This window comes from Sarcophilus harrisii, chromosome 1, assembly GCF_902635505.1.
Source record: "Sarcophilus harrisii chromosome 1, mSarHar1.11, whole genome shotgun sequence".
Lineage (NCBI taxonomy): Eukaryota > Metazoa > Chordata > Mammalia > Dasyuromorphia > Dasyuridae > Sarcophilus > Sarcophilus harrisii.
The window spans coordinates 406,695,806-406,839,984 of NC_045426.1; the positions used below are offsets into that span (position 1 = coordinate 406,695,806).

The 144,179-nt window shown below is 34.7% G+C and overlaps 1 long non-coding RNA gene across 1 annotated transcript; it reads left to right on the top strand.

The window, feature by feature from the left end:
- Positions 1 to 387: 387 nt before the first annotated feature.
- Positions 388 to 67,754, top strand: LOC116421271. The gene is made up of 3 exons (XR_004231575.1): positions 388 to 579; positions 66,611 to 66,826; positions 67,551 to 67,754. It is a non-coding gene; the product is annotated as an uncharacterized LOC116421271 (long non-coding RNA).
- Positions 67,755 to 144,179: the final 76,425 nt, after the last annotated feature.

Here is a 144,179-nt window from a genome sequence, read left to right on the forward strand (position 1 = left end):
TTTTCAGTGACAAGAGAGAGGAAAGGAAAATAGAGAACTTGAAGGAAACAGAGGATAGAAAGAAGTTACAGTAGCATAAAATTTTTGCACTTTAGTTTAAAAACAAACATCAAAGTATATAGCAATTACCTTTTCAGAAAGATTACAACTGTCAAAATAAGTACTTTTAAATGAGGTTTATAATAGTATAAATTGAGCAAATAAAGTCTCTGCAAATGATAAAAGCATTTAATTGGCTTCATGGGTATGGTGCTTTCTTTATGAAAAGTGAGATAAATTTGTAAAGTTGGGGTAGAATTTAGATTTAAGGAGAATAATAATCACAAGAATCACAGAAGGCTAGAATTCCAAGGGACATTAGAACTTATCTAGGCAGAGGTTCTTAAATGGCGGGGACTATGAATGTAAAAATATTGTTCTGAGAAGAGGCCCATAGGTTTCAGCAGACTCTCAGTGAGATCCATGACTGAAAAATGGCTAACAACCTTTTGGGAGGTGGCTTTACATTGTGGGAAGAGCATTGAACGTGGAGTGTGGAAGATCTGTTTAAATCCTGTCTGAAACTTGAAGCATTTGTGGGTAAGTTCATCTTTCTGAAACTTAATTCTCTTAGCTGTGGAACTGAAAAATAGCAATGATAAGATCTATATCACAGGATTGCTGGTTGGCTCAACTTTTATAATCTGTGAGTAGTATATTGGACATAGGCTAGAGCCCACTGATATTTGGAAATGATAAAATGCTACAAATCATGGTTTGGTTTATTGTCTTGTTGATTGTCTAGAATTGAGAAAGTGATGGAGAAATTGTAAATAATGTAAATGCAATTTAAATGGGTGTCAAGGCGATATTTTTTTGATTTTTTAAAAAATTTGGATAGCCAGTTTTTAAGCACTTATGGAACACTATTGGAACAACCTCTTCCTGGAGATCTTCATTCAATTCATATTCATACTTTTTGGTTGAGTCCTTAGTGGGGATCACTACCCCTTCAAGTTATGGAAGTGAGGAGATTTGATTCCTGATAAATTTCTCCTCCTCCCCCCCATCCCCATCCACTGAATAAAACTAAAGAAGGTGACAATTGTTCGGAATGGGATTATTTGCTCAGGAAGAGAAACAACATTTAATGGGGAACAAAAAGAGAAAGGCAGAAATACTCAGAATTGGAGCAGCTATCCTCAGCTGAGGTTCTTAGTTAATTTGTGGGTACATATTCTTAAAAGCACCGCTTATAAGCCCGTACAAAGATAATGATCTTTAATATTCAGTCAATATATGTAGTTAGTTCAAATGATTGACTAAATCACTAAAATGATTAAGTACTATAGCTATATCACATGCTCCCTAGAAACTAGGAAGGATTATCAAATATAGACAGCATCAGTGAGAAACGGAGATATAAACTTAAGAGTATCCTACTAGTAAGACCAATACCTCAAGAGTAGATGTGATCCAGGCAACTTGTCATGTCTCTGATGCCCCTGGGATCTAATGACCTTCATAGTCTTTACATTGCTCCCTATTAGGCTGTTGACAGGTTTCTCAGTTTGGCTCCTTAGGCTTATTCCTCTTGGTTAGCTCACTTCCTACTGCCAGGGCTAATTCTCCCTTGAATACAGAGTTGGCTCTATCTGTGCTGCCAGATGTCATGCTTCTTGAAACTGATTTTTGGTGCAGAAAACTCTTTGACTCTGCTGAATTTGAAGATTCCCACTGGTGATGTGGAAGGAAGAATGCTGGACCCAGAGTCAGGAAGGTCTGAATTCATTCAGCCTTACACACTTAATAGTTGTGTGAACTTGTGCAAGTCATTTAGTCAATTTGTCTCAGTTTTCCCAACAATAGAATGAGTGTAACAAGACCTCTACTTCCTAGGGTTGTTGTAAAGATCCAATGAGAGAATGTTTGTAAGCATTTAGCACAGTGGCTGGTACATAGTAGTGCTATTTAAGTACTCACTGAAGAAAGAAACTACTTGAACATCTTTGCCTAAAAAACCCTATATGGAGTCAGGAAGAGTCGGACAACTCTAAATGACTAAACAATAATGCTGGACTAGTAGGTTTCCTACTAAATGCCATGGGCAATGTTGAAAGTTGGAGAGAAAATATGCTCCTTCCCCATGATCCTCTCCTACTTTATTTTTAAAAAAATTATTATTTTATGAGGCAATTGGGGTTAAGTGACTTGCCCAGGATCACACAGCTACGAAGTGTTAAGTGTCTGAGATCAGATTTGAATTTAGGTCCTCCTAACTTCAGGGCTATGCTATATCCACTGTACTACCTAGCTGCCCCAATCACCTCCTGTTTTAGAAGCTTGATTCTCCCCAGAGGCTGACAGATTTAATTTTTTAAAAGCCAGTGGGGTCAGGGTCAATCTTTCACCATTCCTTGGCTACCTGTCCTTTTAATTACATCAAGAAGAACTGTTTTACACTTCAATTTATGAATAACAAATGATAGAGGCCTCTTTGCCCTTTAAAATATTAATACAGCATTATCACTATTATACAACCCTTAATTTCCATGATTTTTATCACCTAAGTTTAAGGGTATTGAATCAAGCCTCTCTCCCTCACTTCACATCACATGGGAAAAGTGCTTTGTTAACTTGGAAACCCTATGTAAAGATGGGTCAATGTTGCTATGAAGAAAGGGGTTCAGAAAGATGAAATCTTTTCCTTTATGGTGAAAAAAACTACCTGAGAGCTAAGCTAAAATCAGAACCTGGTTCTCCTGTTCCCTAGCTTGCTGTACTTTTCTTTATATCAAAATACTTCCTGTTTGTATCTACATTACAAATATAAGTAAGCTATGAAACCATGACAGTATCTCAGTGACTGAGATTTATCAGGGAAAATGCAGTATCAGATTATTTTCATTGAAGTGGAAATATTTCCATTGCTTTCAAATTTACTGTTGGCCAAATTTATTACTTTGAGAACAAGTTGAAGGGTGGAATGTCATATTGGATCTTTTCTGCATTACTCTTAACCTGACATAAAAGAATTTCTTAGATCTTTTTATTTTTTTTTAAATAATAGTTTTTTATTCTCAAAACATATACAAAGATAGTTTTCAACATTCATTCTTGCAAAACCTTATGTTCAAAATTTTTCTCCCTCCATTCCCCCTATCCCTTTTCCTAGATAGCAAATATTCTAATATATGTTAAACGTGTTCAATTCTTTTATACAAATTTCCACAATTATGCTGCGTAAGAAAAATCAGATCAAAAAGAAAAAAGAGAAAAAAAACAAGCAAACATCAAAAAAGGTGAAAATACTATGTTGTCTTCTAGAGTCAGTCCCCATAGTCTTCTTTCTGCATGCAGATGGCTATTTCCATCACATGTCTATTGGTATTGGCTGGAATCCCCTCATTGTTGAAAAGAGCTACATCCATCACAGCTGATCATCAGAGTTGATACAGTTGTTACTGTATATTCCTTAGACATTAAAATTTTTTTTTATTTCACTTTTAATCTATGAAATAAAATAAGCATTTCCATAATATAATTAAAAAAGATGATTGCACATGAAACTGTAAATTTATTATATACAACTCACTATTCTTTTAGAATATATAGTAAAGTTGTCATGTAAATTTCTTTTTCCTCTTTTTTTCTTCCTTTTCCTGTACCCTCCTCAGATGGTTACCATTAGACAAATATATACATATATGTATACATATAAATATTCTATTCATACTTCTTTTAAAAAAATTATAGCTTATTATTTTTTCCTTTCTTTCTCCCCTCCTTCATTCAGCAAGTCATCCAATGTATGTTACACATGTGCAATTCCACTATACATATTTCCACAGATATCATATTCATACTTTTATCAGTTTTTCCCTGGATACAGATAGTATATGGTATTTTATATCAATTATAAAATGACTTATTTGTTCAAAGTTCTTAAAATCATATTGCTGTTATTGTATGCAACATTCTCCTGGTTCTGTTCACATTTTGCTCTTCATTATTTCATGCACATCTATCCATGTTTTCCCAAGATCATCAAGCTCATCATTTCTTATAGCACAGTAGTATTTCATTACAATTATATACTAGAACTTGTTCAGCCATTTCTCAATGGTTTTCCTGCAATTTCCTGTTCTTTGCTGCCACAAGAGCGATGCTATAAATATTTTCAAATATATAAGTTCTTTTCCTTTGGAAATCTTTGGAAATAGATCTAGCAATGGTATTGCTGGGTCAAAGGGCATGGGCATTTTAATAACTCTTTGGGCAGTTTAATAACTGGAATAGTTCCATCTGGAAGCAGAGTAACCTCAAGAGATTTTTACCTCACAAACTTTCACTTGCATCTAATACTTGAAAATAGTTCCTTCTTAATATGTCATTCTTAAACAGTAAAGATTTTCTTAAAATCATAGAATAATATTATCATGCCATGCCAGGGCTGGAAGAGAATTATTTAGGAATCAGTATAAGCTCTCTGAATTTTTATTTCATTAGCTTTAAAATTAAAATAGGTTGTTGTGTATGATCTCTAAGTTCCTTTCTTGTTCCAATGTGAGGTGATTTAAGAGCTGGAGTGCTGGAACTGAAGTCAGGAAAAACTGAGTTCAGATCCTATCTCAGACATTGACTAGCTAGGTGACCTAACCTTTTACAGTTTCCTAATCTGTAAAATGGGGATGATAAAAGTGCTTACCTTCTATGATTATTGGGGAGGTAAAATAAGACATTTGTAAAGCTCGATTTACTGCACCACCTAACTGCCCCAATTATTATATTTTAGTGTGAGCATTTATACTCTTCGAATTAGCAAATGCTACCCACCAGGGCTTGGTTTATTATTTGACTGATTGTCTACATTTAACAAAGTGATGGATAAACTGTTAATGTTGGAAGTTAAACTTTTTTCTATATTTCTGAGAAAATAAAAAGAATAATTGATCAAGGCTTTCTCTTTTTTTTAATTTTATTTTTTATTATAGTTTTTTATATACAAAGCATATGCATGGGTAATTTTTCAACACTGACCTTGCAAAACCTTCTATTCCAACTTTTCCCTTCCTTCCCCCCACCCTCTCTCCTAGATGGCAATAGTCCAATACATGTTAAATATGTTAAAGCATATGTTAAATACAATATATGTAGACATATTTATACAATTATCTTGTTGTACAGGAAAGATTGGATTTAGAAAGAAAGTAAAAATAACCTGAGAAGAAAAAAATCAAAATGCTAGCAAGCAGTAACAGAAAGAGTGGAAATGTTATGTTGTGGTCATTTTCCAGTGTTCTTTCTCTGGGTGTAGCTGGTTCTGTTCATTACAGATCAATTGGAACTGATTTGGATCCTCTCATTGTTGAAGAGAGAAAGTTTCTCTTTTTCAATTGATGTAGAATTGGTGGTATAATTTTAACTGCAAATTAATTGCAAATTAAACTGCAAAAGAATTAATAGATTTCTGCCAGTATTGACTATCTATTACATTATTTGTCCCTTTTGCTTATTCTAGACCTAGGAGAGGAAAAGCATTTGTTGGTTTCTGTTTTCACTTATTTGTAAAGTGAAGGTCATTTCCCTGCCAGGCAGTCCGGGTCAGAAAATATTTCTGTCACAGACAATGTTGGTTATCTCAGTGTGTATTTTGATTGGAGTTTGAACTAAATAGTAAAGAGAAAATGCTTTGGTCCCTTGGGTTTGCCTTGAACTGACAGCAATCTTTTTTTTTTTGAAGATGTCTGCTGAACAAATGTGCTAGACTTTTAACTTTGCAGAAAATATATCTGTTTGGGATGATATATATTCAGAAGCTGTATCAATGTTTGGGCTAAAGACCAAATTTGAAAGAAAGAAAGAGACCTACAGATATAAAAATATTTATAATAGCTCTTTTTTGTGGTAGTGCAAAATGGAAAACTAAGGGAGTGTCCTATTAGGGGATGGATAAATAAATTGTCATATAGAAATATAATGGGATATTATTATGCCATAAGAAATGATGAAGTGGACAATTTCAGAGGAAGCAGGGAAAACATGTAAAAGGAAAGTAAAATGAGCAGAGCTAGAAGAACATTTTTATAACAATAGCAGCATTGTTGAGAAATCACTTCTGATCAATGAAGTGATGAACTAACTACAAGTCCAAAAGAAAGAAGAGCCATATATTTTTAGACATGACTAATAGGGGAAAATGTTTTGCTGGACAATGTGGCTATATATTGAGGGCTTTGCTTTTTTATTGTTGTTATTTTCATTTTCTTTCTTTTTTTTACTTTGCTGGGGGATTGTGGGAGACAGATTAACAAAAATACTTGTCACATGAAAAATTAAAATTGTAAAATATTTATTAAAGATAAGACAGTGTTGTTGAGGAATCACTATTACCATATTCATTAATTAGTTCTCACTTTTTTTTTTTTAAGAACTCTACTGGGAGAAGTAATAAAGTTCTCATAGAAGAGATAATGCAATACTCCTACCTCATGGCAGGAGGATAAAAGACTATTAAGATAGAATAATGATACCTTGTCAGACTTGGTTTCTATGTAGAGAGATAAGGAAACAAACATTTATTTGAAAAATTATTTTGATTGTTTTCTTTTTTGTGTGTGGTTACACATGCATATTGATTTTTAAAATACACATATCTTTATGAATCATGTTGTAGAAACAAACATTTATTAAGCACCTTTTATGTGCTAGGCTCTGAACCAAATGCTTTGCAAATATAATCTCATTTTCTTTTCACAACAAGCCTTTGAAGTGGATGCTATAACTATTTTTATTTTCAGTTGAGGAACCTAAGGGGTCTTTCTGATTCTAAATCCAACACTCTATCTGATATAACTTTTGGATGATTTATTTATATTGTTTTTCTTTGTCACAAGAGAGGGCTCAGCCTGGAAGTGATGGTAGGGTATGGCTGTGAGGTAATGATAAAAGACATCAAAAAATTTAAAAAAAAATTCTATTGGGAAAGATCAAGATTTCTTAACTTAAGACCTTTATTCTTGTCATTATTGGAATAGGAGAATTTTGCTGACTGGCTCCCTGGGAGAAAAGTGAAGATTTATCATTTACTTGTATGAGCTTTTTTTTTTTTTTTTCTTATTCAGGATTTGGGGAAATACAAAGAATGGAAAATTTGCTTTTTTTTTTAATTGAAAATAATTTAATAAAAAAGAAAATTCACAAAAATAAATTCAAGCTTTCATTTTCATTTGCTCTAATAATTGCAAAAAAGGAAGAGGATTTTAGAAAAGGAAAAAGATAGGATAGCTAGGTGACAGTTGAAAGAGCATTGGCTTTAGGGTCAGGGGCTCTGAGTTCAAATTTGATCTCTGCCACTTGACATTAACTAGCTGTGTGATCCTGGGCAAGTCACTTAACCCCAATTGCCTTAGCAATAAAATGAAACAAACAACAACAACAAAAAACCTGATTGCTTTAAAAAGTCTGCTGATGTTTACATCTTGTTTAGGGATATTATCCTCAATTGTATTTTAGGGAGACAACTTGACCCACAACTACCCAACTGTTTTTGCTAAACTGCCCAAGTAAACAGTGGTTGTGATATGTAGCAAAGCCTTAATATCTCAAATCTCTGTGAAGTAGAGCAGACCAGGTATCATCAACTCCATATATGGAGGAGAGACAAAAGCATTTGTTTGAGATTACAGAACAAATGAAAGACTAGAACAATCCTTGGGATTTCTAAGTGATTATAGTTCCCTAAAGAATTATATGTCCAAGACTCTGATGTCTCCTGTTATAACCAAATAATTATTTGGTGAGGCATTTAATAGCAGATAATAGAGGAATTTTTATTGCCACAATTCATTTAAATGATATTGACTCTTGATAGCAAAGTAAACCAGGATTTTGCTTGTCTGATATCTCTTAAAGCAATGATGTCAGAAATTCCTGGTACTGCTAAAATAAATACATCCTGGGATTCATTTAATGCCAAGTTACACAATTGGAAACCTGGTCATCATTTGCATTTGCTTGGTGATTATTGTTTTCAACATCAGGAAAAGTTTGCATGCAGTTCTGGAATGAATGAGCATTTAAGGAATTCAGTAACATGAGACCTGAGAAGTGAGCATTAATTCTCATAATTTTGAGATGAGCATGGCAGGTATTTAGCGAGGGCAGATCCAGGATGCCACTGCTCTCCTGCCTGAGAATGGAGCAGCTCCCTATTCATGTTAGTTTGGTATTTGGGTGCTGTTTTAAATGAATGAATAATACTCCAGGAAAACCCAGTCTTTAAGCACTATTTGTTCATTTTTTCTGGATCACTTTTTAAAGCTTAATTAATATTTTTTTGAAATTACAGGTAAAGACAATTTTTAACATTCATTTAAATTGTTTTTTAAGTTTTAAATTTTCTCCTTCCCCTCCCTAAAACAGTAATTTGGTATAGGTTATATATGTGTAATCATGTAAAACATATTTCTACATTAGTCATGTTGTGAAAAAAGAAATAGAAGATGAGCTTTTTGGAATTGTCCTAGATCACTGCATTGCTGAGAAGAACTAAATTTATCATAATTATCACACAATTTTGCTGTTATTGTGTACAATGTTCTCCTGGTTCTGCTCACTTCACTCGGCATCAGTTCATGTAAGTCTTTCTGGGCTTTCTGGGTCACTCTTAAAGCAACTTAGTAAAGTGCCAGAGAAAGCACAGTGTTTTTCCTCAAAAAAAAAAAAAATTTTTTTATAGGAGGGAAACATTCCTTTAATTCCAGTGGTGTTAACTCTGATACATCTTACCTGGGAAACTCCCTCTATTACAGCAAGTTGGTTCCTAACCTCATATTTTATATTTGAATGTTGCTTGACAAGAGATTAATTCTGACTTGTTCAAGGCCACACAGACAATGTATGACAGAATCTGGATCTGAGTGCAGGTCTTTCAGTCTGTCTCTTTATTCATGATAAATTTTTTTAACATTTGTTTTTAAGATTTTTGAGTTCTAGGTACTCTCCTTTGTCTCCACCCACAATTAAGAAACTACATGTGAAATATGCAAAAACCAGCCTTAGAATTTTTTTTAATTATTATAGCTTTTTATTTACAAGATATATGCGCGGGTAATTTTTCAGCATTGACAGTTGCAAATCCTTTTATTCCAACTTTTTCTCTCCTTCCCCCCATTCCCTCCCCCAGATGGCAGGTTGACCAATACTTGTTAAATATGTTAAAGTATAAGTTAAATACAATATATGTATATATGTCCAAACCGTTATTTTGCTGCAGAAGAAAAATCAGACTTTGAAATCATGTACAATTAACCTGTGAAGGAAATCAAAAATAGAGGGATTGGGAATTCTATGTAGTGGTTCATTGTCATCTCCCAGGGTTCTTTCACTGGGTGTAGCTGGTTCAGTTCATTACTGGTCCATTGGAACTGATTTGGTTCATCTCATTGTTGAAGAGGGCCACATCCATCAGAATTGATCATCATATAATATTGTTGTTGAAGTAAACAATGATCTTCTAGTCCTGCTCGTTTCACACAGCATCAGTTCGTGTAAGTCTCTCCAGGCCTTTCTGAAATCATCCTGCTGGTCATTTCTTACAGAACAATAATATTCCATAACATTCATATGCCACTATTTACCCAACCATTCTCCAATAGATGGGCATTCATTCAGTTTCCAATTTCTAGCCACTACAAAGAGAGCTGCCACAAACATTTTTGCACATACAGGTCCCTTTCCCTTTTTTTAGATTTCTTTGGGGTATAAGCCCAGTAGTAACACTGCTGGGTCAAAGGGTATGCACAGTTTGATAGCTTTTTGAGCTTAGTTCCAAATTGCTCTCCAGAATGTCAAGCTTAGAATTTAAACAAAAACAAAAACCTAATCTTAAATTACCTTGAAGTTGACATTTTATCAGTGCCAGTCTCAAATAGTATTAATCATCCCAGTAGAAATTATAATCATTGAACACTGTATGCTTATTAAATACCTAAAATGTTCTAGGCGCTATGCTAGAAGTTGTAAAGGATATTAAATTACAAGAAATAGTCCTTACCTTCAAGTGGTTTATGATCCGCTAACCATCCCTCCCAAGGTATCTTGGGGTTTACTGGCTGCATCCCTGTTCTCATTGACTAGGTAAATATGGCCATTCTTTGTTTCATTTCTTTTTCATCTAACCTTAATCATGAATGGGTTATTGCCTTAGTCAACCTGAGACCTGTTAAGGACCTTAGCTTAAAAAAGGCCAAAGTCTCCCACTGCATCCAAAGCCATGTTCAATCATCAGACCACAGGACCAGATGGCTCTGGAAGGGAAAGTGAGGCAGGTGACCTTGCACTGCCCTCTCTCACTTAAATCTAATTTACTTGCATGTCATAGTATCATCTTCCTGATGTCATGGTTGTCTTCAAGAACGAAGAACAAACAACAAAAAGGGTATTAAATTATAAGAATTAGTCCTTATGATCAAATGGCTTATGATCTAAAGGAAGAGATGAAGCATAAAAAATATGAAAGTCAAGTCGCAATAGGGTTAGGGTTAAGAGAGTAATAGTGTGATAGACTGGTTAGTCTTGGGAGTTAGGAGATGTTGATTCTATTCCCAACTCCAATTTGTACTTAAAAATGTGTACCTTTAGGCAATTCAATTAATCTTTATGGACCAGAGTTTGTGGTCTATGTGGGGAAACTCAAAGAGTTTCTAAGGTCATAGAATCATTGATTTAGAACTGGAAGGGATCTTGGAGGTCCCTAATACAATCCCCTTATTTTACAGAGGGGGAAATTGAGATCATAGGACATTATGAGTTGCCCAAAGTTACACAGCTAATAAGTAACAGGAATGGGATTTGAATATGGATTCTTTTTCTCTTCATCTTTTGTTCTTTCCTCAGCACCAGGGTTCCAACTCTAAATTCTATGATTCTGTAAACTGAAAAATGACACATATCATTGAGTACTCTGAGTTCAGAAGAGAAGAGATCATGGAAAACTTAAAGACTGAAAGGCTACTGTAGATCTCGTGCCATTTTCTAGCACCTGCTTTAGACCTAAGGCCAGAGAAAAATGGAAGAGAATAGTGTTCTGAATTTGAAATTCCACATTGATGAGCTTATTAGCAAACATAGAGAAAATGTATTCTCTATAAGATTTTTGGAACAAATATAAGATAATTCAGCCTTACTTTCATACATTGCAAAGAAAACTTATCATTATATATAGTCATATACATACACATATATTCATATTCATATATACATATATGTATAAAGTCTTGTATACTGATTGATTATAATTTATTTCTGAACATAATGGATAGGCTCTGCAATGGAAAAGTTAAAGATTTAAAGTAATTCTTAATTTAAAGTCATTCTCCTGGGGACTAATAAAGGACCTCTCATTCTTTAATAGCAAACATATTGAGAGAATGGCCATCTTTTTTTGAACTCTTGTCAGTTCTTTGGGTCACTTTTAAACTGTCACTTTTGGATACTTTTAAGCAGTAGTTTAAAAATTCACAGTAGTACTTTAAAGAAAGGTATCAGAATTAGGACTTGAAGGATCTGAGTTCAAATAAAATACTTTGCAGAATTTAAGCCACAATATAAATGACCATTATGATTTTCCTTCTCCTCCTCTTCTTCTTTCTCCTTCTCTCACCAAGCTTCCAGTTTGGTGACAACTTTATTCTTTGAGCCTTCTACTGTGATCCTGTTGAATTAAATTAGAACAGTAAAGAAATGAACTTGTAAATGTTTAATAACTAGGCTGCAATGCACACACAGATTAAGATTAATTTCATTATTAACATTTTCTTAACAAAACAATAAATCAGGCCAAGACTTTTTACTGATTATGGATTTCTGAGATATAATTACTCACACCAAAAATTTAACCATGGGTTCTACCAAGCCAGTTTGAGCTGCTCAAAGGCATTTTACCTTTCAATCCTTCAATTATAGAGAAGAAAACAGACTCCCAATGGGATTAGTTCACTTTCCTAAGGTCATACAGATAATAACTGTTGAAGACAGAATATGAACTCAGGTCTTCTGATTCCAGAATCTGTGCTCCTGCCAATGTACAATGTACATTGATTAGAAAATATAAACATTAACCATTCTTCCAGATCTAAATTTTATGTTTTTTATAATATTAGCCACTTGTGCTGACCAAGTTTGTTGGGGTCTAATAGCACTACTTTGGCTATTCTCTTCATGTCCAGCAAAGATAGTAAGAGCCTAATTGAAGTTTCAGAATGAGGTAGAGAGAACAGAACAGGAAGGGAAGGAAACAACAAAAGAATTGAGCTTCAAATAAAAAAAAACCAAGCTTTCAAACTAGGGCAGCTTCACTGAAACCTTTGTAAACTAATCTACTCAGTAATTTTTCCTTCAATGTCCTCATAAAACAAAGAAATATGTCCCTGTCCAATTAAATTAAGGTGACTCCCTTGAGCATTAGTTAGAGTTCATTAGGCCTATAAGACCAAGAATTTCAATTGGAAGTGTCTCAAATTCTTGAGCCATTTTGCAGTGGAAGCAAAAACAAAAGGGAGATTTGAATTAACACAGAGATTTAGTCCAAAGGCTTTTATGCAATTATGACTAGGGGTCTAAGCAATTTCCCCCCTTATTTCAGGCAGTGTGGTGTAGTGGATAGAACGCTAAACTTGGAGTTGGAGAGAAAGCTAACTTCAAATTAAACCATCAACACTTACTAGCTGAGTGATCATGGGCAAGACATTTAGCCTATTGGATCTAAATCTTCAACTGTAAAATGGCAGAATAACCAACCTGGAGTGTGGAAGAGCTGAATTCAACTCTGACTATATAATGTCTTCTACTGCTATTCTTTTTTCCTTCAGACCATTTCTACCTCTTCTCTATATTCCAGAAAAATATTTTTATGTTTTTTTCTCCCTTCAAGTCTTACTCCCCCCTCCTTTGGATCAAAATTGGTAGCAAGAAATACTGAAATCCTATTCCCTCATTTTCCAGATGAGAAAATAAGGCACAAAAAGAGGTTAAGGGATTTGCCTAAAGCTTCACAGATCCAAACCTGGTCTTTGGATTCCAACATTCTTCCCATCATGCCCAATTCTCTCATGGACTGCTCGGCAGAACTGCCATAGACTCACAGGACTGATGTTAGGTCCCAACAAACCCAAGCTAATATCTTGAACTAGGACATTTTTCATATAAACATGAAATATGTTACTGGTAACAGCAGAATTCACCCAATGTGGCTTAATGGATAGATATCTGGTGTTAAAATTAGAAAAATATGGCTTAAAATCTCATGCTGTTTTCTAGGATGTCAACTCTATGATTTACATATGTCCCTTGGAAAACTGGCAGAATATGGGCATGGCGTATCTCAAATTAAGGGGCTAAAAGCTAAAGAGGGCATCTGGTCCTTCTCAATAGGATATGGTCCTCAGATGTTGCACAAGCCTTCTGTCAGTGCTATAACCTATGCATGATGCTAAACAATACATATTGAAACAGTTCTGGAAATGTATATAGTAAAGGACAAAAAGATCTTAGAAACAGTTCTGGAAATGTATAATAAAGGACAAAAAGATCTTAGAGCATAGCCTTGAAACAGTTCTGGAACTGTATAGTAAAAGACAAAAAGATCTTAGAAACAGTTCTGGAAATGTATAGTAAAAGACAAAAAGATCTTAGAACATAGCCTTGAAATGGTTCTGGAAATGTATAGTAAAAGACAAAAAGATCTTAGAAACAGTTCTGGAAATGTATAATAAAGGACAAAAAGATCTTAGAGCATAGCCTTGAAACAGTTTTGGAACTGTATAGTAAAAGACAAAAAGATCTTAGAAACAGTTCTGGAAATGTATAGTAAAAGACAAAAAGATCTTAGAACATAGCCTTGAAAGAGTTCTGGAAATGTATAATAAAGGACAAAAAAAGATCTTAGAAACAGTTCTGGAAATGTATAGTAAAGGACGAAAAAGATTCTGTCCATCCAGTCCTAATGAAGATATACATTCCACAATCAAGTTCCCCTGGGTAGAACAAGATAAAAAAGGAATGTTAAGAAGGTGGTATGGTTCAGTGGGACTAGTAAGTGGGTAAGAGGACATATATTTGGGGACACACCAGAGCACACTATTAAATATTGATATGGGCCAGTTTTTCATGCTGCAGTTAGGACTTAGATGTAATGTCTGAAGAAGAGATGCCTTGTTCTCTGTTAGTGGAACAAAGATTCATCAGACAGAAATTTTAGTGGTGAATTAGGAGCATTTTCCACATCATGTCCAATTGTATAATCAATTTAAATAAATATTTACTAGATACCCAATACATGTAAGGCAATTGTGTTTCTTATAAAGATCTTACATTATCTGGGAAATGGAAGAGAATAGACAAGCGTGTACAGTTAAGTAAATATAATTTTTGTTGTTCTGGATCTGCGATTTCACTGGTTTGGGGAGCTCCTGGCGAGGAAATATCCCCTACCAATGAAGTTCTGCAATGTGGGTGCCTTTTATCCTATGCTCTGGAGACTCATTCTCTTGATTTGCGACTGCTTTTCTACACTATTTCAGGAAAATCTCAGCCATACTTTCACCTTCCCTTCTTTGTAGCCTCCTCAACAATCATTCTTTCTTTCTTTACTTTCTCCCTCCAATTAAGGAATTATGAACCATGAATAAATCAACTCTGTCACCATTTTCTTTTGGAATGTGCCAATCTATTCCCTATGGCTGACTCACCACCCAAGTAACTTTCTTTTCTTTTTTTTAATTTTTAATTTTCAAAATTTATTTTTTCAATAGTATTTTATTTTTCTAAAAAACATGTAAAGATAGTTTTCAATATTCATTTTTGTGTTCCAAATTTTTTTCCTTCCCTTCCTTATCTCCTCCCTCCCCAAGACAGCAAGTAATCTGATATAGGTTACATATATGCAATTCTTTTAAACATATTTTCATATTTGTCATGATGGGCAGGAGAAAATGAGACCAAAAGGGAAAAAATAACCCAAAACAAAAGGTGAAAATATTATTCTTTGATCTCTATTCAATTTCTATAGTTCTCTCTCTGGATGTGGATGGTATTTTCCATCCCAAGTCTTTTGGAATTACCTCGAATCATTGCATTATTGAGAAGAGCAAAGTCCATCAAAGTTGATCATTACACAGTCTTGTTATTGGTTATAATGTTCTCTTAGTTCTGCTCACTTCACTCAGCATTAATTCATATAAGTCCAAATAACTTTTAAGATCTTTACTGGCCACTATTCTTTTTCATTAGTTCATTAATATACACTTAGAGAACTGAAAAGTTAAGTGCCTTCTTCAAAGAACTGCAGGTTTAGAATCAGTAGGGTATGAGGGTATGGGAGTATTGTTGACCATCAAGAAATGAGTACAGGCAGGTTATCAGTAGTTGGAGAGAGTATATTGATTATGTGATCATTTGAGGTCCAACTTTAATTAAATGGTAATTATATGTCCTGAGCCTTAAGATGAAGAAAAGCTGAGAAGCAAGTGGCCAGGATTATGACTGACACTGGATTTTCTGGGAAGTCAGTAGATCAAAGAAAGAAGTCCCTAGTCAGGAAAAGCTGTGTTAGGACTGATGCTGATGAGACTTAAATTGAGGTGATTTTTATTCCAAGGCAGTTCTCTAGCTGCTATATAAATACAAAGTAAATTTAGGAGGTAGGAATGATTTAAGAGAACTAACAAATGTGGACATGAGGAGAGCCTCTTAAAGGAAGTAGCACATAACCTGAATTTTGAAGGAAGCTTGGGATTCTAAGAGCCAGATGCAGAGTAACTTGAACGGGGGAGATTGAAATGAATGTGGAAATGTTGGCTGGAGCCTGGCTGTGAAGGGCTATAAATGACAAATATTAGAGTTTGTGTTTTATATCAGTGCAAGAGCGCCATGCAGCTATGAGAAGTGACATGGTCAGACCTGTGCTTTAGGAACATAAATTTAAATCAGTGATTCTCCAACTTTTGTTTTCAGTATCTTTATCCCATTAAAAATTATTGAGGATCTCTCCAAAGCGTTTTTGTTTATCTGGATTATATTTATAGACATTTACCATATTGGAAATAAAAACTATTTTTGAATTTGTAGACCTTCTAAAAGAGTTTCAGAGATCCCCAGGATTCTCTAGACCATACTTTGAGAACCACTGATTTAAATTCAAGGAGCAACTATGGTCCAGTGGAGAGAGATGCTGGTTCTGGAGATAGAGACCTTGTGTTCATTCTCCATCCCAGACACTATTGTGCAACCTTGAGCAAGGAACCCCTTCTTGAGCCCTCAGTTTCTCTATAAAATGAACATTTGTACTAGATGGCACCTGAAGTCTCCAGCTTCACATCTATGAACCTGTGATGTCAATATTAGTACCATACATTTCTGTTTTATAGAAAGGAATCCTGATCATGTCATACTTATATATGAGTAGCAGAAACATTATCTTCCAACAGAAAATACTGCATAATTTTTTAAATTAACTGTCCATCCATCAGTTATTCTTTTTTTTTTCAGTTTGCTTTTGGCCAGGCAATTGGAGTTAATTGATTTGTTTAGGGTCACACAGCTGTAAGTATTAAGTGTCTGAGGTTGGATTTGAACTCAGGTCCTCTTGACTTCAGACCAATATTCTATCCACTGCATCATCTAGCTGCCCCCCTTTTTTGTTCCAAGCATCAGGTTTTGTTTTTTTTTAATCAAAAATTACTTCCCATAACTACATTCTAGAATCACAGATGGAAGACTCTTCAGAGGCCTTCCAATCCAATTCCATCTGAAATATGTTCTTATGATATCTGCTCCCCTTCTTCTCTTTCCTTCCAGCAAGCTCCCTCCCTCATGAGGGTACTGATTCCACTTTGGGCAGCTTTTACAGATTTCATTATTGGAAAATTTTTATGGTAGGGTCAGCTGTCTCCTAGACCTTCTGTCTCAAGGTGGGACAGAGAAAGGGAATATGCATTTACATAGCACCTACTATGTACCTGGCAATTAACCAGTTTATAAATATTATCCCATTTTAAGGCAAAGTGAACAGTATAACCACTCTTCTTTGTTAAAAATGAGATCTAGGTAAGAGCCTTTAAGTATATGCAGATCCCCGCATCTGACACAGAATCCTACAAAGGAGCAGAAAGCCCATATCTGTGCTTTGCATGCTTGTTTCTTTTCCTGGTTCTGGGATTTCACTGGTATAGAGACCTCCTTATAAGGAAATTTCCTCTACTAAATTTATAATCTTAGAGAGTTTCCTATGGCACTGAACAGTTAATTGAGTTGCCCAGGGTTACACATCCAGTATGTTTCAGAGTCAGTACTTGAATACACATCTTCCTGACTCTAAGACTAACTTTCTATTCATTATGCCATGGTGTTCTCATGACTGTGTTTATCATCTATTTTTTTATTGGAGTTCACCAGCTCCACTTGTTCTGTAAGAGTGAATTTACTTTTCACAAGGCTTTGCCATCTATGCTTTTGCAAAGAGCACCATATTCTCTGCTGTGTTTACCCAGATAGTCATTTGTGTTTGTGCAGTAGGCATTATATTTCTGATGTTTAGCCAGAAACAGATTTATTCATGTCCAAAATGAATCCAAAGGAAAAAAAATTTACTTGTGGAGCAGGTTTAAGCCTTTCCTCTAGTTTAATGAAATAAACTTACCTGGCCCCAATAGATTATGGTCCAATATGAGATATTGAAGGGTCCAGTTTTCTTCTTTCCTAATATCACAGCATTCCAGAATAGGGCCATTGCTATTTACAAAGGCACTGATAGTCAAATAGTCTCTTTGAAGTGAGTTGATGTTTCAGGTTTAATCCTATCACAGAACTTTGAGATCTTTTTGTTTATTCAAGTGCTTCTGTCAGCACCTTTGGAAACTGACAGCACAATAATTGAATACACTAAACTTCCTTATCAGTTAAAAAAATGTATTCATTACAATTCAGAACTAATAGATAATCAGTGGGAGGCAAGCCCAAAGAACAGGATACAGTTGTTATTAGATTTCTTAACTGATATTTGGGGGCAGAAAATACACCTATAGCTTTATGGTAAAGTGGAAAAGTGCCTGGTAATTGAGAAACCTGAGTTTCCATACCTATTCCTCCATGACCTAGTTTGTAACATGCTTGGCATCTTGCTTCCCCTTTGGACCTCAGTTTCTTCTTTTGTAAAACTAGAGACTTTCTGAGATTCCTGACAACTCTAAAAGTTCTTTGAAATTTGAGAGTCATTAAAGTGTTGAATTTATAAAAAGATTGGTGCTTGTGTATGTGACATCTGGTCCAAGAAAAGGAAGGCACTTTTCCAAAAGAAGAACTACAGATTCCTGGCAAATTCTGAGCTTTGAACTTAGCTAGATAAGTGTCCATTTTCTTCATCAGCTGAAATCATTTTCCCACTGGTTGAAAAGTACGGGATTTTGTGATTACACCTATTAAAAAGCTTTACGACAAATTGTAAATGAACTAGAAGTAAACAGAATAATTTTCTTGGAAAACAGCCCTTGATTTGGGAAAATTGGGACATTAATTATTGTGGAGTTGTGAATTGATTCAAACATTCTGGGGAGCAATTTGGAACTATGCCTAAAGGACAAAGTGTGCACACTCTTTGATTCAGCAACAGCACTAATAGGTCTGTATCCCAAAGAGATCATTAAAAAGGGAAAAGGAGCTACACATACAAAAATATTTATAAGTTGGGGTTTTTTTTTTTGGTGGTGGCAGAGAATTGGAAATTGAGTGAATGCATATCATTTGGGGAATGACTGCATAAGTTGTAGGAATGTAATGGAATACTATTGTGTTACAAGAAACGATGAACAGGCAGAATTCAGAAAAACCTAGAAAGACTTACATGAACTGATGCAAAGTAAAGTGAGCAGAACTCAGAGAACATTGTACACAGTAACAGTAACACTGTATGATCATCAACTATGGACAATTTAGTTCTCGGCAATACAAAAGATTCAGTTTCCAAAAGACTCATGATGGAAAATGCTATTCAATCCAGAGAAAGAACTATGGAGTCTGAATGCAGTTTGATGCATATTATTTTTGCTTTTTCTGTTTTTTTTTTTTTTTTTTTTTTTGGTGGTTTTTCCTTTTTGTTCTGTTTCTGCTTTCACAACATGACTATTGTAGAAATGTTTCTATGATTGCACATGTATAACCTTTGTCAGATTGCTTGCCATCTTGGGGAGGGGGCAAGGGAGAGAAGGAGGAAGGAAAATTTGGAACTCAAAATGTTATAAAAATGAATGTTGAAAGCTATATTTTCATGTAACTGGAAAAAATAAAATATTATTTACAAAAAATTTAATAAATAAAACATTCTTTGATTAGGGAGGTTTAAGACAAAATACTTGGCAAAGTCTACTTGACATTTACTTATGTGGTCACATGAGAAAACTATACTGAAATATTTCACTTCACTTCCTTGACTAATTTCACTTCAGTTTCTTGAGATTTACTATATTCTAGTCCCTGACATTACCTTGATTCTTTCCCCCAACCCCCAATCATTTCCTTTCTTCTTCTTCCATTCTTTTTCTTTTTTTCTCTGTCCTCTTTTAACTTTACTTCTCCTCTCTTATTTTCCCATTTTGTCCCTATTTTCTCCTTTTCTTTCTCTCCCTTTTCATATTTTCCCTTTCCCCTTTTAAAAAAATTCTGTATATTTTGTATTTATTTTAGAGCATTCAGTTGCCTAGTGAGAGGCAACATCATGGAGTAGCAAGTTATCCTCAGAATGAAGAATCCATGGGTTCAAGTCTTGCCATTGACAACAAAGTTGTTGTTTTACCTTTTGTGTAAGTTATTTAATTCCTCACTGCTGTTCCTCATCTTTAACTTGAGGAATTTGGATTCATTGATATACAAAGTCCTTCCAATATAAATTTCTATGATTTTGGATAGATGCTAAAATACCTCTTTGCAAATAACTAAAACATATATAGTATATCTATTTTCAGTTGCTATATACTTTTGTTCATATTAAATAACTCACTATTTTTTAATTAAGTAAAGCTTCAAAGATTTCACATGCAAACCTTACATGGAGCTTTTTGCACTTGAATTTATATATTTATTGAATTATCATAGATAACTTCTACCTTAAATTCCATAACACTGGTTTTTCTGAATCACTCACAATAACACCTATTTCTCATTCTTTTTCTCTTCTTCCTGTTCTTTCTTTTTATCTATTGTCACTCCCTCCCTCTTCTTTATGTCCTGACTGCTTCCCCTCTAGTTTATGGTGGAGGGCTGGGCCATCACTAGCAAGTACTCACAGAGATTGATCTGCTTCAGGGTCTAAGAGGTTGCTGACCCACCAATATAATATTGTATAAGACAAGCAAAACCTTCCGGATTTCTATATGCAAACTAGATTTACAAATATTTGCCACAGGAGAACATTACTCATACTTAGTTTGCATTCACATTTATGTTTCAGGGTCAAGGACACACATTTTCTTGATATTTGATTATGGAAATGATTTTATAAAATAGTCTGAGGCCTCAGAGTAGAAGAAGGAAAAGCCTGTGGCTGCTAGCTTTTCAGAAGTTTTTGGCATGTATGGGGAGGTCATTACAAATTGTTAAGATAAATGTTTGAGGTATGGAAAGTTGTCATCCTAGATCCTTTTATGGATCGCTCAAATCCAGGATTTCATTTCCAGAAAGGCTTCTCTCTTAAAATTTTGTTACAATTTAAAAAATACTTCCTATCCATGTAAAACCAAGAAAATAAATATAAAATTTAAAAAATATGTATAAAATTTTTATGCGTGTATCAGTGACTACCAAAAATATCGTTTGTTACAAATTAAGTTTTATCTCTTTCTGTCTTTCCTTCTTCATTTCCTTTTCTTTACTCTTTATTCTTTCTTCCTTGCTCTTTCTGGTTGTTAAAATACTAGGGTTACTTAGTGTTTCCTATTATAGATGGATACATGTCTAAACAAAGTATGTATGATTTCTGAAATGATGACAAATTAAACCAAATTTAATTTTAAGAAAGTCCATTTCCTTTCCTTTACCATTATCTTTCTTAGGATTAAAAAAAGTTAAGATTTTTTTAGATGATATTGTAGGATAATTTCTTTGGAATAGAATGTGATTTTATCAAGCTATGTTGCTATGACTTTAGTAGATAACTCTTCTGGATATAAAACACCTAGGGATTAAACAGTTTGCTCATGGTCACACTCCTGGTCTGTCAAAGGGAAGATTTTAACTGAGGACTCTATCATTGTCATATACTTCCTTCCCAAAAATCACACCCTAAATTATTCATGAACTATATTTTGTACAATATTTTGTACTTTTGTATTTGTTTTAAATTATTAATTTGGCCATTATTTTTCTGCTTCTTTTTTATTTCATGTCTATTTTTCCAATCTTAGAATTGCCTTAGTTCCAAAGTTTTCCTTCCTTCCTAACTACTGACATCCTTTCCCTTTTTGTCTTACACAATCCATGATATTATCTGAGCTTGATAGTAGTCTCTACACATAGAGAAACCAATGGAATTAAGCCAATAAGCAATTTATGTAATTATCATGTTGTATAGTTGTAAGCCACTTTTAAAGCCATTTGTTAACCTCTACATTTTACTGAAGAAACTAAGCTCAGAGTCATGACTTACTCATGGTCAACAAATAGATGTCAGAGAAAGGACTCAACCCTAGATCATCTGATTCTGAATTTTACTCTGCATTTTACACTATACCTCATTGTTCTATAATTTTGTTTTTTTTTCTCTCCCAAAATTGATTTGTATTTAGCCAAAACTAGAGCACACTCTAGCTTTAATGTAACAGGAGGCCTAGATCAGTTCAATTAAATTGAACCAGTATTTATTGAATGTCTGCTAGGTTTCCAGTGCTGTGGGGGCTATAGAAATTTACAAGATATACTTCCTGAACTCAATAATCTAACAGTCTCATCAGAGGACATAGAACATGTCCAGAAATTTATAAAAAACAATTAGAAAACAATATAAGATAAAAATGGACTTAGGTTCCAAAGAATATCGTACACATAAATGTATAGAAAATACATTATTTTGAATTCATTTTATATTTATTTATATGTATATATATTCTCTGATAGAATTTAAGATCCTTTATTTCAGGGATTTTTGTTTTTATATTTTCAGTTTCTTGTGCTTTGTACATAGTAGAGTCTTAAGAATGCTTATTGAATTGAATTCAATAATCATGAAATATTTTGTGAATGCAATCTGTTATTGTCATTTTCATTACTAGGTATAATAATGTTAATCATTATGATTATTATTATGAATTGACATGGCCTCTGGTAGCTGACATTTAAAGCTCTTTATAATTGGGCTCTGACTAGGGTGGTACAGTAGAAAGTGTGCTGGATTTGCAATTGGAAAACCTCAATTCAAATCCAGGCTTTGCTACTTATTACCTTTGTGACCTTTCATGAATTCTTCAAACACACTCGGTCTCATTTCTCTCAACCATAAAATGAAGGAGGATAACCTTAAAGGGTCCTTTTATTTCTAAATCGATGATCCTTAAGGGTTCTATGACTGCTTTCTCACTATTCTTGCTGGTATACATTTATTCTTCATATATGACTTTCAATCTTCCATTTATATACCTTTCTTAGCCTGTTCCTCATAATTGGAATACTTTACTTTCTCATCTCCATCCAGGAGTAGGTGGGCAAATGTTTAATAACTAATTCTCTGGGGAAAAATATGCCTAAAAGTCTTATACGTTTAATTAGCATTATCAGCATTTTCTCTATCATTAAATCTGTGGATCAACAAAATAATAATTTAAACCCTTTTAATTTCTGAGATGTAAATTCTCATGCTGAAAATTTAATGGTGGGCTCTTGATCTAGTTTTAGCTCATTCCTGCCTCTGAGTCATTGAAATCTCTAATTTCCTTTAAGCCTCAGTCCCAGTCTTACATTCTATGTGTTCTTCAGTCAAATACCAAAATAATCATGTTTTTATTTTGTATCTGTGTATATATTATATTCCCTCCTGTAAAATGTAAGCTTCTTGATGGCAGAGGTCATTCATTCATTTCTCTCTGTCTCTCTCTCTCTCTCCTTTTCTCTCTCTCTCAAATAAATCAGCCAGCCATATAAATTGGGGCTAGTTCTTTTTCTTCAAAAGTACTGAAATTGCTCTTGAACCTAAATTGGTTTTGAGGCCTAGGGTTCCTAGACCCATGATTTGTCTTCCTAGTCACCTAAGTTTGAAAAGTCATGAAGAACTCCAGGTGGGCTCTGAAGTTTTGTGTGACAGATCCAGTGCATTGACTAATAATGGAACACTATGTTCAACTGAATCAACTCCGTGTCTTGACAGAACATCCTTGTTGAATATCCTTCCTCTGCTTTGGTTAAGTAAATCTCATTTTGTTAACCTTTAAGTGTTTCATGAGGGTCACTTTGTTCCAATATTGGATCTAAACTACCAGGGAACTCACCTTAGTATATTCCTACAATATCTGGGTAAACATTTCCCATTATTGACTTAATTATCTCATTTGAAAAATCTAATACTGTTTTCCCTTTCTTCCTGAAAATTCCAAACTGTTCTTATGATGAATTTGCCTTTTTCTTTCATTACAACAAGGTTATGCTTAAGATTCTGCAAACTAGGCTTCAATGATATGTGAACCAAGAATTACCAAAAGTATAGCTTGTTTTCAAAGAGGCAGAGGAAATAGAGATCAAATTGCCAACAATAGAGAGATTATAGAAAAAGCAGGGGAGTTCCAGAAGAACATCTACTTCTGCTTCATTTACTATACTATAACCTTCGACTGCATGGATCACAACAAAATGTGATGAGTCCTTAAAGAGATGAAAGTACCGCATCATCTCACTTTTTTCCTGAGGAACTTGCATGCGAGTCAAGAAGCAACAGTTAGAACCAAATACATATTTGTTTAGATTAGTTTAATCTGATTGGTTTAAGATTAGAAAATGAGTAGGTGAGGCTGTATATTTTTACCTTATTTATTTTATCTTATATGAAGAATACATCATGTGAAATGCCAGACTGGGTGAAATCAAAAGCGGGAATTAAGGTTTCCAGGAGAAATATCAACAGTCTCATTCTGATAGGAGAAAGTAAAGAGGCATTTGAAAGAGGAATTATGAAGACTTTTGATAAGAATGAAAGAGGAGAATATAAAAGCTAGCTTGAAGCTTAACATAAAAAAACAAACAAATCCTAAGATCTTAGCAATTGATCTCTTCAGATTTTATATTCTTGGGTTCAAAGATTATTGCAGATAGTGACTATAGTTATGAAGTTAAATAACACTTGCTCCTTAGAGGTAAGTATGGTAAATTTGGATAATATATTAAAAAGCAAAGACATTATCTTGCCAACAAAGATCTGTATGATCAATGCTATGATTTTTCAATGTATGGATGTGAGAGTTACACTGTAAGGAAGGCTGAGAAGCACAGAATGGCTGCTTTAAAATTGTGGTGTTGGAGAAGACTTTTGAGAATCTCTTGGACAGCAAAGAGATCAAATCAGTATTTAGAGAAATTAATTCAGTCTATTCATTGGAAGGCCAAATACTGAAGCTGAAGTTTAAATCCTTTGGCCACATAATAAGAAGATAAGACTCATTGGAAAAGATCCCCTGATGCCGGGAATGATTAAAGTCCAAAGTTAAGAGAATGGCAAAGGAGGAGACAGAGATAATGCCATGGAAACAATGACATGAAATTGGACAGACTTTAAGAAATAAAGGAGTTTAGAAGAGCCTGGTGTGCTATGGTCTATGGATTATAAAGAGTTGGACATGATTGAACAAAAACCAGACTTGCTAAAGATAATTTTTTAATCTCAAACCTTTCTGTCTCTTACATAATTTTGCTCCATCCATCATTTCTTCCTCTTTTTCATCTCATTATTTCTTCAACCTTTCCTATTCTACTTATTCTTTTCCCTCTTCCTATAAATGTTTGTATCTTCTTCTCCAGCAATTACAGCAATTAATTGTTTCCTTCTTTAATGCAACAATTAGGGCCCATGTTGTACATACAATTTTTCAGCTCCCTTCGTCCTATCTCAAAAGTCTTACTCCTCTAGGTATGGCCATCAATTGGGGAATGACTGAACAAGTTGTCATATATGATTGTTCTGGAATACTATTGTGCTATAAGAAATGATGAGTAGGATGCGTTCAGAAAAACCTGGAAAGACTTACATGAACTGATTCAAAGTGAAATGAGCAGAACTATTGAATACAGCTAATAGCACAATTATATGACGATTAATTGTGAATGACTTAACTATACTCAGTAGTATAGTAATGCAAGACAATTCTGAAGAATTTATGGTGAAAAAATGCTATCCATCTCCAGAGAAAGAGTTGATTGAGTCTGAATAAAGATTGAAATATACTTTTTCTTTACTTTCTTTATCTTTTTGTTTATAGGACTTTTTTCCCCAACATGATTAATATGGAAATATGCTTTTCATGATTGCACATATATCACTTAAAATTGCTTACCTATTCAACAGGGCATAGATGGTGGGGAGGGAGAGAATTTTGAATTCAAAAATAAAAAAAGAATGTTAAAATTGTTTTTAATTGGGAAAAATAGAATATCAAATTGAAAAAAAAATAGTGACTATCTTTACTTATGTTCTTTCTTCCAGCCTCTCTTTCAGACTCTTATTTAATTCATATTTCCCTTTAACTTTACTGGCTCTTTTTTCATTCTCCATATACCTGATTAGGTACCCTCTATCCTTTCCACTTTTTTTTAAAATACATTTTTAGATTCTATTTTTCCTTTAATCTATCATCCTATGTCTTTTCCCTGTTTCACTATTGACCATCATTACTCTCAACCTTCCAACATTCTAGGTGGTGTTGTGGATAGAACACTGTACTTAGAGTTAGGAAAAGTTGTGTCAGAATCCAGCTTCAAACACTTAATAGATCTGTTACTCTGTTTGACAGTGTGTCACTAAAGCTTTATTACCCTTAGTTTCTTGTCTGTAATATGAGGGGTTGGATTTAAATGCTCTCTGAGGTCCTTTCCAATGTGAAATCAATGTTTCTTTAATTTATGATCTCCTTAATGCACAGGTCTGATTATGTCACTCCCTTAAACCTTTTGTGTTTTCCTATTCCCAGTGTAAGAGATATGGCAAAGCTTCTTTCAGACTGGTTTGATCTATAGTTAAAAATTCAAGAATATGTCTGGACAAAAATAGATAATAAGATAACTTTACTTCTTGAGCTTAAATCATCTATTTTGCTTCACCTATTCATTAGATGAACAGAAAATCCCAAACTCCAGTTATTTGATATGTATTAGACAAATAATCATTATCTGGTTATAGTCTAGCCTTTGGTGATTAACATTGCAAAATACATGGAATGCTCACCATGAACTAGAATAAGATCTAGCATTTCTATGTCAGTGAGACTTCAAAGCCTAGCACCTAATCTGTAAATGGAGTCCCTCAGCCCACCTCCCTAAAAAGGTATACATTAAAGATATTAGCCAAGAGTCTGCTATTTTTTGCCCTAAATTGCTTGGTGTGGTGATATTCTAAAAGCTTTGCTAAATCCTTTGTAATTTATTGCAATCTATGGTATTTCTAACTCAACTTTCCAGATTAATTTCACTGTGTTCCTTTTCAAGTACTTAATATTCCCGTCAAATAGAACTCCTACTACTCTAACCTTTGCTCTAACCTTGCATTCTCCTGATTTCTATGCTTCTCTACAGGCTATCCCTAAAGTACAATCTCTCTACAATTCTGACTATTACAATCTTCTTTCCAGTCCCAGTTCAGGTGCCATGTTTGTAGCCTTCCTTTCCACAAGTGAAATTAGTTTTATTCAGAATCGCTATAGCATGGAAACTACCTTGGGCTGTTCTGTCACAATTTACCCTGAATCATATGTAAAACTGACTAAAGAGGGAGACTTTCCACAAGTAATAAAAGTTACAGGAAGATTTACAACTGTTCTCTGATTTCTGGAATGTAAATCTTTCATGGATTGGTTTCCTTGGGAGAAACTAATGATAAACTCTTGGGATGTAGTCTCAATCTGTAATAAAATAAGCTGATGTTGGGTTTGGGTGCTGAGAAGACAGAAGGAGCCTTGTGCTATGTTGATGTCTTCACCCATAGATAAGTGGCTAGTGCTGTTAAAAAAGGGGAAGTAGTTTTCAGAAGGGAAAATAGGTGGGTGCTGGAGCTTTTTACTAGCCCCAGAAAGGCACTCTCAGGTTCATATCTATGAGGGAGCGAGTGAGCAAGGGAGGGAGGGAGGGAATCAGGAAGGGAGGGAGGGAGGGAGAGAGAAAGAGATAGAGGGAGGGAGAGAGGGAGAGAGAGGGAGAAAGCGAGGGAGTGAGTGAGTGAGGGAATGAGGGAAGGAGCGAGGGAGAGATGGAGGAAGGGAGGGAGAGAGAGACAGAGGGAGGGAGATAGGGAGAGAGGAAGACAGGAAGGAAGGGAGGGAGCAGGGAAGGGAGCGTGTAGGGGAGTGAGCGGGAGCGCTCAGGGGACAGAGGAAAAGAGGGAGGGAGCAAGGGAGGGAGTGAGGGAAAGAGCAAGGGAGAGAGCAAGGGAAAGAGCAAGGGAGAGAAAGAGGGAGGAAGGGAGGGAGGGGGAGAGGGAGAGAGAGGACGGGGGAGCAAGGGAGGAAACGAGGGAGGGAGTGAGGGAGGGACTAAGGGAGGAAGCGAGAGAGGGAGTAAGGGAGGGAGTGAGGAAAGGAGCAAGGGAGTGAGCAAGGGAGAGATGGAGGAAGGGAGGGAGAGGGAAGGAGGGAGTGAGGGCGAGATGGAGGGAGGGAGCAGGGAAGGGAGCATGCAGGGGAGTGAGCAGGAGCGAGTGGGCAAGTAAGCGGAAGTGCATGGGGGAGCAAGTGGAAGCATGCGGGGAAGCGAGTGAGAGCACGTGGGGAAGTGAACAAGAGTGCACTGGGGATAGAGGAAAAGAGGGAGGGAGTGAGGGAGGGAGAGAAAGAGAGAGGGAGGGTGGGGGAGCGAGGACCTTTCATAATCTAGTACAGCAGTTGGTAAGCTTTTGGTCTCATGATCTCTTAACTGTTTTAAAGATTATTGAGGTTACCAAAGAGCTTTTGTTTTTATGACTTATATTTATTGATATTTACCACATTAGAGATTTAAACAATATAACCTGAAATATTTATTAATTCAATAAAAGAATAACAAAATCTCTTAATATTAACATTATATTAATGTTAACTTTGAACCAGCAGCTCAAAACTTATTTGCATATGACTTTCCTCATTGGGGGAAATTGCTTACTCAATACTCCATTTGCTTGAAGGTCAGAGTTGGTGAGAACTTGGAAAAAATAAATTTTCATCTTCTGGCTTTCCATATTTGAGAAAGAAGATACATGATTCCAGACTCTGTTTAAGTTCTTAAAGGTAGAGAAAGACTCCAAGAAGTTAATGGGTACAAGACCCAGAATTTGCGTCATATATGCATATCAATTTAGCATACTAAAGACTTTGGGAAATTTCCTTGGGGTAAGACCTAGAACCCTCTATTTTGATTGACTAAATTATTTATTTCTCAATAGGAGATTTAATTTTTCTGTGTATTATCTGGTATATCTTCTCATTTGAATACTTTCTCTGATAGGGGTTTACTATTGATTTAGGTAAATGAGTTTATTTAATATTTGCTCATTATATGTGGTGTTTTTCTTCTTTAAAATAATAATGGTTCTCTCTGGGAGCAGGCTTCTTGGGGAGGTTTTCTGGAGGCAGTCTTAGTTTCAGTTAAAAGTAATAATCACCCAAACGCAGCCAGGTGCTAAAAGTTCACATCTTTTATTGTGTCTTTCAATATAGCCCTGTTAGCTTTCTTAGAGGCCTCTCTCTCTCTCCTTGGTTCTAAGAGTTCTTGCAGCTTATCCTTTGCCTCTGCTTTCTTCTGCCTCCAGCCAGCGCAAAGGTGGAAGATGGAATGGATCTCCTGTCTCCTTTACTTGGGGCTGGGCAGCTTTCTGGAGAGCCTTTCAGACCAGCTTGGTCTCAGTGGGGGAAGTGCAGGAGCCCAGCCACCACAGCTGTGTGAGATGAAGTGAATCTGGTTGCGCCTCTGAGAGAGGGCTTCTCCTGAACTGACTTGACGCTCCCCTCTCAATGTTTTCAGTTGAACTCCTGAGAGAGCCTCTGTCTGTTTCTTATATATGATCTCCCAAAGGTTAACTCCTCCTTCTGGAGACAGGGATTAAGGGAGGTGTGAATTCGGATATCTCACACTAAACCCTGAAATCTCCCAAATGTGTGAACTCCAATGAGTACTTAAATACATTTTGCTTATATGAGCTCTCTAAAGGTGTGAACACAAGCATTGTTTCTATCAGTTGTACTTAGTACCTTGTTTCTTCTGGCCCATAACATCTTGTAAGATCAAATCAATCATACCGAACCATGCTAAATTAGATAATTATTGTCTCTATCAATTCTAAAGACAAAAACAATTTGTAAAGATTATAATAACAATTATAGAACTGGCATTTGGTTGAAAGAAAGTTAAACTTTGGATATACATTTTGCAATATTACATCTCCATTAAGGAATAGTGATCAGAAGCTCAGTTTGAATCAAGAATTATTTTCCCCTAGACTAAATGTATTTGAAGGAGCAGAGAGATTTTTCTAGCTAAGTACCTTCTTTCTCTGAGAAGAATAGAATGGCCAATTTCTGGTCTTAACCTCGTGTTTCCCTTGCTGGCAGGAATCAGTCTCCCCTTGGAGAAAGGTGCATGGAGGAAACTCCTGAGATATCTTTTCATACCTCTCTGTGAACCACATTTAGATAGATCCATGTGGTTAAAACACACACACTGGTTCAGTGGATGGAACGTTAGGCCTGGAGCCAGGAAGACTTGGATTTAACCCTGGTCTCACACACTTAACTAGTTATGTGACTCTGATCAAGTCATGTAACTTCTAATTTGTCTCAGTTCCTTCAACTTTAAAATGAGGAAAGTGGGAGCACCTATCTCTCAGGATTGTTATGAAGATCAAAAGAGATATTTGTAAAGCACTCAGTACAATACTTAGACTAATTTTAGGCATTACAGAAATGCTTATTCCCCCCTCATTATAACAGGACATTTTAAAAGTGAAAAATAACTATTTTCTAAGACAAAAAATAGTAAGAAAGGGTGACTTTTTTTTTTTTTTACATATTTTTGGAAATCTCTTTAATGTCTATCTTAATGCAAGATAGCTGGATTCTCATATCTGCTTCTGCATTTAATCTGTTATGATAAATTATTTTGGTTTGAAGTATATGAAGACAATCCAGCCTCACACAGATATGTAGTTCAAAAGGGAGGATATTTAACAGGCAAATAATATCAGTATTATTATGAAAATAGTTTTGACTGTGGATCTTTTGAAAGTATCTTGGTAACCTAGACAAGAAAGGTTACTAAAGGTTTCAAATGTCTGTGAACCATGGTGTGGAAACTCTTGGTCTAGGAGATTTTTTTTATGTGCTCCAGGTTAGGTCTCTCTGTGGCTGTGTCTGTCTGTCTGTCTGTCTGACTCTCTGTGTCTCTGTCTCTCTTTTTGTCTCTGTGTCTCTCTGTATCTCTCTGTCTCTGTATCTCTGTCTGTCTCTGTCTTTCTGTGGATCTGTCTGTCTCTGTCTCTGACTCTCTTTCTCTGTCTTTCTCTCTCTCTGTCTCCATCTCTCTCCCTCTCTCCTTCTCTCCCTCTCACCCTCCTTTCTTTTCTTCTTCTTCTTGTTCTTGTTTTTGTTCTTCTCTTCTTCTTGTTCTTGTTTTTCTTGTTCTTCTTCTCTTCTTCTTGTTCTTCTTATTATTCTTGTTCTTGTTCTTCTTGTTCTTTTTGTTCTTGTTCGTGTTCTTGTTCTTCTTGTTCGTGTTCTTGTTCTTTTCTTCTTGTTCTTGTTCTTCTTGTTTTTCTTCTTGTTCTTGTTCTTCTTGTTCTTTTTGTTCTTGTTCGTGTTCTTGTTCTTGTTGTTCGTGTTCTTGTTGTTCTTCTTGTTGTTCTTGTTCTTGTTCTTGTTCTTCTTTTTCGTCTTCTTGTTCTTCTTCTTGTTATTCTTGTTCTTGTTCTTCTTGTTCTTTTTGTTCTTGTTCGTGTTCTTGTTCTTCTTGTTCGTGTTCTTGTTGTTCTTCTTGTTGTTCTTCTTGTTGTTCTTGTTCTTGTTTTTGTTCTTGTTCTTGTTCTTGTTCTTGTTCTTGTTCTTCTTGTTCGTCTTCTTGTTCTTCTTCTTGTTCTTGTTCTTCTTTAAGCATTGCTTAATGATAGCTGGTAGCAGTAGTCACTGCTCCCCAGCTGTTCCCCAAAGTTTTTAAAGGGAAGTCTGGAGGACCACAAATTTGTGGACACAATATGATGTGCAGAAACTAGTTTCTATTTCACAACACAGCAGGAATGATCCAAAATGATATATGGATGATAGTTTCTTGTTTTCTTTTTGCCATAAACAGTGTGGATAAAGTGTTTTTAGGTGTCTGAGGTCAGATCAATCTACCTAGTTGCCTGCAAAATATATATATATATATACATCTTGACTTTAAAATGTTCAAATACTAAGATTTTTTTTTTTAATTTTTGAATTCATTTCAATGAAAGGGAAACTTTGATTGGTATTTTGTAAAATATCCAGAACTACATTTCAGGAAATGCCCAAACCATCCATGCTCATTTCTCTCCTGACACTATGAGCTGAAATTCTCTACTTTTGTTTTCGTAGGGCAGCTGGGTGGTGCAGTGGAAACGCCAAACCTAGAGTTAGGAAGACCTTGTTTAAAATTAGCCTCAGACATTTACTAGCTCTGTGACCTAGAGTAAATCACTTAACTTCTACCTGCCTCAATTTCTTCATTTGTAAAATGGAGATAATATTAATTTTCCCCAGCATTTGTGAAGATCAAATGACATATTTGTAAAGTGCTTAGCATGGTGTTTGGTACATAACAGGAACCTAAGACATGGTTGTTCCTTTTCACTGTGCTGTTGAAAGTGAAAATTTATGGTTAGGCAGACCTTGAATTATTCCAATTTTGCCTTTGACATAGAAACGTTAAGGAGACTCTCTTTTTTTTTCTACCAAAAATTCTTTAAAAAGCAAACAAATTAAAAAACCTCCTCAAACTGGAGACCAAGAAATCTATCTAGTAAGGGCCACTGTTCTCAGTACCTTGGGATTTTTTTTTTTGGGATACTCAGGTAATAGCTTGCCTGAATCCCTTTGAAAAGCATAAAATTAAAAGGAAAAAAAGAGAAATATTTAATTTGGATCAGCAAGGACATGGATTATTGGGGAAATTTCTAGCTCAATAACATAAGCTTGCCAAAGTGATTTCTAGAGGTTGAGAAAAAATATCATCTTTAATGACTTTAAAGACATGCTGAAAGGAAGATGGCAATGAATTACCTCATCTTGGCACATGATTATATAGGCTTCATATCCCCTAGCAGAGATTGAGTGCTATATAAAGTACTTATTGAAGTTAATTCCTTTGTCCACTAAATAGGGAAAAGCTATGACACTTCTGGTTGCTTTGACCTCCAAGAGAAGAGAAGATTAAGAAGAGTCTAAGACTTTTGTTCTTTTGCCTACCAGAAAGAAGAGACAAAAAGAAAGGAAGGAAGGAAGGAAGGAAAGCAAAAAGGAAGGAAGAAAAAAGCCAGATTCTTCAGAAGACTATCCTTAAGTTTAATTCTTTTTGTTCAGATTACATGTACTTAACTGGGTCTCTTTCTACCACTTTAGATTGGCTCAACTCCTTTCCCTGAGATCTGAAGGCAATATCACATGGTTTCCATTTTTTCCAATTCAGGCTAAGAAGGCAAGTGTATGTCTCTCCTTTCTAAGTAACAGGTCAAACTATCTTTATATGTAACTGGGAAAATAAAATACTATTTGAATCCAAGTAATAAGTCAATTTTGAGTCAGAAAAACCCGTCCTTTAAAAAAAGTAAGTTTTCTTTTTATGTAATCAAGTGACTTCATGGGGTGTCCCATTCTTCTGACTGAAACAGCAGGCATAAGGTGACCTCATTCAAAATAGCTAAAAGGTTACTGATGAGCCAGAAGTAGAAATCAAGTGTTTTTTCTTCCACTCTAGTTCCCATTTTATTGTACAATATTGTCTGTCTGCTTTTATTTTCATTTGTTTCCAGAAAGTTTTGTTATTTTATAACAAAATGATAGTACATTATGATAGTCCAAGATGATCGAGAGATATTAGTGATGGATATTAAAAGACAATTTTAATTAGCTTTATAAAACTACTTTGTATCATATCATCAGGAAATATAAGAAAAATTCTCCTTTTGTTTTTCCAGTGAAACCTTGATCTGCTATTGCCAGAAAAGAATTACATTTTTAAGGTTTTGAAATTTCAGAAGTATCCAAAATTTGTGAGTCTTTAAGAATGACTATATCTAATATAAGCATCACATCCAATTTCCAAATATTGCATTTTGTCACTTTGTTCATTTACTTTAATATCTTGAAGATGGCAGGTATCATTATTAGAATTTTTATATGATTACATTTTCTACTTTCTGTATTATAGAACTGGGACCTGTAGCTATTTATTAGAGCAAGAAATAGTCCAAAATCAAGCAGGGACAAGCCTGATACTACCCAGAAAGCAGTTTGTTTGTTCAACACTCTAGTGCTGGATCTGAGATCCAGTGTGGATGGAAGGGAGGACTTGTGCCTAGGGGTGGTGATTTCCTTTCTGCAAAAAACAAATCACAGGCCCCAAAGCTGAATATTGGGAAAGAGGCAAGAACAGAAGTGACCAGTAGCTGTGTGGTTCTGGCCTAAGAGTGGGACAAATAGTTAGTCTCTAGACTAGTCTGAAAATTAAGTTGAATAACCAGGATGGGAAGCATATGTAACTAAATCATCTTAAAGTTATCAGCAACATTTGGTATTTTGCTGATCTAACTGTAAATATTTGTAGCTATTTGAATTTTACATATCATAGGATCAAAAGGTCTCACAGCAAGGCCTAGATGACTTCTCCCTGATTTAGCAAATTGTCCTGGGATGTTTTTCTTAATATATAGTTTGAAAATTATGCCACAGTTATGATCGTGTAAAATTTAGCAGTTACCACTGAAAGGAGTCGTAATTTTGATGTACAATATTCCAAAAGGAAAATTATATTGGCTAACAACTCAAAATAACTTACCCAATAAACGGATTGTTTTACCAAGGGGAAAATGTGCCTTTAATTAAATAAAGTAATTCTAAGTATTCCTAATGAAAAGATTAGAACTTAGCAGACACTTTAAAATACAAACAGATATCAAAAGAAACATAAAACAAGATATATACAATCAGACAATTAACTGGAAGGGTCTAAAGATGAATGAAATGTTCACATTCTAATACAGGAAGATGATAATGTCCCTTTAGAACTCCAGGGCAATCAAGAGTCCTAAAAGAAACTAAAGAAGATAGAGATTCTGGAAGTAGTTTCATTATAATTTTATGATCTTAAAAAATAAAAAAAAAGGGAGGGAGGGAGAAAGAAATGCACATAAGAAAAGAAAAGGAGAGAAAAGACAAGAGAATTTATCTCACATAATCATAATGTAGAAATAGAAGATTATACAAACAGGGAGGGAGTAGGGGAGCTGATGATATTTGAATCTCACTTTCATCTGAATTAGCCAAAGATAATTAGAGTAGATATTTAGAGCTGGGCAGAGAAATTCCTTAACTATAGGGGGACACAGAAGGGTACACAGAAAGGGGAGAAGGGAGAATAAAAGGCACAGAATATACAGGGAGAGATTAGTCATAAATGAAACAAATGCTAACTTCAAAGAAGATCATGAAGAAAAGTTTCTAAGAAAGAAAAGGTAAGAATATAATTTAGTTCTTCTATCCAAGAGAAGCAGATAACTGGGGGAAAAACTTTGAATCAATTTTCTTTGATAAGGATCTTATTTCTAAGGCACAGTCTTCTGACATAATTTCTAGATTATGTTGTATATATTTTGTTTGTACATAATTGTTTGCATGTTGTTTCTTCTTATTATATTGTGAGCTCCTTAAAGGCAGGAAATGTTTTTGTTTTTATTTGTATGCCTATTATCTAATAAAATGTTTGTTTGTTGATTTGACTTATTTACACTTATAAGAATAAGGGCCATTCCCCAAATGATATATGGTTAAAGAAGTGAAGAAATTAAGCTATCAATAGCCTCATCAAAATTACTCCAAATCACTTACAGAAAAAAAAATCAAAGCAACTTTTGAGTTTCTACCTCATATCTTAACAGAATGTCAGAGTAGATAAAAAGAGAAATGACAAAAATTGGTGAAGATGTGGGAAAATAGGCACATTGTCACTGTGAAAATGAATTGATCTATCCATTCTGGAAAACAATTTGGAACTATATACAAAATATTACTGAACTCTGTGTGCCTTGGTTTAGCATATGTTAAAGAAATGAGAAAAAAAAGTATATACAAAAATATTTGTAGCTGCTCTGTATTGATAAAGAAATAGAAACTAAAGAGGTATCTATCACTTGGGGTAAAACTATTTATTAGTTAATGATTAAGGACCAAACATCCCAGAGGAATAATAATGAAGCATGTTACTTAATTCTTGGCAGAAGTAGTTTCCTTTTTCCTTTTCTTTTCCAATAAGAAGGTAAAAGGAGGGAGAGAAAATTAATTTTCTAATTGTGAAAAATAAAATTAAATTGAGAATAAAAATGAATTCTTAATGATTTTTTTTGGTTTTAAGGTCATTTACATTTCCAAGTGGACCCTTCACATATTTCCTTTTCCAGACAACCAGTCACATAACAATGAAAAAGAGGAAAACAAAAATTCAGCCAAACTAAACAACATACTGAAAAAATGCAGCATCATCTGTAGTATATAACAATACAGTTCCTCATCTCGTCAAAGAAAGGAGAATTACTTCTCATCTCTCTTCTGTTGGGCCATGATTTTACAATATTTAGTTTACTTATTCTGTTCTTGTTTCTACTGAAAGATTCATTCTATCTATCTATCTATCTATAGGTTTTCTTTTACTACTTCATTTTGCATCAGTTTCTTTGTCTTCCCATGCTTCTCCTCAAAGGAGGAAGAATTGAAACTGATATTATGATGGCAAAATACTATAGATCACCTGAGCAGAAAAAGGAAACAGATGAGGTATTAGGAAAGAGACCACAAACTTGTGACAGTGTGATTGGAGTAATAAATGATTCAATTATTTGGACAATTACTGTGGCTCTCTCTGCCAAAGGCAGAGCAGCTAATTCATATCTGATTTGTCTTGATACATATCAGAAGTTGAAAGAAGTAATATGGGGAACTAGTGTTTTGGACTTGATTCTTATCAACAGGAAGGTATTGGTTACCAGAGTAGAAATGATGGGAACCTTTGGGGGAAGTGTCTATTTCTTAGAATTCACAAAAAGGAGAGGAAAGCAGAACATAGCTTGGTGAGGATTCTAGATTCTAGATTTTGGGGAAGTAGATTTCAGAAGACTTAGAGCAAGGATGTTAGGATCTTAAAATTCTATGGGGGAAGTGAAACCAGGAGGATCAAAAAGCTCTCAAGAATAAAAGTTCAGAGATACAAATGAAAAAAAAAATCCAAAAAGGAATAAGAAGGGAAATGGTTTAAAAAAACCAATGTGAATTTTGAAAGGATTTTCAAGTAATCTAGGATGACAAGAAGATTGAATAGCTAACAATAACAATAACAACAGCTAACATTTATAGAACACCTACTATATTCCAGGTACTGTACTGTGTTTTTTTTTTTTTTTACAAATATTATCTCCTTCAATCCTCCCAACAACCATGGCATCATGATTCTGTTGTTATACCATTTTTGCAGATGAGGAAATGGAGGCAGAGGATGAATGATTTGCATAGGGTTACGCATCTGGCATATGTCTGAGACCTGATTTAGATGTAGGGCTTCCTGACTCCTGGCTTGCATTCCATCTATCATGTCTTCTAACTGCCCCATGTCAAGAAGAAAGCAAGAGCAAATAATGGAAGCTGGATTCACAAATATGACATTGTATAGAGTAATGTCAGTGTGAAAATTCAGAATGAATTGAACCAGATAATAAATGCTAAAAAGATTTTTAAAAAGCTTCATTGAAACAAAGAATAGGATCAAAAGAGAGAGGGACAGAAATTAAAATAATGATAAGGCATGATGAAGAGAAGAGAAATAGTCAACTTATTTTGCTTTTGTTTTCACTGTCCAGTATTCTTTGGACTGGAAAGGACAGAAGAACAATCTTGATTCTAGAAAACAGCAAATAAAACATTCATCTATCCTTCTGATAGAGGATTGGAGTAAGGGACTATAAGTATGCAATATACTTATATACTGTCAGATATAATTGCTTTGTCATTAGGCTTTTGCTTAATTGTTTTTCTTTATTACAAGAAAGGATTCAGTTAGTATGAATACAGATAGGTAAGGACAGGGACTTATTTCAGTTTTTTCTTCTGTCCCTATGTCTCAGTATAGTGTTTAAAGATTTAATAAATGCTTGTGGAATTGAATCAAAGGAGAGCTCTATTGGGAACTGAATGCGGGAATAAAAAAGCAACAACAAAAACATACATTTATAAAAAAAGATAGAACAAAAATGTATATAAGGAGTTGAAATGAAAGATAAATAGGTAGTTCCAGAATACCAAACTTCCTTCAATGAATTCAAACTACTGATAGTTCAAAAAAGAGAATCATAGGATATTGAAAGAACTTGCACGTTGCAGTAGCTTAACCATTATTAATGAACTTTGAAACCTTTGGAAAATGAATGAGATGCTATAGGACTAGAGAAAGGCAAATGCCCTGATTTTGACTTCTATTTCTATGTCTAAAGAATATTTTGAAAGAAATGTTTTGTGCTCATCTATAAAAGGAAAAAAGTTATCATAATGATCCAGGATGACTTCATCTATACTATATTTTATACTAACCTAATTTTCTTTTTTTGGAGGGAGGGGACTATTATTACTGTTATCTAGGTTGATAAATCAGATGAATGATGTAGATTTAGTTCAAATATGTATTAGTAAAACTTTAAAAAAATTTTGTTCTTTTGTAACTATTTTTATAAAGCTTTTTTCAACATTCACCTTTGCAAAATCTTGTGTTCCATTTTTTCTCTCTCTTCCCCTTCTCTCCTCCCCTAAATAGCAAGTAATTCAATATATATCAAACATGTGCAGTTTTTCTATACATATTTCCATAATTATCAAGCTGCACAAGAAAAATCAGATCAAAAAGGGAAAAATGAGAAAAAAACCCCAAATACAAGCAAACAGAAACACCAAAAAAGTGAAAATATTATGTTGTGATCCATACTCAGTTCCCACAGTGCTCTCTCCATCACAAAACCATTGGAACTGGCTTGAATCACCTCACTGTTGAAAAGAACCACGTCCATCAGAATTGATCATTGTATAAACTTGTTGTTGCTGTATAAAATGTTCTGTTTCTACTCACTTTGCTTAGCATCAGTTCATGTAAGTCTCTCCAAGCCTCTCTGAAATTATCCTGCTGACCAATTCTTATAGAACAATAATATTCCATAACATTCATATACCGTATTCAGCCATTCTCTGACTGATGGGTATTTATTCAGTTATTTGAAACTATTCTTATGAAAAAGGTGTGGGCTAGATGATAATATAGTGAAATGGGTTAGGAACTGGTTGAATAATCCAAGGAATAGACAATAACAACTTAAATAGATTTATATTTGGCCTTGTGATGTTTAACATTTTATAATGATTTAGATAAATAAATATCTAGCATGCTTATCTGTACATAACTGTAGAACTCATGAAATCAGGACTAGCTGACACATTGATGAGAATTGAGATACAAAAAGTTCTTAACAGAGTACAATAATGAAATGCATATCAGAAAATGAACTTCAATAATATAAATTATTGGACATTAGTTAGAATTAAACTATCCTACTTTGTAACAATAATTTGGGAGAAATATGATTATTGGATATGACTGGAAGTAAGTAGAGGTGCTGTTAGGTGGCCAGATACTGGTATACCAGAGACTATGATCCAATTTGCCCAGACCTTTTGAAACCATTAGACTTAGTGCTTGCTTGCTGAGCTGGAGAAAACATTGGATATATAGGAAATACTATGATGATAACCTTCTAAGGGGAACAGCTCTGAAGAAAATTTGGAAATCAACTCATTCCTTCTAATTTGCAAGTGAAGAAAGCAACTATATTTTTTCAACTTTGCAGCTTGCAAAATTCAGAAATAATTTTGAAAAAAAATGCTGCCCCAATTTTATAAATATGTGTCATGGATATGTCTAATCAAGGTATTTATAAAGGATGAGCTAAAAAGCTGCTTGAAATAATGGAAACTATGCCTTAGCATGATAGTAGGCAATAGTCCATCTGGACCTGAGGAAAATACTAGCTTTTTAATAACTTCAAAGGTCACGCTAAGCCAAAATTACAATAGATAATGAAAAAAGGTACACAATTAACAAAAAACCTGAATAGAATCTTATGTAGTATTAGGAAGTAGTTTCTACAACAAGGTAACCTAAAGTCTTAGTCTTCCATCCTATGGTTAGTCTATGTCTACAATATTGTGCTCTGTTTTGGGTGCCAAGATTTGAGGATATCGACAAACTGGTGATGTAAAAGTTCTTATAAGTTCTATAGCAGGCAAAGTAGATGATAAATGGTATTCAAGTTTCATTTCAGGTTGGCAATACTATGGTACTGTGACGTTCTAACTTTCTTGAAGGGTGCAGCTTCTTTCTGTTTTCCTTCATTGCTCTAGTTGTTCCCAAGATTGACTAGTTCTTTGAATTCCTGTTAACATTTTTTTTCCTATCTCATACTTGACATTTTAATACATATCTTTGAATATGTTTTGTGTTCTAAACTAGATGATAAATTCCTAATATCCATACCACTAGCACATTACCCAGCACAAAGTAGGAGTTCAATAAATATTTGTTGCTTGTGATGATAATCAATGGACCCAAGGATGGAAGAAACATTAAAAGTCATTTAGTTCAATCTCCACATTTTACAGATAAAGATTGAGGCCCCAAAAGGTATTGTAACTTTGTCATGGTCATATAGATAGCAAGGAGAGCCAGGACTAGAAAACATGATCTCTGATTTGAAATCAATTCTTTTTCCATTACACCATGTTCTCTGATAATGATATAGGATAAATTGAAGATTATGTTAGTTCCACACAGTGGAATTTTATTACAGACTGGACTTCAGCCGAAGATAGGATTCTGTCCCATTTAGCTACTAATGTACCCAGAGGGTCTCGTTGTAAGTTACTTATCAATTAAGATCATCCTGCAGCATAATTTTGGGAAGCAGAAAGCACTGAAGTGAAGATTCAGGTTACTTGAATAAATAGGATTTAATCAATGGGTTCTAATTCTGTGTATCTCTATTCCTGTAGAGTATCCATGTTTTTTTCCCTCTTTCCTTTCTAGATTTTAAGCTTTCAATGAGTATTTGGAATGCTTTGGAGACAATAAATATGTGAAGGATTAGAAAGTAGAAACAAGTAATTAGGCAATAAAATTGTACATTGTTGATGTATTAATCAGCAGATTGGCTAATTTTCATTTCTTTCTCACCCTATGAGATATTGTTCATTTGTACAGCCTCTAGTCATTCATTGGAACTCCTCCTATTTAGTTTCCAGGGAATAGAATGCTCATATAACCAAATATATTAATTCACACACTCTAAATTAAGTAGGTTACTGAACTAGTTCAGATGCCTGAAGCACTCCCATTGGAGATTTTGGAATAAATTCCCATTTGTTGGAAAAGAAATACTTTATATTGAAAAATCAAAGTTATTTGTCAGGTTCATGTGCATCACCTGAAAATGTGCCAATTCAATATTTATATGTTGATTTTTATTTTTTATGAAAAGGATTTACATTCTAGAAATGGCTTTGTCTATGTCTTGTCATAGGATTTCAGGTAATTTTGTTAAGGGATAGTGTACTATGGAGGCTGACTTGTAGTAGCTTTCTTCTTTGTACAGAGATCTTGCTACATTTGTACTGCCTTCAAGCTGAGTCTTTTCCCCAGGATGAAAGTGGGGTTGAGGAAATGTAAAGATTCCAGAGAACTTCAGATGGTTTCTATTCTAACATTTAAATGCTCCAGAAGCTCATTCTCTAGTTAAAGATCCTCATTATCTTTGAGACAACTCATTTAACTTTATTCCAGTTCTAATTGTTAGAAATTTTTTCCTTATATCAATCCCCAAACTACTATTATCAGACTCTCGGAAGAATTTCCAGATAACGCCACAAAATGTAACTTTTAATCCAGGGCTCCCTAGAAGGATTAGGGGCTCACACAAATACTGATTATGTCTGGAAACAGTGATACCAAAGGAAGTCATTTTCTCTCTTTGGCTTTTTGCCCTCACAAGATTTTGTCCCAGGGAAATGTCTTTATATTTTCTGAGTATAATTTGTGTCTAGGTTTTCCTAAAGCAATTAAAATTATAATGGAATACAAGAGAGTAGGCAACCATTATGGGCATGAGTCTTCCCAAGGAATTTTTTTCTAAATTACTGGACCAGCATCAAAAAGGTAGTTTTACATTGTTCTCTCAGAGTAAAGATCAAAGGTCTTTAGCACATGCTTCTGGGTTTTTCATTGGGAGTCTACTGAATGTTAATTCAGATTCTACAGAGGAGGGAGAATAAATTTCCAATACACAAATATTACAGTGAAGGAGAAAAAGCTTTAATAATTTATATTGCTATTTATAAATGTATGTGTCCATGTAATACATTTTATTTTTGTTATTCTGAATTTGACAAACATCAACAAGCATGAACATTTTCATATAAAAGGAATAGAAAAAAGGAATCCCCTTATGTACAGATTTTTTTTAAAAAAAGCATATCCTAAATTCAAGATAGTAATTCCAATATTGTCTCATCTTACTTAAGAGTAAGTAACACTCATTCTTATCAAAAGTCTCCCTTATAATAAGCTGACATAGTCAAATAAAACAAATGTACATGTTGGTCATGTTGGCCATGACATATAATGTATGTCTCATTTGGTTCCTTTGGATCATCATCTTTCTAGCAAGATCTAAAAAATGTTGGTCCACTGTATTGATCATAGTTCTTGACTTTCAGAGTTATTCTCTCTTTCCCTCTAACTCTCTTTAATTGTTTCTGTTATGGTATAAACTGTTTTATGGTCTAACGTGTTCTGGTTCTGCTTAATTCTTTTTGTATTGTTTCATACAAATTTTCTCTATTTTCTTTAAATCTGTACCTTTTTTGGTCATTTCTCATGATGTAATGTTATTGCATTTATGTGTCAAAATCCGTTATGCTATTGATGGGTATTCCTTTAGCTTTGAATTCTTGGATGAAACTAAAATTGCTATTATGAATATTTTTGTCTTTAGTAGTTCTTTCTTTTCTTTAATCTCTTTGGAGTATATTTCTAATATGCACATTTAGTGATTTTTAAGGTATAATTACATTTTGTTTTCCAATATAATTTAGACCAATTCACAGACCTGGCAATAATGCATTAATATGCTTTTTATTCTTCCAGCAATCATCATTTTTTGGTGTGTGTGGGGGTCATCATTGTCAATTTAAAAGGCATAAGATGCAATCTTAGAATTGTTTTAATTTGGAATTCTCTTATTAATCATTATGACTCAGCTCATAGTTGTTGTAGAATTGTTCTCTTATTCTGAGCTTAACTTTTTGATCTTTTCTGATTCATAATATTTTCCCATAGTATTCAGTGTGGTTGGGAATAACATGAGATTTGGAATACCATTGCCTCTGAAAAGCTTAACATTATTATATAGAACATTATGTAAAAAGTGATGGAAAGATTCATGATAGTTGTGATGATGGAAAGATGCATCGTAATTATGAGCAGACTTAAATATAGAGTCAAAGTGGAAGTAAAGATTTTCATTAAAGAATTGTATGATAAAAAAAAGAAGATGAGTCAAGTGATGAGAGCAAGAGATGAGAGGTGATTGACCAAAGTATTTCACTGCTACCTTTGTAATGTCAGGAGATGGTGAAGAAGACTTCTAGCACATTTGATGGATCCCATGTGCTGAAAGATATTGATGATAGCCAGATAGACTGGGAATGCATGAATGGGATCTTATTTGAATCATTTAAGGAACTTCAGAATCAAAGAGTTCCCACATCAATCTGAATACTAATCATAGTGTTTGGTGTTTTCTGTTTACTCATATTTCTTCAGTTTCTATTTTTTGTTTTTTGTTTTTGGTGCTGTAATTTCCAAAGGACTTTCCTGGTCTGGGCAGTACTGGTGGTTTCTTACTTGTTCATCTGAATTTATATTAACTGCTGAAGGGATACCTGGTCTAGTATTTGTAATTTTTGTTTGTCTTTTTGTATAGGAAAGGCTGGATTGATCAATAATCTTGGGCTAGAGCTCAAAAATATTTCTATTGGCATTTCTCTTGTTTGCTTTGCTTATTAACTGAGGTTTATTCACTTATTTGGAGACATGTCTATGGACTTTATCTCTGCCTCATCCTACTGGATATTTTCTTATAGATTATTGGGCATCTGTCTCCACTACTTTGCTTCTGTCCAGGTGATGTTGTTGTTGTTGTTGTTGTTGTTGTTGTTGTTGTTGTTTTTTGGTGATACCTCTCTTGGCAGATAAATATTCAGGTAAGTATATTTTCCCCAGTTCTTTTTAGATGCTCTTCACACCTGACTTCTACACTTTGACAAACTCAAAGGTGATGTTCTTCACACCTGTCATATTTCTATTTTGGGGATTCTTAACTTTTTTTTTTTGAGGTATATGTTGAAATACATGTATCAAATATACACACATGTATATTCCTAGAACCTAAATAATTAAACTTTTCTTAAATCCTAACCCAGAAATTAAAAATCTGTTTTCCAGTACTACTTTTAAAAATAAGATGTAATTTTCTGAAACCCCCCACTAACAGTAGATGAATTCACCAATTTTACCTCAAAGGTTTCCAGTTCTTGCCCAGGGCTTTAAAATCCTTATAAAATGCTCTTAAATTTCCTTCTCTTGGAATTATTTGTTTTCACATGAATCTTGAGAAGTGGATTATAGGTGTTAAATCTATAAAGTCTCAGGAGGCTCTCTTTCACATCCTGGATTCACAACTCCAGTAGAAAGAATAACTTTTGATTGTTTATGTACTGTTAGCATATAGCTTCACCAGCAGGGAGCTGCCAATGATTAGGACTCATTTATTCTTCCTGTTATAATTGTTAAATAAAGTGTGTCTTGTAGAAATCTATAGATTCCTATCACCATTCCAATGAACTTGAATCCAGTTTCATTCTTTGTGGAGAAAGTCCTTGGTCCAATTACATGACTTCAAAAATTCAGTGATTCTTCTATTCTTCTAGTTCAATTCATTTGAATCAACTTTTGTTAAGATTTCCTGCTAAGCATGGAAAAACAAAAAATGAAACCCTTCCTTATGTGTATCCCATTTTCCTATTCCTCTAACCTTCTGTCACATTCAAGTTCTTTCTCAGATTTGTTTTTCCTTTATTTTCATATTTGTAAATTTTCTTCCATTCTTTTAAGAAATATTTCTTTCTGAATTATAAGACAGAATAATGAATGCGTATTCCTTAAACCTTTTCACCTTCTTTTTGGCAGAAATGAGAACATACATTTTGTAAACATGCAGAGTTTTTACTTGGCACTGGAAAACATAAACATAACCCTGTCTCTGAAGTTTGCTAAAACAGTCACCTCTTGTTTCATATTTGCTTAAAATTAGCAAAAATTAGCAAAAAAAAATGCATTTTTCTCATTAGTCTGACTGGTAACTCTTGAGAGGAATAAGGCTAAGGGATATTGGCAATGGGGATTCTTTTTAAAAATTTTCAATAGTATTTTATTTTTCTAAATACATGTAAAGATAGTTTTCAAGATTCATTTTTGTAAGAGTCCGTGTCCCCAATTTTTCTCTTTCCCTTCCTTATCTCTCCCTTCCTCATTCTTCCTTCCTCAAGACAGCAAGCAATAATGAGGTCTTAAATGAGACAGTTCCATAAATTACTCCAATGTAAGTTTTAAATAACTATAGAGTATCATTACTTTGGAATTACAGATCAATGTAATGTAATAGATTCAATGTAATATTGTAGAGCAGTGGTGTCAAACTCAAATATAAATAAGAGCCACTAAAATATACATAACGTTCCCTGAGATCTACATATTGAAAACTACATATTAACAATTATGTTCTATTATATTTTTATTTTTTTGTCAAATATTTCCGTTACATTTTAATCTGGTTTATGCCAATTGCAGACAATTCCATTTTTGATATCTCTGTTGTAGACCAAGGGATGAATAAGTTACAATCTGCATCAATAAAAGGAATACTCCTATCATTGAGATTGCAGCTATATTGAAATACTTAAGTATTATAATAATATAATATTTTGATATTCTAAGTGCTTCAGTGTTATATATCTCCTTCAACTATATCAAGCAATTTAATAAAAACAAAACAAATCTACAAGCCTGATATTTTTAAAAGGCAATTAAAAAGGACTTGATTTCTTAAACCTAAGAAGGATAAAATTCCTGTCCATTGGTTAAAACAAAGGAGTATCCTTTACTGTGTTGGCTTAAAATAGCTTTTATTTAATTTAGACTTCAATTTCTCCTGCAGTAAATTTGGGATTAAATTTGCATTTTCCCCTGAAAGCATTTCAAAAAAGTCTTCTCTTACTTGCCACTCCCCAAAACACTTTTTATCCTGGGCCCTCCTTTATGTATCCCTAAGCACTTCTGTGGCTGCCTAGAGAATATTTTATACTATACTAAAGAACTGGTAGAAGGATTCTTTGTGGAAAGCCAGGTTTGCAATTCATATGCTCTATAATTCAGCCTCATCAGTACATTAGGGAAATAAAACTGTCAGCAAGATCATCTTTGAACACAAAAAGCAATGAGATGGTTAGAAACTCGAAGGAATGCCCAGGGGCTGAAAACATCGTGCTAGCATTAATTAACTGGGAGAGGGCAATGACTGGTACTGTAGAAGTGAACATTCTTATTATGAATGTTAATTTTTTTATGTGAATGGAGGGCAAAATTCTGGACCTGTTGTTTCATAATTAATTTTCATGCAAGTTCTGTATGCCCTATACTTTCCCTAAAGGTAAGCTATAGAATCGATTTGTTTGACTTTTGATTTTTTTCCCCCTAGTGTCTCCTGACTGTAGCTATGCAGTCTTTTTTCTGGCCTGACTACTGCCTCATGGTTTCTTTATGTTATATTGTGGAGACAGTATGTAATGTTTGTGGGAAATGAACTTATGAATATTAGAAGCCAGTTTTTTTGGAAAACAAGATAATTGAAAGAATTTCAGGAAATTGATTTCAATAAATAGAAATCAAAAGTAGAGCCAAAAGTAGATCAGTGTAATATTCACTAGAAAGTAAACTCTATGAAGGCAGGACCTTTCTTTCTTTCTTTCTTTCTTTCTTCTTTTTTTTTTTACTAGCACAAAGCATTGTACAGTGCTTAGTGAGTTGTACTGAATTTCCTTTTATTAAAGAATTGGTTATTATATGTTATGCTTATTGCCTAAGTGAGGAAATTACATTCATTTTTGTAAAACTAGATTTTGGAAAATAAATTCTAGCAGGATAAAATTTTATACTTTACATGAAATTGTTTACTTATAAATTTTTAGTTTAAGTCTGTTCATGTAACTTGCCCTGTAGATTCAGTGTGGGAAATGACTTTAGAAATCATCTAATCCAATCCTTTTATTTTATCAGTGAGGAAATGGAGGTTCAGAGAAATGATTTTTACTGGCTAGTAAATGTCAGAACTAGGAAAAGAAACCAGATTGTTGGATAGTTGGTCCAGTTCTTTTTTTTAAAACCACATCATGCTGTCTCATAACAGACAAATCAATCTATGGGAGTACCTAGGGCTAAGATGTTGATACTTAATCCCAAACTTGAGAAACCTGGATCATAAAAAACTTTTCTCACTGTAACCAGATTTTCAGGTAAGAACTGAACTGTCAGCCTTCATCATAAGCAACAACATTGCTCAATCAAGTGAAAGTGCTCATTGTCAAAGAGAAACAAAGCTTTCCTTAGATATAGGGCATCTTTTAAAAATGATGGTAGATTTTTCTGAATGATAGCCTGCCAAATAAAGGAGGTATGGAGAGTATAAGGCAGTAGAAAATTATTACTAAAGCTATCATACTTTCCCAACGTATTTCTGAATGTGAATTTCCACAAGGTTCACTATGCCTCTCGTACTTTTTCCCATTTTATTACAAATTACTTTATTACAAAATATTCATTAATTTCTAAGACAATATGCAAAAAAAGATGATAGATGCTGAAAGATGAAGAAGATTGTTTCTCTTTCTTTAAGGAAGTCTTTTCTATACATCCATTCAACGGATCTATCATTTCATCATTGTGATAATCCCTTTAAACCCTAATTGCATGGTTAGCTCCCAAACTATCCTGGAAGACCTATCCATTGCCTTCCAATTATATCCTCTGTAGAAGATCCATCCAACATATTAGGAATCTTTCTTTAAGATTTTTAGCATTACAAGGGTTCAAATACAGGACTTAAGCTATATACATATTATTCCTTACTTTTTCTACATGCTTATTTATCTCTTTTCTGATCCAGATCCACCAGGATTTTTAAAAATACTTCAGTTTAATTATATTCATCAAACACTGATCAAGTGAAGGGATGACTAAAAGAAATAGCATCTATTGCTTGCTTACTATGTGCTGGGCACTCTAGTAAGGTCTCTGGATTTAGAAAATAAATATTCTTCACCCACTTGGCTTTTCCTCTGTGCATTGTTAGTATAAATTCTTTAGGGTCATTATAATCCTCAGTCATTGAGGAAGCTACATATATATTCTGGGGTTTAATTAGCTAGCACAGTATTAGTTATCTGAATGATTTTGCCATCTATAAAGAATACTTCTTCCATTTGTTTTTATGTTGCATAGCATCCATGATAGAAGCATCTACTTTTTCTTTCTTTCTTTCTATTTTTTTTTTGCTGAGGCAATTGGGGTTAAGTGACTTGCCCAAAGTCACACAGCTAGGAAGTGTTAATTGTAAAGACCGAGTTAGCACCCTGGATACCTTAGAATCAACTGGAGTCAGGATATGCAAAAGTTCTTGGTCTTTAGGGGTAGAAGTGAATTGGATGGATGCAGGATCTCCACAACCTCCTTTTTCCTTGTCTACTGCCAAAGTGACTCTGTCTTGTCTTATTCCACCCCCTCATTCTTCCCACAATTCTCTGTATACACAAAAGATTGAACCAGCACAGAATAGTGGGAAGGGCCATTTTCCAAGCATATGATAATAGAGTATTGTCCAATCAGTAATTAGCCTTAAGTCTTCGGTTGTCCAACCTTAGTGCATCAACTCAGAGTTTCAACCCTTTACATCAAGTGTCTGAGACCAGATTTGAACTCAGTTCCTCCTGACTTCAGGGCTAATGCTCTATCCACTGCTCCACCTAGCTGCCCAGAAGCATCCACTTTTGAAAAGCAACCATCTGTTGTCCCTATTTTGCATGAGACTGATAATCCAGGGACCAAAAGAGAAACAAATTTCTTTCTGAGATTGAATCTATCAAGGAGTCTTGTATGATCTTAACCTATACCATGAGAGACACTATGTTGGAAGGGAACCTTTGAGGTTGCATTTTTCTCTTCTGAATCAAATGTACTTTTTAGTCAATCAATAATAAAGAAAATATGATCTTAAATGTTCTATATATTTTAACCAATTATGTTGCTATAAAGATGTCTACTATAATATATCTTTTACATAAAATCTTCTTGTTTCTTATATTTCCATCTAGGATATCCCTGATACATTATTCTCATAAGGATTTTATAGAGATGAGGAAGTAAGTTGTGGAGCACTGGTTATTGACAATCTCTTGGTCACTTTTTTCTTTCTTTCTTTTTTTTGTGTTGTTGACAATCCCATTTCTCTCCCTTTTCCCTAGCACTCACAACCTTCCCTAATTTCAGTAATTTTGAGAGTCAGTCCTCCAGCATGGGTTTTCTATATGTATATTTGATCTTATCCAGTTATTCTTCATGTGGTCAAAAATGTGTGAACAAGTGAAAAGTTAACTAACAGTAGAAGATAAAACTGTTTAATACAACAATTTAAGGAATAAAATAGAGCAATCCATGATTAATAGTCAAATGACTGTATCAGATAAGCAGTAATGTATGAGTTCAGAGGAAGGTAATACCTATGAACTAAGATTAGAGAGGGCTAATAAAAAGATTTTAATTATTTCTTTGATGGGGTGGGGAGGATTGTAGGTAAGAAGGCATTGTAGCAGGAAGAAAGGGAATTAAAAAAAACTATGGGTATGATGCATGTGGGGAATAAAGAATACATTCTTTTAGCTAGAATAGAGGTTTTAGCAAGTTTAGTCAGGCTTTCATTCAATAAGCATTTATTAAGTCATTTATTATGTGCCAAGAACTGTATTAAGTGCTCTTAGAGCTATAAAGAAAAGCAAAGGGCAGTCTTTGCTCTTAAGAGCTCACAGTCCAATAGGAGAGACAACATGAAAACAACTATGTACAAACAAGATATAAACAAGATAAATGGAATTTAATCAGTACTGTGAAAGCACAAACTAGCATTAGGAAGAGCAGGAAAGGCTTCCTCAGAGAAGGTGGGATTTTAGTTGGGATGTAAAGGAAGTCAGGGAAGCCAGGAAAAGAAGATAAAGAGGGAGAGTGTTCCAGGCATAGGGAAGTCAATGACAAGGTTTAGAATCGGAAGATGAAATATCTTGTTTGAGAAATGGTATGGAGGTCAGTGTCACTGGATCACAGAGAACATGATGGACTGGGTGATGTAAAGTATGAAAAGATTATGAAGACAGGAGAGGCCTTTGAATGCCCAGCAGAAGATTTCATATTTCATGCTGGAGCAATAAAGGAGCCACTGAAATTTATTGAATAGGTGTGATGTGATTGATCTTCTCTTTAGGAAGATACTTGGATAGCTGAGTAAAGAATAAATTGGATTGTGGAGAGACTTGAGACAGGCAGATGAATCAGCAAGATAATGTAATAGTCTAAATATATTTGAACTAGTTTTTATATTGTTTTCCTCTTCCGTTGTCATCTATAACACTCTTTATAAGACCATAGGTCCACATGTTACCCATTGTATAGGTTTACAGTCACTATGAAAAAATCAAGTTTATCATTAGAAGGTCTATAAAGCATATGGTAGTTTGAATTGGTTGAAACACCACATGAATAGCAGGGTGATATAGCAGCTCATAATAACAATGGTAAAAGCTAGCATTTACTTTTTATTCATAGATCCTTAAAAAAGGCATTTCCAGCAAGATGAATTCTGTATTTATTTATGTTTTTAAAAGCTGCTTACTTTAGACTCTGGTCTCTTTAGATCCATGGGGAGATTCTTTTTAGATTTGATTTCTGCTGTTTCTTCCAGTACCCTTTATTCCATTAAAAAAAATTTTGCTTGGGCCAAAGGCTGGCACACATTTTTATGGTGTTAAAAGATTCACTGAAAAATCTAGCATTGTCACAGGTAATTTATTTTTGTCAAATAAAAAAAAAATGAGCAATTAGGAGAATAATGAACCACTCTCATCTTTGTCACATTTCTCACTGGAGACATCAAAGCCTTTTAAAATTTATTTTATTGTGATTTTAGCAATTTATTAATTGGATTATGTGAAAAAAATGTTTATCCAGTTGGGAAAACTTCAAAAGGGAAATTGCCTGTGAAGTAATTGAGGTAAGCATAAGTAGAAGAATTCTTGAGAACTAAGTTGTTCTGTTCTCTCATTTACCACCACTTCCTTTTGAGAAGGTTGATGGGGAAGACAGGAAGAGAGAGAGGAAGTGAGGGAGAGGGAGAAGAAAGAAAAGAGAGGGATGAGGCAAAAAAGAGAGAAAAGAGGAATTATTTGAGAAGAGTGAGATAAGTATAGAGGTAATCAGAGAGACAGGGACAGAGAACAGAGAAAAGAGACAAGTATACTTTGTGCCTACAGGGGACTCTGGGTTTGCTTAGAGGGGAAGTCTGACCTGGGGGGAATCAGAGGCTCCCTTTGGCTCTGCCCACCTCTCCTCCCCATCAGAATAACTCCAAGAAAATTTCTTTTCTTTTCTTTTCTTTTTTTTTTTAAAGAAAATTTCTAAAATAAAGTTTGGGTGAGATTTGTGTCTCAGAAAAGGTACTTGTATCTTATATGCATATTACATATATATTTAATACAAAAATATGTATACATAATTAGGTATGTGAGACAGTATTTTTAACTCAACAGAAAATACATGATGCAAAGGTACACATGAACATATACAGAAAATATAAAATACTCAAGTGGTCCATTATATTGTTTTCCCTGATAAGGTTAAAGACCCTTTGTGGGGGCTGCAAAAGAGATGTTTCAAATTCACCCCTAACATTTACTGTTCCTTATCCAGGAACTCCTGGAAACTTCCATTTTTCAAGATACTCATGACAAATTGTGCTCAGAGTAGGAAATAGAAAGGCAGAAAAAGACATTAGAAATGGGAAGCCTGGGGATTTTCCATTTCAGTCTGTATGCAAGGACATGCCTCTTACAGCCTTATGTTTCTACTACTATAAGACATAATTTTCTACTGAGAATAGAGAAGAGAAATTCTTTCCTCCTCCTGAACTACTGCTTTCTCCCTGGATTTATAAGAGAGAGGAGGCAAAAATAGATGGACAAACTATTTCTCCAAAGATCTCTAGTAGGCCATAGAAAAGTGTGTCTGTTTGGGCATCTGCCTACCAATCATTAATAGACAGTTCAAGAGACCAGGTAAGGAGAACTCACCTTTCCTCCCCATTAAATAAATCCTACGTCCCTTATGAAGGAGTTAAATGTACATCTCTAGTTCCAAGGGACAACTCCAGTCCAACAAAGGTCCTTGCCCTGTAGTCTCATCAAATGGACTGGGCAATCATCCAAATCAGTTCCTTGGTCACCACTTCTATGAAAGGAAGGAAAGAAGAAAGAAGAAAGAATCTTTCTTAGTGAAGCTGTTAGCCTCAGCTGAACCTTCTGACTGTCAGACATGTTGACAGAAGTAATGAACTGATGTTAGCAAAGTTGCCTTCATTTAAATTCCTTTTAGGTCTGTGCTGGCTGGGTCTCTGCTTCTGCAGTCTGTGGATCATATCTTCTGTCATTTTCTTTAAGGAATGAATAAGATGGATGTGTTCGGGAATGTGTGGGGTAGGTTAGAGAAGTCAATAAATCACAACCAACTGCTGCTTCCCTAGAGAAATACAAAAAAATAGTGTGGTATGATATGGTCACAGTCAGAAGAAAAGTACATTCTTGATTGATTGACTATCTCTGAATCTCTCTCTACTTCTCTTACTCTTCTCAAATACCAGTCTCTCCTCTTCCTCCCCTTTTTGTTTCTTTCCTTTCTTCTCTCTCTTCATTTTCTCTTTTTTGTCCTGTCTTCCCCAATTCCATTCTCAAAGGAAAGTTGTGATTGATTGTATGAGCTAGTGTTAAATGTCCAGGTAATGGAGATGGTAATAAGGAATGGATCTATGGTTTTTCATTAGTTTAGGAAACTCTCAGTGAGAAATAAGCTTCTACCAAGGTAGGTTGGCTCCTGAATCAGAGGCAGGACCTGCTGGATTTACTGGGTTTTCTTAGCTTTGAGGATGGCTTCTGCATGTTACTATATACAATAATTATTTAAATATATTGTCAGGACATTTGATTTTATAGGTTTAGGGATTTCCCTCTACTATTAAAGATTTGTTACTGTTCTTCAACCTATTTAGTTTTAGTGAGTTGCCTCCAGCATCAAGTGATGAATGATTTATATAAAATCACACAACGAGTATGTGATATTTCAAACAAGATTGCTTTTGACTCTTAAGGTTGGCCCTCTTTCCATTAAGCCATGAAGCCTCCTGATATGCTGATAAAAATAATATTAATAACAGATGATGACATATGCCTACTGTTTTAAGATTTACCAATCACTTTTTCAGACACTATCTCATTAAATGACATGATTTTCAAGGTCTCTTCCAACTCTGGCTGTCTATAATTCTTTGATTCTAGTGGGAAATTAATTGGGACAGGTGAAATAAAACTAGATTGTAGAAAGCTTTGAATTCCAGGTAAAGAAATTTGAAGGAAATCTCTTGCCCTTAATTTCCTCATGTGTAAAAAATGAGGTGGTTGGACAAGGGATCTTCTGAGGACCAATCCAACCATAAATCTATAATTCTATGTACTATGGGATTATTGTGGTTCTGGACAAAGTGAATGTCCTCAAAGGGATAACTTTTTTATCACTACCCTGGTGTCATTGAAGTATGTCTGTAGCCACAGGGCTCTAACTCTTCAATGTGCTGAATGCTCATTGCCTCCTGGGCAGGACCTGGTCAGTTTGCATTCAGCTGGAAGCATATACAAGGGCAGAGGTTAAATGAATCTGGTCAGATTACTAGGTTCACTCCTACATTCTTATTGTGGATTCCCGATTCCTTTGTCTTGATTTACCAGACCACCTGACATCTGCTTTCTCTATCACCAAGACTTGATTATCTCTTCTTACTCCGTGTTGACCTCCTGCTTGCCACGTATTTGTCTTGCTCCTGGGACATTGATACTTTACTCTCTTTACCTTTGCTTTTATCTTGTCAATTCTGGTGCTAGACTTCTGCCCAATCTCATTCCAGGCTTCCACCTGACTGCCACACCAGAGTCTATTTCCAGTTATTCCAAATGTAATAGAGAAGGAGTGCTCGGTTGTAATGAAAACAGCATCGTTTGACAGCCAATTACATTGATTGAATACCTATTGTGTGCTGAAAATTGTTTGATAAGAGACAAAAGAAAGATTGAGAAAGAACCTGTCCCCAGAGGACATATGAGAAATGACTGAAGACACTTGGAGTACAATGTACTAAGAAGCACCAATCAGTATCATAAATAGAATATAAAAAAATTTGAAGGTCACAGTGCTAGGAAGACAGTGGAAAGGAAGAATGGAAATTTGCACAATTGAGGGACAATATCCCTCATAGATGGAAGAAGCTTTGCTAATTGAGAAAGGGTAAAATTTTTTTGTGTGCTACTAAGTTTTCAAAACCATGTGTAAATTATTTTTCTTTTCTAAAGTCAAAAAGCTGTAGTGTAGATGTTGAGTTATTACCATGAATATCAATTAGTGATTATCTTTAGCAGCATGATTAATGCAGAATCTTCTACAAAAACTTCCTTAGATGTCTCTTCATGGTGCAGGAACTGACTGGGTAGTGTGTGCTGGAAGTGGGTGGGCTTTGAAAGGCCCTATAGAGCTTGAATAAGACTTTAAGGGCTGTTTAGGATCATACTATTGTGTCAATAGTCTGAAGATCAGAACAACTAAGTCTGGAGAGAAGACTGACTATCAGATGACATTCGCTCATGATGAAATGGCCTGCTGAGATTCAGGGCCCTCTCCATATGAAAGGGTGCACCCACATGAAATAAATAACATAAATTCTTGAAGAAATCAAAGAATCAATGTAAAAAACTCCAATACAGCTTTATTTATTTATTTAATTTTGTCTGAACCTGCGGTTTTATTGTAGTTGAATAGGAAACTTTTGAGATCTCACTACCTCATGCTTGGAACATTGTAATAATCCTTCTGACTTAGTCTCCCATCTTCAAGAATCTTCCTATTCCAATCCATCCTTGATTCAGCTCAAATTAATTTTCTTAAAGAGCAAATCTGACAGATCATTTCTTCTTTCCTTCCTTCCTTCTTTCCTTCCTTCCTTCCTTCCTTCCTTCCTTCCTTCCATTCCTTCCCTCCATTCCTTCCTCCCCCATCCCCCTTTTTTCTTTCTTGACAATCAAGGTTAAGTGACTTGTCCAGGGTCACACAATGAAAAACTATCAAATGACTGAAGCTGACTTTGAACTCAAGTTTTCCTGATTCTAAGGCTAGTGCTCTATGCAATTTGCCAACTGGCTTGACCCATCACTCCCCTTTTTAATAAATTCCAGCAGCTCTCGATCCCCTCCCAGATCAAATATATACTCCTCTTTTTAACATTCAAAATCCTTCATAACCTGACCCCTTTCTATTTTTTCACTCTTATACTTTATTCCTTTCCATATACTCTTCAATTCAATGATACTATCCTCCTCAAAGAAGAAAAGCTATTCTATCTCCAGATTTCAGACCTTTCTTTTTTCTTTTTCTTTTTTTTTAAATTTATTTTATGGAAAAAAAAAACAGAATAGAAAAAAAAGAACAACAGAATAGGAAAACAAAACAGAACATTGTCAAGTGTCTAGCAGAACATCAGGGAAGATTGAAATACATAACAATAAATTACCAGTTCAAGAAAGGATATATATAAGAGTAGAAAATTTATATTCACGAATATCTATCTTTTTTCTTTTTTACTTCTTTGTGAGTTAGTCTTTTGTTCTCTGCAGCATACTTTTTTACTTTATTATTTTTTTCCCTTTTCATCCTCCCCATGTACCTATGCACAGATATATGCTATACACATTCTCACTCACCCACAGACCTACTCACACATATACACATCTATATATACATGCATAAAACATGCATTCATATTTACATATACTCAGATACATACATGTACATCCAATCACATGAAAACATGCATTCAAAACATCAATATAGCTGACTTATGATAAATAATATAGATTTCTCTTTTAATTGAATCTTTGTTTGACTTATCTCTTCTTTTCTATTCCTGTTAACTCTTCTATTATAAATCTGCTTCTTAACTTACCTTGCTATTACTTAACCTTCTCCCTAGATATCCCTCCCCTATCTCCTTCCTCCACTCTTTGCCTTCTCCTCTGCCAAACCTCCCCTCTAATTTCTCTATAGATTTTGGTGGGTGCTATACCCTTCGTGTTATATAAGTAGTGTTGCCTATTTAACTTCTTTGCGATGTGAGTAGGTTTGCAGAACTTTGAGTCTTCCTTCCCGCACTAATGCCTCTGTCTCTATTCTTCTTCTGCACTTCATTTGTATAGCATAATTATTATTTTTACCTTTTACCTTTTCTGTTTTGTTTTTTTTTTTTAGAGTCAACTCAACTCTGCCCCAATTTTTCTTTTGAGTTTCCCAATTACTGATGTCAATCTTAAAACACATGGTACACAATTTCTATGTAAAAAACATAAATAATTTATTTATGTTAAGTTCCTTGAAATTAATCTTTGATATTGGCTTTTATATGTTACATTTTCTATTGAGTTGCAGTTTGATTGAGAAAAAGTTCGTTGATTGTCTATTTTTTAATTCAATATTATGGATAGTTTTGCTGGATATGATATTTTTGGCCACAGGCCTAGTTCTTTTGATGACTCTATACCTTTTTTACTCAAGCCTGGAATGCTCTCCCTCCTCACTTTTATCTGTTGGCTTTCCATCAAATCCCAGCTAAAAATCCTGCCTTTTTCAGGAAGCTTTTCCTGATTCTTCTTGTTGCTCATTACTGCCTACTCTCTATTGATTAACTCCCATTTATCCTGAATATCTCTTGTTTGTACAGAGTTATTTTCATTTTGTCTCCCTCATTAAACTCAGGGATTATCTTTTGCTTTCTTTGTACCCCCAGGGCTTGGTATTTAAAAAATGTTTATTGAGGAACACAGAGGAAGAAATAATGGCAGAGCAAGGCTAAGTGATTTGCCTAGACTCAATAGCCATTATCTGTCAGAAGCAATCTTCTTGGTTCTGAGGAAGCTGGGAAGTCCACTGGATGGAATGCTGGGCCTGGAATTAGGAAGATCTGAGTTCAGATTTATCTTTAGATATTTTCTAGCCATGTGATCATAGATAATTCACTTAACCTCTGTCTGTCTCTATTATTCTAACTATAAAATGGGGACAACAAAAGCACCTCCCTTCAAGAGTTGCTATGAAGATAAAATGAGATGATTTTTCTAAAGGCACTTACCACAGTGTCTGGTACATAGTAGGTGCTTAACAAATGCTTGTTCCCTTCCATTTATTCCCTGCCCTCCTGAAGTTTGATCTCCACCCACTAAATCAATGGTGTCAAACTCAAAATAGAAATGGATCCCTTCAGGGCAGCCTATTTACTTAGAAAAATCACAGCTTATCTATGTTGTGTTATATTTTTATTTTGGTAAATACTTCCCCAATTGCATTTTCATCTGGTTTAGCCCTTTGGGAATTTTACTTATTTACATGAGCTGAGAGCTTGATGTCTCAGCTAAACACGCTATTTCTTGCTTCGGAACTTTAATTACTTCAAAAGATTCATGATTTCATTAGTCTGGATACTGTCTTCATTGACACAGCTCATATTCTTTCCTGCCTCAGTAGATATTTTCAGGAGATGCTGTGGCCAACAGAATTTATTACACTTGGCTAAAGTGGTCCATCAAACGGTATAACATAGAGCCAGTACTGGAAGCCTACACAGCTTGTTTGGATCTATTTGAGTTCCTTTTATACTAGTCTGACTTTAAGAAATCAGGGATCCCTCCACATGCTATTATTAGGCCTCAGAAAATGACTTTATTGGAGGATCATAGAATAACAAAAGAGCTGGAATAGATAGAATGCAGGTTTATATAGTATTGCCTACTTTGTCTTTTTAGGATGTAAGCTCCTTGACAACAGGCCCCGTTTCTAATTTGCATCATGTCTAACATGCCAAGAGAATTCCTCAGTGCATGTCTACTTATAATAACATTTGACAAATCTTCTTGAAGGATAATGTGAAAAAGCAAGGGGCTGATATGACTTTGTTTTCAGGAAAGTAGAGACAAAATGAACAATTAAGAAATTAATACTTCAAGGCAGCAGCATTATCTGAGTTGCTTGTCAAAAGAAGGAGGATATGTATGTGGGTGTGTTTGTATTCTGTAATGACAGCTTGAAATTCTGGAGTCTTTTTTTCTTTTTTCTTTTGGTTAATCATTGCAGATGTCTCAAAGTAATAATAAAAAGCCAAGTCTTCTCCTAGGTTAAGCAGGACTGACCTTATCCCTAAGAAGAGAAGAATATAATGATTTGACTTCAGGTACCAATTGATGAAAAATTCCTTCCTTTCTTATCCCTTGATAATGCTTGACATTCATTTAACCTGGATAATCTCTTTTATTCTTAGAGAAAGAGTTTTGGCAATTTCCTTGCTGCTGTTGCTGCTGGATCTACTAATAATGATAACTGACACTGATGTAATGCTTTAAAGTTTGGAAATAATAGTAATAAAATAGCATTTGATTTGCAAAGTTCTTTGCACATATCTCATTTGATCTTTTCCACATTCCTAATAAGGTAGGTGCTATTATTATCCTCACTTTTCAGATAAGGAAACTGAGATAAAGTAAGTGATTGCTTAGGATCACACAGCTAATATATGTTTGAGTTTAGGTTTGAACTCAGGTGTTCTTGACTCCAAGTTCACATTATTTGCCAGTAAATTATATTTAGGTATATTAGATTTAAGTATATTATATCATTTGGGTTTCACACAAGCATATGAAATCTATATTGTAGGTATCATATGACATCTGCCCCATTTTACTAATATCATTTGGGTTTCACACAAGCATATGAAATCTATATTGTAGGTATCATATGACATCTGCCCCATTTTACTAATAAGGAACTGAGGTTTAGATTAAGAGACTTGTTTATAATCATATAATGAAGAAGTACCAGAGGCAGGATTTGAATCCAGGATATTCCTAACTATTGCTAAGACTCTAGCTACTATAGAATGCTAACTTTGAAAATATGAGAGGCCTTAGGGGCACAGCTTTGCTCAAGAAACACTAACACATGCTACAGAAGTCAGAAGAGCAGGAGTTTTAGGGTTTGAAATGACCTTACAAATAATAAGCTTCAAGAATCAGAAACTCAAAGTGTTAAACAAAAATATTAAAAAATTGTTTTACATGTAACAGGGAAAATAAATATTAACTAATCAGAAAAGAAATAATAACCTTTTCATTTTGTAAAGGGGAAGAGCAAGGATTTGACTTCAAGTTCTCTTTTCAGGATCTTGCCTTTCAAAGAAATAATTGACTTAAATTCATGCTTAACATCATGGAATGTTATGAGAATTGAAAGAATATGTCAAGGGAGTTGGCATCTAGAATTACAACTGAGGAAACTGAGGTTCATAAAAATGAGTGATTTGCCTAAAGTCAACACAGGGAGTAAGTAGCAGAGTGAATCCAGGTTTTTATCAGATCCAAACAAAGAAAGGAACATATTTTCATAAAGTGGAGATGTGGTGTTGGGGGTATTGAGGGATGGAAAGCTTGAACGTTTGGTACTGATGAAGTCATATTCAGAATTAGGAAAAGGGCTGAAAAAGTAGTAATTTAGGGATATCAATGACAAAATTCACCTATATACTTTTTTTCCTTTTTTTTTTTTTTGGGTGGGAGAGATGATTTGGATTAAATGATTTGCCCAGCTAGTGTCTGAGGTCACATTTGAATTCATGTCTGCACGACTCCAGGGCCTGTGCTCTATACATTGTGCCATCTATCTCCCCTATATTTCTTGTAATTTCTTCTGAGTTAGTGACAGTGAGGACATGGGGTCTAAGAGAAAGAGTTAATGGATTGGGAGTAAAGAGCAATGGATTCTAGTCCTGGCTCTGCCATTAATTAGCTGCATGAAATTGGGCAAGTCATTTAACTCCTCTCTTCCCTTTCTGTCTTGACTATATTTCGGTACCCTCTTTCCTAGTACTTTTCCTTTGTCTCTCCTTTCCTCTGATTACAGTATTTCTTTTATTATCATTATTTGTGTTGATAATTTTTTCTTTCTACTCTTTCCTAGTACTTTCCCCTGGTCTCTCCTTTCCTCTAATTACAGTATTTCTTTTATTATCATTATTTGTGTTGATAATTTTTTCTTCCTTTCTCCCCATTGTACACTCTTAAGTTCTAAACTTTATAATCTAGTATGGTGCCATTCCCATAGAAGTTAAGAATATTTTTTGAATTTAATTAAGTCTCTTAAAAATTTGATGATTTTATGAATTTGGTGTACTAAAGTAAAATGGGGTAGGCATTAGAATTTGTCAATTGTTCATTTAGGGGAAAAAGAACTTTTTACTTTTCTTTCACTCATATGGGCCACAGTACTTTCCTGAAGAATTCTTTGATTCTCTCAAGTTAGAGTCCTTTTGACTGGCACATTAATAGTTAAGCCTTTTCCCTTAAATTCATTATGGAACAAAGGGAAATTCAACATTCCTTTCCTGATATGGTATCTTTCATCACAGGTTTATCTCCTTCAAATGACAGCATTTGGGTAAATTTCAAATCAGATAAGGCTCATTATTTATTTTAAGTCCCTTTTAGTAGGTAGCCAATAAAAGGTTGCTGGATAATAAACATATCATTGAAGTTTCCTAGAAAGGGGCCTCTGATCTCAGTTGCAAAACTCAATGGATTACCTCTGCTCTAGTAGCTTTGTGACTATGTCATTAGCCATAAACTCCCTTGTTTAAAGATATTTCAAAGAAGTATAAATGTTTCTTGGTCTAAAGGCATTCATCTTTGCAGTGGATGTGGGAGTATGGTAGGAAAAAGTTGAACAAAAATCTGAACTCTCAATGGAATTGCATCTTGTTTCATTCAACTGATTCCCTCCTCATCATTGATGGTGGAGAAGATAAAAGTGTTGTAGTTCCTAAAGCTGTTTGAATATTTAGCATTCTTGAGCATTTAGGTATGTGAATCTGTGACAAGTTTAGCAACTGGAGATGGTCAGTCACAGTGACTCAATGAATTTAAAGAAGAAACAAATTATATATCTTTATACTCTAGTGTACATTTTTTAATGTGAACAGTTTTACATTTTTTCAAATTACATTGAAACGCCTTGAAACTAACCTCCTCCTCCCACTTCCATGATGATCCTGATAGTTATTTGAAAGCTGCCTTGGGTTTGTACATACTAAAAAAGCAGAATTCAAGCTCTGCTAGGATTTGCAAAGCTGGAAAGTCTTCCAATATAGGCTCGGAAATGGACTGTCTCTGACAAAACAAAGCTAGTTGAATTAAAAGAAGTTCATCACCAAGGAATTGGTCATCAAGTGATGAATTCTTTAGTCATAGAAACTCATAAAATGAGTTGTAGAGGAACTACCATCAATCAGTGAACAAAATGGCAACACAGTGGACATTACAAATCTTTGGATCCTTTGATTATGCTTTTATGAACTGGTCTGGGAATCTAATCATCATTACACTATTGTTTCTGAAGGCAAATCCATCTTGATTATAAAAGGTACCTGTGGAATAAAATCCATTCTTAAACTTAGTATTGTTGCATATGATGAGTTTGGTACCAGAGAAGGAAAGATATAGTGTCAATTACTTGCTTAAGTTGAAAATTAAAAAAAAAATATTTCACTACAGATGATTTAAAGAGCATACTTGAATCTCTTCTTAGAAAAAGGCTATTAACTTCTTTCAGAACTTTAGAGTATTACAGTTTCTCATGGAAAATCAAATATTAATCAAACATTGGAGGAAGATCTTGACTTCTATGCCATCATAATCTGTATTAAGGACATACATTTTAATTAGTTTAAAACTTTTTTTTTTATAAGGGAAGAAAAACATTTTAAAATGGAAACAAAGGAGCAACTGTGGAATGTTTTGCTTTGTTGAGAGAAAAACAAAGTCTGTATTTATTGATTTATAATTTTTTTTTGGAAAGAGAGAGAAGAGAAAATCCTTGACATTGAAGCACCTAGGATCTAGTTAGGAAGATAGGAAAAAAAAAATATGTATATGATTAAAGACAATTGGTGATAGCGTAAGCAAAGGATTAACCAATTAAATGGTATACGTTCCTTATCTACAGCTGGACTATAATTATCAAAAGTAAAAATATAAAATGTTAGCAGACATCAAATATTGGATCATAGGTTTAGGCTAAAAAGGATGTTGGGAGTAATCTAGGTGACCTTTCTTCTTTATAGATGAAGAAATTGAGAATCAGAGATAGTAAGTGATTTACTTAAAGTCACATAGCTAGGGATTGAGTCAGGATTTTAACTGAAGTATGGCTCAAAGATATTGAGTTATGTCTTCATAAGTTTTAGGACAGAGCTCTATGCACTATGTTGTGCTGCCTCTCCTCATGATATAAATATTAGAGAAGTGCAAGTAAAATAAAGTATTAGATGAGTTCTTAGTATGGGAAGTCATTAATGACCGGGAGAGATCTGTTTAAGATTTATGGGGGGAAGTGTCCTTGATTTGCACTTTTTTGTCATTGGAGAAATATGAATGTGTTAGGAAAGTTTTAGGAATAGATTTATTTGTTTCTAGTTAGGTATAGAAAAGCATGAGAGAGGAGAAAGGATGGTTTCTGGAGTAAGGTCAGGTAGGGAGGAGAAGGGCATGGTTTCAAGAATGCAGGAGTTAGTCTTACTGAATGGTAGGTTTATTTCTGTGATCAGAGAGGAGGAGAAAAGAATGGCTCATGATATTAAGGATTCTGAGAAAAAAAAAAGAATTAACATAAACATTGTGATGTAGTGAAGGGTACTGTATCTGAGGTGAGACAACTTGGATCTGGGTATCAACTGCCATGAACTGTCTGTGTGACACCTGGAAAGTCACATAATCTCACTGGGCCTTCAAATTGAGATTCTCCCTTGGAAATTCTTTTCTCCCAAATCCTCTCAATTCAACTCCATTCCTCTTTCTCTTTTGTTCTATTTTTAGAGGAAAGATAATGCACTTTGCAATGCCAATCCTTCTAATTGCATCCTTGATCCCATCTCCTTCTGACTTTTCTTGGATTTCACCTCTTTAGTCAATTCTACTCTCTTTTCTCTCTCTCCTTATCCACTAGTCTCTTCTTCACTTTTCAGATATAGAGATCTCTATTCTTTATCATTTATTCAATATTTTTGCTCCCCCAAAGTGTTATTTAACATGTCATTTGTCTTTTGCATTCAAATTAATAAAAGAAGTCTACAGGCATATCTCAAAGATATTGAGAGTTCAGTCCCATGTAATAAAGCAAGTCACATAAATTCTTTGGTTTCTCAGTGTATATAAGTTATTTTTACACTATACTGTAGTCTATTAAGTGTGTAATAGTATTATGTATATGAAAACCCCAATGTACATACCTTAATTAAAAAATTCTTTATTGATTAAAAATGCTAACTATCATCTGAGTCTTCAGTGAGTCATAATCTTTTAGCTGGTGGAAGGTCTTACCTGAATTTTGATGGTTATTGATTGGTGGTGGTTGTCGAAAATTGAGATGGCTTTGGTTGTTTCTTAAAATAAGACAACAATGAAATCTGCCACATTGATTAACTCTTTCTTTCACAATTTAGGCCATGTTAGGGCTATTAATTGACCTAATTTCAGTCCTATTGTGTTTCAAGGAATAAGTAGATCTGAGGAGAGGGAGAAAAAATGTGAACCACAAGTTAGTAGAGCAGTCATAGCACCCAACATTTATCTATCAACTTTGTTCTTCTATATGGGTGTGCTTTATGGCACCCCCAAAGCAATTATAAAAATGACATCAAAATCACTTATCACAGGTCTTGATAGCATAGTAGAAAAAAGCTTGAATTACTGCCAAGAGTTACAAAAATGTGACACACATTTACATTGTGAGTACATACTGTTAGACTTGCTTGATGCAGGGTTGCCATGAATGTTTAATTTATAAAAAGCATAAAGTGAAGCACAATAAAATAAGGTACACCCAAAGATTCTTTGCCCCTACTTTTTCATTCCCTATTTTCTTATGAATCTCTTGCAATTCAGTTTCTGACATTGCTCAAATAAAATGACTCTCCAGTGCGACTAATAATTTCTCTTTTAAAAGAGATTACTAATTAGTTTATTACAAATATTAATCATTTTTGAACATCAAACTCCAGAGGAGCAATTGGGTCTTTAAATATACACAAATACTTTGTTAAATGAATTTATCCTTATACCAGATAGAACTAATCAGTTAAAAAACAAAAGAATAATTAAGAACTGTTAGCTACTTATTAACTGGGAAATCACATACAAACCAACAAGTACTGGAAGGGAGGGCCGCTGGAGGAAAAACAAAACAAAAATGCTCATCATTTAAGGTACTAATAGCTATAAACTATTTAAATGTTGACCAGTTAAACTTAGGTCTTAAAACCCAAGCTGAAGGTGTAGTTTAATCTTGGTGGTCAAAACATTTACTTAAGGCAAGAATAGTCAATGCTTATATAGTTGCACAAAGTTTACATTTAATTTTTACAACTTTATGAGATAGATGGTATTTTAATTCCCATTTTACAGATAAAGAGACTGAGGCTGAATGGTTTTAGTGAGCGTCACAAGGTCACATAGCTAGCAAATATCTAAGGCAGGATTTTAACTCAATGGATTCTTCTGAATATAATGATTCTATAGAAACAGCTTGATATTCTTCATATTCAGAAGCCTATCCCTGATTTCTCACACTGGAAATATATTCTGCCTGTGTGGACTCTTTTTCTGATTGATTGATTGATTCTTCCCAGATTTTTCCATTTTAAGAAAATCACTTAGGTCATTTCTTCATTCCTCTTCAGATTCTGTTCTTCACTCTCTGGACTTTCTTTACTGTGCCCCAGGAAGAAGCTTTGTCCCCTTCCTTTTCCCTCCTTCTACCTTCCTTTTATATATTGTCTTCCCTCATAAGCATGTAAGCTTCTTGAGGTCGAGGTCTTTCTGCTTATCTTTCTATTCCCAATGCTTAGCCAATACTTGGCAATAGTTTTTTTTTTTTATTAATGTTTTTTATTTTATAAATATATACACACACATATATGTATATATATGGATAATTTTTCAACAATAACCCTTGCAAAACCTTCTGTTCCAAATTTACCCTCTTCTCCCCCCCTCCTCCAGATGGCAAGTAATCAAATATATGTTAAATATGTTAAAATATATGTTAAAGCCACATGTATACATATTTATACAATTATTGTGCTGCACAAGAAAAATTAAATCAAAAAGGAAAAAAATGAGAAAGAAAACAAAATGCAAGGTAACAATAACAAAAAGAGTGAAAATGCTATGTTGTGATCCACACTCAGTTCCCAAAGTCCTTTCTCTGGGTATAAATGACTCTCTTCATCACAAGACCATTGAAACCGGCCTGAATCATCTCATTGTGGAAAAGATTGGCACATAGTTTTTAATAAACACTTTTTAACTTGACTACTTTGCTTTTCAAACTCTTAAGAGTTCAAAAGAGTTTGCTTTAAAAAAATTCTCCCATAGGTCATTCATTTAATTACTTTCTCTTAATCCAAACCAAACAACACCAACTCCTGCTATTGCATTGCTATCCAGTTAAGTAAATAAGGAAAGATTTTAGTCTTAAACTAGTTTATTGCTGGAGAACTGCATTTTCATACATCCTTTGTTTGGAGTTATTGTTGATGCAGAAAATAGAGAATTTCTATTTTGTTGTATGTACCGAGTATGTTCAACATATAAAGCACTACTGTATCAAGTAAACGTACATCAGGAGAGAAGAGGCATGGGCTCATAGAAGATAACTAAATGGAAATTAAAAAGAAAAAAATTTGTCTTTGAGAGTCTCTTATTTTCTTTTGTAGAGCTTAACCAAAATTTTCTTCATTTATATTATATACTTCCGAATTCCTTCCTGAACTATTCTGCTGTATTTTTCTCTCATTATTTTGTAAATTTCTGCAAAGTAAGGCATTAAAGGGTCATCTGATTTGGGATCATACAACAACACACAACAGCTGGACAAGAGTACTTTGGAGTACTTGTTGGCAAACACTATGACCATAGATTATTAAGACAAATGTTGTCATTATTGTTAATATTTGGATAGTAAATTTTTGTTGCAAATGCAACCTTATATGGCTTGAAGGAATATTCAGTTGAGGAATAAATTATAAAGAAAAATGCTTTATCTTGATAGGCTTCATCATTTGACTCCATTATCATAGATTGCCATTAAAACATGTCATGGTCCAATAGAACTTGCTGAACATTGTGCTGGGGACTTAGGTACCTCTCCAGCTTATATTAAAAAAAAAAAAAAAAGATGAGAAGAAAGTGGGATTGTTTATCATTTCAATTAGAGATGGCAAAGTAAAGTAATTTGGCAAGTCAGTAAAACTGTCATATTTGAGAATGATGAGGGAAAATCTGGGAGGAAAAGAAGAGCTCTACAATGTAGTAGAGACTACCTCCACACAAAAATACTAACTGTAGTCATTTGAAGATCTATATTCTTTCTATTCAATATTTTTTCTTTTCCAAGGTCAATGTAATCTGCTTGTTACATACTCTCTCCTTGTTGCTCTCATCTACAGAAGTTCAGGTCATTGTCTCCTGGAGGGGCCAGCTCAGCTCCTGACACCCATTGATGACAGCCCAGAAGGTAGAAGAAGATACTGTCCTTATAATGCTTCTTTTACTGGTAGTGAGTGCATGTTACCACCACAGACCACCATGTAGTTGCCGAGGATGCTCACTTGTGGAAGACTTGCTACCCAATGACCTTCCTGGCCATGAAGGTTCTGGCAATGGTTAGTAAATGTCATAATTTAAGTAATTACTGAACAAACCATACCTCAATTTGATATCTCTAATTAAATTCTTATTCCTTTCCTTACCTACATCAAAATTAATAAATGTTTATTGATATTTATTGTGACCAAATCTCTAGCACTTAGCATGGTGCCTAGTACAGGGCAGATGCTTAAAAGTTTATTAAATCTTATCTATTGCTTGTATGGGGCATACAATAAGTGTAAGACATGTTCTGTCTTCAAGTTGCTCATAGTTGAAGTTATGGATAAACACTGATACAGAAGAAACAACTGGAGAACAATGAAGCATCAGTCATGTTTCCCAAATCACAAAACTTTATGACTGGTATCCATACTGACCTTCTTGACCTCTTACAGCATCCATACAACATACATTTTAGTACTTGATTTATTTGATCTTAATATCTTCTAATAGTTTTATGTGTGTATGTAAGAATTGGATTCAGAGCTTTCTAAATAGATTGTAAATTCCCTGAAGGCAGGGGGTCATGCTTTTTGAATCCAAGATATTTGTCTTTTGACTCCTATAACACCTGTTATATTATTTGCCTAGTACATTGGATTGAGTCCATTTTCACTTGTAATGAGACCCAACAGAGTTAGATTATTACCTTAAACCACCTTTTCCTGGTACCAATGTTCTATGCATTTCTTTGCCTTTTGATTTTTTGTTGATTTCCTTTTCCTTTTTTCCCTCTAGATTTCATCATCATTTCTACTTGTCGCACTTGTAAGAATGATGTATGGATCAGTTGTTTTGCTGGCAAGGTTGCCTTGGAAACATGGCACTTTACACAGATTTCAGAGTGAATCTTATTAATAAAAAAGCTGTTCTGCACCCTGTTAAAAGGACTAGCATATGAAGGCAGTGTGATTTTTGACATGCATTTTTCCCCCTGTTCTTTGAGTAGGTAATGATCAGGCTGCTAATGAGGTGAATACCACTGGAGCAAAAGCCTTCATAGCAGTGGGGATACCTGAAAGGAAACTGATGGAACAATGTCCATACAGGTATGAAACAGTCCCTTGGAGTCAGTGAGGCCATAAATGAAAAATGTTCTTTGTTTTTTCGCTAGATGTTCTGTGACTGTATTCCCCAACCAGTTAGCAAAATGCCCAGAAGTAGGCATGTTGGCTCCATGTTGAACACCTGGCATCCATTTAGACCCAGCTAGGATCCATTACCTAATCAGCCTTAGGGCAACAGGGAAGCTGTGCTTGGAAGGAGAAAAGACAGTGCCATGGAATATAGCCAAAGCAGAGCAGGTATGTGGATCTTTGGAGGGAAAGGAACTCTAGTTTAGATATTTTCTTTTCTTCTGAATAACTGTAAGTATGGCAAAATCAGCATGGTGACTTTATGACTCTACTTTCCCCTCTTTTTTACACTTAACATTTAATTTTCTAATGTTTATGCTCATCTTAACGAATAAAGAGCAAAGAGTTCTGGATATGCTTAAATGATGTAGAATTGATATAATTTTGGCCTTTTCACAAGTATTTGTTTTTCCCTTATGAAGGTCTTTTAAATAAATGAGGCAGTGAATCGAGTAACTTCCTGGCTCTTATTATTTCCTTCTTTTCTGAAGTTAGCTTGTTGCATGTTAAAGCTAAACATATTCTTTGAAGTAGGAAGAACAATTATTCAGACATTTTTGAAGAGCTTAAGATGTACCAAGGACTAGAACAAAAAGACAAAAAATGAAACCCTTCCTGACCCCAAGAAACTTATATTCTGTCAATGAACAAGTTTACATCACAATATATTTCATACATTTATTTATTGCATTGTGAAGTATAACAATAAGAAAAGGCTGTGAGACTTGCAAAAGAGAATATAGGAAAATGTTGACTGATCCAAGTTGAAATTTGAATCCATTTTCAATTACCATTAGTTATGGCTTCAATGAAAGTCAAGTCAAATTGACAAATATTTATTAATTGCCTACTTTGTTCCAAGCATTATGAAATCAACAAATAGGTAGTCTTTTTAGAATATCAAAAGCAGGGTTCAAATCAATGAATTTTATATTTAGGAAATAGTTTACATATTTATTTAATGATAAGTACATCTTAAGCAGTTACTATGCACAGAGATATAGATATTCGGGAAAACACAAAATTTTGGTGAGATATATTTTTTACTCTAATAGAGCTTTCCCAGTCTCACAGAAAAATAAGGCACCAACACAGATTACACTGCATTGCATGATAAGGACATTACAGAGATTTAGAATTAAATACTAAAAAAGATATAAAGAGATAATGTTATTGAAATAATGAGCTGAGGAAAGCTTCATGCGGAAGTTGGTATTAAAATGATGAGGAAGAATGCACCAAGAAGGACTTTCCATTTATATGAAATAGTGTGAACAAAAGCAAAAGGGAGAGTGGAGGGTGCCTTCTGGAGACTGAACTAAATTGTTTTAAACTTGAGTATGTGAACAAAATTAATTTGAGATAAAGCCTACAATATAAAGCATACCAGATGGGTGGGCTTTGATTGCCAAGCCAAGAAGTTTGAAGTTTACTTGGTAAGACACTAAAAAATAATCAGCCCCTCAAAAATTATTTTTTATATGGGATTTTTCTGATCCCTTTTTATTTCATTTCTGTCTTGTAGAACCAAGAAAGAATCTCTGAAAATTTTTGAATGGAGTAGTGACTTGATTACATACATTTATGAAATTAATTAGGAAAATTAATCAAGCAGCATTATGAAGACTAGATTGGAATGGAGGCAGAAAGGCCCAGTAGGATGATTTTGTGTTAATCTAGGTAGATATTAATGAAGGTTTGCAAGAGATTAATGATGATGAAAATGGAAAGGTGATGATGAGAGATAAATTGGAGGTAGAGTCAATAGCATTTCCTGACTGAAAAATGGGAGAAAGAGAAGAGGAAAAGACAATATTAAGGTATTTTTCATTGGTGACTAGGTACTTTGTGGAGCCACTTTAAAAAAAATAATGAAACTAGAAGAATGAACAGGTTTGGGGAGAAAGATGATAGACACGTTTGAAATGACAGGGAGACATCCATTTTCTTGACATCCCCAGCTACCATTCTGATTTAGGTCCTTATTACCTCTCACTTGAACTATTGCAGTGGCAGCCCAATTGGTCTCTTTGCAACAAGGAAGGCCCTACTTCAGTCCATTTCCTAATCAGTCATTATAGTTCATTTCCTTAAACCTAGGTCTGACTTGGTTTCTATTCAACAAACTCTAGTGGTTCCCTTTTTCCTTGAGGATAATATAAAATTCCTCTGTTTAGTTTTAAAAAAGTATACTTCACAATTAGTCTTTCTTTATAGCTTTCATGTATCCCTTTCCTGAACACGATGGCTCAGGCAAACTGGACTTTTCCATTCATCACACAAAGCACTCTATTTCCTATCCTTGTGTTTTTACATTGATCATCCTCCTTTCCCCCCATATCTGGAATGTGTTACCTCCTCATCCATGCTTCTCAGAAGTCTCTCACTTCTTACAAGATAGAACTTGTGTCACCTTTTACAGGAAATTTTACTCTGACTTCCAGTGTACCCCAATCTTAAATCACCTTGTTTAACTACGTTGTGTTCATTTGCTGTTTATTCCAGATATGTTTACACATGTATGTATTTTCTTTCTCTTACAGAATGTAAGCTATCTTAGGGCAGGAATCTTTTCCCCTTCCTTTTCCTCCTCTCCTTTTCCTTTCCCTTTCCTCCCCTTCTTTTCCCTTTCCTTTCCTCTCTCCAAATAAAACAATTCTTTTCCTTAAGGACCTTACATTTTATTAAAAAAAAAAAGACCTCTCAGTCATTCTCTTGCTCCTTCTTTCTCCCTCTTTGTCTGTCTGTCTCTCTCTGTTGTCTCTCTGTCTCTTCTGTCTGTCTGTTTATATCTCTCCACATGGAACCTTATATATAACAAGATTTTAAAAATAAATTGGTCAGATTTTCTTTTTTTTCTTTCTTTAAAAAAATTTCTTTGATATAGGGGTTAACTCTTTCAGATTGGGGAGGGTAAAGGTTACAGGAGGAAATCTAGATGATGAACTAACAAAAGCTGTTCCATGAAATCTGTTAAAATAAATATACACAAAATAGTCTCAAAATATAGCTAAACCTTTACATTAATATATCATGATTTGCAAAATGCTTTATAATATCACTTGATCCTCACATTAAGCCTGAAAGGTAGATGCTATAATTTACAATTTTACAGATTATGAACCTGAAACAGACAGAGGTTAACTGTGTTACTCAGGGTTACATAGCTAGTACATGTCTGAGCTTATATTTGAACTCAGATCTTCCTAACACCAGATTCAGTGCTACATTTACTGAGCCACCTAGCTGCCCAAATACAGTCATCTTGGGTAATAGATCCTAAAATGAAAAGCCATTGAAGTAATGAAAAGCCATTGAGAAAAACTTCATTCAGACATTATTCTTTGAGTTGATGATTCTTAAATTTTCTATCTTTAATTCTCTCTTTTTATCTTATGTGCAGTAACATATTTGCAGCTGCTATGTCCCTACTCACTAAGATGTCTAAATGTCACTTCAAATTCAATATGTCCCAAACAAATTCGTCACATTACTCTCTACATTCATTTCCTCAAATTCTACTGAATATTTCTGGAGAAAATTGTGAAATCATGCTGATGGAGACCACTATAAATTTATGCTATTGAATATTGAGTTCCTCATGAGACATGCTTAGCCTTTCATTAATCTTTTATTAAATCTATTTCCCCCAAATGAACTGTTTCAAATCTCTCCTCCATTTTAACTTTCTCCCCCCATTTCAACAGAAGACTTTGCTAAGATTTATTCTTTCTGACTATAGATGCCTTCAAACCATTCTCTCAACATCTCTTGTTACTCACCTTCTCTATAGTCTTAGAGGAAGAGATGATTCTCTTATCTACCAAGGAAATTTCTTCTGTCTCTGCCCTAAATCTCATTCCCTCCTGTTTCCCCTGGTATCTGGGCTTTATCAATGATTTAATCCCATTCCTGAAGCTTCAGTTTCTCTTTTACTAATGCCTTCTATTCTACCTTCAACTATACTCAGACTTCCCTTGTTTAAAACAAAGGCTTTTTCTTGTCCTTCTGACTTACTTAATCTATCATTCTATTCCTCTTTACTTCCAAACTTGTAGAAAGAGTAGTCAGTCCATACTTAGTGGATAACTTAGTGTATATATATTTCCATTCATTCCTTGCTATCTGGAGTAAATCTTGATCACTTGACTGAAATGACTATTTCTAAGCTCCCTTATATCTTTATAATCACCAGATCTAATAGCTCCCTTTTAGTTCTTATCATACTTGATTGCTGCATACCATTTAATAGTGTTGAACATACTTCTTGATCATCTCACCTTTTTCCATGACACTGAGTTCTCCTGAATCTCTTTGATCATGTCTCTATCTTCTTTATCTTACACTCTTCTCTTGTCTTCATCTCATCAATTTGAATCACTAGCCAAATTCTGTTGATTCCATTTCCAAAATAGTTTTCATACTTCTCTTCTCCACTTCAGATACTATCACCACCCTCATTTAAGATGCTCATCTCTTCTCTTCTGATCTGTTATAATAGACTTCATGACTCAAGGTTCTCCTTTCTCTAAATTCTCTTTACACAGATGCTTATGTAATCTTTCTAATATACTTTTCTGATCATGCTGCTTTATTGATTAGCTATCTTTCTTCAGCTTAATGGCTGGGACAACAGTTGAATAAATCACATCAAGCTTTGTCAGTACTATAGTTAGAGAATGAATTGTATTGTCCTCAATTGGGCTGCTTGGCAATTTTATTATGAGTATTTGGGGGTGATGTATAGGGAGGATATTTAAGTTGCAGGAAGAGTGGCGACTTGTATTCATAGTTTATTAGATTGGCTGCCATTATTGAGCTTTTGGGTAAAATAGCTCAGACTTAGGTAAGCTGCAAGGAAAAAGGAAGAGACGTGTTACATTGTTTGAAATCTGTGGGAGGCATTTCAGCTTTGTATATATTTTTATATGTACCTCCGCTTATATCAACCTGTGAAAAGACAGTTGAAGAACTTTGTATTGTGTCTGAATTTCCCTTCTGTTCTTCAGAGCTAAGATTGTTACCTCCTAACTGATTGGGGGAAGGAGTGGTGGGGATGACAGGGTTAATGTTATGGGCCACATGGTCTATAATAATGTCTTGAAATTGCTTACAGCAAATCTCTGACCTAGCCATTTTTAAGACTTTGCATTGTCAGCTTTTGGATGTATTTGAGAACTCCAGACATACTGATTCAACTAGCATCAAATATATTATTTATTCTTGGCCACTCTTGTAGGTAGAGATTGTTTATAGACTCAGGGAAAACTACATGAATTGTTGGCAGAAACTGGGAAGGTGGTGTCACAGTAAGATTAAGCGCTTTCATGTCACTGTGAATGTACCACATCCTCCTTTCTAATCAATACTATATTATAGCTTATCATCAAGGGAAAAAATATTGGTTTTTCTTGATCAGTGTAGTGCAGCCATTAAGATGTACTCAAAATAGAAGCTCACATTTGTGTGGCCCTTTGAGGTTTTAGCATTCTATTTGATCTTTACAAGAGTCCTGGGAATTAGATTCCACAGATGTTATTATAGAGATGAAGAAGCTGAGGCTCAGGAAAGTTAAATCATTTGCCTATCATTACACATGACTGATTTTTAATAAGAACTATGGCATTTTCCAAGCTCTATAATGAAGTTTGGATGAAGACAGTAGACATGAATATCTAAAATCCTTCTTAATACCTTCATCTGTATTTTGGTCTCCTATCTGCCCCAGAGTGATGCCATAGTTACAAAAAAGTGTGTTCTTTGAGTTGTGTGACCAGTCTTCTCAAACAAATTTTATAAGGAGGAGAGAACCAATTGAAGGGAAGAGAAAAAAGATGGGAGAATGATTTTCCATGTCATTTTAGTCCTTTACTAAAAGCAGGTAGGCTGGTCATTAACTAAATAATTATTTCCCAACAATTTTCTATGTTCTGTGATACATATATGTCAGTACAGAAATAATTTACCATACCACAGTATGATCATTTATCAATTTGTATTTCTCCAACCCTCAACACATCAAATTTTGATGTATCTGTATAATCTAGTATATTTTTATGGACATTAGGTCTATAGTCCCTTTTCCTTCTCCATCATTTTTCTTTTTTTCTTAATCATGGCATCTCTTACCCCCAGTGAAGGAAAATAATAGATGCTGGGAAGTAAGGAAATTAAGGCTGTCATGACAAATCAATAATAGGCCCTTGGAACATCAGGGAAAAAGTATATTATATATAGATATTTTTAATATATTTATGTAAATATACATACACACATGTATACATATACACACACATTTAAATATATATACACACAGACATCCACCCATTTATATATATATTCATACACCATATATTTATACATACATATACACATTTATATGTGTGTGTGTGTGTGTGTGTGTGTGTGTGTGTTGGCTTGGGAAAATAGCATCAGAGCACAGTGGCTGAAAATGTAGCAGCAGTTTCACAAAATCTCAAAGTTATAAGGTATCAACTGTATGAAAAAGCCACCAAACTGTATCCAAATAAGAACCTTTTCTATTACCAACCCAATATGTGGTCATTCAGCATTTATTTGAAAACCTTCAGTGAAGGGGAACTGGCTATCTTCCAAGGTACTTTTGGATAGCTTTGAGGCACAGTGAATATATGTGTGACCCTGGGCAAATCACTTAACCCTCTTTGCCTCAGTTTCCTCATTTATAAAATGAACTAGAGAAGAAAATGGTAAACCATTAAAGTATCTTTGCCAAGAAAACACTAAATGGGATCATGAAGAGTTGGACACAACAGACATGACTGAACAACAAACAAAAATATCATTAGGACATTTTTCTATACATCAGTCTTAGATCCATTTCTATAATTTCCAGGAAGAACAATTACTGTAGAATCGGAATACCTGGATTCAGATTCTGCCTCTGTCAATTTCTACCTAGATAACCCTAGGTAAATCATCTAACATTACTGATTCTTAGTTTCCTCTTCCACAAAATAAGGTGGTTGGTCTTGATGGCCTTTAAGGTACCTTCCATCTTTATAATTTAGAATTTGGAAGTCATTGCCTGGGCTATAAAGTAATTTTCTACTTGTTATGCCTCATTGGTAGAGTTTAGTGCTCTGTCACATTCAGTAGGCACATAAATGTAGAATTGGGTATTTAAGAACATTTTACCAATAGTAGTAGACACCTACAGTTTCTAAAATGTTATGTTAGTATATCAGTTCAAAAGGATGGCTGTTTTGTAGAAAGAACATTAGACCAATAGTCAGTTAAATAATTTAGCATCTTTGGGCCTCAGTATTTTCTCTTTCAAAATAATGAATTGCATGAGATGTCTCCAAGATTCCTTAGATGTAACTGGTGTCACAATGGATTAAGAGCTGGGCCTGGAGTAAGGGAAAACTGAGTTCAAATCTCACCTCAGAATTTACTAGTTGTGTGATTTTTGGTAAAGTCACTTAATCCCTCTTTGTTTTATGTCTGCAATTATAATAAAATAGGGACAATAATACTAACTACCTTGTAGGGTTGTTGTAAGGAACAATGAAATAATTATATTAAAATACTTAGTACTGTGCCTGGCACAGAGTAGGTGTTATATAAATGCTTATTCTTTGTCTGTCTGTCTTGTGCTCTTCCATCTCAAAATCTATACCATTTTAAGCTTCCAAATGTGAAGCAGAATATCTTTCTTTATGGAAATTTCCAGTGATTTAGGTAACAACCATTGGTTGATTTCTTGAATTCTTAGGTTTGTTCTGTTAGACCAATCACCATATGAATTTCATGACAGCAGAAAAAAAATCTTCAGAGACTGAATGATAAATAAATCTGATGACTGACTGACCAGTTTCTTATGGTAACTGCTTATTTGAGTGTCAGTACACTCAAGTTTGAATTTTTAAGTTTTTGAATGCCAACTTGAAAAAGTCAATAAGAGTCAGGGTCTGACTGTCTTAGAGAACTCTGGTTCTTGAAATGCCAAGACCAAGAAATGACTAGACCATCTGGTTCCTGACTCTAACAGCAGTGACAGCAAGTTCTTTCTTGGAAAGGATGACCATATGGCCAGAGTCCCTACTTGGTCTCAGATGATGTATTCATTTCTAAAATGCATCTCTCTCTCTCTCTCTCTCTCTCTCTCTCTCTCTCTCTCTCTGTCTTTTTCTTTCGTTTTTCCTTTCACTCTCCCTTACCTGCTTTTTCCTCTTTTCATCTTCTTTCTTTTCTTCCTCTCTCTCCCCCCTCTCTTCATTCTCTCTTTGTTTGTCTCTGTCTGTCTCTGGCTCTTTTTCTCTGTCTCTCTCTCCTGTCTGTTTGTCTGTCTCTTTCTGTGTCTTTGATTAATTTGCACCTATTGGAATTTTGTTTTAGATTTAGAAAGCTAGACTCCCTCTCTTTCTCTTATTGTATACCACATGCCATGCTGATTGTAAAGCCCTGAGCTCTCTTTCCCAGGCAAAGGGACTGTTATTCAAGGAGATGGGAAATGAACTGCATCACAGAAGAAATGTTTTTCATGGGAACCAAGCATTGAATGAACTTAGTTAAAAGCAGGAATAGAGCCAAAAATCTTGTTTTCTGTTTGACCCCTTGTTTTGTTTTTCTGAGCTGCATTTATGTTTGCTAAGGCTACAATAAACAGCCCTTTTCACTGAGCAAATACTTGAAATAGTTTCATTCTTAATACAAAAATGCCTCCCCCATTAGATTTTTCAGCAGAGGATCAACTGTTATTAATCCTGGTGTTCTGCAGTTTTCTAGCAAATTGATTTAGTCATAGTTATAGAATGCTTACTCCTCTCATGCTATGGTTTGCTTGCTATGCATAACTAAATTTCATTGGTTCCCCTAGCTTATTATAAAAATAACAAGGGTGTATGGCATATTTTCAGCTTTGTGGATCTCACTACTTCCTATAGAATAATCCATACAATTGCATTAGATATCCAGCAAATTAAAGGAGGGGATAGAAATAGCAGCTGAAAACCATTTAATGCTTTAAAATTTGGTGGTGGTGGTTTTATTCACAGCATGCAAAAGAATGAAGTAAATACTAAGAATGAACTAAGTTACAAGTTGGGATTTCTTCACAATGTTTCTAATATGGGTGGAATAAGTTAAAAAAGATTTTTTGAATTTTCTGAAGTTAAATGTACATTTTAATAAGGAATATTCATTTATGATGACAAATGAATATTATATTATTTGGCAGACTCCGTGACATTAAAAAATTCCAAATACTTTGATACAATTTTTTTTTTGGGGGGGGATTTACTTTAAAAGAAATTTTATTGATATCATGTTTTTATATCACCTACATTTCACAAAGTTCCTTCCCTTAAAGAGGCATCCTATAACAAAGAATAAATAAAAAGATTTAGAAAAATTAACCAAGTTATTGAAAAAGTCTGACATTATAAGCAGTGTTCCTTACCTATAGCACTGTCCTTTCCCTTCCATAAAGAATTAAGGTGAGGTATCTTTTTATTCTTCTTTGGGGCCAAATTTTATCATTATAATTTTATAGCATTATGTTTTATTGTTTTATTACTGTTCCTTTTATTTGCTTCATTGTCATTGCATATATTATTTTCCAGCTTGTATTTAATGTCACTTTGCATGCACAATAATATTCTATTCCATCCATGTATCACATTCTGCCTAGCCATTCTCCAACTGATGAGTTATCTATGCTGCTTCCAGTTCTTTGCTATTACAAGAAGTATAGCTATACATATCTTGATACATATGGGGCCTTTCTTTTTGTCCTTGTGTGTTTCAGATATTAACCTATCAGGGAAATCCCTAAATCAAAGAGCATAGACAATTTAAATAGTTTCTTTGCTTAATTCCAAATTCTTTTTCAGAATGGTTAGATCACTTTAATAGACTCTTAAGATTATGAAGAAATTTTGGAGGTCATTGACTCATAGGTTCATACATAGATTTAGAGCAGGAAAAGAGCTCAAAGGCAATCTGGTCCTCTTCCCTCATTTTACAGTTGAGCAACCTGAACTTTACTGATTTTCAGTGAGTAACTTGGTCATGGCCACCCAGGTAGAAAGCGTCAGAGATCAGATTTGACTGCAGAGCTCAAACCTTTTTCCCTGTACCACATAGCCAATTCTTCTAAAAAAAAACATCCAGTGACAAGAAACTAACAAGCTCAAACTACTTGATTTTTTAGGCAGCATTAAGTGATAGGAAGTCCTTCCTTTTTTTTTTTTTTTTTTTGAGTCATTATCTTTCTATTCATCCTTCTTTTCCCAGTCGAATTCTGCCCAAAAGCAAGATGGAGTCAAAGCAAAAGCCTTTATGGAAATTAGATGTTCACAAAAGAAGCTGCACTGGCCTAGAGATATAATTTCTTTCTTTCTTTCTTTCTTTTTTTAAAGCTGTTTATTTTCAAAATATATGCAGAATTAGTTTTCAACATTCACCTTTGTAAAACCTTTTCCAAATTTTTTCTCCCTCCCTTCCTCCCACCACCTCCCCTAGACACCAAGTATTCCAATATAGGTTAAACATGTGCAGTTCTTTTATACATATTTCCACAATTATCATGTTGCACAAGAAAAATCAGATCAAAAAGGAAAAAAATGAGAAAGAAAACAAAAAGCAATCAAACAACTCCAAAAAAGGTGAAAATGCTATGTTGTGATCCACCTTCAGTCCTCATTGTCCTCTCTCTGGGTGCAGATGGCTCAGCAATAGTAATTTCAATTGATATTGATGTTCATTTGAACTTAATATTATTCAAGTGAGTTTAAAAAGTCTTCAACATTATTGCTGTATTGGCTATCCATCAACATCCTTCACCTCCTTTCCTCCTTCTTTTCTCTGTCCTTCCTTAGACTGGTTCTTCAAGTGAATTAGTTCTGTTCCTCCTTCTTGAAGTCAATGAAGCAAATTGTTCATTTGGTTGTTTCAGACATTTTTGGAATGTACATTTCTCAAATCTAAAGTGATTGAGGTTTTGAATAAAAGGAGTTGTTATATTTAAAAGGCTACTTCTATGTCTCATTCAAGGGCATGCTCCTTACCAGAGTTGTAGGAATAGCGACTGGATTTTCATCACTCCTGATTTCACAGGATGCTCATTAGAGGCCCTGTTATAACAAACAGTCTGCCTTATTTGGAAGACTGCACTGTGGCAGATAAAGGAGGTCAAAGGGGAGAATATTTTTCAATCATTGTCTTGATGTTTATGCCTGCAAAAGACAACTATACAGAGATCTTGTCAGAATACGTGAAATTTATGACAAAACTTTTTATGGGAGAATATCTGAAAGTAAGTTTTCCCATCCTAGGGTCTAGGACAGGAGTGAAAAATTTCTGACCTGGGATTGCTTCATTTTTGAAGGTCTCAGGCAAACACAAAGTACATTATTTGAAAAGGCCTTTACTGGGTTGGCTAAGATCACAGTCTGGCTAAGGTTATCAATTCATTTCAACTCAAAGGACACTTATTAAAGTCCTACATTAAGGGGAACATTGTTGTGCTATACAAAAATTAAAAATTGCTTAGTGCTAGACCTCAAAGAGCTTTCAGTTTAGGAGGGAGAAAACAACTATATATTAAAAAGGGTGATACAACATAGGGTTATGATAATGAATAATAAAACTTTAAAATACAATCAATGAATGGAGAAACAGGCCAAAAGTTCTAAGAATAGATTTCAGGGGAAAGGGACCTAGGGAAAAGTAAGTCAGAAAGTTCTAGGGAAAAATTCTGAGGTTTTCTATTTCTAGCTAGAAAAACTAAAATTTTTTATGTAAGTAAAAATTTTTATGTAAGAAAACAAAGATTAAATTTCTAGCCATAGTCTGTCACCCAACTTTATTCATATTTGCATTTTCCATACTTCACTTTTAACTATCATAGCATTACCAAGTGTTTTCCATTTTTCAAAAATACATTCCTAAATTGCAAATCAAACTTATAAAATATTTGTTATCTTATTCAGCTTATGAAGTTTTTGTTCTCTACTTATGTGAAATTTTGAGGCAATATTTTATTTCATAAGCACTTGATCTGATTATTCTTTTATGTGCCTCTAGAGCTGCTAAATGCTAGAGGATATAAGAAATGATAAGGATCAATTTCAGGACATGGTGGTCCGGAGTTATGTGTTCTGTCAGTCAGATGATATTGTTAGGTAGGAGAAGAGTGATAATAGTATCATAGGATCATAAACTTAGCCTAAAAGGGACTAAAGGTCATTTAATCCAATTTCTTATTATCTCAGTAACTGGTGTGATAAGCTCTTGTTGAATTGAATTCAACTGAAGAAATTAATATCCAATTGGTAATATAAATGGCCAAGTCTTCTGATTCAGATCCATCTCATTAAGATGATTCTTAGTAAGGAAGTTTATGTTGAAAGGGGATGATTTTGACCTTTCCCTCTACCTATCTTTGCCTTCTTTCTTCCTATAACCATCTCACTTGCCTTTATTTCTTTTGATCTATATTTTTCTTTCTCTTTTCTTTTCCTCTCTTCTTCTTCTATATATAACTATAACAGATGGTACTTAGATTACCACATGATTTCCTTGGTCTGTACCATAGATATATTCTTATCAACATCACTCTCATGGTATAAAACGCCCATATCTCCTTATCTTATAAATTTTATCTACATGTCTTTTTGGTAAATTCTCCACTGAGAAATTTCCTAATGTGATAGAGATCTTTTCTATAGTAATATTTAGTATTTTCTGGATATGTTTATAATATGGGTCTTCTATCTGTTATCTTTTACTCTTACTATATTACATGATAGATACAACTTTTCCAGTCATCCCTGCAGATATATTTCATACTACTTCTTGATCAGAAATCATCTATAGTCACGTGCTTTTGCCTACTTTCATCTACTATGTATCTTTTTCTGCATCTACTATATATCATTACCCTTTGAATCACTTGAAATTAAAATTTTTCTGAGATTTTGGTGTCTAGTAATTTTCAGCGAGAATGTTGGCATTAAAGAGATGAAATGTAATGTAATGGCAGTGAGCACCTGAAAAACTCCCTAAATATGAGCCTGACTAATCTCTTCTGTTTTTATAATTTAGGGTAGTGATAGGTAAGGACATTTTTAGTACTTTTTAAAAAGGCATAATTCTAAATTGCTTTCTGGAATGACTGGATCAATTCACATCTTTAACAGAAATGCATGAATTTATCTATCTGATTAGTTATTCAAGTATTCTTTCATATGTTATTGATAACTCACACTTCTCCTTTAGAAAATAATCTATATCCTTGGATTCTTTATATATTGGGAAATGCCTTTTCTTGTGAAATATTTTTATACATTTATTTATCTTGTGTATTTTTAGATTTTTGACTAATTTTGATTTTTGTCATTTTCTTTAGAATGTTCCATTTATATTTATCATTTATATTCCATATATTTCATTTATATTTATATTATTTATTCCATTTATATTTATATCAGCTAATATAGCTGATATAGGGTTATCATATTAACAGCAAGATTTCTTTGTTAACTAAAATATAATCTATTACATATTTATTTATGTTACTTGGTTTTTGTCATGCTCTGTGCTAGTCAGTTAATTTTTTTAAAAAAAGTGAACAGAGATGTGAGACTTCTCTATAATCTACAATTTTTGTGGGGCTCTCTCATTCCTTTTTGTTTGTTTGTTTCTTAAGCTATGCTATCCTATGTATTTCTTTCCATCCTTATCTCTTCCTATATTTACATTGAAGTCAATGAATAGTATAGTGTATATTGTTTAAATTTGTATGTTTTTAATGAGTTCTTCATAGAATTCTTCTTTTCATATTCAGCAACTGATTTTCATTCAAAACTTTGTTTTCATGTTTGTCTTTTTGCAAATGCTTATCAGAATGAGGTGACCAAATATCATCAAATATGAGATGCTATTTCTTGTTTTTGGATACATAAAATCAACTTCTTTCTTTGACTCGATGATGTGTTTAGTGATTCATTCTTCTATGTAATCTTTTTTCCTGCTTTCTCATTTCCTATATAGTGAGAATTTCAAGATTGATATGATTTAGTTCCCCTCATTAGTATGTTTACTCCATTGAATATTGGATAAGAAGTTCACATTTAGAGAACCATTGGTTAAAATTAAAGTTTAAAGGTGGTTTAAAAACATTATGATTATTAGTACACTCTGCCCTCTTTTCTTCCCCTGTCTTGCAGAAGAAAGTATTTTTATTCAAGACATTTTGAAAGCAAAAGCTTACAAAATTTTAAATAATTGAAATAGTTTATATTTTATTTTATGATAAATTTTATCTTTTGTTTGATTAAGAATTCTCCTCTACCCATAGTTATACAACATACTTTTTCTATTCTGTAATTTTTTTGGTGATGTGACCTATTTAAGTCTCATATCCATTGCATGTTTATTGTACATAGTATAAGATGCTGGACCTTGTATCTACCAGCTTTCCTTTTATCTTTCCCAAGAGTTCTCGGAATTGAAGAGGGAATCCTAGTAGTAACTGGTTACTCTGTTTCACTGTTTCTGGATCTTGTTTAGAGACATTAATTTTCCCTCCTGACATATATATGTATGTGTGTGTGTATGTATGTGTGTGTGAAACAAAACAAACTAGGGCACAAAGGATTGTTATATATTTCAAACATAAATATTTTTAAAGGAATTATTGAATTACACAAGAAATGCCAGCTGAGACACAAGACATCAAAGGCACATATATTGGTTAAGATCAGTAAGAATGTCTGAAACCATATGTCTTAGAGCAAATTCTCTTGGGATAAGAAAAGGAAGATTTGAATTTACTTCTAAGAGTAAATATAACATTCCCATGGATATCTATCACTCAAGAGACTAACATTTTTTATTGCATATTTATTTTTAGAAGGTGAAACTTGTGATTGCTATTTGCCTCTGTTTGAAAGAGTGAGTAGTAATCACCAGAAATCTTTTCTGTCCTATAGTTACAAAAATTACCTTTTGCTTTGTTACTGTTGTAGCTTTTCAAAGTACTCCATGTTACATGTATCTGAATTTTGCACTTAGAATCACAGAATTTTAAATCTAAAAGTCATCAAACTTCATATACTTACTTAAAACCGTCCAAGAGAAGTGACATGACTTGTTACAAGGGACTTTGGGAGAGCTAAAATCTAATAATCCTAGATCTTTTGACTCTCATTCCATTCTTTTTCACCCCATGGAAAAGTGCATACAGAGGAAAAGTTAGCTTGCTGTTGCTTCTAAGTTCAGATATATTTAATTATATGCGACATACACATACCTGAAAAGTTTAGGAAAGTTGATTATTAAAATAACAACAGTCTCCTCCCCTCCATCATAGCAACATTTATTGTAGAATCATCAGATTAAAACTCAGGCATTTTAGAGATTAGCTAGTCAAATTTCCTTAGGATACTTAGACAGGGGTACCTTGGTACTCATCTACTTTGAAACTCTTTGAATCATTTCAATGGAAAAAAAAAAAAGGTGCATTAGCACTTGATGCTTGCTTGGAACTCTGTACCTGGCGCTTGTCTTCATTGAACAATAAGGCTGTGAGACTGGCCAGGTCTACTGCCCAGCCCTTGCAGCTGCTGCTGCTACCCACACTATGGGCAGCTCCTCCCTAGTGAAGGCTGAGGTATGCTCAGGACTGTCAGGTTGGAGCCCGTGATGCACAGGTTTGGGCAAGTCAAAAGGCAGCTCCTACAGAATTATGTGGCTGTAGCATATAGTCACCCGGTTTCCAAAACTCTAGTGCTGGAAGGGAAACAGAATGGAGGGTTTGCTCAGCAGGAGGAGAAACAGCAGATGCAGGAGCAGCAGGCAAGGCAAGGGGAGCCTAAGCAGAGACTGAGATGGTGGAGGAAAACTTGGGACTCCTGACAACCTTGAGCACTGGGTTGAGGTTAGAGATCTGGACTGGGGAGGACATGGAACTATAGCTTTTGCCTCCACATTCAGGCACCTCCCCCCACCTTTAACCTCCAGAAGGAAGCTTGGATGGCATGGAATGAGGTGGGAGGAGTATGAACATCAAGGTTCCTCTCAGAAAGTGAGTTGGGTCAAGAAGGGAGGAGCCAGGCTAGGCTGGGCTGGCTAGAAATTATGGGAGAAATTCAGCAGTTAATCCTCTTTTTTTTTGGCCAATCTTTTGGCAAAAATTCTAAATTAATTACAAGTACTGAAGTAACATTGTAATGGGAAGATGATTGGAAGAATCTCTATTCAATGATTCCTCCAGCCCTTTTAATGAAATTTCAGGGTGCAGACCTTTAATCCATACATAAAATTGGGCACTTTCTATCAGGGTGGATATGTGACCTGAGTCTTATTGAGGGGCATGTACTCTGGTGCCTCATTAAAATGGGTTACCAATAGATAACAAAGTGGATTACCCCCATAGGAAGATGACTGGGATCTGAGTGTTTAGAGTAATGAATTCCTATTGGAATGCTTTTACTTTTGTAGATTATAAGAGTAAGTCTTCATTTTCTTATGAAACCTCGTCACTCTTTGAATACTTTTTTTCCCCTGGAATTATGGCAAAGCAGGGTAAGGATAATTTTCCTTGCAGTCCCACCCCTCATTAACCATAGTGGTTTCTGACAGAAGTACATGGCAAAAGGAGACATATGCTTGCTTAGGTGAGCCTGAGACGAAACCTTAAATCTCAAACTACCTTCTTTCTTTTCTTTTTTGTTTCTTTTCCATTTTATGAGTATGAGTTAGTGACTAGTAATACTAAAAAAATCTGTTTTCAGTCTTGGAAATTACTTAATTGAAGATTCTTGAGTTCAAATATTGGTCATCATCTGACCAGAAGAAAATGATTTCCTGCTGTCATGCTTTTGCTTTTGGCCACTATTGACACTGAAAGATTGGAGTATGGAATTTTCCATGTCATTCTAACAAGTTACTAAATTGCATGTCTTTGAACAAGATTCAAGTCAAATCAATAAGCATTTAAGTGCTTACTAGATGCCAGACACTATGCTAAGGTCTAGGAATACAAATATAAGCTAAAAGAAAGATATTTCTAGCTGTCAAGGAGCCTGCATTTTAATGTAGAAGACAAATGAGAAGAAGAAAGTGAAGGAGAGGGCGAAGATGAGGGAGAAATAGTTAGAGGGCATGATACAGAAAGTCTAGAGAGTCAGAAGTGAACGTAACCTGGAGGGGAATGAAGAACTGACTGGCTTAGGCTCTTGGAGGAACCAGTCAGATCTCCTTGTCAGAGGGAGAAGCTGTAAGAGAAGAGAATATTTTCAAGGTGAGAAATCAAAAGGTGAATTGAATTTCCAGGTTTTTTTTTTTTTTTTTTTTTTTTTTTTTTGTGGCATTGTAGAAAAAAATCTGGAAGAGTTAGAAGTGCAAGTGGAGAGAAGGGTGAGAGTCTGTATCCACATTCATAGGAAATACTACTTTCTTGGCAAAAATTTCATTACACTCTAATCTCATAAAATGCTCTGGGAGGACTTATCAAATTGGACATGAGTTGTCTTGATCCGTATCAATATTACATGTAGATAGTGAAGTAGACCTGGAGCAAATAAAGTGATTTAGCTTAGGATACAGTGAATGGCAACTCCAATATTCAGAGTTAAGTTTTCTGAATCCCAGTCCAGTGATCTTTCCATTTCTTTTTATAAAAGGACAGTTATTTCATACATTTTTATAATGGACCCACATATATTTACTTTGCTAATTATATGTTCCTATATTGGATTTGCAAAAATCAGGATTTACTTGTAGGACCCAGCTTTACTACATTATTTTAGGTTGTCTTGCTACATGTCTTTTTTTCCCCCCAAACCACTCCAAATTACTTTATTTATTTATTTTTTTATTATAATAACTTTTTATTGACAGAACCCATGCTAGGGTAATTTTTTACATTATCCCTTGCACTCACTTCTGTTCCGATTTTTCCCCTCTCACCCTCTACCCCCCTCCCCTAGATGGCAAGCAGTCCTATATATGTTGAATATGTCTCTTGCTACATGTCTTTATGATATTTCTAAAGTCTGAAATGCTTGCAATTGCCTCACTTGTGCTTTTGTAGGTTGGGGATTATTTTGATATCATCCATTTCCCTATGTGCTTGCCTAATGAAGCTGTTTTGCAAGAAACATTTCATAAATGCTTATAGATGAGCTATCTTCCAGGTAAGAGCCTGAGTTTGGTTTGGGCTAGGCAGATTAGGTGACTAAGCTGCCTTGAGTACAATATTTAGGGAGAGTGTTACAAGAGTTACTCTTCAATTCTGCTTGCTTCAATAAATCCAGGATCTCTCAGTTTTTAAAGAACACACTACCTCAACTGATATGGTTCACAGCAAGTATAGTAGATGATATTTGAGTTTTGGGGGCCAAAAAGTAAGTTTATTACTCTGAGGTCAGTCCTTTGATGATGAATCTTTCCAGATTTATCTAACTTGTTCCTCAGACTGGATTCAGAACAAGCTTTTTAGAACATGCTAGAGTTGCTTTCCACAGGTGTAGTCTTACTACTGATGATCATTAGTTTTGTAGGATGTCACATATGTTCCAGTGAAGACTTGAAAGGTGTGATGGAGAGGAACATTTAGAGCAGGGGTCCTCAAACTTTTTAAATAGGGGGCCAGTTCACTGTCCCTCAGACTGTTAGAGGGCCGGACTACAGTAAAAAACAAAAACTTTGTTTTGTGGGCCTTTAAATAAAGAAACTTCATAGCCCTGGGTGAGGGGGATAATGGTCCTCAGCTACTGCATCTGGCCCGCAGGCCGTAGTTTGAGGACCCCTGATAGAGGCTTGATTTTCAAATGCTTGCAGAAGAAATAGAGGGTGGTAAAACTTTTGTTATTCTATTACTGCTCTGAATCAGTTTATATAAGTCTTCCAATGCTTCTTTGGATTTCTCAGATTTAGCATTTTTATAGTTCAGTAATATTTTACTATGGGATCAGGAAGGAGAACAGAACATATATGTAACCAGGCACTATACTAATTGCCTTAAAAAGATTATCTCTTTTGATCCTTTCCATGAAGTAGAAGCTATTATTATCCTTATCTTACAACTGATGAAACTGAGGCAAGATAAAGTGATTTATTCAGGATCACTCAGCTAGTAAATATCTGGGCAGGATTTGAATTTAACTCTTCCTGACTCCAGGTCCAGTGTTCTATTTATTATGCCACCTAGGTGCCTCTATTAAACTCTATTTTACTGTTATATTCATGTGCCATAATTTATTTAGCTATTTTCCATTGATATATGTATTTCCTTTGTTTTCAGTTCTATTAAAAATATTCCTTTAAATGTTTTGGTTTATTTGGTACCTTTCTATCTTTGTTTTTTGACTGTTTTGAAGTATATGCCTAAAAGTGGGATCTCTGGGTCAAAGGGCATGGATATTTTAGTCACTTTCTGAGCATAATTCTCAACACCTTTTTTACAGTGGCTGAAGCAGGTCATAGCTCAGTTGCAATTTTTCAAACCTCTAGGTTGCGCAAAGGTCTTTTTCTATTATATGATGTCTTTGTTATTCATATTTTACTTTTTAGTACTTGTAGAGGCTTAATAAATGGTTCTGATTAAGCTACCCAAGAAATTTGATATTATGATTGTAGTATTTTGAACAAAGAAATTTGGAGACAGTCCCCATATTAAGTTTGTTTTATTTTCAACAGTACATTGTTGCCATGTTCTTTTTTTTTTTTATTCCTAAAATTGATATGCTAGTCTTCACATATTGCCAGGGTAGTAAAAGTCAAAGGCAGTTCCCACAGCCGGATTGAAGATAAAAATCTTTTGAATCTTTAATTATCTATAAGGATTGTTCTTCTGATTTTATAACCATGTTTTTCTCTCTTTCCCAATGGTTCCTATTTGTGAAAAGAATCTTCATGGGGGTGGGGATGGCAGCTAGGTGGTGCAGTAGATAGAGCCCTGAAGTCAGGAGGACCTGAGTTCAAATCTGTTCTCAGACACTTAACACTTCCTAACTGTGACCCTGGGCAAGTAACTTACTCCCAATAGCCTCAGCAAAAAACAAACAAACAAAAAATCTTTATGGGGGCAAAATACAAACATTAAAGAGGTAGCTCAGTGATTTTCAGTAACCATAGAATCCCCCCAAAATAAAATTAAATATATTTTATTTTAAAATGTTTAAATAGATTAATTTATTGTATTTTTATATCAAACTTCATTTCTGAATGGCTTTCCTTTTTCTTGCATGAGGAATTCAGTCCTTGTAACAAAGATTAAAAAAAAAGAGGAAAAAAAATTCAGCAAAACCAATGATACATCTGACAACTGAATCTGACAGTTTCTACAATATGCTCTACCCATAGTCATGCACCTTGGGATTGGAACAGTGTCTTAACCCTACCTCACATAAGGGGCAGACTAGTTTTTCCTTACAAGGTATTAAGATGTTACTTTAAAAGTTGGTTGCTTAAAAGTAAAAATTGATCTAATTAAAAGAGATAAGGAAGGAAACTACATCCTGCTAAAGGGTAGCATAAACAACGAAGCAATATCAATATTAAACATATATGCACCAAGTGGTGTGGCATCCAACTTCCTAAAGGAGAAGTTAAGAGAGTTGCAAGAAGAAATAGACAACAAAACTGTAATAGTGGGAGATCTCAACCTTGCACTCTCAGAATTAGACAAATCAAACCACAAAACAAATAAGAAAGAAATTAAAGAAGTAAATAGAATATTAGAAAAATTAGGTATGTTGGATCTTTGGAGAAAATTGAATGGAGATAGAAGGGAATATACTTTCTTCTCAGCAGTTCATGGAACCTATTCAAAAATTGACCATATATTAGGACATAAAGACCTCAAAATTAAATGCAAGAAAGCAGAAATAGTAAATGCTTTCTTTTCAGATCATGATGCAATAAAAGTTGGTTGCTTAGAGGACTAAGGATTGTTGGTGTGATTTCCTCATTACCTGGGTACAAAGGAGACCAGAGAATCTAGAAGAGCTCTCAGATGCTTGACTGGTGAATCTCAACAGAAACTTGTATAAGCTGAATCAATTTAAAGGATTCTCAATGCTATCCCCATTGAATATTTTTTCTCCGAATAAGGTCTAAGTAAATTTCCTTTTATTAACTGCTGAATGATCTAATTCCTTTTGCTACAGTGTGAAACATGAACTATCATGAGACTGTCCAGAGCAGGACATCTGCAACCTATAATATACCTTGAAATTTAAAGAACAGAGAAAGATGTATTTCCTCAGGTCTTCACCAGGGTCAAGCTGCTGGCTCATTGTAATTATATAGTATTCAGTTTGTTATTTCTTTTTTTTTTTTTTTCTTTCTGCTTACTGGCAAATTTAATTTTTTTACACTTCATTTAGATATTAAAGAACAATTAGCTAGCTCTATTGATCATCTTATTGAAAAGTCTCATTGCTTGTAAGTTACTGGACTATTGATGACATTTAGAGGTAGAAAGGTGTTAGTCTAATCCCCATCACTTTACATTTAAAGAAATTGAAACCACTTGTGGGTGAAGATTGGCCATCATTATATAGTGACAGAAACAGAGCTGAGACTCAGTCTCTTACCTTCCAAGTCAAGTTTCTTTCCATTGTATCATATGACATCTCTAAGATTTAATTGATCCTTTCTGAGAGTTATCATTGTCAAACAATCTATCCGTGATGACTTTTTCCAATTTTAGCTTGATTGGTTCTCATACTATCTGAATGCAAGTAGTCCATATGTGACATTTCCTCCCCCACCCCCTGTAGCTTGGTTTAAAACTTGACAGAAGTAAGCTTCTACTCGTTTAGCATAGTCCAGAGAACTTCATAGATCAATAAGGCGTTGAAGGAAGACTTTTAGTGGAAGTTATACAGAGTAAGATTCACTAAGTAGTTGTTGATCCTATTCACAAAGGTAAAGACTAGTCCTTGACTAGGGCACATATCTATTATATGCTTTTCTGCATATACAGTTAGAACCAACCAGAAAGAAGACATATAATTTATGCTGTTCTAGAAATAAGCTGAGTTATTAGCAGTTCAACCCTAATAATTTTTTTCTTACGTTCTTCAGGTTTCCAAGTAGGGGTGCTCGTGATGGTGTGACATTGTTTCCAATTGTCTGTTCAAATTACTTGCCTCCTTTGTAATTTTTTTTTTTAACTTTTTGGATTGCAAAAGGGATCAGAGGACCCAAATTTGGAGTTGGGAGGAGCCTTACAATCCATTTTATCCGTTCCCTCTCCTCTCTTCTTTCTTTCTCCTTCCCTCCCAACTTCACTCCCTTTCCCTCTTTTCTCCCTCCCTCCCTCTCCTGTTCTCTCTTCCTTTCTCTCTCTTCCTCTTTCTCTTATTTGATCTCCCTCCATCTCCCTGTTTCTCTTCCCCTCCCTCCCTTGCTCCCTATTTAGCAGAGTAGGTCTTCCTTCCTCACCTCAGCTGCAAATAAAACTTCCATTCACAGGTTCAATCCCTCTAATTGAAATAGGAGTTTTCACATTTTCTTTTTCTGACCTGATCCAATTCACCCCTCCTCAGGCAACATAGTGGCCCATAGCACCATTTTTAATGCTGAACTTAGTAAGAGTGACTGATCAGCATGTCCCATTGTAGCTCAGCACTCCTAAGCTCAAGAGACCCTCTAGCCTTAGCCTCTCTGGAAACATGAATTATATGTGTATACCAGGAAGTGTGACTCAATCCCCCCATTTTTACTTAGGAGGAAGCTGAAGCCTATGGAGATTAAGTGACATGCAGAAGATAAAACAGATTTTAAGTGCTAGATATGGACTTTGAAACCAGGTCCTCTGTCTTTTCCCATTATACTATATAATCGTATATTATATATATATATATATATATTTTTTTTTTAATGTGATATCTTTTTAATACCTAACCTGTATTTGAACTCAGAAACACTTTGGAGATATAAGTAACACGAAGAGTTTAAAGCTAAGATATAGCTAAGATAAAGCTAAAGATATAAGAGGTTGTTCATAGCATTCATTTGAGTTGTGTGAAGAGAGTGCAGAACAGGCTTGATTTCATGAATCTCTTCCAAGCATGGCTCTCTTTTTGAAGTCCTTGGGGGGCTCTGTATGTGGTACAGATACATGGGGTGAAGAGAAGAATGACAACAGAGTATTAGCATGTCTTACAAGTCTGAGAGAGTGATATCAAAAATCCGCACACCAGGATATTTAATTTGGAAAACTGGTGAATAGAAAGGCATATGCTGTGCAGGGTGGGGTTTGAAGAATTGGGTAGGGATATATGTAAATGAATGTCCTTCACTCTGTTCTGTTCTTTTGCTGTGGTCACAGAGAGACTAAAAACTACTTCTGTTTTAGACTTGGAATGGGTCCCTAGGGCCCTTGGTTCTATCTAGGAATGAATTTAGGCCCAAGTCTCAATTGTTTCTGTCCAAAAGAGGGATTACATGAGCAGTGGAAATCTAGAGGTAATAGGAAATTCTTAATTATGATGATACTTTAAAATTTTTCTCTCCCCCCTCTAAATTTTCTCTCAGAGATTCTTGGTATAGAGAAAAGATGTCTGTACTAGGAATAAGAAAATTCAGGTTCTAAGTTTAAGTGTGACACTAACTAAGGAATACTATTTATTAATTTATTTCTGTTAGACCTCAGTTTGTGAATGGGCAAGGTGGACTAGAAATTTATGTTAATCTGGTTTCCATTCTGTTCCATGGTTCTAGAAGTCAATGTCTTATCCATTCAGGGTAAGCTGATAGCAGTCCTTGATATTAATTTCCTAATTTTTCTTTATGAAATGTTATTTGGATGAAGAATCTAAACTTTCTTTCAAAAGAAAATATTCATTAGCCTTTTCTCCTTCTTCATTATATCCTGCTACCTTCTCTTTTCCTGAAATCTTTTATATTAACTGGTCAAATTAAAAATTCCCCTTTTGGGAGAGAATAAGCAAGGAGATAGCAGCCTAGAAGACAGACAAGCAATTCTCTAGTACTGATATGTTTTGTCCTTTCCCATGCATGTATGTTGCTTTTGACAGTGGACCACTGATCTTCCATCATGAATGTTTCATGCTGTCCCTGGCAAAGAACAGTGTGGTAAAATAGAAAGAAGACTAGATTTGAATTACCCCCAGTACTTAGTAAATACTTAAATCCTTGTTGATGGACTCTGTTATTTTATTTCCCATGTGACTTCAAAAAAGTTACTCTTTCTGGATCTCAGTTTCCTCATCTGTCGTATGATGGAGGTGGGCTAGGATGGTATCAAAAGCAAATAGAAATGAATCTTCATGGGCCACAGATTGACTTAAAGAAAGTCTTAACTTAACTTGACTTAACTTAAAGAAAGACTAAAGACAAGTTATTATTTTTGTCATTTATTGTATTTTATTTTTATATTTTAATCTGGTTCAGGCAGGAGTGTTACAGGCTGCATGTGGGCCAGTAGCCAGAGGTTGTGACTTTGACACCTCTAGATTAGATGACCTCTCAGGTCTCTCCAAATTCTAAATTCTATGATCTTTTAGCTCATTTTTAAGAAAGAAGAGGTATTTTGCTTTAAGATGAATTTGATCATGCTGAGAGCAAACCATTCCCAAACAATTGAGTTTTAGGTCTGAGGCTTCAGATATCTGAGCTCTTATACAGTCCTTTGGTCCCAGACTCCTATTTCCTGCCAATCTTTTAATAGTTTATCATTGATGGATGATGGATTAGTCAGATGAAAAGTTCACCAAAGTGTATGTTGATTTGTTGGAAACCCCAAGAGCATGTCCTTTGGGATAGCTTCAAATTTGGAGGGACATTACATTTGGGGATGAGATGATGAAAATCTTTTGTCACAAAAAAAATTTTTTTTAGTTGCTTATTAACATTTGTGAATCTTTTGTACTTTGTACTGTCTGTTGGGTGAAATAAAGATTATCCCATATGCATTATATATTATTAATTTGAGAGCTTGCATTAGAGTTGGGAGAACCTTTTATCTGCACCCATAAAGATGTAGGAATAAATTATATTTTATATATATCAAAGGAAGAACCTGGTGATGGTGGCAGCAGTAGCAACAAAAAGAGAACAAAATGAGTCAAGTTCTACCCTCCCCCAGCTGGGTGACAGATAAAAGCCAATGAGTGATTTATAAAAAAAGCCCTTAAGGTTGAACTTAGTTTATTTAAGTCTACAATTTGGAGTTCTGAGCCATAGATTACAGCCTCCATTTTAAACTGTTGTTTGGATAGTTGCCTGTGTGAAATTGTTGTCCCTGAGTGGTAATAGAAGAATACCACAGTGCTCAGATGTGATGGGCGAAGAGTTTAAAGCTAAGGTTAAGGTAAATTAAAACCTATTATTATTATTACTTGAAGAGTTGGCTGCTTGCTAGATTTAATCTACTGCATTCTTTAAAGACGCAGTAAATATTCCTTTGTACTATGAACTGATATTCAATTAACTTGTAATAACTACCTTAATAATCCTAGAGTAGTAATTTGAGTCACCTTAATAAAAGTTGTCTAGCATTTTCCTTTGTTCTACTTAAGAGAATGACTCATAAGTGCTAGGTGCTAGAGGTTAGTGAAGTTTAATTTTTTTACATTGTCCAGCATGCTACATGAATATTAATTAATTCATTTTTAATTTGTGTTATTTATTATGTTACTTATTCAGAGTTAAAATTTAAAAAAATGCTTAATAAACGATGGTGCAAATGGAGGGCCTATTTGTTAGTTCAGCTATGAAACAAAGGAAAAACAGTTAAAGTGATCAGATTTCTGCTTCCTCTGAAAAGTTGGTCAAAAGTGAAAGTGGAGAATATGCAATTACATCAATTGAATGATTGTGGAACAGCTAAAAACTGGTCACCCTGGGTGGTAAGCAGTGTGATTAAGGATGATGATAATGGCCCAGACAACTTCAACCTTGTCCAGCAGAGAGCCTAATTTTCACCCAAATACTCTGAACACAAAAAGCTTAACTTTAAATATCAGAGAGCAGGGGTAAGATTATGATTTGAATCTCTAAATACTATTGTCACATTCAGAAAATTAGACCGAGATATTTGCATCCTCACATCCTACTAAAAACATATTTAATTTCCTTGAAGTATATGAACTGAAGGAGCAAAAGGGTCATATTTTTCTCATAAGTAATTAATTGATGATTTTCTGACAGTTTTCAAAGATTACTTGTGACATAAATCCAGGATGAGATTGGAGATGTCAGCATGCATTATTTACTTTCTTTTGAGGAAGAGTACATGCATGGTTGAAAAATACTTCATGGGATTAATGGAATAGTAAAATTAAGGAAAAAATTAAAAACAAACAAATAGAACTACAGGATTTGGTAACCACTCTTGCCTTTCAAGAGATATTCTACTATTTTTAAGGGATAGATCTATATTTGGACTTATTAGTGGCAGCTGTTTGATTTTTTAAAAAATAAGATTTTATTGATGCTTATTTTTAACATCATTGTTAATTTGCAATGATGACCCCATTCTGACCCATAGGACACTCCCTCATAACAAAGAAGTATGGTTAAACAAAGCAAAGCAAAGCAAAACTAAACAGAAAAAAACCTTACTAGTTATATTGGATGTATATCTCATTTTGCAGCTGGAACCTACTACTTTTTTAGAGAAAAGATGGATGCAGGCTTCACCATGAGCCTCCTGAGGGTAAGATTAATGACTTTATCAATCAGCATTCTGTTGTTTCTCTTTGTTATTTTTCTTTATTTTATTATAGTCATTGTATTAATTCTGCTCCTGAGGTCAGAAGATGACATGGATAGCAGAGCAGTTTTGTTACTGTCCTGCTAAATTTAATATACTTTATAGAAACAAACTGGATTGATTGAAGGTTACAGTCTCATATACAATTCTTTTTTTTTTGTCTGTTCTTTGTACCTTCTTGTTTATAAAGCTTATAACAAAAAGGGCAAAAAAGAAATTAAAAAAATAATTCCTGATCCTGCTTATTTTGCATAAGTTCATACAAAATTTTCTAAGTTCCTTTGAATGCTTCCAATGACACAATAATATTCCAATGCCTGTTTAAAGCACATTTTGTTTAGATCTTCCTCTTTCAATGAACATTCACTTTGCTTCTGGTTCTTAGTCAACACAAAAAGTGCTTATATAACTAAAAAAAATTGATATGGGATGTTTTCCTCTGTTTTTTGTCCTTCTGGTTATGTGTCATTTTCTGAATAAAAGGGTGTAACATTTCAGTAAAATTTTGGGGCATATTTCAAAATTGTTTTCCAGAATATTTGGACCCACTTACAGTTCTACCATCAGTACATTAGGGTATAATTGTTTGTGAAATGAAAAGGTTCTCTCAGTCCAGTTACCAAGAAAATGCATTTAGGCTTAAAAGTTTGAAGATAACACATCTCTCAGATCGGCTAAGATAACAGGAAAGGATAATGATGAATGTTGGATGTTGGAGGGGATGTGGGAAAACTGGGGACACTAATACATTGTTGGTGGAATTGTGAATGGATCCAACCATTTTAAAGAGCAATTTGAAGCTATGCTCAAAGAATTATCAAACTGTGCATACCCTTTGATCCAGCAGTGTTACTCTGGGCTTATATCCCAAAGAGATTTTAAAGGAAGGAAAAGGACCCACATATGCAAAAAATGTTTGTAGCAGCTCTTTTTGTAGTGAAAAGAAATTGGAAACTGAATGGATGCCCATTAGTTGGAGAATGGCTGAATAAATTATGATATATGAATGTTATGGAATATTATTATTCTGTAAGAAATGATGGACTTGGCTTTCTTCAATAATGAGATGATTCAGACCAGTTCCAATGATCTTGTGATGAAGAGAGACAGAGAGAGGACTGTGGAAACCTCATGTGGACCATAACATAGCATTTTCCATATCTTTTTGTTGTTGTTTGCTTGCATTTTATTTTCTTTCTCATTTTTCCCCTGTTTGATTTGATTTTTCTTGTGCAGCAAGATAATTGTATAAACATATATTCATATATTGGATTTAACATGTATTTCTACCATGTTTAACATGTATTGGACTACTTGCCATTTAGGAGAGGGAGTGGGGGAGTAGAATACAAGGTTTTGCAAGGGTTAATGTTGAAAAATTATCCAGACATATGTTTTGACAATAAAAAGCTTTAATAAAAAAAGTTTGACAATAGAGAAATTTTCTTAAAAAGCATTACGTTCTTCTTGTTCTTCTTTTTGCTGAGGCAATTGGGGTTAAGTGACTTGCCCAGGGTCACACAGCCAGGAAGTATTTAAGAATCTGAGACCAGATTTGAATTTAGATCCTCCTGACTTCAGGGCTGGTGCTTTATCCACTAAACCAACTAGCTGACCCCAAAGCATTATACCCTTAATGGGACTCTGATGCCATTTAAGAAAGGAGTCTTATAGCAAGCAATAATCATGGAATATAGAGCTGATATAATGTCAGAGGTCAACTCCTCCTTTTATAGATAGAGTAACTGAATCTCAGAGAGATTATGTGACTTGCTTGAGGTGACATAGGCAGTAAGTGCCTGAGATAGGATTAAAATTTAGCTTGTCTGACTCTCAATCCAGTGGGTCTTTAGACTATACTAGACTGCTTTCCCTTTCTTTTAGACTATTTTAATTAGGTAGAAGTAACAATAAATATTTGAACATTTTTGTATCTGTCATACATTTATTTTTCCAAAGTAGAATTTGGTTTCCCTTCTCCTCTTATTCTTTTCCATAATGGTTAGTTTATTTTGTGAAACTTATATGTTGATAGAAACATATGAACCACTATTGTTTGAAATGGAAAGTAGTTATCCAATATAAGGAGGACTTAGACTCTGAGAAGATATAAATTAGATTTTTAGACTTTTGAATTTAGAAGTCGACTTCAAATAGTCAAAAATGTGCTTCTTCATTTCTTCATATCCCCTGTACAAAAGGCCAGTGGCTTACATCTCATTTTTGTTATGGCCACATTGGATGAGGATAATTGAGATATGGCAGTAATGGTTCACAATTTTCTCTTAATGAAAATAGGGAATTAAATACTATCATACTACATTCTCTGTTGGGCAGGTGGCTTTTGTGATACAGATAGGCATACTTAATATTCTATAACAAACTTTCATGAAAAAAATGTCAACTCATTTTCTATCTGATGCAAACCCTCTGCCAGATGGAAAATTATTTTGATTTTTATCAATATTGACTAATACTACATATATACTTGAAAGAGAATCCTTCTAGGTCTTTCAGCTTTTCTGCTGGAGATTTGGATATGTGTAGGTTAGATTGCAGGCAGTGACTAAAGACATTTTGCTAACAGATTAAAAATAATTGCTTGTATATAATTGTTTGTATACTGTCTTTAATCAATGACATTAACCCACTTGGTAGTATTTTGAAAAACAAAAACAACTGCTTCAATTTATTTTTGAAAATTTAGCATTTTCCTTTATCAAATTGTCTATCTTTTAGTTATTATGATTTTTATTTACCATAATTTAAGCACTCAAAATGGAAAAATGTTCAGTGTCAGATGAGGAGAATTGGGCAGCTGCAGAATAGAGGGCAAGAAGGCTGACTATTTGGGAAATAGCTGTTTCCTTTTGCTATAGACATCATATTGAAGATTGAATCACCACATCTGGAAATGTAGTGGAAATTCCAATTTGGGAATAGACTAATTTGTATAGCCCAAAGGCTCACTTCTATCTTTATTCTATCTTGAGTGTGATTTTGCTACCCTTTGCTATGTTCAGAAGCTTCTCTCTAAATAACTACATTTGGGTGCAAAACTCCTAGCCATCCAACCATAGTTTGAGCTTTCTCTAGTCAATTAGGATGAATTGATGGCATTTGTCTTCTCCAACAAGTATTCTTCCCTCTATTTGGCTGATTCCTGAACCTGGAACTTTAAGAACTCTCATCCTATTAGGAAGCCCCCAATGCTGTAACCCTTATTTCTCAGATACATTTGCTAATCTGTTCTTAAGGAAGTTAACAGAGAGGAAAACAAAAGAAAGCAGGCTGCTCAGCAAGCATATATTACCACTGCCACTTACTTGTAGCTCTTATATTCTGTTGGGCATGGGATTGGTGGACCAGGAAAATAAGAGAAATCTGTCACTCTTCTTGACTGGAAGTACAAAAGAGAAAGCAGTGACAAAGATTCCGAAAAGCAAAGTGCTCAAAAAAGACATCTACATGAAGGCAGTGTAACTTAGGAAAATATAAAATGATTAAGATAAGGAATAATAAGTAACCTATTCTGAGGAAACACAGAGTCTTCTGATGATATAATAGGTAAAGGAAACTGGGACCTATACTGAACTGTGTGGTAGTAAGGATAAGATGTTAGCAATCAAATGCTCATTCCAATAAATTATATATCCCATTCAACATTAGAGGGTACTTCCAGAGAGTTGACTGCTTCTATCTCTTTAGTTCTTCCCCTTCTGCATTATATCACATTCATTTTATATGTCTAAGATTTCTGTGAGTAAATTACTTAACTGAATTTAGTTTAACTCTCATCTTGCTAGTGTGACAATAGAATTTCTGACTGAGGGAGGCTGAATTTCTGATACTGGTGAGACTATAGGGACAAATCTTTCTTTCTTACTATTGCCATGCTCTGTACACTGGGCCAAGTGTAACAAGTTCAAAACCATAGACTGAGTGGATTTTGAGGAAAAGGAGGATTAAAGAATCCAGAACATATTTCCATTTCACAACCTGAAACTTAACTCCAATCCTGTGACTTAGGATTTAGGTCTACCATAGATATTGATATAAATAGGCTCAGAAAGGAACCTTAGTTATGTATCCAACTCTTCTCTCTTTTTTTTTTTTCTTTTTTTTAATTATAGTTTTTTATTTAGAAAACATACTCATGGATAATTTTTCAACACTGACCTTTGCAAAACCTTGTGCTCCAATTTTTCCCCTCCTTCCCCCCCACTCCCTCTCCTAGATGGCAGGTAGTCCAAAACATGTTAAATATGTTAAAGTATATGTTAAACTCAATATATTTATACATATTTATACAGTTAATTTGCTGCAAAGGAAAAATTAGATCTAGAAAGAAACAAAAAACCTGGGAAGGAAAACAAAAATGCAAGCAAACAATAACAGAAAGAATGGAAATGCTATGTTGTGGTCCACACTCATTTACCATAGTTCTCTCGCTGGGTGTAGCTGATCCTCTTCATTACTGAACAATTGGAACTGGTTTGAATCATCTCATTGTTGAAGAGAGCCATGTCCATCATTGTATAATCTTATTGTTGCTGTGTATAATGATCTCCTGGTTCTGCTTATTTCACTTTGCATCAGTTCATGTAAGTCTCTCCAGGCCTCTCTAAAATCATTCTGTTGGTCATTTTTTACAGAACAATAATATTCCATAACATTCATATACCACAATTTATTCAGCCATTCTCCAATTGATGGGCATTCATTCAATTTCCAGTTTCTAGCTCCTACAAAAAGGGCTGTTGCAAATATTTTTGCACAGGTGAGTTCCTTTCCCTCCTTTAAGATCTCTTTGGGATATAAGCCCAGTAGTAACACTGCTGAATTAAAGGGTATGCACCGATTGATAACTTTTTGAGCATAGTTCCAAATTGCTCTCCAGAATGGTTTGATTCATTCACAATTCCACCAACAATGTATCAGTGTCCCAGTTTTCCCACATCCCCTCCAATATTCATCATTATGTTTTCCTGCCATCTTAGCTAATCTGAGAGGTGTGTAGTGGTATCTTAGAGTTGTCTTAATTTCCATTTCTCTGATCAATAATGATTTGGAGCATCTTTTCATATGGCTAGAAATAGTTTCATTTTCTTCATATGAAAATTGTCTGTTCATATCCTTTGACCATTTATCAGTTGGAGAATGGCTTGATTTCTTATGAATTTGAGTCAACTCCCTATATATTTTGGAAATGAGGCCTTTATCATAACCTTTGAATGTAAAAATGTTTTCCCAGTTCATTGCTTCCCTTCTAATCTTGTCTGCATTAGTTTTATTTGTACAAAACCTTTTTAACTCGATATAATAAAAATTTTCTATTTTGTGATCAGTAATGATCTCTAGTTCTTCTTTGGTCACAGATTCCTTCCTCCTCCACAGGTCTGAGAGGTAAACTATCCTATGTTCTTCTAATTTATTTACAATCTTATTCTTTATGTCTAGATCATGAATTCTTTATTTTTCTTTCTTTTAGAATACAATTCTATTTTTTCATTATGATGGAGGGAAATTATAATGGGTGTCTGGTTTATTTCTTTTATTTTCCAAACTTTCAAATGAATCTCATTTTATGTTCAGTGTTGCTCTGCATAGATATTAACAACATATTCCATTTAATCTAAATCAGGGCTTTAAATTATGAAAAACTATGAGAAATTGTCATCACCTAAGATTCAAGGAAAAAAAACATTGTGACTTGGTCCTCAAATCCCAAAGCCAATTTAAATGATAAGCAATTAAATTCAGTTTCTTTCTGCATCATTTAAACTCTGGGAATTTGAGGGAGAAAAATTAACATTTGTTTTTAGCCATAGAGTGCTTCTTGCCTTCCCTCACCCTACCTTTTTTGATTCTAGCTGATGAAGTTTTTGTGTAATGGCAAGAATATTGGATCTGGAATCAGTAATACCTATTTTCAAATTCTGCCTCTTACATTTTCTAGCTGTATGACCCTAATTAAATTTTTAAAAAAATTATGTACAAAACAAACACCAAATAAAGTGGGCACTTGTTTATATTCTAAAAAGACCCCCATTCTTTTGCTATCTTATCATTATTCCTCCACCTTGCTCTCTTATTCTGATCCACTGGGAGGAAAAAAAGGAAAATAAAACTCCTTTAACAAATATGCCTAATTAAACAAAATAGATTCTTATATTGTCTGTGGCTGAAAATATATGTTGCTAGGGTTTTTCCTGATTCAGGTACCCTGTTAATTCAAGGTTGATTTTGGAATGAAATTAGTCACTTGTAGATTAAATAGCAGTTAACAAAAGTATATTTACTTTGCCACAGCATAGAAAGCATATTCAACAAGGATATTCTAGAACTTAGCTTGGGTGGATATGACCTTCCTCATCTCCATATAAATCTGGTCAGCAGAGCAGGCTGTGATGACTCACACAGTTTTGGATATCCACCAAATATGAAGGATTTAGACTATTCATGGGTATGTCTTTTATATCTTTAGGTGACCATGAAACCAACATCAATAAGGCCAAAAGTTACCAGGAAACAATGTCACAGCAGGGGCAGTTTAAGCTTGAGCCTTAGTTCCTTGAGCTTATCAAATTCCAACAGCAGATTTGTCACTTTTTGTGGAAAAAAAAATTGATCTAGCTTGAATCAGGAAAGGTTAGAACATCACTCACATCAAATATATTATGTTCTGAATCTTGCATCCATTATCTCTCTTTCAAGAGGTGAGCACTAGTGGTTTTCTTCTAAGTCATAGCTAGGTTTTGATCTGGAGGTGGAAAGCATTTCTAATTGAATTTCATAGTTTCTCAACTTATTGAAGCCTCCTAAATATTAGGATTGGCCAGCTAGGTGATGTAAAGGATGGAGCCTTGGAGTTAGGAGGATCTCATCTCAGATTCTTAACATGGACTGGCTATGTGACCCTAAACAAGTCACTTAACCTGACTGCCTTGCAAAATAAATAAATATTAGAATTCCAGGTCTTTTAAGTTGGAAGGGACAACAAAGGCTCTCTAGATTAAATTGTATCTGAACAAGAATTCCTTCTAAATCATATTTTTCAAGTGATCAACTACTGTTGTTTGAAGACCTTCATTGTGGGTAAATCTCTTAGGAAATTCTTCCTTTTTTAAGTCTAAATGTGCTTCTTTGCAACCTCCACTAATTGGTACTAGTTCATACCAAACACACTTTTCCCGCTTTCAATAAGCTTTGAGGCTAAACACCCCCAGTTCCCACAATCATGGGAGTATTCTATATATTTTACCAGGGTAGGAACTCAGAAACTATTATTTTTTAGGGCATTTACTGAATGCTCAAATATAATTTTGAAAATTCTTCTAAACTAAACTAACTAAAAAAACTAAAGAAATTGAATCTAACTAAATTTAAAAAAAATCAATAACTATTGTTTACTTTAAAAATATGAGCTTACAAACATGAGACATGAAATACCCAAATAGTTGTTGTGATGATTAGAAATATACAAAAATACAACCAATTTTATGATTTTTATTTTTAAATTGATTAATAGTAATTTTAAAATTTCTTATCTTTTTGACCTACAGAATGATATTTTTCTTCATCAAATATTAATTTTACTAGATAGGATAGAATGATTAGAGGGGAAAGCAACAAATATTAAAGGGGATGTTGAAAAATTGGGACACTGATTCATTGTTGGTGGAAATGTGATTTGATCTAACCATTTTGGAGAGCAATTTAGAATTATGCCCAAAGAATTATTAAACTGCTTCTATCCTTTGTCCCCAAAATACCATTACTATGTCTATTTCCAAAGATTATTAGGAGAAAAAGGAAAAGAACCTCTATGTTCTAGAATGCTGTTAGTAGCTTTGTGATGGTGAAGAACTAAAAATTGCAGGGATGCTTATCAATTGGGGAATGCATAAATAAGTTGTGGTATATGATTATGATGGAATTTGCTATAAGAAATGATGAGCTTAATGATCTTAGAAAAACTTGGAAGACTCACACAAAACAATGAAGAGAGAAATGAACAGAACCAAAAAAATACTATATATAGTAATAACAATATTGTTTTAAGAACAGCTTTGAGTGAATAAGTCATTTTGACTATTATAAATATCCAAATTAATTATAAAGGACATTTGAAGAATGATACCATGTGCATCCAGAGAAAGAACTGATAAATAGAAGTAAGTCTGGAATAATTTTCCTATATAACACACACACAAATATATACACACCTATGTGTGTCTAATAGTAGCCACATCTAAGGTGGGAGTGAGATGGAGGGAAGGGAGAAAAAAAGAAAAAAAGAAATTACTTGATAGTTTACTATGTATTTAAAAGGAGTAGCAAGTTGTACAAAACTGATTTGCTGTTTTATGTGTAATCATCTATTTTTTTTATTATACTATGTTATAGAAATGCTTGTTTTATTTCATAAATTAAAAAGAAATTATAGTATTATATTTCTTAATAACATCAGTGTAATTAATTTATCCAATTTTGTGAGACCAAAATATCAAATATAGTTCTCTTGTGTTTACTTGAAGCACATGTATCTGCTAAGATAATGAAGTAAATAGAAATAGCTATAGAATGTTTCACTGTTTTCTTTCTTTATGTTTTATTTGATATTTGATATTGTGTTTAGATATAGTTGATATGCCATAAAACAAACAGATATGGCTGAAGATTACTTTTAAGAATTCCATGGACATAATTAAATTAGTTTAAGAAAAAGATAACATTAATAGTTTCTACACAGGTACAAAATTTTCAAATAGAATATGTTTTCCTTCTCAAAATATCATGGCACAATGGATAGCTCTTCACAGTGTAGTCAGCAGTGTCTTTATTTATGGTATGGTCAGCAGTACCTTCCAAAAGGATTCCCCCCCTGTTTAATGAACATACAATCTTTTGTTAAGCAACGTTATTCAAGGCTATAATTAAATAATTTTAGATGCAATTACTCAAGTATTTCATAGAGATGATTGGATATTATTGACAATGGGATCATATTTTGGAGGCATGTTGGCAAGAATTAGAAATAGGTCTTTCTCAAAGCAGTCTACCTTTCATTATCTCTGAATAATTTCCTGCTTTTTGGACAACAGAGTATAATCATTTCATGACACTTTGGTTAGAACTCCATTCTTATTTAATCAATTAATTAATAAACATTTATTAAGTACCAAGTGTATGCCAGGCACTTTGTTAAGCACTAGGGATATAAAAAAGAGGTAAATACAGTCTCCCCTCCCCCAACCCCCCCCTTTTAAGGAGTTCACAATTTGATGGTGGAAACAATATACAAACTTATAAATCAAGCGACATATGGGATAAATAGGAAATAATTAATACTACTAATATGAGGGAAGGCACTAGAATTAAAAGGGATTGGGAAGGCTTCCTTTAAAATATGGATTTTAAATTGAAACTTAAAGGAAGCTAGGGAAGGCAGTAGGGAGAATTGAGGAGGAAGAGTAGTCCAGGCATGGGGGACAACCTGAGAGGAGTTCCTGAGCTGAGAGTTCTACTGAAATAGTCAGAAAGCCAGTGTCATTCAATTGAAGAGTATAAGATAGGAATTAAGATAACATGTTTAATGACTAGTCCTTTGGAATTGTGGTTTGGCAATATATCATCAGCAGACTTAAGTCTTTCAAAGTTGTTTAATTGTTAATTGATATGCCATGTTGTCTCTCAAGAAAAATATTGGTGCTGTTGGAAAATAGCCAGATTAATGTATTCCTAGTCGAACTATATATTGGTATGAGTATTCTGTAAAGTATTTTGGAACTCTGTCTTAAAATTTGCTAGATTATTTATCTTTTTTGATCTAATGATGCCATTATAGATCTATACCCCAAAAGAAATCAAAGGGAAAAAAATCATCAGTCTAGGTAATTCTCTAAAAATGTAAGTTGTAGAGAAGCTATGGATCTGAATTAATGAAAAGACTTTCCTTGTCTAGTAGTTCTTCCAATATTTTTCAGATAAGCATGCTTACTTGTGCAGCTGAGTTAAAAAAAAAAACACAACACTTGATATTAAATTTCTATTAAATTTTCTTATTATATTCAGGCTGTCACAGTACATTCTGTAAGGAGTTGGTATTTGAGTAGGACTTTAAAGGATAGCTAGAATTTTAAAAGGCAATAATGAGGGAGAAAGCATTTTAGGTCTTTTAGGAATAACCTAAGCAAAGAATATGGAAGATCATGTGATATTACCAGGTATTGTGAATAGTCTGGTTGTTTAGTGTAATAGGGATAATTCTGTCCTGCTATATTGATAGCTTTCTGTGAAGTTAAGTTAAATTAAGTTAAAATCATTTATTAAGCACTTACTTTATTTTAGGCACTTTGGTAAGTGCTAGGGATGAAAAGAAAGGCAAAAATCTCAAGGAATCACCATTCTAATGGAAATAATATGTTCATAACTCAGCAAATACAAGAGTATATATATATATGCATATATATGTACAGACACACATATATGTCTGCATATATACCCATATAAAAATAATTGTATATACATTGTATATAAATATAGAGAGGACAAATATATATTTCTATAATTAGATATGTGTGCATATATACACATATATAGATATAATATTTAGAGAAGAGGAGAGGAAAAAAAAGAGAAGGCATTAAAAATAAAAGATTTGATCTGTGTCTTGAAGTCAGAGAAACTAAGAGGTAGAAGTAGAGGGGCTGAGCATTCGGTCATGGAGATATCCTCCTGAGTTAATCAAATATGACTTCAAATATTTACTAGCTGTGTGACCACGGGCAAATCACTTGACCATGTTTGCCTCAGTTTCCTCATTTGTAAAATGAGCTGATGAAGGAAATGGCAAATTACTCTAGTGTCTTTGGCAAGAAAACCTCAAAAGGGGTTACAAAGAATTGGACATTACTGAAATGACTCAACAAGAAAATTTGTATGACTTCCAAAGCTATATATTCAGCCCTCACATCTTTCATGAACTTTAGTCTTGATTTTTAAAATCTGTTTTCCTGAACATTTCCACTTGTGTGGAGTGTCCCAAATTCAATATATTAAAAACAGAACTCATCATCTCTCCCTCTTTAAACCTTCCTCTCCTCTGAACTTCCTTGTATCTCTCCAGTATACCATTCCTCTTCCAATCATCCAGGTTCACAATCTAATCTCATTCTTTACTCTCTACTTAATATCCATATTTAAACAGTTGCCAAGTATTTTAATTCCAACTTCAAAAATATCACCTTTCCATTCACACCACAACTTCTCTAATTCAGGCCCTAATAACTAATCATTTGGACTATTGTAATAACTTCCAAATTAGTCTCTCTGCCTCCAGTCTCTCCCTTTTTATCCATTCTTCATATCAGTCTGACTATATGGATTAATTTTTAAAATCTTTTCCTGATTATAGATTATATTGACTTTTTAAAATACACATTTCATTGTGAATCATGTTGGGAGAGAAAAATCAGAACAAAAGGGAAAAACCCACAAGAGAGAAAAAACAGAAAAAAGAATTGAACATAGCATGTGTTGATTTATATTCAATCTTCATAGTTCTTTTTCTGAATGCAGATGGCGTTTTCTATCCAAAGTTTATTGGGATTGCTTTGGATAACTATGTGGATTCTTAAAACACAGGTTTTACCATTTCACTCCCCTTCTTAAAGACCTTCAGTGGTTCCCTATTGTCTCTAGGATAAAATAAAAATCCTCTAGCAATTAAAAGTTCTTTAAACTTTGAGAACAATCTCTCTTTAGATTGCTTCCATTTTATTGTTGTTGTGTATATTCTTTGGTTCACATAAACTGAACTATTCACACTTTTTTACTTTTTTCTTTCTTTCTTTTTTTTTTTTTTTTTTGTACATTTCCTACTTCTATACCACTAAGTTGTGACTGGTATCTAGAGTCCTGTTTCCCTTGATTTTTACTTCTCAGAAACTTGTCTCCTCTTAAGCCTTTTAAAAATATGACACCTCCTACATGAGTTTCTAGATTCTCTTAGTTGTTAACCCCCTTTCACACCACTTTGTATCTTTTTATGTTTAATTAAATGTCTGCATGCTGCTAAGCATCAGTAAAATAAAGCTTTTGAGAGAAGGGGTAATATCATTGTTCTTGTAGGAAAAAAACCTTAGACTTTATCATTTCCATCATTCTTCTACTTGGATTTATAGTGATGCCTTCTTTATTTGTAACTCTACCTTTGAAGCCACTGCTTCAAACATCTGTAATGATGCCAAACCTAGAAGTGATTTTTATTAAAGTAATCTTTGGCAGAAAATGAACAACTATGGAAAGAGCAGTGATTATTGTTTGGCTGTGATTTTGTGGCTATGAAATCCAAGTATAGTTGGAAAAATAGAAGGGTGAGGAGAGAGAAGAACAGCCTCTTCCTCCTCCAAAAAAAAAAAAGAACAGCAGAGATTAGAAGCAATTGTTGGAGTAGGGTTAGGACCTAGCTAATACTGTGAGAGTGGATAAAAAACATCCAGTCAAGCAGATTTAGTAGAAAGAATTGTTTTGTGGTGTGAGAACAAATAAATTAAAATAACTTAGCAGTACCTAAGAGTCCTCATTTCATTGCAGCCTAATAAAGTAATTATTCATAATGATAGCATGAATCATCAGGAAAAGATTCAATTATGTTTAATATACTCCTTTTGAAGTTAAGTAACTATGTACTACCTTTTAGAAAGATTTCCATCAAAATAAATAATTTTTCTTATTGCTAAATAAGTTAAATTTCAGTTATCTGGATTATTTAGTTATTGTAATCCTTGATATATAGTATAAATAAACATTTTATTGTGCATCAAGGATTACAACAACCAAGTTATCTAGATGGGGAAAATGATGAGAAAGTTGATTTACTTTCTTTTAGGAGCAAGTTTTCTTGAAATGATTTTGTGTACACTAAAAAACCAAGGTATTTTGAAGTCTGAGTGGAGAAAGAATAAGAAAGGGGAGAAAGAAAAGATATGACATTGAAAATTTCATAAAAGAAGTCATTTGGTTGGTTTCAGTGGTCTTTTCCCAATATCTTTCCACTTCCCTGGACCCCAAAAGAATATAAGAGTTGAGGGTAAGAATTATTAATTTTAGGTTTCTATTTCCAGTGCCTATCATACTGTTTGGCACACAATATGAACTTAATAAGTATTTATTGAATTGAATTGAGCTAAGCATCTAACTTGATTTACTTTTGCTTCTGATTTCCTTTGTTCTCTTCTGTCTTTTTGGACTATAAATTAGGAAAAAGTTCATTTGTATGATGAAAAATCTTAGTAGAATTTAATGTGACAGGAAAACTTTTAAATACTTCTATTATACTCTTACCCTCTCAATCCCTTGCCCAAAGTATCAGCTAAAAGCACATATTTCCCTGAGCATTGATGTTCATGTATTGTTGACATGTATCTTCTGTGGCCTGGCTCCATCAAGTTGCTGAATTAATCTAGTAGTGAGCTAGTCCTTCAATAAGGGAAGTCAAGCCAGCAAGAGCCTGTTGTTTCAGATCTTGGGTAAGCACAATGATGAACTCTTCTATTTGTTATTTATTGCCTGAACAAATATTCACCAACAAAGCCTGAATAGAACAGGAAGAACATGTTCTGCAGTGTGACCCCATATTAACTTTGGATTTAAATAAATGGAAAGTAACTGGGAGGTGGTGCTGAGTAGGAAGGAAAGTATAGAGAGTTGGACCTTTGGATGGGAGGAATAGATGGTTGTAGCCCTACGGTGTCCTGGTGGGTTTATCTTGCCATTCATATATGCCAGTTATATGATAGGCAATTGTCTTGAGTAATTAAAAACATTGATTGGACTGGCAAATATGGAGACAGTAAAAATAGTTAGATACAGTATAATTATATTTACTGTAACTCCATGGATTTGCATGAGCATTTGTGTTTATTTACTGATAACTTCTGTGTGCATTGATGTATGGAGGCACATGTATGTGATTAATGATGCTAGAAGACTAAGGATGATGAATTTCTTCCATTTGGATCCTGAGCAATAGTAGGGCTAAAGTTGATTTGTGTGGGTTTACTAAGATAATATCTGTACCAGTATGGTGAAGCCCTGGGAACAAAGTCATTGGGCTGCCTAAAGAGGGGTCATCTGATAGTTCAAAAAAAAAATAAAGCAAATAAAAAATCATACTGATCAACATTGGGATCAGTCCATAAATGACAGCCACCCTTCCTGTCTATGTTAGTTAGGAAGAGTAGGTATTTTTTTTTAAAAGGAGTGTGTGTGTGTGTGTGTGTGTGTGTGTGTGTGTTGTACTGTATTGTTCAATTTACCTGAATCAATCCTGAGGTAGAACAATGGCAGGAACATGTTGCAATAGGTGAGTATTTGGGGAATTGGAAGATTTATGAAAAACTATGATCAAGGGGTCACTAGCAAATCTAGGGGAAATTGCTCTTGGAATGCTTCAAGGATCTGTTCTTTATCCTGGGATATTCAAATTATTTATCAGTCATATTACTTAACACTCATTTAGATGAAAGTAGAGGTAGGAAGCTACCATATTGACTCAGGATATAAACAGAATTTGACAAGTTAGAGTAATGAAATTTAACAGGTGTAAATGTTAAAACCTATACCTGGATTACATAAAATAGTACAATTGCACAAGTTAATACTTGTGGTCAGCATGACTAAACAAAAGTTCATGAGAAAAAAAGATGAGATTTTTATTTTTTTATTTTAAATATTCTTTTCTTTTTAAAATTTGAGTTCCAAGTTCTCTTCTCCCCTCCCACTTCCTTATTCACCCACTAAGAAGACAACTAATCTATTCACTTATATATGTGAAAACATGTCTGTGCAAAAAATGTCTCTATATTAGTTGGGTTTTTTTGAAGTAAGAAAAATAAATTAAGAAAATTATACTTCAGTTTGCATTCATAATTCATCAATTCTCTTTCTGGAAATGGATAGAATTTTTTCCAAATGAATCTGTGTATTGATCAGAGTAGTCAAATCTTTCACAGATGATTATCATTACAACATTGCTGCACAATAATCTCCCACTCTATTTTGCATCTTTTTGTATCTTGCCTAATTTTTTAAATACCCCCTCATCATTTCTTATGGCATTATGGTTCTTGGGAGCTCTGGAATTTAGCTGTAATGTTCCTTGAAGTTTTAATTTTGGAATTTCTTTCAGAGATAACCAGAATTTCTTTCTTTCTTTCAATTTCTATTTAATCCTCTGAATCTGAATTTTCTGGGAAGTTTTCCTAGATAATTTCATGGAATGTGATATAGAGGTACTTTCCTTGATCATGGTTTTCAGGTAGTACAATAATTATTAAATTATCTCTACTCAATTTATTTTATAGATTAGTTGTTTTTTCAATGTGACATTTCATATTTTCTTCTTCTCTTTGCATTATTCTTTGTATTACATTATTTCTTGTTGGTCCATGGAGTCACTAGTTTTCATTTGCTCAGTTTTAATTTTTAGGGAATTATTTTCTTCAGTGAGATTTTGTACCTCTTTTCCATTTGGCCAATTCTTCTTTTTAAAGAGTTCTTTTCTTAAATGAAATTTTGTGACTCTTTTACCATTATGACAATTCTATTTTTAAAATTTTTATTTTTTTCAGTATTTTAGGATGCCTCTTTTGCCAAGCTATTAATTCTCCTTTCATAATTTTCATCTTTTCCCAAATTTTCCTGTTACTCCTTTCTTTTTAAACACTTGCAAGAATTCTTGTTGTCCTTAGGTCCAATTATAACTTCTCTTTAAGGGTTTTTTTTGGTTAGCTATTTTCATATTATTGTCTTCTTCTAGAATTTATGTCTTGGTCTTCCCAGCCACCAGAGTAGATTTTTATGGTAAAATTATTTTTCTTGTTGTGTGCTCATTTTTTCAGTCTATTTCTTGACTTTGGACTTTAGGTCAAAATTGAGTTCTCCTAACCTCAGGGTGTGGAGGTTATATTGCTGTTACTGTGCACAATAATCTGCTTCCTCATGCTATTTTCTATCATTTTATATAGAGCTTGCCTATTTTTTTAAACACCTCCCTCATCATTTCTTATGGCACTATAGTACTTGGGAGCTCTGGAATTTAGTTATAATATTTCTGGAACTTTTACAAGATTCAGGCTTTTTTTGTGCTGCTGGTTTCAGAGCTAGTTCTGGGAGTCTGAAAGTTTTCCATGATTCCAAGGTAGTGTGATCCTGGGAAAGATGTGATTACTGCTTTTCTGGTCTGTGATCTGGTCTTTATCCAGGTAGGGGCCCTCATCCCTTGAAGCTGCATACACTAATGTTCCTCTTTACCTTGAAATTGTGACCAGGGTCTCCCCTTTGGGCAATCCTAAGCACTCCTCTCTACTCTGGAATTGTGAGCCAGAACTTTATGTTGGCAATAGAGCTGTCAACTGGTGCCAGTTATATCAAATGCTAGCAAAGAGTCCCCTGTAATCTCTTTGTGACCAGTTATCTGACCCTCTTACCATCTCCCAAAGCTGCTTTTGCTATTGCTTCTATCAGAAAAATCTCACCCCCATCTTTTGTTAATTCTGTTGCTCCAAGATTTGATTTGAAATATTAAAGCTCTTTGGAGGGAAATATTGGAAGAGTTCAGTGGGGTGGCTTCCCAAAAGGTACCTCTTTCTTTTAGTACATTTTAAACTCAAAATGAGTTAACAACATCACATGGCAGACACAGAAGCTGATGGCTGCTTTGAGAGATAGTATGATGACAAAAGGAGGGGATTATTTTATTGTACACTGGCTCTATATCTGGATTATTGTGCTCAAGTCTAGCTGCTATATTTTCAGTTGGACATTTTTAGATAAGAGTGCGACATGAGAGGATAACCAGGATTTGAAATCATTTGGGACATTATCAATAGGAACTATAGGGAGAACTGGAGTTGGAAAAAGTTAGCAGGGATATAATGACATTTTCAGCATTTGAAGGACTGGCCTATGAAAGAAAGCTTAGATTTGGTCAGTTTGTCTCCACAGTGTAGAGAAGTTACAAAAAAAAAAAACAAAAAAAAAACAAAAAAAACAGGTTTAGGCTCTGTAAAGGAACATTTTCTAAAGATGAGAAAGCTGTCGCAAAGTATTGTCTTTGTTTGTAGTGAATTTCTCATTACAGGAGGCCTTCTTGTGAATTCTAGACAACCACTGATTATGGGTCTCATGGGTATTCCATTTAAAAAATGACTTGGAATAAATGATATGAAGTTACTTAGAAGCAGTTAGGTGGAACAGTAGATTAAGGACCCCTTAGCTTCTCTGAGCTGAGTTCAAATGCTCCTCCAAACACTTACTAATTATATGTCCCCGGACAAATCACTTAACTTTTGTCTCAGTTTTCTTAACTATAAAATGGGGAGAATGATAGCACCTAATTCCATGGGTTGTTAAGAAAATTAAATGAGATAATTTTTATAAAGAACTTAATAGTGCTTGGCACATAGTAGACACTTAATGAATGCTTGTTTCCTTCCTTCCAACTCTGAGATGATGCAATTCAATTATTAATAAAATGTTAAAGTTATTCAAGCTTGAAACAGATCTGTGTATATTACAATGAAAATTGTCTTTGTGATTAACCAATGAATTCTGATAATGGGAGAGGGTTTTTTTGTGTGGCTATACTTAAGACTGGTTCTGTTTTTGTTTGATAATATATGGAAACAATCTGATTTCACCTAGAAAAAAAATAAAATCAATTCTTTCTAGGTAGATTCAGGAGTTAATAACTAAAATGAAATTTAAAAGCTTATAGATTCCTCTGAATTGAGAGAAGACAATTTGATTTGTCCAGGATCCTTGAGATAGTAAGGATTGAGATAGTTTTTTTAAATTTCAAGACCCAGTATGCTAGCCACTATGCCACAAATTCTCAGAGTAAAGGATGTTATATCTCCTCTAAGGTATTTTACCATCAATTAGACTGCATGCTTCTGCCAGGTCAGTGGTATTATATTGGATACAATCCAGGTGTCAGCTGTGGACATGGGTTAACTAGATAATTCATATCTTTTTCAACTAAATTATTTTAAAATAAAAACAGGAATGACACCCTTTCATGAAAACAACTAATGATAGCAACCCTAATGAGCATTATTTTAAAAGGGCATGTTTGTTTATAAGAACAAAAATGAAGGAAATAAATACCTAGAAACAATTTATTATCATGCTTATTGATTCTTAGCTACAACCACTGTTTATTCTAATGTTTGTTTTTTTCTGTAGCTTTAAGTAATGTCTTCTCAATTTATCTTTATTCTTATATAGCACTGTGGGGTATGGACATTACTCTAGGAAACTGACTGTTCTTTTGTTTCAACCTAACTTTCTTTCTGGGGATTTAATCAGTTACTTCCTATTACAACAATTAGCTTCCTTTTTTTTTTTTTTTTTTCCTGAGGCAATTGGGGTTAAATGATACTTACCCAGGATCACATAGCTAAGAAGTGTTAAGTGTCTGAGGTCTGATTTGAACTCAGGCCCTCTTGACTTCAAGGCTGGTGCCATCTAGCTGCCCCAATTAGCTTACTTTTTATAGCATAGGGATAATATAATGGTCCTCAGGTCCTTGTATTCCCTTTCTTTATTTCATGGAGTTTTTGTGGGAAGAAATGTTATTACAGTAGCAATAGCATTAAGCCCCCAGTTAGGAAAATTTCTGATCTTCAGATAGAGGTTTGGTTCTCTGCCATAATTTACATTTTGGTTTTTCTTTAAGACTCTATGTTTTTCTCCAATTGATAAATGGCCAAAGGATATAAACAGACGATTTTCAGATGATGAAATTAAAACTATTACTATTCATATGAAAGAGTGTTCCAAATCACTATTGATCAGAGAAATGCAAATTAAGACAACTCTGAGATACCACTATACACCTGTCAGATTGGCCAGAATGACAGGGAAAGATAATGCAGAATGTTGGAGGGGATGTAGGAAAAAAGGGACACTGATACATTGTTGGTGGAATTGTGAATACATCCAGCCATTCTGGAGAGCAATTTGGAACTATGCCCAAAAAGTTATCAAACTGTGCATACCCTTTGATCCAGCAGTGTCTCTACTGGGCTTATACCCCAAAGAGATACTAAAAAAGGGAAAGGGACCTGTATGTGCCAAAATGTTTGTGGCAGCCCTGTTTGTAGTGGCCAGAAGCTGGAAAATGAATGGATGCCCATCAATTGGAGAATGGTTGAGTAAATTGTGGTATATGAATGTTATGGAATATTATTGTTCTGTAAGAAATGACCAACAGGACGAATACAGAGAGGATTGGTGAGACCTACATGAACTGATGCTGAGCGAAATGAGCAGAACCAGGAAATCATTATATACATCAACAACGATACTGTATGAGGATGTATTCTGATGGAAGTGGATTTCTCCAACAAAGACAAGATCTAACTTAGTTTCAATTGATCAAGGATGGACAGAAGCAGCTACACCCAAAGAAAGAACACTAGGAAATGAATGTAAACTGCTTGCATTTTTGTTCTTCTTCCCAGGTTATTTATACCTTCTAAATCCAATTCTCCCTGAGCAACAAGAAAACTGTTCGGTTCTGCACACATATATTATATCCAAGATCTACTGTAATCTATTTAACATGTATAGGACTGCTTACCATCTTGGGGAGAGGGAGGAAGGAGGGAGGGGAAAAATCGGAACAGAAGTGAGTGCAAGGGATAATGTAAAAAATTACCCTGGCATGGGTTCTGTCAATAAAAAGTTATTAAAAAAAAAAGACTCTATGTTTGATGGGAAAAAAATACAACAATCCAGGAAACAAAATATTTAAGTGAATAAGTGAGCCAAATATATTATAGTGTCAATTACTGGTCAAGAATGGTAAGATGAAGTTACAGAAAGAACATATCTTTTTTTGGAGCCTCCCCCAGAATTTGAAGGAACAGATATAACTAGGAGCTTTAGCTTGAGTCATCCAATAGCTTTAGCTTGAGTCACCCAGCAGCTTTGACCTGAGTCTTCTGCTTCAATATACCTGTAAGATTCTGATGACATTCTTCAATTTCTCTCTACTTTGATATGGCTCAGCCCTGCTCATTCTTTAAATCAGCACCTGTTGTGTCAAACCATGGCTCACACACTTGGTATATCCTTTTAAGAACTCTTGGGTAAGCCAAAGTTTGTCAAGTCTTTGAGGAAAGGGACTTTCTTTTTTTGAATTTGTCTCCTCAGCAATTAGCACAGTGCCTGTCATGTAGTAGATGCTTAATAAATATTTATGGACTTGACCACACTGGTGAAATCACAAGTCCATATCAAATTATATACATACACACATAAATATCTATTACTTATATATTACATACACTCATAATACATTCATAATAATACAACACACATGTATTTCAATACTTAAAAGATCATAATTTCATTGGTGTTTGTACTCCTACCTAAGCAGAACTCTTCAGGAGCTTCTATTGCTGAAAAGAATCCTCATTTTATGTCAAACTGGGTGGTAGGCTCCTCTGAATTTAGTTCAGTTAGTACTTAAACAGGGAGAATGTGGTTCATCCCTGGATCTGTGTTTAAAAACTTTCTACCCTGATAGAACCTGCCAGAGTTTGTACTTCATTAGCATAATTTTTTGGAACACACCTACAGAAAGCCCTGAGAATGGTAATCTAGATGCTGAGAGATCTTGAGACCATGTTATAAAAGAATTGGATAAAAAATAACCAATCTTTCAATCAACCCGCACTTAATAACCATCTGCTATGCTTAGCATAGTCAGGCACTATGCTAAGGAATGGGGTTACAAAGACAAAAATGAAAAATGCAATTTTAAGTTAAGTCTAATAAGTTTAATGTCCAAGTTTGTTGTTGTTAGTTATTTCATTTCTGTCTAATTCTTTGTGACCACATAATAGAGTTTTCTTGGCAAATATACGAGAGTGGTTTGCCATTTCCTTCTTCAACTTATTTTTCTGATGAGGAATCTGGGGCAAAATAGGATTAAGTGATTTTCTCAGGGTCCTACAGCTACTGAGTATCTGAGGCCAGATTTGAACTCAGGAAGATGAGTATTTCTGTCTCCAGGCCTGGCACTCTATCTACTGAGCCAACTGACTTTTCAATAAAAAAGAGTTTGGGGTGGAAAGGCATTAGTCCCAGGAATTGTTTGTAGGTGGGGAGAGGGATCAGGAAAGATTTAATGTAGACAGTTTTGAAGGAAGCCAGAGGTTCTAAGATGTGGAAGTGAGAAGGAAAGGAAAACCTTCCAGATATGGAAGATAATCAAAGAAGAGTCATGGAGAGACAGATGATGTGTTATGTAGGAGGAACAAGCATGGCAGTGTGGCAGCCTGGGGAATATAGATAAGAATTTAAAAATCTGAAAATGTAAGAAGAGACCAACTAGTGAAGATCTTTAAATGTCAGACAAAGTAGTTTGTGTTTGACCCTAAAGGTAAAATCTGAGGAGAGTAAGATTCTCCACTCCCATTTTACTTGGGGGAGGTGAAGGGATAATTAAAGTTATTTCCAGCAATTTATAGATTGTCATATACAAGCAGGAGTAGACTTGTTATAGTTGGTTCCAAAGGGAAAAACAAGGAGCAATGAGTTGTAGAGAATCATTTTTAAGTTAAACCACTCTTTCTATATAAATGGGAACCCATATAGGCTACTTCAGGTTGTGGTGAGATTTTTTTCCTTTGAGGACTTCTAGGGAAGGCTGATTAACCATTTTTTGCGGGAAACATCTGAAGAGGAAGAATTCCTATACAGGCTGAGTTAGATTAAAAAGAACTCAGATTCTATGACATTGTTGTCTGTCCTTCATGTGACTTCCTGTTGCTAATACTGATCTCTATTTGTATAGGTGTGGTTTGAGAAGACCAATATTTGACCAGCAAATCTTATCCCATCAACAATATTTCAAGATTAGATCAGCTCTGGGGATTGTTAAATACTTCTTTTGGCTCAATCTCTCCAATTATAGTTAAGATCTTCAGTACGTCAGGCCCAGAATAAGGCTGCCCTGATTTCAGTCCTTTACCTATTGGCCTGGATAGATCAATAGAGATGAGTTTTTAAAAGGAAGTATGTGTATATTTATATAGGCATTATTTCTGGTAGTTTAGGTCAACTGTCTAGGCTGTATGAAACATTATATTCAATAAAGGCACATAATGAGATGGTGCATTTTCATTTGAAGACATTGCTATTTCTGTAAAAGAATGGGTGTTTAAAAATTCTTTTTTTGGGGCTTCTCAGTGGCTTTGACAAAGGAAAAACCAAAACTCCCAAAACCTATCATCTGTCATTTTCTTTTCATGAACTGTATATGAGCTTTGAAGTATGCCTTCAAAATATGACACATGAAGTATCTTTCTCTATAAGTATGTATGTATTTGTATACATAAAATATACATGTATGCATAAAAGAAATTATGATTTTTCTGATTTTGTGAGATGCAGCATAATGTAGTGGAAAATCATATGAATTTGAAAATAGGATGATCCGATTTGAAATCCTGGCCTAAAACACCACCTGTGTGACCTGGGAAAATTTAACTTCTTTATGCCCCAGATTCTTTAACTATGAAGTGGGGATTGAACTCAATGATCTCTAATGTTACTTCCATCTCTAAATTTAACATCCTTTGGTTTCAGTATCATCAAGGATGCTGGAGTGATCTCTATTTATAACAGGTGTTCAGTCAAAAAGTTTTGACTCAGAATTTGGATTGGGTCATTCCTGATAGGTATCATCTGTTGATGAACTATGTTCTTTCATTCTTTTTGTTGATACTACATTTGGACCCAATAAATGGAATGGAAATCCCTCTTTCCCCAATGGCTGGGTTATATGACCTGTATAAAGAGCCAATGGTGATGATGTCTGACTCTGCCCCCAGACCACCAAAGACCTATTGATGATTACAGATCAGAAAAAAAAATGTGCCAGGGTGCACCTGTATTTATGAATAGAATTGGTCATTGAGTGACCCAGTCTAGAGGTGCTGAAAAGGAGGATTATTCTGGCTACAAAACAATGCTCTCTGCTTTGCAAATTTGTTCCCCTGTGGTTTCCCTCCTGTGTGGCTACAGCTGAGCTACCATCTGTCTAATTTTGATGGAACGTGGGGCAAAACTCAAGTGGTTCAAGGATTTTTTTTTTTCTTTTTCACCAGCTGCCCATAGCTGAAAAGAGAGATTAGAGCAAGGCAGGATTACTTTTCTATAGACTCCTTAGCCTCCAACACTCCAGAAAATAGAAGAGTATCTTACAGGAAACACCCAGCCCAGGAGGAACAGCTTTAATATGTATTTGTCTTATGTGATAAATATGTTACATTAGCTATTATAATGTCTAACATGTGCTATATGCTCTATATTCTATATGTTCTTTTGGAAAGATCTGATATATACATAGGAAATGGAAATGTAACTGGGAAGTCTTTGTTGTAAAAGAACAGAGTTCAAATTCTAAATGGTGCTGTTATAATCTATGTTAGGAAGTGTAGTCCTATGTCCTTCTCTCTCAGTCCTTTTTTATTTTTGTTGTGAATTTACAATTAGAACTATTACCCTGGAAAAACTGTAAGGGACAACTTTGCACATGAGGTTAATGTATGCTGATCAAATACTGAAAGAGACAAATCCATTTATTTCTGTGGCTCTGAAAGCTACTATGTTTACTGTTATTTTTTACAGTGGTGGGGAAAATATGGGTATAAAATATTGCATATAGTCAGACTCAACTGATACATTGTTTTTTTTTTCAATTGTGTGCTTGTCTTTTCTCTCTTTTATTATTCTTAATTATAAGGGATACTTATTCAATGGGTAGAGCATAGAGGGATATGTTTTGAAATGGAGGCAATATAAAATTTAAAGTTACCATTTAAAAAATTATTCATTTAAAGGCTACAATATTTGACTTTTTTTTCTTTGACTATACTGATTTGGAATTTCAGCCAGGAAAAGCCTTAGAAACACCCTAGTCTAAATTCCCTCTACCTCACTATTTTTCAGAGAGAAAAATCTGAGGTGTAAAAAAGTTAAATGATTCTCCAAGGCCATTGTGGTCAGTCAGTGCCCCAGAATCTAGTGTCAGGCTTTTGAATGAAATCTAACTTGAGAGACCCAGACTTTCAGTTCTAGACTATTTCATCATTCAAGCTTGTCTCTTCTGCATCTTAAAAAGACCACTTAGTTGTCTAGAAAAACTGTCCTCTTGGAAAAGGGAGAAGCAAGGTATGTCTATTTGATATACATCCATGTTAAATCCTTGAGCTACTCTTTTAGCAGTTAACCAGAAGTTCCAGCATCATTCAAAGAGAAACAAGTCAAACTTATCCATTGCCCAAGTTATCCTTCCCGCTTCTCCCAAATGGGTGCAACTTTTCTATCTCATGTGTGTTTGTGTCTTTTGAATTGGAACTTTAGGGAATGTATAAATTAGTTTCTATTTAGCTCTTAAGAATTCCTTTATTTTCAGATGAAAAGCACCTGAAAGTCAAGAGCCAAAGGGAGTGCCCTTTGGAGGATTGAAAAGACTGGGAAGATCCCCAGAGGATTGTGGAGTCAGGGAAACCAAACACTGCCATTACTCTTCCTCTTCCTTCCCTTTCCCTCCATTTATTCAGGTGAAATCTGGTTAAAAAGAAAAACAGAAACTGCCTTAGAGGCTTTTGTTTTTTAAATTTAAAGATAAGTACGTAGTCTGAGGGCTGTGGAATTGCTTGTGTGAGCTACAATTATATGCCTATAATTTCCTTTGGTGTCTAAGACCATCTTGTCTTTTTTTTTTTTTTTTTTTATATACCTTCCTTCCCTGACTCCAGCTCTGGACCTTAGCCCCAGTTGATACAACCTTAAGATTCATCCCTTCTGGGTCAGCAACTCCATTTTTTAAGCTACTGATTTCTTCATTGTAGGAAGAAATGAAGGGAAAAATGAGATGTCTAGTTTAGATGATCTAGTTATTACATTGTGAGTTTGTGAGTGAGTAGGATTATTAGAATATAAAATGAAAGTAAATTCTAAGCCAGTTTTTCTTTTGATAGATTTTGAGATATTAAACAGCTTTTTTCAAAGAACTTTGGCATTCTATAACAATGTGATGTGTACAATCTGGTTCACTCTCCTCTACCCAGGCTGGTTTCATCTGTCCTTCAGGATAGTCAACAGGAATGACTTTTTCTCTCTTTGCCCTTTTATTTGTTCTCTCTCTGATTGGGTTTTCTCCACTTATTAAGAGGTCAGTGATTAGCATCCCAAATCTATCCTTAATACATCAACTGTTTTTTATAAAAGAATATGTACATCAAAGATAGAAAGAACAATTGTGTAAGTATTTTCTTCCAATACTTCCAATGATTATTCTCCCCCATGACACCTCAGTATCTGGGGGAATAGACTTGAAATTTAGTTTTTGCATATTATTGATTGCACCAAATTCAAGTTTACTTCAGGGTGAGTTCTTCCACTGGGCTGAGAACCCAAATGTTATTCCCAAGGGTTACTTTTTGTTTCTCAGGGCATCGTACTATCTTTAAAATCCAGGTTAGATTCTGATGCTTGGATTGCTATGGCTTTCTCTTTTGACCAAAAATTGGAGACTCTATTCCTAGGACAGGTATGAATGAATAAAAAAGCCAAAGACTAAGGCTCATTTATGTAGGGTTATAATGGTCTCAAAATAGGGAAAATGTTCTACAACCTTTCTAACACAGGATGATCTCTCAGGAGATGCCATAAGTGAAAGAGTCACCAATCTGTAATCATTTTATATTTGAGGATACTATAATTTAGGGGAAATTGAAATAATGTGGATTTTCCTTTGTCAGAAGAAGCCTGAATGGTTATTGTTGGGCATAACCGAGTCCCAGACTATTTTGTTTGTATAGAGTGATTGTAAGGATGGAATTCTTTATCAGCCCCCATTGTCTATCCCTCCAACCTCTAGCTATCTTTAAACAGCCTTTGAGATGTTGATGAGCATATTTTTAGACAAGTCTGGGACCTGGTTTGCCAGGTGAATTCCTTCTGGCTCCTCCTTGATCCCTCCCTCTGAGCTCAGTGGTACTTCTACTCCTCCCCTGAGTAAAAAAATGTGTTCATAAAGATCTTTGCTGAATCCTTTTCAGGACTGAGCCAGCTATGAAATATTCTCACTCTCCCTCCTCATAGTGTCTTCCCTTTAATTGTGTCTTTCTCCTTACTAATTCTGGTTAGTCTACTAAACTTCCTTATGGATTTAACTTGCTGACATACCCAGGCTTCATAGCATGTTCCTTTAATGGATTCTTCCAAACTACTTTCTTTGGTAACCCAAATAGGGTTACATTCCCAAATCTATTTCTTATTTACCACTTCTGGTGCCTATTTTACTTCTTCATTTTGTCTGTAACCTCTTCCAAATAAATGTCCCTTTTGACAAAAAGAATGGCTATTGTGAATTTGTCACATGTGTATTTTGATCTAGGAATTGCTACCCTGACCTCATCAGAAGCAAATGGAGCAAAGGACTGAAGTTAACAATCTTTTTGAAGAAAGAAGGCATTCATTTACTATGTGGTTAATCAACCAGAACAAATTTAATAAATTTAATATAAATTTATTAAACATCTACAATTAAACACCTACTCATGCTGATTACAGGGGATACAAATAAGAAAAAGAGAAAATAGTTTATGTCCTCAAGGAATTTATTATCAAATGGAGGAGGGTGGGGGGAAGAAACCAAGAAAAATTGCAGAAGTAAAAAATTGCAGAAGAGTGGAGTTACAGAATGTCTACATATAGCTCCATTGTCTCTTGATGGACTTCCTTTACATATCACTGTAATTCTGGGAAACAAGCTCATAGTGGTCCTCTGCCTAGAGGAATAGCCTCAGCCGCAGAAAACCTGTCAGTCTGTGGATACACCAGACTCCCATTACTATAATAAGTTACTTGTGAATGAGATAAACGGAGTGAAGACCTCTCATGGGAATGTGGCTTTGATCTGTGCCCTTATCAGGACTTAAGACTTTGCAATAACAAGTTGAGCTATAGCTAAAAAGCTACAGGTGTTTAATTGTCTTGGATGAACATTTCCTCTCCTGTTCCCCAACTTTTTAATTAGAATTTAAGTACTTTCTTAGGTCAGGGGCTTTTGCATTTAGGACCTTTAATCTTTAATGTTTAGCAGTTTGCATTTTGCAGTCTTCTACTGACATCTTGTCTATTAGAGTTGCCTTTCTCATGAGTTCATAACAATTCCTTTTTGCCTCTTTCTTTCTTTCTTTCTTTCTTGTTTCTGATTTTAACTTGGGTAAAAGTCACCATCTCACACAGTTTGGGGGCTTGCCTGGGATATTTCCTGTTTGTGAAAGGTCTCTGCCAATTTCTTAAAGTCCTGTAGATGGATTTGAAAGGGCAGTTTTCTGCCACTTTAAATTTTGACGTTGTATATGTTGAAATTGGAATTCTGATTCTGAAAGTGTATAAGATAATTATTACTAACTGGTGCTTCCTAAAATTGTGAACTTATTTATTCTGGCATAAGATTTTAGAAATATATGTGCATTGATATTGAAGTATTGCTACTAGAAATTTAAAATTGTCTTTGATTTGATTTTAAGTTAAAAAAATTTGGTTCTCTGGTAACTTATCTAAAGAGATACATGTTTGTATCTCCTAATTAGATTTATGTAATGTTGTGTATTGGGTAATTTGTAAAAATTCTATGAGCTGTGCTTTAACATTTTGTCAGTCCTGCTGAATGTGGTATAAATTTTGTGAAATTTAGTTCAAAGTTATTTACATATTACCTATATTCTGAATCTTAAGGTATTGCTTTCTCCCTTTAACAAAGAAGTAAAAGCATGAAAATTTGGCATATAGGGATGTGTAATTGCAAAACAAATTGAATCTGAAAAATTTGGAATATATCTAAAGATAAATAAGAAGGTATTGAGAAGGTGTCCCTCTGGAGGGACACCTGAAAATATTTAGATTAAGTTTTAATGAAATGGCACCAGTGAGGAAGAACCTTACCAGACATTACAGGTGACTGAGACTGCAGTCTGGAGACTGAGAACATCAGGGCTAAAGGATCCATGGAGCAACCTCAAGAATGGACTATTAAGGACAATTTAAACTTTAAACCTTTAAAACTGACTGTGCAATTAGGAATATTTTGGTGGGAGGGGAGATTAATTGTGCTTAGTGAAATTTTTAATATTGGTGTTGTACCTGTTATTTATATTTCCAGAAAAGTTTATAGGGATTCCTTGGTTGGAGGACATTGAATTAACATTTTTTTTAGGATGAAGAAATTATTAATGTCAATTGTGATAGGGTTCTTTAATGTATAATTAGGATAGTATATTTTATATTCTATATGAGTTTTAATTGGTTATATTGTCATTTTAAAGCTGTTCCCATTGTATAAGGAGATTCTGAGAACAATCATCTATGTCTTTGTCCCTTTGAACATGGTTAATACCTGAACATGTTCTGATACAGAGTGATTATTGAACATCTTAAAGCAAAATGATTTATGTAACGTTGAATTTAAAACCCACCTACTTAGATATGAAGATAAGCTGTGAACTTTCTAGGATGAATCTCTTATAGTTATCAATGTAAGATTATAATCAATTTTTATTTAGGGTATGTGATACTTGAGGTCTAAATTTACCTGAAGCTTTGATTAACAAGACTTGGTATTTGAGATAAAATCTCTTGGGACTGGAGTTGATATTATTTGGAGTTTTGAATTCAGTATGATTGTCTGATGGATCATGAAGCCAGTAATCCACCATCTGAAAGGAATATGTCATAAGCTACTCAGAGGAATGTGAAGCTTAGTATTTGGGCAAGAGTTAGGAGGCCAATCTTGGATTCCACTTAAGTAAGGATTCTTCTGACTTCCCAGTGGTGTTCCTTTCAATAAGAACCCACCTGATTATTCTCGAGTCTGAATGAGGTGGAATTGTCATTGCATAGAATTTAACTAATTAATTAATTTAGCTATGCGCTTTCTGGCTGAGGCCTGAAGGACTAGTTTTGTGTTATTATAATCATGTCCCTGCTTTTCCCTCTTATAGCAAATTTCTATAATCTATAATCAGGGCAAGTGTTCAGTAGAAGATATGAGCTCAATTCAAGTAGATATTGCAGTTTCCTTTCTGAAAATGTGGTAATTATATCCTAAGCAAATAGGTAAGCAATATTGATCTAGTCATCTATCTAGTTGCTAGATGAAACTGTCTGTCTGTTTCTTTTAGCATTTCTGTTGTTGCTGACTTTTGTGATAGACATTTTTATTTGTGAAGTTATCTCCTTTGATTACTGGGGACTGAATGGTTGGGATGATAGATGCCCCAGATGGGAGCTGGGGGAACAGAACCCCAATCTGCATGCTGAATATGTTTATTAGACTCCAGGCTATGGTTGAAATAATTACTAACCAGATGACAAAGGTACTGGATTTGTTAGCAGACCAGGCCAGTTAGACTAGAGAAGCAAGCAGTATTCTAGTATAGATTGGTATTAGACTACTTTTAAAGAAGAAGAAGGTAGAGAGAATTTGTGGAAAATTAGTTTTCACTGTGAAAATTGATAATGGATAGATAGGGAAGAAAATTGCCAAAGACATCAGAAAATTGGCCCATGTCCCATTTCTGACCTGGTCTTCACTAATGTGATACATGGTGTGGAGTTTGTTACCAAATGATGTCAGATAGCAAAAGTTAGGGTTTGGTCATATGAAGAATTCACAATGGCCATTCTCCTTAGCAAAAAGTAGATTTATTTGGGGGAATAGGTTAGATAACATGAAGGAATGATAAATAGGAAATTTTTTGGGAGATTTGGGAGAGCTTACAAATGACAAGTTCCTCAGTGGAACTTACAATTTCCCAGTAGAAAGTGAGTTACCTCATAAGGTTGGGGCATGCCCTTAGCTGGCAGGCTAAATCCTTAAAGGGACTTGACATCCAAAAAGAGTTAGTCATTTGTAAGAAGGAGAAGTGGGTTCAGAAAGCATAGTGGCATTAGGGGACATACCATATGGCATGGGGGGAGGAAAAAGACACCACAGAGCAGAATGCTGTGGTGGACTGATCCAAAGGAAGGTAGTACCCATGGGATGGCCGCAAGTAGGTTTTATAGGGAAAATTTAACCTGGGGTTTCCAGAGAGGAAAGATTGAACAATCTGGAAGGGGAGGTCCAGTTAGATTTGGAGTATTAAAAGAACAAGGATGGATCCCAGTAGAGAATAAAAGGACAAACTAGGTCCAGAGGAATTGGAGACTGAGAACAAGATGTTGACGAAATGTATCAAGAATGGTGGGGGAGGTCTTCAAAGGTTAATAAATAAAGAGGAGGGATTGTATGAGATAAACTGAATGAAGATCTCTCATGGGAATATGTCCTTGAGACTTTACAAAGATTGTCTTGGATGAACATTATCCATTCTGTTTCCTACCACCTCTTAATTAGCATTTAAGTACTTCTTTTAAAGGTGATAGCTTTGAGAATTCAGGTAACAGAATTCCCTCATCTAAGAATATCTGCTTGTTCTCTAGGAAAATTTGAATTAAGAGTTTGTTATTTATTCTTTTGTTTCTGGGATAACTTTTCATGTTTAAAGAGTAAGCCTGGACTCTCCCAGATAATGGAAGGAAAACATCAAGGGTGAGGAGCAAAGGAGGCTAGTCAATGGAAGGAGGGGGAGGCTTTTGTAGTTAGGTCTATTTAATATTGATTTTACACTTTGTACTCCTCTACTGACACATTGTCTGTTGAAGTTGCCCTTCCTTTCGAGATTATAATAAATTCTTTTCATTTATTTATTTTTTTTCTGTTTTTTACCTTGAGAGTCTCTGATTTTAATTTGGGGAATGGTCACTATCCCACACAGTTGCATATGTTTTGATATTTATACAGCTTTTATTTACAACAACCTTGTGATATAAGTAGAATGAAGATTCTTCCCATTTTAGAAATAGGGGTTGATTATTTTGTAGAAAGTCATATGACTAATTTCAGAGCTGTGATCCCAATCCAAGTCTTTTAACCCCAAAGTCTTGTCTACTATTTGAAACTTGTAAGTGAGGTAAACTTTAGAAGATCCATGCACTCAGAAAGCTGAGTACAGTCTTCCAGATTCATGGTTTTGTTTTGGCAGAATCCTAGGTAGTGCCTCTGGATTTTGGTGGCTAATGGCCATCCTGATCTGAATGCTTGAATTCATCCCCAAACTGACCCCAGCTCTAAGAAGAAAATGCTCTTATTATTATTAGTTTAGAGCTGCATTGATACTTCAAAAAGTTGGGCAGTTTTGTTTCATGAAATTTCCTTCTTCATTCAACAAGCATTTATTATGCAACTGCTTTGTGTTGGGCATAGCTTAGGAACTAGAAATTCAAAGACAAAGATGGAAATATCATTCGAAGAGTTTACATTTTGTTGAAGCCAAACAAGAGCCTCACCAAAAGTTAAATAAAATATATGCAAAATGTATGCAATCTAATTCACAAAAAGGCTTCTAGAAATACTTAAAATACTTAAAAAAGTATTTTCTGTCTTTGACTTCCTTGGTGTATTATGGAAATTCAGCTAAGAACCACAAGTCCAGCCCTCCCTATCTCTACCTTCACTATTACCCTTATCCCAATTTTTATTTCCTGAGGAATCATTTATTCATTAATTTATATTTTTTGGCCTAGTTGAAAGAGGAGATTCTTTGCCTCAATTACTACCTATTTTTAATCCCTGAATGGGTATGACATCAATCAAACTGAAACTTGTTGAAGACCTTAGCTTAAAAAGGTCAAGATCTCCCATTTCATTCAAGGCCATTTCCAATCATCTTGATCCATATCTTGCCCCTGGACTTAGATGTCTGTGGAGGGGAAGAGAGGCAGGTGACCTTGCACAGCTCTCCCTTACTTAAACCCAATTCACTTGCATATCATGGCATTACTTCCCTGATGTCATGATTCTCTTTGAGAATAAAAAACAAACTACCACAATTTCTTGAAGAGAAATTTGAGTTACAAAGAAATTAAATGGCTTCCCAAGGTCATTGTAAGTAGTAGAACTTTGAATAGAATTTCCAAAGTTTTCAAATTCCCAGTTGTGTTTTTTTTTTTTTTTTAATTCCATGCTGTCTCTAGTGCATTTTGAAGACATTTACTTCTTTAAGAAATGGTGCTCTCTCTCTCTCTCTCTCTCTAGGGGAACTTTATTTGGTAAAATTTTACAAATGTTGTTGTGGATTTGTTGGCTCTTGCCATTTTTAATAGGGGTGATTCTTCAGTGGAGACTTGGATAAAGTTTTTATTTGGATGTTCCATAAAAGAAAGTATAAAATGGGATAAAACTATAATTAAACTGTTATCCATTAGTGCAGCTTTTTCAATGTCAGCAATTACACAGGAAAATGTCAAGTTATTCATTTTATTGCACAATATGCAGCACTGAGGTTTATGTCCAAACAAGATTGAAATGCCCCCAGAAAGACCCTTAAAAAAGAAATATTTTAGGGAAAATTAGCTTAAATTATGATTAAGACACTTTGAGAAGATATTTTTAGGTTTTCCTTATCTTTCAGTTAGAACATATTTTAAACTTACTATGTATAATATGTTAACATATTAAAAATAGGCATTATAACATTTAAACAGACATATCCACAGGGATATTACTGGTTTATCCCACAGTATGGTAACTGAAAATATCTATGCAGAACAAACTTGATACTGAAAATATTCACATTAAAGGAGAAGACCAAGCATACCTTTGAGGTGATCTGAGTGTTCTCTCTCTGTCTAAACCCTAGGGTTGCTGTACAAAAGGGAAGGGAATAGATATTTATAAAGTATCTACTATGTTCCATGTGAAGTGCAGCTAGATGGGTCGGTGGATAAAGCACTAGTCTTGAAGTTAAAAAGGATTAAGTTGAAATTTGGCCTAAAACACTCATTAGCTATGTGATCCTGGGCAAGTCACTTAATCCTGTTTACTTGAGTTTTCTCATCTGTAAAATGAATTTGAGAAGGAAATGGCAAACTACTCAAGTATCTTTACCAAGAAAACTCCAGATGAGGTCACAAAGAGTTGGACATGTTTGAAACAACTGAATGACAATAATATGTGCCTCATTTGATTCTTATAACAACCCTGCAGAGTAAGTGCTGTTATTATCCTTTTTTGCCTTCACACAAACTGAGGCAGAGAGAGGTGAAGTTTGTCCAGGGTTCCATAGCTAGTGTTTGAGGTCACATTTCAACTCAAATTTCTAGGTCCAGTACTCTATCCATTATACCTCCCAGTGGTTTCTGTATAAATTAGGCTTCCTGTTAGATGGCCCTTGAATGGAGCTCTGGAGGAAGAAGGAGGTTCTGTGAGACAAAGGGGAGAAGGATACACATTCTAGAAATTGGGTAACAGACTAGGCAAAGCATGGGGATGGAAACGAAGTTACATGGGTGGGAAATAGCAAGAAGGCTTTTTTTTTAGACCAGAGAACAGAGTGATTTGAAGAGAATACTTTAAAATAAGCCTTGAAAGGTAAGCAGGGACTAGATTTCAGAAAACTACCATGTTTTTCTTTAGTGTCTTTCCTCGGCTACTGCGTTTTTTGATGTGGTTCAGAGAAAATATTTGCTGAAGCCTTGTCATTTGAATACTCAGCTTTCCTACAATTTGCCAATATAATTTGTCAAAACTCAGCAACCTGAGGCAGCCTAGAAACCTTTGAATTGTAGTTTGAAGAGTAGGCATATTAATTACCCAAATTGCTCAGTGTTGTATTACAAAGACTGTAAAACTTTCTCTGTCCCTCCCCCCCCCCCTTTTTTTTTTGGCAAAATATACCTGTAGCAAACAGATCATGCAGTAAGTTGGCATTATGTCAAAAAAGGACTTTTGCTTCCTTAACCTGGAAAAGAAATAGCAATGTAGTGCTAACTGATTTGAAAGATGGCATATGTGTTTACCTCCCTCCATCAGATAGATTTCTTATTGTTAACATGGAACTCCTTGTACCCATTCATAGGGTAAGTATGAGTTTATAGAAAAAGGTCATGTCATCAAATGAACTTACATCATCTGCATCCTGGAACAGACTCTCTCTTAGTCAAGACTTCTTTGTTCTCTTAATGACTGTTACTTTTGGGCTCAAAAAGGGAAAGGGAATAAATAACCCCTTTCTCATGGTGATATTGAAGGTATGCATGTGCATAGAACTTTACAATTTACAAAAATGAATTTTTTTTAAACATCCTTGGATGGTACTCTAGTTAAAGCAATTATTACTTTTATTTTTATTTATTTATTTTTTCAGAGGAAGAAACTGACATGTATACTTGTAGAGACATTTAGTGTCAAAGATTCAAACCTGATTCTAAAGCTTTTCCCACCATATCTTTGCTGGTTATTGGATTCAAATAAATGGAAGATACACTCCTTCCATGAATGATGATGTTATTATCTTCATTTCATAGAATCCCTCACTGCCTACAAAATAGAATTTAGGAATGACCTTTCTCAGCTTATAAAGTCAAAACTATATCCAATAGGCTGCCTAAAAGTAGAACAAAGCAAATGTAAAGAGAAACATATGAAACCTTTCCTGGTTTCCTTTACCAAAAGATATGCTAGGGCCTATAGAACTAAACCACCGTGTATGGATTCTCTTACTATTCTTTCTTCATATGATAAGTACTGGAGCAGTGATTTCATTGTTATAACATACTCTCAGAAAAGGAAATTTCTTCTACCAATGAAGGTTGATACTTTCTCTGCAAATTATAGTCTTAGAGAGTTCTATAGTTATTTACTTACATACACACATATACATATGCAGTTATCTATCTGTCTGTCTGTCTATCTATCTATCTATCTGTGTGTGTGTGTGTTTCTTGGTGAAGATACTACAGTGGTTTGCCATTTCCTTCTCCAACCCAGTTGCTGAGGCAGGTAGGGTTAAATGACTTTCCCAGGGTCACATAGGTAGTAAGTTTCTGAGACCAGATTTGAACAAAGCTCTGTCTGATTCTAGGGCCTACACTCTTTACATTGTGCTATTCAGTTGCTTGTGTGTGTGTGTGTATACAAAAATATCTGTGTATAGTCTATCTATCTATCTATCTATATAACTCCTATATTTAATCTATATCTATCACTCATATTTCATGTATATCCAACTACTTATATGTTGTCTTCCTGGAAAGAATGTAATTAACTTTCTTGGAAATAGATGTTTTTTTCTTTTCTTCCTCTCATCTTTCTTTTCCTTTTTCCTTCCTTCCTAGCTTTATTTCTTCTCTCCTTTCCTCTCTTCTTCCCTTCCTCCTTCCTTTCTCCTTCTTTCCCTATCTTCCCCCCTCCCTTCCTCCCTCCTTTCTCTCCTTATTTTTCCCTCTCCATTTCCCCCTCTTTTTCCGTCTTCCTATCTCCTTCCCTTTCCCCCCTCCCTTTCCTCTTCCTTTTCCCTCCTTTTTTATTTCCTCCCTACCATTCTCTTACTTTGTTCCTCTCCCCTTTCTTTCTTTTTTCAGGTAGTGCTGGACTGAGTCCCTCAAGTCATTCCATGGAGCCTCTATGCTAGTTTTGGTCCTTCAGGTCATTCTACAGGGCCTTGATGTTAGATTTGCTGTCAAAAAAATCTGGCATGTACTTTGGATTCCAGTCATCTATTGGTTTACCATTTTGACCTTTCCCAGCTTCTAAGGTCAAAACCATCTCCAATAAGTCTTCTGAAAGTAGAACAAAACAAATGTAAAGAGTGCCATATGTTAGCTACTAGTGGAGATAACCTGAGGTCTTTCCCCTTATGGCATCATCTCTTTCACAAAAATGTGACCAGTTATGAAAGAATCAGACTGAGAATGAGGGACTCTCTTTTGCTGTTTAGTACTTTGGTAATGTATCCCAGTTCTCTGTGATCAATCAGAATGACATTTTTTGACAATGTAGTAAACAGACTAGAAACCATACCTGTCCCTGCTGAAGTCCACATGGGGACTGTATTAGCAGAACATTCTGTGCAAACTCATAAGAATAAGGCTCATTGGTCAGTCAGCCTTGAAGTTTTAAAATTAATATACTCAGAAACATTCTATAAATTTTTGGTACAGAACCAGACTAGCTTAGGATTTACTCAAAGCCTGATGTAGAGTTTCAAATTTCAAAATTAAGGAAAACTGAAAAATAGTAGGACACAAAATTGGTATAGACCAACATCTTATACCATATACCAAGATAAGTTCAAAATGGGTGCATGATTTAAACATAGGGTGACACAACTAGCAAATTAGAAAAGCAAGGTATAGTCTATCTATCAGACTTCTGGAAATAGGAAAAATTCATGATCAAACAAGAGACTAAGAGTATTACAAAATGCAAAATAGGTAACTTTGATTATATTAAATTAAAAAGCTTTTATAGAAACAAAACCAATGTAATCAAGAGCAAAGGAAATCAGAAAATTGAGAGACAATCTTTAAAGCAACTGTCTCTGATAAAGGCCTCATTCCTCAAATATATAAAGAATTGACTCACTTATAAGAATACAAGTCTTTCCCCAACTGATACATGATCAAAGGATATGAACAGGAAGTTTTAGATGAAGAAATCAAAATCATATGAAGAAGTGTTCTAAATAATTTTTGATTAGAGAAATGCAATTAAAACAACTCTGAGATACCATCTCACACCTCTGATTGGCCCATATGACAAAATACTGTTGATAGTTGTGAATTGATTCAACCATTCTAAAGAACAATTAGCAACTATACCCAAGGGAAAAGCAAGCCGCATACACTTTGATCCACCAATATCACATCTAAGTCTATATTGCTAAGAGATCATAAAAAAGGTAAAAAACAAAAAAATCCCAACCTATCTATGCAAAAATATTTATAGCGGCCATTTTGTGCTGGCAAGATATTGGAAATTGAGAAGATACCCATCATTTGGAGAATAGCTGAACAAGTTGTAGTATATAGATGCAATGGAATATTATTGCACAATAAGAAACAAAGAGGCAGATTTCAGAAAAATCTTGGGGAAAAAAAACTTGTATAAACTGATGCAAAGTGAAATGTGCAGAACCGGAAAAACATTGCACATAATATCAGAAAAATTATGTGATGATTACACAGGACAAAGGACTCATGAAGGAAAATACTATTTATAATCAGATAAAGAACCGATGGATTATGAATATAGGTTGAAGCATATTTTTTTTCAACCTTATGCTTTCTTTTCTTTTTTTTTTGTTACTGTTATTCATCTGCTTATTCTTTCACAACTGTGACTAATATGAAAATGTTTTTCATGATAGCACATAAACTATAGGTATATATCAAACTGCCTGCCCATCTTCAGAAGGGGGAAGGGGAGGGAGAAAAATTTGGAACTCAACATCTTGTACAAATGAATGCTAAAAATCTTCTTGACATATAACCGGGGACAACATGCTTTTAAAAATAGATGCTAACAAAATTTGAAAATTAATAAGGAAATTTGTTTCTCTGAAGAAAGTGCCTAATTATAGCCTTTAAAGATGAATAAATTGGTGAAAAAAGCATTTATTAAACAATGTCTATACTTGGAGAACTGGGCTAAATAGTTAGCAAAACAAATCCAAATGCAAACAATTCTTAACTTTAGGGAACTTCTTTTCAAATGGAAGAAACTATGCACTTAAAAAAGGAATGGATGGTCCTAGAGTGAAACTTTGGTTTGGAAAGTTATAGGGATAGTTAGTGACATCAGGGAGGAGTGGTTGAACACATCCCTTCTAGAAGAAATATTGACAAAGTTGATTTGACCTGTAACAGAACTGGAGGAAATAGTAAAAAAAAAAGTACACGAACTATGTAAAAGCTGTAAGCCAGATTGTGGACAAGAGTTGGGAGGGAGTGGTTGGGAGTCTTCCAGCAATAGTGGGTTATGAGAAGCAGTCGCTAATCAGAACAATGTGGTCTTCAGGCTAGAAGCACCATGAAATGTTCTCTGGTCAGGTAGCAAGAGGGTAATAATATAAAATAATAAAAATAGTTCATATTTCTATTATGCTTTCTAATTTATGACAGACCACTTATTTCATCTCATTTGAACCCTACAACTTTGTAAAATATTTATAAGTCAAGTATTTATTATCCCCACTTTAGAGTTGAGGAAATGGGTTCAGAGGGATTGAGTGATAATCCAGAGTTGTGGGTTTGGGAATCAACTCCACTTGTCAGTTGTATATATAATATGTGTCATTTATGTACTGTTAAATTTAACAGTGTCTGCAGCATGATATCTAGAAAGCTCGGATGGAAAGCATCTGTACCCAGAGATGACACAGATACATAATGTGAATTGGAATTCATTCTCAGAGTCTAGTCACAACCTCTTCAATCCATTCTCTATCCTTATTTATCTCTATACACGTGCATGTTAGTCACAACCAAAGCATGTTATTCTCAGCCCTGCAAGCATCAGAAGAACCCTGGGCTGAAGGCAATGACTTAAATGTTGTTGGACAAAGTGTGTAAGACCAGAAAGTGTTTCTACCTGTGTCTACCTCAGATGGCCCCCTGACGTTCAATCAAATTGGGTTGTCGCTAGTTTTCTGTCCACTGACAGTCTGTTTACTTTGGGATTCTGCCATGATTTATTGGCTCCCAGTTCCTGATTTTTTTCAACCTCACAGCGTGTGCTTTCCCCCTTGGCCCCTGCCAGCTTTGCTATTGAAAATCAAGCACTGAAAAATCTGTTTTCCAAGGCTTTGGCAGTTCAGAGAGTGCTTGATCTGATTGCTGTGGGCCCATCCTCAGGGACATAGCAGCCTCTTTCCCCCTGACAGTGATGATTTGATGCTCTTCAAAATATACAGAGTATTGATCTAGGCAGCAAATACCGAATCCCTTCCAGCTAATGTGACTTCAGAAGGTTAAATATGGATTTGGAAAGAATCACCAGCTGCCCACTATGGTTTATGGAAATGGCCTGAAAGGCAGGCATGAAGGGAACAGGCAGCTCAGGGCTGGGTTGATATGGGCCATTTGTAGATCTCTCTAGTACATTTTAAATCTTCAGCCTTTTATCTGGTTCTCCAGCATCCTGTTCTTTAAATTAAACAATGTCATGCCTGGAAGATCAGTAAAAATTGGTAGGAGGAGAGGAAAAAAGGAATGGATGCATTGAATCATTGTTGCTGGAACAGCAATCTGTATACCTGATGTTGTTGCTCATAATACATCAGATTCATCATCGCTCCTGTGCAGAAAAGATGTGTTAAGAGAAGTCTTCAGGTAAATCCTGCCCAGATTGATCCTATATTGTAAGGAAGATCTCTGCCCCTCACCTCCCTTCTTCCTCCCACAAATTTGTTTTGCTATTAACCAAGGGAAATAGTCATAGCTTATATCTATCATTTTATGGTTGTTGTTGTTCAGTCATTTCATGTTAAACTCTTTTGATTCCATTTGGGGGTTTCTTAGCGGAGATACTGTATTGGTTTGCTATTTCCTTCTCTAGCTCATTTTACAATGAGACTTAAGTGACTTGTCCAAGGTCACACAGCTGCTAAGTGTCTGAGAACAGACTTGAACTCTCAGTACTTTCTAACTCCAGACCCAACATCTATTCACTGTGCCACCTAATTTCATTTTACATAAGCTATTTCCTTCAAGCATCAAAAGAAGTCAGTAAAGTAGGTAGTAATAATAATTGTTACCTTCATTTTATAGAGGAGGAAATTGAAAATCAAAGCAATTAAAAGACATATCCATAAAAGATCTGCCTATAAAATTAAGTGGTAACAATAGGATTGGAATAAAAGTTTTCTGCCTCAGAATTCAGTCTCAACTTTTTCTAAAGACTCCATATTTAGTCCAGAATTTAACAAAACTCTGAAGCTGCAAAGAGTCTTGGAAGTTCACAATCTGGTTATACCACTGGGAGTTGTGTGACTTTAGACAAGTCACTTTACTTTAGTTGTCAGCTTCCACAGTAAAATAGAGTAAATATATATATTGGTGTATGTTACCTAAAATACTGGATTATTTTGAAGAAAGTACTGAAACTTGAAAGTCAAATATAACTGTAAGGTTATTATTATCTAGAAATTAAAATATAATTGACAAGTACTTTTTCTGTCTAAGTAAATTCCAGAAGATGTGATCTTGAGGAATGTTTTTCTCCTTTTGCTTTTTGTAAAAAAAAACAGTGAAAATTCTTGTTTTCCCCAGCAAGTCACTATTAGGGAGCCTAGGGAGAGACATATGCTAAGTCAGTGGTCCCTCTGTGACTATTAAATACTGTCAGTCTCGGAAGGATATGGCTCAAGATCCTGAGCCCTGTGCTCTGGGCATAGTAGTACCTCCCTAATCACTGGCTTTGTTTCTACCCCAGCTTCCATAGCCATCATAAAGCACAAGGTCCATCATTCTTCCCATCATCATCTCTACCAGAAACTGACCAACTGTTAACCAATAATTAACCCAAGAGTAAACCCCAAAGCCCAGAGAATAGCATTACCCACCAGGCCCTACTTCTTGTCCAACCCATAGCCTTATCCAACAAATTGAACCCTTGTGGAGAAATGGCCCTCCAGTCATCCCCACTCACTGCCAACCCATTGTAACCCTCACAGTAAGCTGACTTAGCTGAATCAGCAAGGAACTTTCAGGGGAAGACTAGACTTAGCATTTGCCAGGCAAGTCAAGGCCTCTATTGGGCAGAACAGTGTCCCCTGAAGACTGTCAACTCTGCTTCCAGCACAGCACCCACAATCATTATGGTGGGAAGCAACCTTCATAGAGAGCTGGCAACTAATACAGGTCCTACAGCCTCTTCAGTAGCCATAGCTGATAGAAGATGTGGAAAAGTAAGTTCTTGTCATCTCAGTCCTTGGCTTGGTCAAATCATTCAACATTAGAAATGGTATGGTTTTATTAGTAGAAATGGCACTAGAAAAAATGCCGAACCATCTGCTTTGTTGTGCTCCCTAAGGATCACAGAGCTTTCTTTACTTTAAAAAATTTCATTATTTTTATATTTTTGGTTAACAGTTTTAAAAAATCAACTTGTCCCTCTGATTATTTACTCTGCCTCCTCTTCCATTCTTCCTGTGACTCCTTTCTCTTTTCCGCTTTGAGTAGAATACACACAGAGTACTGAGCTATGGATTACTGAACCTATTCCTTCCTAATCACTTCCAGAAAAATTCACTCACTTCTGAAGGGACTTGTCAATTTTTGATATACAGTAAATCCTGAGTGGACTTAATTCTCCACTCATGACAGATAAAGGGCAAAGCTACATCAGAAGGGATTGGCCCCTAAGCAAAGAGGAATGGTCTTTTCAGTGAATCTTTAAAATGAAGTACCTTCTGTTTTTCTTTTTCTCCCCTCTGTTGTTGAGATGATGGAAGGAGCTGGTACCCTTTCTTTATTGCAGCAGTTTGCTGCTGCTGGGCCAAAGGTAGTTGAACCATTTAGAACTCAACCATATATAGATAATTCAAACCTAGGGGATCCTGACCGTCAAGGCTTTTGTTTTTTGTCTCCCTGCCTCTGGATATTTTCACTCTAAATCTGGAGCTCCAGGAATATTACTTAAAAATTAGGTTTTGGCAGATGTAGGATCCCCCAGAGTGGGCTCTGCACCTTTGGTCCATTTCTTCTGCTAAACTAGGCTATACATTAGGCTTTTCTTTCCCCCTGTGGTCAGTGGTCATCTCTAAGAAGTGCTTATATTGTAGAACATTCCTCTAGCTACCAATTATCTCTGAGGAGGGTATCCCAGGTTTAATACTGACTCTGCAACTCAATACAGTCCCCCTCACTTAAATTCAATTCCCTTGCAAGTCATGGTTCTCTTTGAGAATGAAGGACAATAATATCATCATTACCAACCTTCCTGTGTGACCTTGGACACATCATTTCCCCTTCTAGGCCTCCTTTGTAAAGTGAAGAAGTTAGACCAGATCATCTCTAAAGTCCCTTCCACCTTCAAGTCTATGATCCTGAATTGATTTCTATATTTTTATTGTTTTGTCCAGGGAAAGTGGATTGGGTCACAGTGGTGGAATCCAGGTTCTTAAAGAAAAGTAAGATAGATTGTTCAGGGCATGAGAGGCTAGTTAGATGCACAAAAAAACTCTTTCTTGCTCAGGTTAAGTAGCTATGTCCAATGTCACCTTAATTACTATATTGTGAAGCTATTTTTTGTTGCTCTGTAGAGTAGGGGGATGGTCCCTTATGGTTTTATGAGGAAAACTCAAATCCTAACAGTGATATTAAAAAGTTTGCAAGCTGACAGTATTGCAGGGATTCTGGCTTACTTGGAACAATATTACAGATAGCCTTTGGTGCTTGTTATTTCCCTGAGAGACAAGTAAGCCCATGACCTGTGGCTGATCATAGGAACTTTAATGTATGATATTATGCAGAGACTTTTTCTATTTCTTAGTGAAATAGTAATTTAAACTCTGTTTTTATAGGTGTAAATAAAAAAACAAACAAACCCTGAACCTCACAAAATATGGGATTCCAATGCAATTAGAAGTTCTCTTTAATCTACTTTGGGTTGTATGACCCTGTTTTTTTTTTGGTGGGGAGAGAACCATGACCTTATATATTATCTACGGTTCTTAGCACATTGTAGGCATTTTGTAAATCCTGAACAATTGATGGTCATGCAACTGGCTGCTGGCAGTGACATTACATAGAAGAACCAAACAGGAAGAATAAGAGGTGCAGAGCAAATACAGAGCATTTTTCTATTGCAGATTAATTACATACCTTATTGATGAAATACTTGGGATCTACTCAACCAGTTAGCTTTCAAGCTGATTCTCTATTTCGTTGAGTGTCGAATGCCTTGAAGTTCAAAAGGAACTTTGTATAACACTCTGGCTCTGTGCAAACTGGAAATCTTAGACCCCAATCTAGATAAATGATTAGATAACTCCAAGTAATAATGGGAATTCCCAGCTTTGGAATCATTTTGTTTTCCTATAATAGTTCTCATTGAAATACTTTTCAAATACTTGGTCACACAGTCAGTGCCATTGAGTCCCAAAGTTCTTTTGTTTGATGTTTTTCTCTCACAATTATTTACACATAGCAATGATATAATTATGATATAATAGGATTACTAGGGACAAGCAATAGTAATCCAGCGAATAATATTATTTTCATTTTTTTACTAATCAGAGCTCTCTATTTTGCAAGAATAGAAAAATACTTATAATTATCCTTGAGCTGTTCTAGGGCCTAATACAAATAACTGCATACAGTAGGGACTTAAGAAGTGTATATTGAATGACACATGATTAAAATGCAGCAGTGGAGAAATCTATTTCTCTCTTCTTAATGAACCAGTCTTGATAATTTCACAGATGCATTGAACACCACCAAATCCTGTTGATCTTCTTCATTTCTTTTCAAAACACAACTCTTGCCAATCCCATTCCTGCTAGGTTTTCAAACAAAACTAGACATTTGTGGGTAACCTATGGCATGAGCATAGACAAATGACCCCCATTGTAATTGCTAGTGGTCCTCTCCTTCTCTACAATATTTGCTTATTTCTCCATTTTCTATTTCTTTCTCATTCTTTTTCTTTTTATTGACCTGACTTTCCATTTTTCTTCCTTTTCCCAGTCTATTCTTCAGGCTTACTAAAGGTACTTTTGAGCCTTGTTTAGCCAAAGAGACAACTGATCCCTGGAAGAATTTATCTGATTTTTTACCATGACACTAGGGATCGGGGGAGTAAGATAGAAAAAATTTCTAACATCAAATGTATAACTTTGTTGCCTGTGAGCCTTTTGTGAATGAATAGTGATTTTCAGGGACCTAGTTGAAGGTCAGAATTAGATACTCCACTTGTAGAACATATTCATTTTTGTAATTTTCCTCCTCACAGTTTTTCAGTATGGCAAATGACTGTGACTGCATTGGCAGCTTAACACCAGAAAGACTTAAGCTATCGAAGTAAGCCATTAATCTATAAAAACCTAGTTGAGAAAACAAGCATAAGCACACTCAAGCAAAGAAAGGATTAACAAAAAATTTTATTTTTGGAGGTGCAGTGGAATAAAGCCCTGAATACTATTTTATGCCTCCATCCCAGCCTTCTGATTTATTTTCCAAATTCCTTATCTATTTCCCCTTTTGTTCCCCCAGTGCTTGACAATATATCCAGATGACAATATCACACCCCCTCCTCCTCTTGCTAAATGCTTTGATGTCTAGCTTTCCTCATATGGCTATGTATCTTTAATGATGAGGCCCTGAATAAATGGTCTTGGGAAGAGCAGTTTGCACAGAGAAAAACTAAAGAATTGGTCCCTGAGGCAAGCAGGGAGAAGGCACTGATAGAGATCAGTTTAGTTTCATGTTCCCATCCTTTGGGGAGGTCCAGTCAGAAATCCAAGTTATATCAAACCCCTGAGACCCACTCTCAGTTTCACCTTGCTATGATAACCTATTAGAAATCCCAGTCATGTCCCTGAGGTTAAATTTTCCCTATAAAATCTACTTATGGGCCATTCTCTAGTTGCTGCCCTCTTTTGGGTCAGTCCTCCACAGCACTCTGCCTTTACCCCTTCCCCCTGTCACATGGTATCTCCCCTAACTTCATCATGCTTCTTAATCCCAATTCTCTTTCTTACAGCTAACTAACTCTTTTAGGGTCGCTTTCAGGATTTAGCCTGCCAGCTAAGGGCATGTACCTACCTCATGGGATGCTCCTTTTTTAAATAGGTAATTGTGAGTTGCACTGAGAAACTTGTCTTTCATATGTTCTGCCATTCTGAGTCCCACCAAGTCAACTTATCTTGCCCCACTGACCAGGCAAGTTTCATATGGAAATTAGGGCCCAGAGAAACTAATCCTTGTTGCACAACTTTCCCAGCCATCATTTACATTGTCTTTAGCTTGAATATACTTTTAGGAGTATAATATTGCCTCTCCTGATTGAATGTAAGCTTCTTGAGGGCAGGAATTAATCAATTTTGTTATGCTAATACCTGGGAGAATTTCTAGAATATAACAGATACCTGATAAATATTTGTAGTTTGGTTAATTGCTTTGGAGACCTTAGACCTTTAATTCCTTTCAAAGATCTTCAGTGGGGGAGCAGCTAGGGGTGTAGTGGATAGAGCATGAGTTCTGGAATCAGGACAACCTGAGTTCAAATTCTGCCTCAAACACTTGATACTTACCAGCTATGTGACTCTGGACAAGTCTTTTTTAGCTTGATTGCCTTGAAGAAAATCTTTAGTGACTCTTTCTTGCTTAGTGAAAAAACTGTAAATCACTGACTAGCATTCAAAAACCCCTACAATTGGATATCAATCAATTTCCTGCCTTGTTTCATATTCTTTTCCTTTATCTGGTCTATAGCAAAGTGAATTATTTCTGTTTCCTAGTCTCATCTTTCTATCTTACATCTCTTTGTTTTGCTCAAGTCTGGAAGAGATTTTTACCCTCACCAGTATCTTGTGAAGTCCTTATTTAAGAGCCCAACTCAACTTTAAGAGCCCAACTCCTCTGTGTTACCTTCCCTGATATCATTTTTTTTTTTAAACTAAAGGACATGGTGGGAAAGTTTTTCTTTCTTTTGGTCTAGATTATTGGGGTTAAGTTGACTTTCCCGGGGTCACCATAGCTAGTAAGTGTTAGGTATCTCAAGCCAGATTTAAACTCAGGTTCCCAGACTCCAGGTGCAGCACTCTATTTCCTATGTCATCTAGCTGTCTCTTCTTCCCTAAGTTTTTCATAGCATTTTGCCTGGACCTCTTCTTTGTACTCCTTTCATTCTCCCTCCTTTGTGTCATTATTTCATACAAGTACTAGAGTTCCATCCTAGACTTAAGGAGAGACAATATTTGCTGCAAATTTAGAATCTAGGGAATGAGTAATACACATATAACAACAGTACTTTGCTATAGTACTAGTCAAGGAGTTGCCTCCTTTATTTTCTTCAGCCATTAAATTCTAAGTTCCTTAATAACACTGACAAAGTCAATTCTTTTATTCCCAGAACTTAGTATAGTCTCTTGTATGTTTTTGCTGTTATTTAGTCATTTCAGTATTTGACTCTTTTTGACCCCATTTAAGATTTTCTCTGCAAAGATATTGGAGTGGTTTGCCATTTCCTTATCCAGCTCATTTTATAGATGAGAAAACTGAGGCAAAGAGGCAAGAGGATTTGCTCAATAAATATATTTTTGGTGAATTGAATATTCGGTGAAAAGGAAAAAATAACCTGAGATAGGTAGAAAAGAACTGGGTAAAAATATAGGAAAGTTTTGAAGAGTGAAAAGTGATATTGTATTTAGTTTATAATAAAAATAATAATAATAATAATGCCAAATTGGATTGTCTTGCTCTTCTCTGTGAAGGAGTAATTACTTGCTGAGAATGATAGGTTGGGATTATAAGAAATAGGGACTAGGAAAGAGTAGGAAAGGTTTGGAATAGCTACTTTGAGAAATTCAATAGGGAATTAATAAAAGATGATAAAAGGATTGCTGTACACTGGGGAGGGTCCAATTGATTTCAAATAGTGTGAATTAGCAGTTCATGTCAGCAGTTCTGAGACTTTGTCCAGCAGGCTTGTCAGCTTGGGAGCAGAGAAGGTCTCCTTTGATCTCCCACAAGTTCTTGGCAATCATAATCTTTGTTTCTTCAATTCTATCATTCAAATGGGCTCCATTTGAGAGGGAGAATCTGCAAAGACATCATCAACTCAAAACTTACCTAGTAGTTGATATCCATGATAGAACAAATACTAGAATAGGGCAAATTAATTTCCTTGTGGGAAGAAGAATGAATCCCTAATTGATTAAAGCAATTATGAACCGAAAAGCTTGCCAAAGTCTTGGTGGTGGAGATGGAATCTGGGAAATTAGTTTCAGGAGTAGAGATTCAGGAGGTAACATATATTCTTGATCAGGAGGTAAGAGACTGAGTTTGATGAGTGAGCTCTTTCTATGATGCATCCTGTTATTCTAGTTTCAGTGTTTAATAGCAGCTTATTTCCTTATCTTTAACTTTTACTGATTTCATTCTTTGTGTCCCATCCTGACTCAGTCATGCCAAATGATTACAAAGACATTACCTTCTTTGACCTTCCTGTAACATTTCATTGACCAACCTCTCCTGATTTCTCTCTCTTCCCTTTGCTTCCCTGATATTCCTCTCTCCTGATTCTTTTCCTACCCACTTGACTTCCTACCCACCTTTCAATTTTTGTTTTCTGGGTTTATAATCTTCTTACCAACCAAAGTGTGAATATATCAAAACTCTCTATCTTGGCCTTTTTTTTTCCATTTCTCTCCATATTATAGTGAAGTCATCTGCTTCTATAATTTAATATTTTAATTTCCACCTTGGACTCTAGATCCCTTTCTTCAAAATGATTGCTGGATTTCCAAGCATTATCCAAGATTGAATTTATTATCAACTTTCTATCAGGAAATCTTTTCCACCTCTTGATCATTCTATTTCTATTTATGTTATTTACCACCATCTTTCTAGTCAATTGAGTTTGAAATTATAATTTAGTCTTCCCTATGTCTTATTCACCATTGTTGACTCCTATCAATTCTTCCAGAACATTTTTCATATCCACATGCTACATTTGACACACATTGCAGTCATTTTACATAACTTTATTATTAACATTTCATGCTCTTCATGTTGGCTTCTAAGTTCCTTAAGGGTAGAAGTGATTATTTTTAATTAAACAACTAAATTTGTTACATGGTGATGTAGCAGACATCTGATGAATACTGATGAATTGAATGAAAATAATGAGTTACCTTGAGTTGGAGATAAGTGGGATTGGAATGATAGAAAGTAAAAGTGACTAGGAATTCAATGATATAGGTAAGTACATTATTTAAATAGCTCATCATTCATTGGGTCAAGATTAGTTTGGAAAGCAAATGATAGTAGAATAGGTATAAAAGATTGAAGGAAAGTAAGGAGAGATGGAGGTACCAGAAATCATTCTGTGAGCAAAGAGGATGTTAAAATAGTAGTGAATGTATGAGCTTGTTGAGGGAAAACTACAGTGATATATATACACATTAAAGCTCTGTGAGATTTTTTTTTATGGTAGTATTGAATATCAGTTAGATATCAGTTCTGCCCCATGGAAGTGGATATTAGATTAAAAAATGGTTGAAGATAATAGGACTTGAACAATAATCAGGTTTTAGGACATTGCTAGGATAAATTAGTATGCTTAAATTGTCCTAAACCCTTTAAGTCTTATGGGAAAGGAGTTAAAATATGAACTAATCCAAAATAATTTTTGAGGGTTGTTATTCTTGTTCACCTTTCATTTTTGAAGAAGACCAATGGCATTATGATTGAATGATGTCTTGCCAATGAACTGAATTTAAGTGAGCAGAGTTGTGCAAATGATCAGTCTCAGTCTCTCTTCCAGAGTCATTGAAATCCAGTGGTAAGATAAAAATTAAGACGACTGGCAACGATCCAGAATGCAGTGGATAATCTTAGCATTTTTTGATGTCTTACTAAGCTCTGAACACTCCTCAGAGCTTGCTTCAGTTGCCTTATGGCCATTGGAACAAATTGTTCTTATCTGTGCATTCCCCTGGGAGAAGTCTTCACATGCTTATCCCAATCCCCCACAACTCATCTAAGTGTTTAAAGCCTGTTAGTGACCCTCCGCTTAGTGTAGTCCATCTGCAAAGTCAGTTTACCAGGGTGTGGGTTGTCTAACAAACTAAAGCTTCTTGGAGACACTGATGAGAGTTGGGTGACAGGTGAATACTAAAGGTACTTAAGTAGCCCTGAAAAGGATTCAGCAAGCCCTCCTTCCAGAGGCACTAGTCCTCTGTTAGCACTTCATACACCCCTTTCTCCCTCCTCTAGATTTCAATAATATAAAGTATAACATCGAAAGGTTAATGGAGAGTATTTTAGGCATAAGAAGGAGGGAGAAATCAATAGATTAGTTTTATTTTTATTTCAATGATTTTGAGTGGATAGACTGTTTTCTTCCTTAGTATTTACAAAGTTGATGAGTACAGTTATCTTGTTTGCAAGTTTTGATTGAAAGTGAATCGTCTTTATTTTTATTTTTATTGTTTTTAGGAAGAGTAAAGTTATTTTATTAAACCATGCATATCACATATGTAAGTGCAAATAGCTTAATCTGTATGTCAGAAATTCTATTGTATTTTATATCTTTACAATATAGATTTAAAACAATTATTTACTTTAAAAAATGTAATTCTGAAGTTAAGCATTTCAGAACAATATTTGCAATAACTTACATACAAGAAAGTACCACTGGCATATGAGTATTCTGGGGGGATAGCTTTCTGCAACAGAAAAATGGCAAAATGACAAGGTGCTATTTTCTACAAGTCATTTGTGGACTAATTTTTTCATAAATCTAATGCTTCTCCCAACAGCAATCCCCTAAACAATGAC